At 40.0% G+C, this 144,179-nt stretch overlaps 2 protein-coding genes, 2 long non-coding RNA genes and 1 pseudogene across 19 annotated transcripts; 1 reads left to right on the forward strand and 4 right to left on the reverse strand.

Annotated features, from left to right (window-relative positions):
* Positions 1–9,433: 9,433 nt before the first annotated feature.
* TM6SF1 (transmembrane 6 superfamily member 1) lies at positions 9,434–71,326 on the forward strand. Of its 13 annotated transcripts, XR_014260310.1 has the most exons (12): positions 9,438–11,236; positions 16,174–16,277; positions 18,440–18,537; positions 22,065–22,168; positions 23,937–24,019; positions 24,644–24,765; positions 26,528–26,632; positions 28,443–28,535; positions 28,739–28,858; positions 50,344–50,544; positions 58,326–60,595; positions 63,792–71,326. XR_014260310.1 is itself a non-coding variant. In XM_082448837.1 (11 exons), exons 1-10 carry the CDS (start codon positions 11,145–11,147, stop codon positions 37,769–37,771), a joined length of 993 nt encoding a protein of 330 aa, XP_082304963.1. In that variant the 5' UTR covers positions 9,434–11,144; the 3' UTR covers positions 37,772–37,791; positions 38,101–38,473. The 13 variants fall into 13 exon arrangements, 11 of the variants coding, with proteins under 11 accessions (XP_082304963.1, XP_082304962.1, XP_082304965.1 ...); XM_082448837.1 differs by lacking the exons at positions 50,344–50,544; positions 58,326–60,595; positions 63,792–71,326 and adding exons at positions 37,700–37,791; positions 38,101–38,473 and having other exon boundaries at positions 9,434–11,236; XR_014260311.1 differs by lacking the exon at positions 58,326–60,595.
* Positions 11,251–19,843, reverse strand: LOC309654622. The gene is made up of 4 exons (XR_014260350.1): positions 18,990–19,843; positions 17,026–18,340; positions 13,429–15,825; positions 11,251–12,055 (listed from the first exon to the last, which is right to left on the reverse strand). It is a non-coding gene; the product is annotated as an uncharacterized lncRNA (long non-coding RNA).
* On the reverse strand, positions 34,299–112,806 carry HDGFL3 (HDGF like 3). Of its 3 annotated transcripts, XR_014260321.1 has the most exons (7): positions 112,272–112,805; positions 62,925–63,001; positions 55,379–55,517; positions 52,494–52,652; positions 48,397–48,543; positions 40,412–41,301; positions 34,299–39,130 (listed from the first exon to the last, which is right to left on the reverse strand). XR_014260321.1 is itself a non-coding variant. In XM_082448881.1 (6 exons), the coding sequence occupies exons 1-6, from the start codon at positions 112,353–112,355 to the stop codon at positions 39,125–39,127; spliced, it is 612 nt and encodes a 203-aa protein (XP_082305007.1). In that variant the 5' UTR covers positions 112,356–112,802; the 3' UTR covers positions 34,299–39,124. The 3 variants fall into 3 exon arrangements, 2 of the variants coding, with proteins under 2 accessions (XP_082305007.1, XP_082305006.1); XM_082448881.1 differs by lacking the exon at positions 40,412–41,301 and having other exon boundaries at positions 112,272–112,802; XM_082448880.1 differs by lacking the exons at positions 34,299–39,130; positions 40,412–41,301 and adding an exon at positions 44,243–44,453 and having other exon boundaries at positions 112,272–112,806.
* Positions 83,098–105,056, reverse strand: LOC309654587 (low molecular weight phosphotyrosine protein phosphatase pseudogene; annotated as a pseudogene). Its single transcript has one exon. The product of its transcript is annotated as a low molecular weight phosphotyrosine protein phosphatase pseudogene (transcript).
* Positions 112,807–132,086: 19,280 nt separating the features above from the next.
* Positions 132,087–140,133, reverse strand: LOC309654620. The gene is made up of 2 exons (XR_014260348.1): positions 139,825–140,133; positions 132,087–139,457 (listed from the first exon to the last, which is right to left on the reverse strand). It is a non-coding gene; the product is annotated as an uncharacterized lncRNA (long non-coding RNA).
* Positions 140,134–144,179: the final 4,046 nt, after the last annotated feature.

Here is a 144,179-nt window from a genome sequence, read left to right on the forward strand (position 1 = left end):
TGCAGGGGGCCCGAGTTCGATCCCTGGTCAAGGAACTAGATCCCGCATGCCACAACTAAAGATCTCTCATGTGGCAATGAAGATCCTGCAAGCCGCAACTAAAGACCCAGCACAGCCAAATAAAAACATAAAAAAATAAAAATAAAATAAAAACACCTAAATGCTGGATACAATATAACAGGAGCACTTAAACATGTAGCCTAGACTGCAAGAAAGTAAGTGAAATTCCCAGAGGCTAAAACTAAAGTCTGGGGCCTGGAGTCAGCGAGAAATGCAGTGCCTACAGCTCCAGGGAGGTTGTCATTTCAATAACCTGGAAACTTGGTTTTTATGTCTACACTAGTCTAGGAGACCTGGCTTTGAGTTCACTGGATGCGGAACATTGAAACTGATATCCTGCAGAGAGCTGGGACCTTTAAAGGAGACACAACCTGTGATGAAAGGGTGAACTAGCAAAAAATGTCCCACCACAAAAGGGGCTAAAGACAAAGATCATAGGTCATGTCCTGAGCTCAGAGTAGTGGCGGAAGCCCTCCCTTGTAAAACTGTAGCCATTCTATACCATTGTTTGAGATCTGAATTTCTTCTACCAGCATATTCTGGGGGAAATTATTGACCTTTCCCATCTGATTCTTCTTATGATCAATTGCATCTTTTCCTGACATCTGATTTGGGTTTGAAGATATTATCTGTCTCCAGCAGTGGATTAGGACAGTGTTTCTCAGAGGGTAGACTGGAGACAACTTTGAGAACTTCTGGATTAGAGCCAAGCTCACTGACTCTTGGGAAGGACCTTTGCTTTCAAAGCTCATCAGGTCAGTGAAGAAACTTGCAGGAAACTGACCCTGGACTGAACAAGTGTAAAGAAGCTCCAAACAACATGCACACCTTGACCTGGCTGTTTTGTGTTTAAGTATTGCCACCTGGAGAAACTCTTGATGTGTGCACAGAAGAGAATCACAGAATGTTCATTACAGCATTGTTTATAGAAGTGAAAAATTAAAAACAATTCTGAGATCTATTAGCGGAGGAATGAAAAATAAATCGTGCTATGGTCATACAGTAGAATGCTCTAGCAGTGAAAATGAATGAACAAGTGTATAGAAATCAGTGGATTTCAAAAACTCAATGTTAAGTGAAAAAAAATGTAAGAATATTATCATTTATGTAAATTTTATAAAATAACTATATATTGTTTACATGTATAGAGACATATATAAATAAAGACTGGATATGCCCCAGTTACAGGGTAGTGATTACTTCTAGAGATGGAGGGAGAGGAATGGGACTGGGAAGGGGATTTCAATTTCAATTTTATTAAAAAAAAAAAAAGGCTTTGAAACACCTTCTTCTCTGTCAGCCCCTCTCAATTTTTGTAGCTGTGATTCTTACAGGGTAAAGGTTTACAATATTTACATTTTGTTTTGTAACTCTGTTTTCCAGTTATTTCAAAAATAGAAAACTTTTTTTTTTTTTTGGCTGCACCAGGGATCTCAGTTCCCCGACCAAGGATCGAACCCACGCTCTCTGTAGTGGAAGCGTGGAGTCTCAACCACTGCACCGCCAGGGAAGTCCCTAGAAAACTTCTAAATAGCATAGTTCTGTGACATGTAAATATTAGTCACTAAAGAAACAATTCATGTGATTGGAGCCAGAGAATATTAATAAATGTAAATCCTCATGTCATTTAAACATTGTTGGTCCAGGGAGATCCATTCAAGCATCCCAACGTGATCAATTCTCTTGATTTGTTGCTGGCTTTTTTCACTTCCTTGGGGTTTCAGTTTCTTGTATTCCATGCTGTCTTTTCTTGAACTTTTAAAAAAATTTTGCTGGAAAATATACTGGCATAATCTGTCATCTAGGATGCATGGATAGTAAATGTTCTTGCATATCTGAAAATGCCTTATTACTGCCTTCACAAATTACTGGCAGTGTGGCAGGGTTTAGAATTCTAGGTCCGAGACTGGTTTCCTTGCTAACTGTGAAGATACTACTCTGTTTTCCAGGATTCAATGTTGTTAATGTTAGATGACAGTTCTGTGTCTTGTTCTTTAGTAGGAAATCCCAAAGATTTTAGGATTTCCTGTTTATATGTACAATTATAAAATTTTACCAGGATGTGTCTATCTAGATTTTAATTCAATTCAACAAATATTTACTGATGCCCGCTAAAGGTCAGGCACTGTTCAAGGTGCTAGGTTTCACTGGACAATGAACAAATCAGGCAAAGATTCCCACCCTCCTGGAGCTGACAATTTAGCAAGGGAGACAGGCTGAAAATAATATGCATATTTCTTATGCATGGATAAGAAAATTACATAGTATGCCAGCAGGTGAAATATGCTATGGGAAAAAGGAATGAGTAGATCAGTGTAAAGGGTTCTGGGAATGCTGGTGGGGAGAGCTTAGTCTTTTTTCTTTAATTTTGTTCAGTGGGCTTTTTCAGTCTTGAAGACTTGTGTATTTCTTGAGCTTAAGAAGATATTGTTCTGTTACTTCTTTGCTATTTTCTCTCCGCTATTTTCTCCATTCTTTCCTAATAAGATAGGTGCAGGACCTCCTGGGTCCCTGCTCCACGCTCTTATATTTTCTGCCTCTTTATTTTTCTTGCTCTATGTTATGTGAGATTCCTTGATTGTAGATTAACTGCTTGGTCTTTAACTGTGTCCAAATTATTATTTCAGCCCATGAATTGAATTTTCCCTACTGCAATCCCATTTTTAATTTCCTAGAACTTTTTCTTGTTCTTTGTTCCTTTCTGTTAGCCACTTCTGACCATTTCTCAACTGCAATGCCTTCTCACATTTCTCTGAGGAAGTTAATTGCAATTTTTATAAAGTTCTCTCTTCTTTCTTAAATTGTCTCTGTTTCCGCCAAGGTCAGTTTTTCTATTGGTTCAACCTGGGCCTTCTCTTTCATGCTGCTGATGTTCCTAATATATTTAGCAACCTTGGTTTTCTGCTTATAGTTATGAATAAAGGACTATGTTAAGCAGTGTGGGTAGCTTTCCTGAACATCTTGGCAGATTTGTTGGTCCCTGTCAGGCCTCTCCCCTGGCTGACAGAATTGTCTGAGAGTTCTATGCATGTGGGGTTTCAGAAGATAGACACCTTTTTAGGGTACCAGGATAAGAGGGAAGTAGTCAAGTTAGAGACCCTCACGGTTGTCCAAGTGGGTTTTATTCTGGGGGCAGAGCCCTTTAGAATTTCTAACTGGGTTCTGCTTAATTCTCAGGCCCTCCTACTGGCCCCCTCAGACATCTTCTAAACAGATTTCCCTCTTTCTTTAGAGAGCAGGTTTCTTGATTAATGATGAGGGAGAATGCCATTGCTTTCAGCTATTACATTTTCGTGCCAGGAGAGAAGGAAGGGCTGACTATCTGAGCTGTCCACAATACTGTTCCTCAATGCTCGTCCAAACCCCCCCTACTCTGCATTTATTGACTCTGAACTTGGACCTGCTCCTTATCTCCCTTGGGAAAAATTTTGGTGTCTCAGGTTTAAATTGCCTCTGTTCTTTCTCCACTACTGTTTCCTATTTTTCTGTTATCCATGACTGCATAATAAACCACCTCAAACTTCAGTGGCTTAAAGCATCAAAAATGTCTCACTTTTCATGATTCTGTGGGTTGACCATGCAGTTCTTTTGCTTTATGTGGTGTTGATGTTGGGATGGCTGGGAGGTCAAAACTAACCTTCTTCCATGTTTGGTGCTGGCTGCTGGCTGGGATCTCAGCTTGGGCTGTCAGCCAGGGGCCTTGGTTTTTCTCCGTGTTGGCCTTTCCACATGGCTGCTTGGGCCTCCTTACAGCATGGTGGCTGGGTTCCAAGAAAGAGCACCATAAGAAGACAGACTCTAATGGGCAAGCTCTTATAAGCTTTTGTTTAAATTATGCTTCCTAATGTCCCATTGGCCAGAGCAAGCTAGCCACCTGCTAAGTCCAGAGTCAGTGTGGTAGGGAACTACAAAGGGCACAAATACTGAGAAGTGTGGTTCAGGACACCAGCAAAGTAACAGCTACCACAATCTTCTATGTATCCTTCAGATTTCAGGTCTACTAGGAGTATTCTTTCCTCTTTCAAGCACTGTATTGCTTAGTCTTTTTTTAAAATGTATTTATTGGCCAGTTAATTATGTTAACTATTCTTACGTTAACTATTCTTATGTTAACTACTTTTACGTTAACTCTTGAATCAGAGGTTGAAAAGGTATCTAGAGGGGAAAAGTAAATGTCAAGGAAGTCCCTCAACCTCCCCTCCAATGGGTTCTGTCTAACCCAAACCCTGACATGTGAGGTCTTTTTTGTTATACCTCAGGAGCGTCTGAACAATGCAGCAACCTCGGGTTTGTTTGTCCCATGCTCATCCTTTTCATGCAAGAGTGTCAAATTACCCTCCATTTGTTTGCCTGTCAAACCATAATGCTCTGTCCTTACTTATCCACTCAGAATGTTTCTTCTCTCTTGCCAGCCACTGTAATTTCAAACTCTCTGTTGCTTCATTTGTATTAAAATGTTAATATATGAAATAATACTCACAGAACATCGCCTGAAGGATATTCATGAATACCCTTCGATCAGAGCTGGCAGATTGATTTAAGTTGGCAAGTGAGAAGTAGCCTATTGGTAATGTCCAATCTCCATGGGAGAAGGTTTCACTGATCATTGGTGAATGATCAATGAAACCCATTGGTGCTCTGGACTTGGACTGGACGTGGTGGTGTGCTTTCCGGGAAGGTATTTCCGCCTCTGCCCCCAGATATTGTAAAATTTATCACCGAACCAAACCAAACCCTCTGAGAGTTGCTTATCTGTGAGGAATTATTTTGGCTCCTTTGCACTGAGTGACTCTTGGCAATATGCTAGCCACCTGCACTGAAGACATACTGAGAGACAACTGTTCAGAATTAGATTTCTATATTTATTGTAGGAATGTTGCTGAGGACATACTATATGACATGGTGTTCCCTTTAAGAGGAGCCATGAGAGAGTTCTTCTGAGCCTATGATCTGTTTTTATCTTACGGACACTGTGACTGTTATAACATTGTTTCCCTCTTTGCTTTGATTGCTAGGAAACCCAGGGCAATGGTGCAGATCTCATCTAGCAACTGCACAAGACTTTTTGACAAACATTTTACATACTAACTTTACCTCTCCCTTCAGTCAGCATTTATTGAGCATCTGCTCTATGCCTGGCACTACCCAAAAATATCCATGTTAATCATTGTAGCATATTAAGACAGTCAGGGAACTCGTGGCCAAAGACAAACCCAGTGTTTAATGTGACTTAGTGTTTAGGATAACTTAATGTTTCTTTGAGTGGACTGGTCACTCTCTGGTCCCTTCTCGGGACAAGACCCTAGTAATGTACCCACTAAGATACACCACCCTTGCCCTGGTCACTCTCAGGTCATTTTTCTTCTGTCTCTATACACCCCGCAGAGCAATCTGTTTGTCCCTTTCACGTTTGTCTAGAGTGTTCAGCCTTTCCAAAGAACACGATCACAACTTTTATCAGAAGGATAAAAAATGGGAAAAAATGGGGAGAGGGAAGAGGGGAGGGACAAATTAGAGGTATGGCATTAACAGATACAAACTACTATATATAAAATAGATAAGCAACAAGGGCCTACTGTATAGCACAGGGAACTGTACCCGGTATCTTGTAATAACGTGTAATGGAAAAGAATCTGCAAAAATTGCTGAATCACTATGCTGTACACCTGAAAGTAACACAATATTGTAAATCAATTATACTTCAATAAGAAAAAAATAGAAAGAAAAAAAGGAAGGAAGAAAGAAAAATAGTGGAAAACTGAAGCATGTGAAAGGGGAAGACGGCACTGGGGCTGGGGGCTAACGAGTGAACACAGGGCTGACTTCTTCACTCTTCCAGAACAGCCTCACTGTGCTCCCTCAGTTCCTGCCCAGCAGTATTCTTCCTTAGTTCCTATTTCCTATGTGACCAGGTTCTCTGATGTTTTGCTTTCACTTCCCCTCCATGGCAGAAGCAGACATGGTCAGGGGCCCTTCCGTGTAATTCCAGATTCGTCAATTCTTTTGAACCAATACACCCAAAACTTTCTTTCTCATCAGGGAATGGGCAGAGTACAGACCTCCATGTGTCTATTTTTGCTTCCAGGAAGCTTGGAGTCAAATTTCACAGCTACAATATTAGCCTTCATGACTTGCAAGATGGATGGTCCTAAAAAAACAAAAAACAAAAATCAAAAAACAAATTTATTGTCTGAATGCCTTTTATTTTAAGTCATACCCAACCCTTTTTCAAGAGAAGGGGCAACTTAATAATTACTGATTTGCATAGAGCAGAACTCCAGAACTCAGCCTCCTAAAGCAATGAGTCAACTGGCCAAATCTGTAGGGTGTCCACCCACCATTTCTAAGGTGCCCGATGTGGTGCTTTGCTGCTGGTCAGCTGTGGCATCATGGGTATAGTGACTTAAAGTCAGCAAATCTGAATTTAAGTGCACCCTGTCTTAGCCCTTTGACCTTGGGCAAGTTGCCTCACCTCTTTGAGCCCCAGTTTCTTCATCCATAAATGGCTCCATATTCTTCAGAGAACTGCTGTGAAGATTATAGGATAATGTTGATGGAATTCCTTTATAATTTACAGAGTACTGCAGTGCTGGAGAATGAGATTATATTCACTGGGTTTGTGCCCTCCCCGGAAACCTGGGGAGGGTTCCTATCAAATAGTCTTCACCACTACAAGTGTTCTGACCACTCATATTTTCAGCATTAAGACAAATTGTTGTCAACAAAATAATATAATCTCCAACATGTATACCAAAGTACCCCAAAGCTTTGCCATGGCCCTTGGGTCCCTTGCAGACTCCTAGGGAGCAGCTCACAGGTGTGGGATGTTGGATGCTTCTGCCATGGAGTTCAGATGCCCTTGGGCTGCTCTGCTGATGGAAATGCTCACCAGCCCCTCTCAGGTGGCCTCTGTTACCATTCTCTTTGACTCTACCCTCTTCCTGGACATTGAATTCATTTCCTTGATTTTTAAGCCACACCTCTAGGCTGGTGACCCTCAAATCTGTATCTGCAGCCTGTGCTTCTCTTGGTGCCAAAGACCAGTATCCCCAACTGCCTATGGGACGGCTCCTCCTGGGAGCCCCATGGGTACTGGAAACCCAACATATCCAAAACCAAACTCATCCTCAAGCCCCCTTCTCCCAGCTCTCTCCTCTTACAATTCCTATCCAGATCTTTCACATCTGCCCCCTCCTCTTCCCTCTCATTGCCATCACTTTGGTTCAGGTCCTCAGCATCTCTCGCTAGGATAAGCCTCCTAACCGGACTTCCTGCCTCCTACCTCTCCTCTTTCTAAACCATGGTCCACATCAGCTGCCAGGCAGATCTTTGAAGATGCTACTCTGGGGAATTCCCCTGCAGGCCAGTGGTTCGGACTCCGTGCTTTCACTACCGCAGCCCAGGGTTCAATCTCTGGTCGGGGAACTAAGATCCCACAAGCCTCGTGGCATGCCCCCCACCCCCAAAAAAAGTGACTCTGATTAAGTCAGCCTCTCCTCCTACTCATAAATCTTAAATGCTCCCTGCCCTTGAGGTTTTCTGAGACTGAGTCCCCGATCACCTCTCCATTGCCACTTCCCGCCAGTCCCCCTCATGCATGAGTGTTTCCAACCAGAGCAAACAGCTTGAAGTTCATTGACTGACATGCTCTCTCATACATTTCTGCCTTTCACATGTGTTGTTTCCATTTCCTGGAAAACCCCACTAGTCCCTGCCTGCTTGTCCAGCTTCTACTTGTTCTGCAAGGCTGGTCTAAAGCCTCAACTCCTCTCTGAAGCTTTTCTTGACCCCTTCAGACAGATTGGTGATTCCTACAGCAATCTGTGCACAAATCTTTTATCACCTTGCATGCTAATTGTTTACATGTGTTTTTCTCACACTAGACTGTGGTCTTTTTGGGCGAAATGTGTTTGTAATTCATCTTTGTGTGACCACTTCTTAGAACAATGCTGGAAACATGGTAGACTCTCTGAGGATGTTTGAGTCCTCTTGTTAGTGATTTAATTGTCACACCCATTCCTAAAGTAGCAGAGAGCATAACCGAAGCCAGCTTGATAAGATAGGAAGTCCAATACAGAAGCCACTGGTCACAGGTAGCTATTAAGCACTTGAAATGTGACTAGTCTGAAATGAGATATACTGTAAAATACACACAAAATTGCAAAGCCTTAGTATTAAAAAAAAAGAATGTAAAGTTTCCCATTAACACCTTCGACATTGATGACCATTGAAATGATCATCTTTTGGACATATCGTGTTAAATAAAATATATTATTAAAATTAATTTCACCTCTGTCTTTTTACTTTTCTAATGTGGTTACTAGAAAATTTAAAACTACACATGCGGTTCACATTTGTGGCTTGCATTATATTTCCATCAGACAATGATGATCTAGAGCGTTCATTCTGTGAACAAATATTTCTCGAGTACCTGCTCCATACAGGTGTTAGTCTAGGTGATGGAACTAGAACGGTGAACATGATAGATAAGGCTCCTGACCTCAGGGAGCTTATATCATAATGGAGAGAGGGACACAGAACAGGAAGCAGACGTGTAAACAAGATAATTTTGGACAGTATAAGTAAAGTACTATGAAGAAAGCAAAGCAGGGTACTTGATAGAGAGGGTGGGGGAGGCACAGGAGGGCGGCCAGGTAAGGTCTTCTAGAGCAGGTGAGGTCAGAGGCAGGGAGACAGGGGAGGAGGCTGGCACATGGAAGACAGTAGAGACCTGAACTGAGACAGCAATGGTACAGATAGGGAGACAGACTTGAGAGATATTTGGGAAGTAACAGGAGGACTGTGGTAATCACAGGAGTTCGGGATTGGCCAGAACCGATGCGGACTGCCAGTTTTCTGGATCACCAGGTGAATGGTGGTGCCACCAGATGAGATGAAGCTGGAGTGGTCTTGCGGCAGACAAGGAATTCCATTTTGGCCATGTTGAGGGTGAGGTGCCTGTGGAATGCCAGGGAGCAGCGCTGAGGGGAGACATCAGTGCTAGGAATGATAAAATGGGATCTATTAGCACAGAACACGGTCATTAAAACCCAGCATAGATGGGACAAAGTGATAGAGTGGCATGGACATATATACACTACCAAATGTAAAATGGATAGCTGGTGGGAAGCAGCCACAGAGCACAAGGAGATCAGCTCGGTGCTTTGTGACCACCTAGAGGGGTGGGATAGGGAGGGTGGGAGGGAGATGCAAGAGGGAGGGAGATGTGGGGATATATGTATATGTATAGCTGATTCACTTTGTTGTAAAGCAGAAACTAACACACCATTGTAAAGCAATTATACTCCAATAAAGATGTTAAAAAAAAAAGTTTTAAAAGGGATAAAAACAACAACAATAACAACAACAAGCCAGCAAGGAAAGAGCGAAGATGGCAAATGGAGAGGACACACAGGTCCAGGGAGCACTTTTCTAAACTGGATCATACACGAGCGTGTGTTTAGCTTGAGGGGAAGGACCCAGGGTGGCTAGAGGGGTTCACGGTATAAGAGAGAAGGCAAGATTGATTCGGCAAGGTTTGGCTGGTGAGGGAGGGGTTGGGCTGGCCTGGGAGACTGGCTAGGAGGAGAGAAGGGGTCTCGGACGAGGTATTTGTCCTTGGGGAGGAGGAAAGAGTTTAAGGAGCTGGTAAAGGTTAGGAGTAGTTGTGGAAGAGGATGATGTCCAGGTCACAGGTAAGGACATCACTTGGGGAAGCTTTGGATGTGTCACAGTTTGGGCCAAGGCTTTATCATTATGTCCTCAGAGTTTGAGAAGCCTCCAAGAAGCGCTGGGATAGGGGATTGGGAAAGCTGGCTTTTGAAAGTTGAGTGGCCCTGGGGCAGCTCAGAGCCTCTTTGCCACTCTTTTCTCTCATCTCTAAAACGAGCTGCTGGTGTCTTCAGCTCGTTAGCAGGTGTAAGGTCACTAAGTACATGTGCTTCCCTTGGTTGCTTGAGCTGTCCTCTGTCTGAAACTCACTTCCCTTCCCTTTCCTAGCCAGTAGAGGACTCCAGGCTCTGTCCCAGGGCCTGTCTGAGGCCCCCCCGCAGCATGGTCAAGCAGCCAGGACAGACTTGGCCCGCATTATTCTCTGTAATGAGTGGGCATCTGTCTGTCTGACAGCAGTGTGAGGGCAGAGCCCTTGGTTTCCTTGTACTCTGTATGGCCTAGAGCAGGCTGGCTGGTGGTAAGCTGGCTTCCAGGAACGTTACCTGTAATAGAAATGAATAGCGTTCTAGTCTCTTAAATTATCGTATTCCTCGGAGTGTCAGCTCCAAGTAAAAATGGGAATTGCAGGTGATAGTGTACTAAGCAGTACTGGGCACGCACTTCATGCCTATTAACTCAGTGAATCCCACAGTCACACTGACGTGGGTTATTCCCATTTGGTAGAGAAGGGAAAAGACACAGAGAGGTTAAGTACTTGACCAAGGTCAACATCTGGTGAGTGAGCAGACGGGGTTTAAACCGGAATTCGGACTCGGCGTAGGAGCACTGCTCGCTGCCGGCTGTTGGCTGCTCCGGTGGAGAGGTTCCAAGGTTTCGGGATCATTTATCCTTTCCTATCCCCGGCCCGAGGGTTCCCCACGTGGATGATCTCGCGGGCTCTTCCCGCTCTGACACCCCCGGGTCTGGCTCCACCCTCTGCCTGCCCGCAGTTCGGCCCAGACACTCTCCAGAGCCTCTCTCGTCGATGACAAGCTCCCGGCTGCGCCCAGGGCCGGGGCCCCGCGCCCACCTCCCGGTCCGCCGCCTTCCCGCAGAGCGCGCGCCTCTGGGGACACCTGTCCCCGGGCAGGGGGCTGTTGCCGCTCCTCGGCGCCGCCCGGCGCTCGCGGTGGAGTCCCAGCAGCCCTGGGCGGGAGGACGGCAGGGGGCCTCTCGGGCCTGTGCAGTGGCCCTGCTTACCAGGCGGCTGCGGGCGGGCGCGCCGAGGGGGCGCTGCTGAGGGCGCAGCACGGTGGGCGCGCTGGGCGGGGCGCCTTGAAGGGCGCGGCCGAGGGGCGCGGGCGCAGCCGGAAGCTGGGGCGGGGCGCCCGCGCGGGATGCGGTGAAGGGCAAGCGGCGCGGCGGCGGCGGCGATGAGTGCCTCGGCGGCCACAGGGGTCTTCGTGCTGTCCCTCTCGGCCATCCCGGTCACCTACGTCTTCAACCACCTGGCGGCCCAGCACGAGTGAGTGGGTGCGCGCGGCGGGGGTCGGCGCGTCAGGAGCCCCAGCAACTTTTCAGAGGGGGTCGAGCCGCAAACTGCAGGGCAGAGGTTCGCCGGCCTCCAGGGCTCCCCGCGGGCGGCCGGAGGAGGGGAGGCGCCCGGAGTCGTGCGGGCCGGGGTCCTCGCTTAGGCTGGCATCCCTGACATTCGGCGCAATTCTGGGGGCAAGTGCTGGGCGTCCGCTCTGGGCCCGCCCCGTGCCAGGTATCCGGGGTTACAGAGGCCAATAAGGCAATGCCCCTGCCCTTGAAGTGCCCAGGGACAGGGGTGGGGCGGTACACACACCGACGGCTTGGAGCTTGGTCTTATCTCGGGCTGTGCCTTGTTCGTTTCGCATTTCTCAGGAACGTTTCCATGTATGGACACACGCATACTTGTCATTTCGTATTAATTTTAGAAACTGTTGTGAATGACTAGCAGAAATAGCCCAGAACGAACAGGTAAAGACCTGGATTCTAGGCCTGGCTTTGGCACTAACCGTGTGGCCCGGCCTCAGTTCTCCTGTCTGTCAAATGGCCTATATTTGCATCCTATTGTCGGGATCCAAAAAGCCGTAAGGGCGCAGTGTTGTGTAGGATGGGCGGCCAGGCAGAGAGGCAGGGCAGTTCCATGCTAAGGAAATGGGTGGGGCTGAAGGAGGCCGCACATGGATTTTGATCAAAGCCCTGCCTCTCCTCTGTGAGGGACCCCTGGCCAAGCAACGGGCACCAGGCAGCAGCCGGCCTGCTCCAGCAGTGGGAAAGGTGCCAGACCTCCGGGCCTGCTGATGTTTCTTGCTGTCTGCGGGGAAGAGGAGGTAAACCTGTTATGTTTCCCACAGCAGTTGGTGCTAAGGGAATTGCATCAGTCTGTACGCTGCAAACCCCCTCCAGACCTTCAGGCTGTAGAGAAGTGTCTGCCCACAGGGCAGTGACTTGCTCCTCTCTCGTTCCTGGGGTCACCGCTTGCTGACAGCCTTATCCAGGTGGCACCCATCCATACTGAGTGCTCCCTAGGCATGGGCGGTGACAGCCCTTGGTCTGACCCAGTCTTGGGGCACAAATCCTGGAAGAAGCATCTCTGGGCAGTGAATGTCACACGTCTGTGAATATAGTGCATGGAGGACCCTGCCCTCCTAAAATGGCATTATGGGCAGTTCAGCAAATATTTATTGAGTACATATTGTATGCTTGGCACTGTTCCAGGTGCTGGGGAAATAGCTATGAACAAACCACAAGAGATTGGGGAGGCATGTGTTGAGATAGACATCAGCACAGAAAATGGGGCGACATGAGAGTGATGGGGGGGACTGGTGGTCAGGGAAGGCTTCTTGGAGGAGGTGACTTGAGCTGCAGGAGGTGGCCACAGGAAGATCTGGGGACAGAGCTTTCCAGGCAGGGGAACAGGGAGCAGTGCAGGGAGAGGGATGTGGCTGGGTGTGAGGCTATTTGGGAGGGAGGGCAGCGCAGCTTGTTGAAGGATCACATGGCATGGAGAGGATCTGAGGATGACTGAGATTTTGGCCTCAGCCACTGGGAGGATGGTGATGGCATTTACTGAACACATGGTGAGTTATGTATTGCTGTGTATTGTTGAGCACATTGCTAAGCCCTGCAGAGTTTGGAATAATTGGTTCCAACCATTCTTCTTGTCCTCCTGCAGGTTAAAATCCCAGTAGCCTTTGCTTCCTCCCTCTTCTTTCTCCACTCCTTCCCTCCAGCCCTCCCACTGTCTCCTTCCCCCTAATTCCCCGGGGTGGGCTAGCATCTGTTTCTTCCTTGCTGTTCCCCTGGCACTGGCCCTCTCTGGCCCAGCCCACGGCAAAGCCTCCCACGGGAGGTCCCCTTCCCGCCCCAGTGCCCTGTGCATTTCTGCCTCAGCCCACCAGCCCAGCCCACTGTGCTGGTGCTTCAGCCACACTGGACTGTTCTGTGCTCCTAGGACACTCCTTAACTTTCCCGCCTCCTTGCCGTTGCTCACACTGTTCCCTCTGACGGGGATGCCTTCCTCCCTGTAGCTGACTGTTGAAGCCACACCTGGACTTTATGGCCCAGAGGAAAATGCCACCTCTGCCTCTTCCAGGTCCCTCCAAGCAGATGTGATCTCTCCCTCCTCTGAGCCTCGCTGGGTTGTGCTCTTCCCACAGGAGTTACTTTCCTGTGGTCAGAACTTACCTTCTCAGGCCATAGCTCCCCTTAGTATTGTCCTGCCCAGCACAGGGCCTCATGCCTAGTGGGCATCCCGTTAAGTTTGCATTAGTTGACTTAGTTGAAGCTTCCTTCCCACCAGACCTTTTACGAAAGCCTGAAAAACAGAAAAATCAAATTAAGTCGAGGAGTCAGAAAAGGGTGGGATCTCTCTCTCTGTCACAAACACACACACGCACACACACACACAAATGCACACACACACACACAAATACACACGCACACACAAACACTCTGCTCATACTCACCCATACATGACCCCTCTCAGTAGCTGTCTGTTCATGGAAGGGCATCAGTAACTCCCCGCCCCCCATCCCAAAACGCACACACATTCCAAGACTAACAACATTTCCACCCTTGGGTTAGTGGCAGCCCTTACCCCTCCCCCCACACCCCGAGTCCCTGCTGGATCCATGTCTCCCTGTTCTGAGCAGGTCCTGCACTTGGCTGTCAGTGGGAGACACAGGTGATCTGTTGCCCCAGTTTCTCTTCGTTTTTTGCTCCTCCCCCAGAGGTGGAGAGTGTGAGAGGACACCGTGAACCAGTTCACACTGCTCTCTCATAGTCCAGAAGAGCACCAGCTGTGTGACGGTGCTGGCTGCGAGCCTCGGTCCTTGGTAGGAGCCGGGATGGGCGTTGTCTCCTGGCCACTACCTGTCTCAGGCTGTGATTAAAATGTCTGTCAGCTTACATCGCACACCTATCCTCTTCCCTCTTCACCGGATGCTTCAGCCCAGCATCATGTTCCTGACCCACATTAGCTTCCTCTTCCATCCTCTCCTCCTTTGTCTCATCCCTACAGGAGGAGCCTGGAGCATCCACTGATGTGCACTGCTAGAAACCTCCTATTTCAGTCTCTTACCTGGTCACTGACATGGTCATCCTCATTCTTGTCATAGAACTATGTCATCCATTCACCATCCGTCCATCCACCCATCCATCCACCATCCATCGTCCATCCATCCATCCATCCATCCATCCATCCATCCATCCACCATCCATCATCCATCCCTCCACCCACCATCCATCATGTCATCCATCCAACTATCCATCCATCTACCATCCATCTGTCCATCCATCTGCCATCCATCCACCCATCCATCCATTTCTCCTTCTTTTCTTCCTCTCCCTTTCCTTCCCTCCCTCATTCATCCATCAATTCCTGAACACCTTAAAAGAGGTCCCGAGGCAGACTTTCTGTGCATACTCATCCAGGTTTCTTGAAAAAGGTTGCACGTTCCCATACCCCACCCCTGAAATATTCTGATTCTGTAGGTCTAGGGTGGCATTTGGAAATCTGGGCGCTGCTGATGCTCAGAGCCCACTCCTTTACTCTTAAGTGGGTCCTGGGGCCAGGTGCTGGGGGTACAGCTTTCCTGGACCTGGGGCCAGTCTCCTTGGGGTCCATCTACCTGCAAGTAGTTGGATCACTTCCTGACTGACCTCTCTGACATTAGGGGCAGATTTCTGACTGGTGCCTAGCACCCATTCCAGCTGTAGGTGTGTGGAGTGAACTTCAGCATAAGTTCGTCCCTCAGATATTAGTAGGTATTGGTGGGCTGTGAAGGATACTTTCCAGAAGTGCCGGGGCATGTGGCAAAGGTTTTCCAAAAGTCCTCTGTGATGGTGTGGAGGGCTCTTGGCTAAGGAGTGGTGCTTGCAGCAGCTCTCAAGGGCTACTGAGGAGTGTAGCAGGCCATGGGAGTGGGCCAGGTGGTGCTTTGTCTAGAACTGGATGCCTTGTTGGTGTGGAGGAGTGAGAGAGAGAACATCTCTTAGGACTGGAGGTAGCCTTCTGGGTGAGAGAGCTCAGAGCCTATTGAGATAGGTTCCCCCCATGTAGACAGGGATCTCTTTTTCATCCGCAGTGCCTGGCACATAGGGGTGTACAATGCATTTTTCCTCAATATGTTTTTTAATGAATGAAAAAACAGATGATGAAATGACATGATGTTCCTAAGGTCACACAGGGAGTGGCAGAGTAGGTACTAGACTCCAGGTCCCTTGACTGCTAACTCCACCAAGCCTCGTGCCCTAGTGCTGTCCTGCTGAGGAGGGGCTTTGGTCCCCAGTCTCCTTGGTGCCATGCCCTTTCCCAGGAGAAAGACCAGGGGCTGTGCCCAACCTAGCCTCACCCTGGCTTCCTGGGTGTGGGGTTGGATGTTGGCTTGGCTTCCTGGGTGTTGGGGAGCTTGCATCATTCTGGCCTTAGGCCCGGCCTAGGCTCTTCCCTCCTTGGATTGGCCTCGTCCTCTGGCCCCTTTGATTATACACACAGCCTGTGGGCTTGTCCACCGAGAAGGTGTATGTAGTTGTGACTCCTGTGTGTTCCCTGGAGCTCAGTCTGAGGGTTTCCAGCTGGCCCTGAGAGAGGAGGCAGATTCAGTGGTTAGACCTGTCAGACACGGGGAACAGGGCTTGGAGGAGCAGGTGGACAGAGGCAGCGGGACAGCAGCAGAGGGCGCTCGGACACATGGTTCACCCAGGTGGGCAGGATGACAGGAGAGTGAGGACCTAGTACCTCTGGTCCCTGAAAGTCACAGGGGCAGCCCAGAGGGGCCCAAGTGCTGCGGATAAACTTCATGAACTCCACAGTGCTTGAGGGATAGGCAGAGGCAGAGCTGCGAGAGAATGCATTCAATAGCCAGGAAATTCCATGCACCAGTGTGTTTATTTTGATAAGTGACCACCTCCCTGTTCTGGTTGTTGCAGTTCCTGGACAATTGTAGGGGTGGCTGCCCTCATCCTGTTCCTGGTAGCCCTGTTGGCTCGTGTCCTGGTCAAAAGGAAACCACCCCGGGACCCACTGTTCTATGGTACGTCTCCATGGGCCGGAAGCCCTTTGTGTCCACTTAAGAGCACAACACTCGGGCCTCAGTCTCTTTCCCTCTGTGGTTGTGAATACTCTGAGCCCACTGGTAAAGCGGCGGGAAGGGTGGGAGTATTTTTATTTTCCTGTAAGCTAAAGTCTCTCCCAGGCTGTGGACCCCACCCTGTCGCAGCTGGGATCCTGGTGGAGGGAAGGTCGCTGCCAGGGCCAGGCAGGACACCCCTCCGTTCCTCTCCCCTGTCCCCAGCCATGCTCTGACTTCTGACCTCGGCTCTTTTACCAGCTCCTTCCTGGCTTCCTGCCTTCAGCCTGCTGTTTGCAGCGCCCTCCACCTGGCACGGAACGTAGCCGTATGGAGCCTCAGTTTGCACACTTGTGTAATGAGGAAAATAATAGTATCAATACTTACCGTGGAGGGTTGGTACAAACATTAAATAAGATACTAGTTGTAAAGTACTCAGACCATTGCCTGGCAAGTACACTTGTATGTTAAAGGAATAAAAACACCACTGATTGAGCACCTGTGGTGTGCCTGGTGTGACTCTGAGCACATTAGCAGTATCATTTTATTTAATCCTCACAACAAATGTCCTCCCTGCACAGATGAAGAATCTGGCTCAGAGGTGCTAAGAAACGTGGTCAAGGTCACAGTTAGTGAGACAGCACTGAGCCGCACAATTTCTCCCAACTTGCATGTAAAAAATGCTGAAGCTTAGAGAAATGATGTAACTTACCTAAGGCCTGACAGCCAGTCAGGAGATGAGCTGGGCCTGTCTGAGTTCAAGGCCCCACTCCACCTGCCTTTGATCTGGCCTCTGCCCGCCTCTGCAGACTGGTCTCCTGCTGCCGTCTTCCCCCCCACTCCCTCCATACTCCGTGGAGCCCACGCTTAGCTGCGCTCATGTCTCTCCCAACTCCTCAGGGTGGAGGACCCTTGCTCCTACGCCCTCAGCCCTCTGTCCTCATGTCTGTCACTGCAGCCACAGGGCCAGACTGGAGGGCAGAGAATGTCCTTGTCATCTCTGACCCAGCGTCTGACGCTCCTGTTGGCACCGGCGATTGTTGGTAGAATAGTCGAATGAGCATGTGCTGAAGGCTTCCTCTCCTGGGGGACACGCAGTGGCCGATCACCTGATGGCTCATCGCTGTCAGCGGGATCTGGACCAGAGGCCTGCACAGAGGCCCGGGGAGGCAGGGTCTACAGGGCCGGGCACGCGTGGGCCTTCTGCTCCTTCTGGGGAAGATGTAAACGCAGACTCAGGGCAAGGCCAGCTTCCCTTCTCTGTGAGTTAACCTTCCCCGCTCTCCTCTCCATTTCTTTTTTCACAGCTGTTTTGATATTCACCATCAGATTTTTCTACCATCCATGCCCATCACATAGTTTGACACCGATTTGTTACAACTTGAACATGCAGCTTTACTGACAAACTGCCACACACTAAATTTGATCACTCACTGTTTAAAAAGTGTTATTCCTAAGCTGTTTGTTGCTGGTAGTTTTCAGCCCGTTGAGGAGATTCTCACAACCTTAGTGAGATTCTCTAAGATGCTACGTCTTTCCTTCTTTAACATTCAATGGTTCCATCTCGTATCCATTTTTTAAAAAAATCACTGGCCTTTCTTCTTAAAGCCACTGTCACTTGCATGTCAGCCGCTGTCTGTCTTTCGGATCTCCAGTGTGGGATAAAGCAAGTGCGTTGGACATACCGTGAGGCGGACTGCTTGGTAACCACTGAGATGAATGATCTCTTTTGAGTCCATGTTTTAAACCTGGGGGTCACCTCTGTGCTTCCTTGGCCACTGGTTAATGGTTTTGTTCCCGCTACCCAGGTGGGTTGCAGATGTGGCCCTGGCAGCCACGTGTAGGAAGTGGAGGATGGGTGGGGCAGGCTGGTAGAATCCTCTGGGACAGTCAGTGGGTGACTTTGTCACTCGCTACTCCCTGGGGAGGGGGTGTCCTCTCCCAGCTCCACGACACGGGCAGAGATCCAGCTGCGTGCACAGGAGGTACGTTCTTTTAGTCCGTATTGACAACGTCCGCAGTATCTTCTGGAAAACATGAAAAGAAATCATTACTGGCGAATGCCAGGCTCTTAGGCAACGTCCCCTGAGCTACGGCTTTTTGAACTCCTGCTTTCTTTGCTCTAGTGTACGCGGTTTTTGGATTTACCAGCGTGGTGAACCTCATCATAGGACTGGAACAGGACGGGATCATTGATGGCTTCATGACATACTACTTGAGAGAGGTACGGGGTCGGTAGCGAGTACAAGCCTTGAACTAAAGGGTCTGCGACCCCAACAGCATTGCTCGAGATGGAAATCCTTTCGTTTAGTGTAAGCAGGGATGACACACGGTATTTCATTTGCTGCCATAGACACAGGACACTTAGTCACGTGGAAGGTGAAGCAGAAAGTTAGGATTGGATCATGGGAGGCAGTTCTCCTCGGCGTTCGGTCTTACAGCTCCTTCCTCACACCCAACCCACCACCTTTCCCCTTTACTTGTATTTAATATAAATGAGGTTACTTTAAATGAATCCAGTATCTGTGTATCTACTGTTATTAATACACTACTCTCTAAGAAAGCCCAGGTCAGTCTTAAATGTATAAAGCCCCAGACACTGAGGCAGTTAATAAAGCCATTTGATTGTAAGGATGAACACGCACTTCTCCCCCCATCACAGCATGACAGACCTACCTGGCACCTGACAGAGCTAGTCCTTTTTCCTTATTTTATGGTGTGATGAATCCAGCCCCAGAGAGGTTAAGTAACGTACTTAAGGTCACACAGGAAATAAGGAGCAGAGCTGGAAGTGTAGTCTTCATCTGTGTTTCAAATAATGGGGAGCTTTGTGTGCAAGCTAAGGGAGTTTGGATTTTGTCCCGCATGTGAGGGAAGATTTTAAGTCAGCGAACAGTGCAGTCAGCTCTGAGAAGGATGGGCTTGACGGGAAGGGTCGATGTCATGAGCTGGGACTCCCGTCAGGAGGCTTTTGCAGGGCCAGCAAGGGCATGAAGATGGCCCAGACAGAGGCCAAGCATGGACAGTAGAGAAGAAGGACGGACTTCAGAGAACTTGGGCGGCTGGAATGAGTAGGTCTCGGGGATGAGTCTGGGGCAATGGGGAGAGTAAGGGCTGAGGTGCCATCCTGATTCCTGCGTTTGGAAGAACGCTGGTGTTATTCAACCGGAGAGGGACAAAAGGGGAAATGCAGTTCCACAGATGTTCGGTGAGCAGACTGTGGGGGTCACAGGACCTGCTTTCTCCCTCCAGGAGCAGTGAGATGGCATGGTCCTAGGCGCAGAGATGGAGGCTCACGCCGGGCGCGGCGTGCACTGAGGAAGAACTGACTCTGGGAGCACTCGGGGAAGCCTCAGCGAGTTGGTGCTGCTGCCCTCGGCTTCTTTAAAAATGGCAGTGGCAGTGGATGATAAACGTTTTCCAGATAGACTAGGGGGTGGAGGGCATGCCAAGGAGAAGAGACAGTGTGGGCAAAGGCTTAAGAGAAGGGACTTCCTTGGCGGTCCAGTGGTTAGGACTCTGTGCTTCCACTGCAGGGGGTGCAGGCTCCAGCCCTGGTCGGGGAGCTAAGATCCCACAAGCTGCACGGCGTGGCCAAAAAAGAAAAAGAAAAAAAATGAGGCTTAGAGAGGAGAAACAGCATATGTCTCCCCACTGCCAGCCTGGGGCGCACGTGTGCAGGGATGATGCTGAGTTCAGCTGGGGACGTGTGGAGTCTCAGGTGGGTAAGGAACATCCTGGCAGGTGTCCCAGCTGGCAGGGCTTCGCAGCTGTTGAGCTCGGGGAAGAGATACAAGGACCATCAGGGTATAGTTGGTACCTGAAGGTCTGAGAGGAAAGGAGAGGGTAGAGAGGAGAGGGCCGAGGGTGGAACTTGGGAGACCGTGGCCAGAAGATCAGGAGCCTCCGAAGTGGACTGTGAGGGGACAGGCGAAGAGGCAGAAGGAAAGCCTGGAGAGCACAGGGCCAGAGTCCAGAGCGGGGAGGTTTCAGGAAGGAGGCGGCTGCCAAGAGGGCCTGGAGGTTGAGCTGGTGAGGGTGGTAAGACAGGGTATGAGATGGGGGGCTGGGGTGTAACTGTGGGAGGGTCTGCAGGGCCAGGCTCAGGGACCCGGCTGCCAGATAAGAGGAGGTGGGGCTTGGTCTTACAGCCACCAGCAGCTTTGGCAGGTTTTTGAGCAGAAGAGTGACATGTCAAGAGCCAGGGCAGCAGTGTGGTGAATTGGAAGGAGAGGAGAGAGGTAGGAAGACCATGTGGGAAAGGTCCAGTGAGGGGCACTGAGGGCTTGAACTAGGCCATGACGAGAGGGAGGGTTGCCTGGGCTGACATTATAGAGGTAAAATTGGTAGGACTTGCCAACAGACTGCATAAGAGAACAAGGAATGAACAACGACCCTGTGGTTTTGACCTGGGTAAGTTGAATGGTGTCGCCATGAAAATAGAGAGGCCAGGTGGGGCTTGGTTGAAGGGGGAAGCCAATGAGTTAAAGGAGGTAAGGTGAGTTTGAAGGGTCCACGGACCAGACAGTTGAAGATGCCCATCAAGCCACCAGGAGAGGTCAGCACTGGCCCCGAGAGCCAGGTGTGTAGGCATCAATGATTAAAACCATGAACTTAGATAGTATTATCCAATCAAAGCATGTCAGAGAGAAAAGATGTGGGCCAGGCACGGGTACTGAAGTATGACTCACGTTGTTTCCTCCACCTCTGTGATTTTCACTTGATTTGATTTTTGAGGCAAGATGACAGAGAGCAGTCTTTGCCCCAGGGGAGTGCAAAGCTTCAGAGAATCCCCTGCTTGGTTGGTTGACTGATGGGCTGGTTGATCTGCACTGTTCCTTGTTGTAGAAAGGACTTAAGGCATCTTAGGAAAACATCTGAAACAAGGCAGGAGAGCAGAAATGGAGAAAGAAGAGAGGAAAGTGAGGTGGAGCCAGAATGACATTAAAAACCCAGGCAAGTTTGACAGTGACTTTACAGTAGCCACCTGGAAACATAAGCACCTGGGAAAGGGAAATGTCGTTCATCATATAATCTGTGCTTATAAAATTAAAAATTTCTCAGAAGTATAGGTCTTCTTGGTAGTATAGTTTCTGCTAGGAATTAGCTGTGTGACCTTAGGCAGGTCAAGTAACCTCTTCGAACCTCTGTTTCCTCATCTGTAAAATGGAGTCAATTGTGTCTATCCCATAGTGGTGTTGGGAAGGTTGAACGAGGGGTTGGGTGTGAAGCTCTGAGTGTAGTGCCTGCCGGTCTGTGCCTGCATGGGGACAGAGGCGGGGGAAAGGCGTACCTTCCTCACACTCATCCCACCAAGCCTCTGGGTCAGTATGAATTTTGAAGGTCAGCCAGTGGCTCTGGTCAGCAGGGTCTTCCCTGGCCACCCCCTCTGCCCAGAGCCAAACACCTTTAGTCACAGATTAGACTTGGCCTCAGTGAGTTCGTCATGTGGCCGGGACTGCCTGTAACGCCATCAGTTTTGCATCACTGTGCACACCTGTGTTGACTTAGCATAGGCCAGGCATTCTCTAATTCCACCCTCTGTGGCAGACCCTAGTTCTGGCGGTTCCAGGGTAAATGTATATTTTCATGTTTCTACCAGTTGTGTAATTGTATGGGATTAAGAATAGTTTCATTTCAGCAGACGAAGATGTTCTGCTGCTTTATTTTACTTTCAGTACAGGTCTGGTGTTCTGTGTTGAAGTGTCTGAGTCATATTTAAAGTGGACTTCTGTTTAATGCTTTCCTTAGGGTGAACCGTATCTGAACACGGCCTATGGGCACATGATCTGCTACTGGGATGGCTCTGCTCATTATCTGATGTATCTGGTGATGGTGGCAGCCATAGCCTGGGAGTAAGTCAGTTCGCCTGGTGGGTGTGCCTTTGTTACCTTAGCAATTGATAGGCGGGTAGGTAAGGAAAATGGATGTATAGAGGCACATACACGGCGGGTACACATGGACACGAATCTAGGGTCTATGGAGACAAGTTAGACATGGCTTTATTTTTCCTTGTGTCACTGCCTTTCGAACATATGCCTTTGGATTTCTCCTCTGCCATGATGGACAGCTCGGGCAGACCCCTTAACTTTCTGATTATGTTCTCTTGTAAGAGCAGTCTCATTTTCAGAAATTAAAGCCCAGCACATACTGATTCAAAACTTCAAACAACTCCTTTCAGTTCAGAGCTCTCTTTCCCTCCAGTTCAGGCTTACCCCTGAAGCTTAGCAGCCTGCTTTGAGGCTGGGGTGCGTGGTCTGTCCCTTTATTCCTTCTCAGCTTGCTCTGCGGCTGGCTCCTCTGGGAGCATGAGTGTATGTACACGGGGTTAAAGGAAGAGGGGCAGAGTCTTACACGACAGTTGCTGTTTTCTGGGAATTGGTAGCCTCTGTTATGATATGCTGGCTCTGTCTTGTGGGGCACATGTGGGGTTCTTGGAGACCCCTACCACAGGAAGGAACCTCTGCATTACACTGATCCCGGAAATGAGCAATGCTCTCTCAGATTGAATTTGTGTGACTCTCCTGCCCATGGTGGTACACCCACAGCTTCTTTCTGCTGGGGCCTCTGTAACCCAGAAGGCAACGCCCTTTGGGGTGGGGATCCTTTAAAGATGGCTCAAGCCCAGCTACTTTCCCAGGCCTCCCCTTGGCTCCAGGTTAGAGAAAGTCATGCATTTTGCCCCACACCAGGTTGAAATTCAGCTTGACCAACTGTCCTGTGCCACTCCCATGTCCTCACTCAAGGACAGTTCCAACTAATTTCTGGACTTTTCTAGGCCCCCCGCCCATCTCTTCATGAATGTTCCCAAGCTCCAGGGAACACATCAGGTATTTCTGAGAATGCTCAGGCTCTGCTTGCTGCCAGGAGTGGGCCAGTGTTTCTGTGGTTCGGTTAGCATCCAGCTGGGGAGGAACATTCTGGTCTGTCCCTCTGCTGACAATCTCAGTCATTGTGAACGGGCCTCTTGGGATCTGATGCATTTGGCTTGGGGGGTGGGGCAGGGCAGGAAGCACACAGTATTCTCCACTTCTCTTTCCCATCAGAGAATCTCTTTCTGAATTTCTCATGGCCCTTTATGGAGGTGACTGTCAGTTATCAGTTGCAAACAGTTTTTGTCAACATCGCCTATTAAGATTAGGGGTATGTGTCTAGCAGCTCCTTCAGAACATGGGGTAGGTATCACTTATTACACTTATCTCTGGGGCTTTGGCTAAAATCCTGTGACACCAGGGAAAGTCCACTTAACATTCTACTACTCATAATGATTTAAAATATGGATCCAATTTTCTTTGAACCTTCTTTTTACTTTCATGCTGTGAGTTTCATAAATAATAGTGAAATGCAGGACTCCTTTGATAGTGATGACCATGGTATGGTTTAATAGATCAGTGTAGCAAGCATAATTTCCTATTCAAAAGGACACAAAGAGGGTTCTATAGCATATCACATATGGAAATGCAGTTTGATCACCAGGGTTCCTTGTATTTGATTTATTACTCTTGATTCAGTACATTTTGATTCATGTACTTTACTAGTTAGAACAAAGATAATATTGTGGAGCATCTTATGCTAATAGTATTCTAAGACAAATGTGTTAAGTCAGGATTTTTTTCATTACAGGGAAAGTTATAGAACCATTGGCCTATATTGGGTCGGATCTATTATTATGAGCATTGTTGTTTTTGTGCCAGGAAACATTGTAGGTAAGAAACTTTATCTTAAAGTTCACTTTCCTTTTCTGAAACAATAGGAATTGTTTTTAAATAGGGAAGCTATTTTGGTTGTAATAGAACCAAGAAATTCCAAGTATACCAAAAAAGCTGTTTTGCAGAATTACTCCTTTTCCCTTCCATCTCACCTTTTAAGAAATGCTTTTGAGCAATTTTCCGAAGTGTGCACTGAACAATTAGACTATCTAATATCAGTGTTTCCTGACTTTTAGAAGGATCTAGTGGAGTAAGTATTGTGTTTGTGGCTACATTCAGTGTGAAAATATTTCCTACAACTCTTTGTATTATATATAACTCTTGACACACTATGGGAACTTGATAAATGTACTTGAAAATTAAGATTCTTGAAAGCTAATGTAGAAGAGTTATTTATGCATGCAAGAAATCAGGATATTGTCTATTTTTAAAGTACTGTAGATAGGGCATGCCTGTTAATAATAAACACCTAATAATTTTAAATTGACCTGTTTTTGGTTTTATTAAAAATACTGTCTGGCCCATATCAAAATTTTAGATGACTTGAGATGGGGAGGTGTTCTACATGTTGTGTTTGGATATACTTTTGACTTTCTCTTTTTTTTTCTCTCTTTTAAATAGGGAAGTATGGAACACGCATTTGCCCTGCTTTTTTCTTAAGCATACCATATACTTGTCTTCCTGTCTGGGCTGGTTTCAGAATCTATAATCAGCCATCAGAAAATTATAATTATCCCTCAAAGGTGATTTTATTAAGTTAAGTGTAACCTGTTCTCAGAGTCACAGGGCTCACTCACCACTGGCTACTGGATTGAACCGTGCCTCCAGGGATGGAGCCTTTGGGGCATTCAATCAGTGTGACTGTGCTGATTCTGCAGCATTGGTTCACACCTCAGTTATGGTGGCCAGAATGGTCTGTTTCTGCGTGAATAGATCTGCTTTGATTGGCCAGGCCATGCTTTTTGGAACTTCCTGTGCCAGAGGTTACACTGGCTCTTCCCATCAGATTCCGCGTTAGTGTGCGGAGCGTGAGGTTTGTCTGGGGCTGTTAACAGCCTGGAGTCTGAGCACCTGGGCACCTCTTTCAGAGATATCTATGCACTACTGCCCCAAAGGGAGGCTGGAGAGATACTGCTGTTCCAGGTAGCACACACAGCCATAGGGTCTGATTACCAAGAGATCCAGGCACATGGAGACTGGCTACAGGACGTCTTCTGAGACACCTCCCTTCCATTCACAGCCGAGGTGGTCAAGGTGAAACAATACTGGCCGGGCAGGTACTCTGTTAAGGTCTTCATTTCTAAGCTAGTGACATTTTTCTAAGTTTCTCTTCCTTTCATAGGTATTAGATCCTTAAGCAAGATCCTTTAAGCAAAATTGATATATGAAAATATGAGTTACTAGAGATAATCAGAACACGATTCTTCATTTTACAAAAAGACTTACAATAGAATTCATTAAAATACATTTTAATTTACAAACACTTCATTTGTAAACATTTAGACACATGCTCTGTAAACTCAGCTTGGCACACTGACAACTGGTACTCCCTTACACCCTTCTGAGGAATGAGGTGGTTGTTAAAAAATAAGCAAACAGTAACCATAGCCTTGGTCCTCGCTCGGCTCCACGTCAGTGTATCAATACCGTTCCGTTCATGTTGTAAGACACATAGACTGTTCATTTAAAAAAACTGTTAAAACACAGTGATGGCCGGGAGAAATAGGCATTGTCATACAGTGCTGGTAGGAACATAAATTCAGAATCGCTCTGCAAAACCACCTGGCAGTGTTATCAACCTTAACAAATTTAACTTTTTAATCTATTAATTCTACTTCTAGGGCACTATCCTAAGAAAATCATCAGAGATGCTGTCAAAGATTTATGTACAAAGTTGCTCATCATCACATTAAGTGTAACAGTGAAAATGCCTAAATGTCCAATAAGCAGAGATATGGCACTTCCATGTGATGTTAAGTTTTAGAAGAATTTTTAATAATGTGGTAAAGTACTGATAGGTAGATAGTGAGAGGCAAGAGAACAAATGCAAAATTGTTTATACATTAAGTCCTAATTTTGTGAAAAAATAAATGTAGATTATATATTATACATACCTATGTAGTACAATGTGTATGTATATATATATACATATAACTATATATATGTGACTGGAAAATATAACAACTGTTAATAGTAGTATGATGGGTTAATGGTTTATTTTTTAAAAATGAGTGTATTTTACATTTATAATCATAAAAATGCTTTTTCAAAAAAAATATGGCCTCATAGAGCCAGAAGGGCCCTTTGAGATCACCTGGCCCAGTCTCATTTCACAGATGAGGAATTGAGACTTGAGGAGAGAAATTATTTTCCTGTTACATGGTTAGTGGTTTTGAATCTTCAACATTCTCTTATCACCCATCATCATGGTATCTATGTTTCAGTAGATCTCAGATTATTCTTCGGCACCTTGGGCCTGCTCATTAGTTACCAACTCTACTTTAGGTCATTCAAGAAATCCAAGCGAAAGACCTGCTGAGAAGACCATTTGATTTAATGTTGGTTGTGTGTCTCCTTCTGGCAACTGGATTTTGCCTGTTTAGAGGCTTGGTAAGCATAAGAGATCATAATAACATAAAGTATATTTTAAATCAGATTTCCTAGTGCACTAACAAAACATACCTCCCATTAGAGCCTGGAGGCCTGGACCTGCTTCCTGACACTCTCCTACCCTCACCCCAGACCTCTCCTCCCAAAGGGGTAGTCCCTTCTGGGCTGCTCCATACCACCTCCTTCAGGTCCTTAGATCAAGCTCTGTACCCGAAAAATTAGCCATTAGTCTCATTCTTTTGGTTCCTTTGATGTTTCTGATTTAAGTATCTTTGGTAAGGGTGGTAACTTAAGACTAGTCAAACTGTGGCACAGAGCATCCATGTGTTCTCAGGAGTAGGGAGATGGGATTGAGGAAGGGGTACCAGAGTAAAGTGTTAGACTCCTGGCCATTTACTAGCTGTGTGGCCTTGGAAAAATCACTTAACCTCTTTGATCCTCAGTTTCTTCCTCTGTAAAATAACAGTACCTACCTTATAGTACTGTTTGAAGATTAAATGATAAGGCACATCGAACACTTGCAGAGGGCCTTATACCTAATAAGCGCTCAGTAAGTGATTGCTCTTACTATTTTTATTGATCAAGGATCCTTCACAATATCCCAGTTTCATGGTTTATTCTCAGTAGCAATAAATTTGAGCAGCCAGAATTATACGGGTAATTATATTCAGCTTTAATGACAATTACTGTTCTAAGGCTGCTGGCATTACACAGCAGTTGGGGGGCAGAGTGGCAAGTGTAAACTGATGCAGCTGATTTGTTGTTTTGGGGCGGCTAGCTGGGTCAGGGTGAGTAGTCTTAAGAGCTGTCTCCCTCTGTGGATCATCAGAAACTTCCTGGAGCAGAGTTGGCTAATAGGAGTGGCATGGAAGGGAAGTAAAGGAGAAAGCAGGGCCATAGGCTTTGCTCAGACCACAGAGCACTGAAACCATTCTTTGTTTAGTTTGCTGTAATTCCTAAAGTCAAAAGAACAAAAACAGCAACAATAAAAATGAGCCCCAACTGTTTTCTTGCATAGCCATCTCCACTCGCCTGTGCACATGAGAAAAACGTGTGCATGGGTGAGTGTGTACCCTTGGTAGGTGGGGCTTTTAGGTTGGGGCCCATTTTTACCAACTCTGCCACTGACGTGTTCATGTTATTTAGGTGGGACAACATTTACGGCTAAGGACACAAGGAATGGTACCTGAGGGAGGTGACTCAGAGGGGACCCAGTAATGTGCCGGAGACACTTTGTCTGTTCTGTGGCCTAAAGTCTACTCTGCCGTGACTAAATCTGCTCTGCCCTCTTTCAAAGTGGATATAGGAGGTGGCTTCAGAGAGGACCTCACTTTCAAATCATTATCCTTTACTGCCCCCAAAGGCCATTTACTCTGTGAGGCACTGGAGATAGGAGGATGCTATTTTTGAATCTTGCAAAGCACAGTTAAGATGAATTTGGTATAGAAATGTACTTTTCTTCCTGCAGGGAATAGTTGGTGAGTTATTCCCAGGAAAAGTGAAACTGATAATCTAAAGCAAGCTGTGCTTTGGTTAGCCAAACCTAGACATTTAAACTGAATACTCGAAAGATCCCCAAGAACAGAGCATTAGTTTCCATTTCCTTCTCCACTATTAACCTCTACTTAATCTCTTCAGAGTAAATCTGTAGAATATTTATTTTCTTTCCTTTTTTTACTGATGAGCTTCTAAAATAGCTTTTGTTAAATAGAAAGCAGCTTGTGACTAAACCTGGCACGTTTAGCCTTATCAGCAAACATAAGAACCAGATGTGACTGTATCTTTATAATGCATTCATTTTTGTTCGTAGATTGCTTTGGATTGCCCAGCTGAGCTCTGCCGATTATATACGCAATTTCAAGAGCCCTACCTAAAGGATCCTGCTGCTTATGCTAAAATCCAGGTCAAGTAGTTATGAAGCCTAAGATTTTTCTAAAATTAATTTTCTCTCTCTTTTTTTTAAGAATGGGAAAATGTGATACCATGTAGGAAATAGGAGTTAACGTTTTCTAAGGCGAAAATGTTAATTGATGAAAATGTTGTGCTTTTCGTAAGGCCAGGTTAACTATTAATTTACTGATGACGTTATTTCTCTGTTCAATGCAGATGCTGGCATATCTGTTCTATTCTGTCCCTTACTTTGTGATGGCGCTTTATGGCTTAGTGGTTCCTGGATGCTCCTGGATGCCTGACATAACCCTGATACATGCTGGAGGTCTAGCTCAGGTACTAAGAATATGCTGTTAAGAAAGTTTATTGGGGATTTGGCTGTCATTGTTGAGTGTCTAAAAAATATCTCTGCTCTGTGTTTTAGGGTAGGAAACAGTTATTAGATATGTTGTGCCCTTTGCTTTACAGTTCTTTGGAAGACATTTCTGCATTACTTAAATCTCATAATCTGGTAGGTGCGCCATTCAGTTATACAGATGAGGAAACTGAGGCCCAGCAAGATTAAATGATTTGTTCAAGGTCACATACCCAGCAAGCGGCACTGCTGTTTCCCAGTCTCTGAGCACCACAGCTACTAAAAGAGAATTGAGACCTGTTATCATTAAGATGTCTATCTGAATTTAAGATTTCAGAAGTTGACTATATTATGCTACACAGGACCAGGGAAACTGGTTTTAAAAAAGTTCTGCTCCTGGGAAGCTGGGCCTGTCATTCCATTCCTCCCCTCTGGTACTTAGCCAAGCCTCTGGCCTACAGTAGATGTTCAGTGAATGCTTACTTCATTGAACTGGGAATGAAATTATCTACGGAATTATCATTCAAAGCATATTTTTATAACAACCTATCAAAACAAATTGATCTTATGAACAAGGAAAATTATTTTGTTCTTTTATTACTGTAAATTAGAAAACCCAAGTGAACTCATCTTTTAAAATCATTATCTTTGTCTCGCTCTTTTCAAGCAGGCATAAAAATGAGGTTCATCCAGGAACTCTAGGCATATACAGTTAATTATACTCATGGTATAATAATTATGATGGCAAAAAGACACATTAGAATTTACAGGGTTTAAAACCAGTAACAGCATTTATGGGTTAATACATTGGGCTCAATCTTTCCAGTCTGAGGTACTTCTTCTTAACTATAGAATTAGAATATAAATATCAAAAAAGTTGATGCAGTATTCAGAAGTAATGTTTCCTGTTCTTTCCTTGAAGGACATAAGGAAAGAGAACTAGTATTTACCCTCTTTGCAGACCTCTGAATACCTTATTTCTCAGGCCTTGGTGTGGGTCTTTATTTCCATATCTTTCAATACCAACTGTAAGGTGATGACTTTTAATTTCCCATCCTTAGCTCAAACTGTTCCCAGACTCTTATATTTAATTCCGAACTCCTTCTTTTCACTTGGGTGTCTTACTGACATCTCAGATTTAAGGTCTAAAATAGGACTCCTGATCCTCCCCACAACTTCTCTTTCATTTCCCCATCTCTGAAAATAGCCCTTCCTGGCATCCAGCAGCTCAAGTCAAAAATGTGGAGTAGTTCTTTACACTTCCCATTCCCTTACCGTCTGCGTGTAGCCCATCACTAGGTCTGGTTAGTTCTCTCGCCAGAGTAATTTGCAAATCCGCCACTTTTTTACAGCTCCACTGCCACTATGATAGGCTGAGCTCTCATTACCTTACTTCATGCAAGGCAAGCCATGCTAAGTGTTTTACTTACCTATTTGTGTAAAGACAGGCTGTGTGCTCTGCTGGAGTAGCAAATACCCAGTGGTTAAAAATAAAGTTTTATTTATTGCTTGTGCAAAGATCATGTGGGATATTTTCAAGAGTCAGGCCTGGCACCGACCCAACTGCAGAGGAGGCTGATGCATGTGGTCTTCCTGTGTGCCTCAGAAGAAACTGTGTGATGAACACACAGCATCATCTCTGCAAGTTTTTCAAAAGCCTCACTTAAAGATAAGCAGGCCAAGACCCAGGGTAGTTGTTACTTGCCTAAGGTCACAAAGTTACTAGAAGAGGGATATAAAATCCCATCTGACTCCAAAGCCCAAATTCTTCTCCGTTGTGTTATCCCTCTCCTCATGCAAACAGTTAACTATGCTCCAGAATCCTACAGCAGAGTAAGACTTTGTACATGGCGTGTAGGAGTTAGAGGACCTTCTGGGAGTGGGAGGCAATGACACCTGAGCTGTGGGCTTTACTGGCCGAATAGACTTGAGAAGACTGCGGAAGCGTTTAGATGTTGGAGTGTGCCCCGTTTAGAGGGTACAGAGGGCCTCCCACTCGCCCCACTCTTACCAGCCCCTTGATTAGACTGTTCAGGGTTCAACATCTACTCATTACCCATGTGCTTTTGCCTGCACAATCCAGCTTCCTCTGCATGCCATGTACCTTGGTCTGCCCTGCACCACGCCCTAATGCAGGAACACTGAGTGTCATCAGCTAGGAGGCTGGCAAGAGTAAGGCCAAGTGTTGGACCCGGTCAAGTCTCAGGAGACAACTTGAGAACTAGGCAGGAAGACCTAGGCCAGGGCCTAGCCATGTGCACAGCGTCAGCAGAGTCAGGAGGCTTAGGATGGTCAGAGCTTGGGGGCAAATGAGTACTTAAATCTGTAACAGTAAGATGAACCCTACACTGTACCTGCTAGTGAGGCTAAGCTTGCAGACAGGCACCTGTGACTCCAGCCAGGAGGTCTGGGAAAGGCAGTGTGGACAGCAGAGCGGCTGGCAGCAGCAGTGGCAGTCTCAGCCATACGCCAGGCCTTGAAGAAATCTCTGGTCTTATCCATCACGGCCCAATTTGCAAAGGTAGCCTGAGGCTGTCGACTAGATTCTGTCAATGTCAGAAGGATGTTTCTCCCAACCCAACAGAAGAATGGTGTAATCTGAGAATTATGTGTCTGACATTCCCATAACTCTTAGCTGGGCTTTAATATCTACCTATTCAGAGTGTTTAGCCTAAGGAAAAGTTACAAATCATACTGCACAAAACAGTGCATATGATGAGAATGCTGAATCCCAGTCGTGTGATTTGTCTTCTGCTTAGCAAATACTTGCTCACGAAATGAATTCTCATCTTGAGAGGATATCGGACACATTCATCATAGAAGCTCTCCATTACCTTGATTAGCACCTCGAGCTTGCTAAAACTGCCATTCCTAATTTAGAAGCTTTATGTATTCATGATCCCACTAACTTTATCAAAATCTGCTTTTATTGTAAGATCTAGTGAACTCCCAAGAACCTGTGACTTAATAATAAGAAAAAAATCCCTGAAAAACTTCTAGATCAGTACAAGTCAATGGAAAACATGGCTAGTAGTTATTAGGTCCCTCATTTCAGACCATTTACGAATTTGCCAAACCTGCTGCCTTCAGAAATCAAAAGATAAATCAAAAGGTAAACTAAAATGCAATAAAACCAGGACACATTTTACACCGAAGAGTTCCATTGGGGACTTTAACCCAAGTATCTTTTCATATAAAATTAAAGTTTCAAGTCTAATTTGAAAAGTATTACAGGCTGTTTAGATCTACTTATTAGCATTTTTTTAATCAACTGAAGAATTTTTCTCTGCTAAAATATCACTGAAAATTAAAAGATACAGTTAATATGGTTAAGACCATGAGCTCTGGAGGCAGACTGGTTCGAATCTTATTCACTGATCACTTCAGTGACCTTGGTCACTCACCTCTTTGATACTGTTTCCTCTTCTATAAAGTAAGAATAATAATAGTACCTTTCTCATAGAGCTGCTGTTAAGGATTTGATGAGGTAATATGTGTAAAGGGTGTAGAGCAGTGCCTGGCACATTATAAGCTGTGGGCCTCTTTGTTGCTTTTGTTAATATTGTTGTTGTTAGAAGCTTCCCAGTAAGAGTTCGGAGGAGAAATGCCTTATGTTGCTCAGAAGATACATTAATCTGTAGCTGTGTGTATTGCGTGTAATTACCTAAAAATCAGAGAAACTGGAAGAAAGCTCTGGGACAGATTCACAGTGGGTTTGGCAGGGAGCCTGCCATGCCATCCAATTAACAGCTCGCAGCCATGGAAGCAGGAGCAGTTCCACTTCAGTCAGGCAATGCCAGGGCCCCTTCCCACCTGCTGCCTCAGACTCTCCCACCCCCTGGCTATGCAGGTGCCATGTACTTTCTCACAAAAGGGTCTGGAGGCTCATCTGTGGATAATCTGGTTGTCAAGAGTTGACTCTACTGGGGGACAAGTTTTATTAAGTTTTTTCCTTTATGGAAGCCTTTAAGAAAACCTGAAAGTAAAGGTTTAGGAAGAATATGGATAATTGGGATACTAATGCAAATCTCATTTTAATCATTTGCTTCTGATGTGATTCATCACTAAACATCTTTTTTAGTATTAAAACTAGAGCTTGGGTTTAATGTCTTTTTATGTGCTTGTTATCCTTTGGTGGAGACAGACAGTCTTGAAATTGTCAAAAGATCAGCAAGGGAATCTAAAAACAAAGGGCCCAGGTTTTCAAGCAAGTAGAGTGCCAGATCATGAACAAGTATGTCACTTGGGTTTTGTATCTGTCTGTGGAAGAGCTCCATGTGCTTGGCACTGTCCTAAGCACTTGACAAAGATCAACTCACTGAACCTGTATAACAATCCTATGAGGTGGACTCCATTATTATTCTGCTTTTCAGGTGAGGAGCCAGAGGTAGTTACATACCTAACACAAGGTCATATTGCTGGTTTTCGGTGAAGCTGGGATTTGACGCTGTCAATCTGGTTCCAGATTCAGTGTTCTTAACCACAAGACTATGGCGCTCAGAAAACCCTAAGAAACGGTAACACGGTTCTAGATTAGCTATTTATACCATATCAGCCAAACAGCCTGGCTACTGTCCCAATGTCCACATTAGTTTTTGCCTATAATATTTATGTGGACACACAAAACTCTTTCAATTCTCCTTTCTGGAACCAAGATTGTGATTTTTAGTCAAATTCTTTCCAGGTTGTCTCTATAGGAAAACAGAGCTATTAAAATTTAACCTTTTTCTTTGCCTTTATTGCCTTGTTTTCCATCCCAACCATCCATTCTTAAAAAAAAAAAAAATCAAAGTAAATCTCAACTAAATTTAAGGTGAAAAATGATTTAGAATGAAGTAGAAGAAAAATTATTAGGGGCTCAACCTCTCATCACTGAATTTTGGAGAAATTTCTGGGATCCATAACTTGAACCTGTCATCTTGGCCATGTGTCAGTTCAGCAGCACTGAGGTCACCAAGCCACCAGATCCTACTAGCACAGTGCTCAGGCTGAGCTCTTTGGCCCTGTCATAAGGAGGCCTCATGTGCTGGTGGGAAAATCACCCAGGAGACACGGTGCAGCCCCTTAGCAGCTATGTGCTTGGGAAGGGAACCCTCCTCAAGTGAGAATGAGGGTTTTCTGAAACTTCAGCACCCTGGAAACTGGACGCCATATGCCTTGGGAGGAAGCTATGGTCGGGTTGCTCACTCAGCTAGAGGTGAGGCCACTATAAGTACACCCATTAGAACTATGAGCAGTACCGGAAACTGCAGAAAATTGGCCTCAGGCTTTTTCTCTCAATTACATACTTCTTTTGATTAGAAATGCAATCATCTTTGCCCCTTGTTAAAACATTCTGAAGCAAAAGGCCTACTAAAATAGGTATAAAAATAGAGAAATGCTTTGTAGAAGCTTTTTTGCATTTTGACAGTCACAAGACCATTACTGTTGAACGTTTATTGAGCTCTAACAATGTGATAGGTGCCACACAAAACATCAGACACAGTACCTGCCCGGTGGGCTTACAATCTAATCTAAGGACACGATCATTTTTTAATGTTGCCATGAGTTTGCTGTTTGTGAAAATGAGGTATTAACTGCACCGGTTAGTGCAGCAAAAAAGCCTACGAAATCAGACTTTTTAGCAGGTTCCCTATGCAAGTAGGCATGATTGCTCATATTATTCTCTCAAACTATGGTTCACATTTCCCCAAATTTGGTGATTTTTGAGATGTGTATAAGTGTCTACAAAGATAGACACCAAATGCACATTTCTTAAAACCATGGTTCAAATCTGGCCTCTAGTCCAGAAGAAAAAATTTAGTTACATATTCAGAAAAATACTGTTATTCAAAATAGGCCCTAGAAGAAAACAGTGACAGGGGCCAAGTTCCTGTTCAGTGTTCCTAGAATGTCCACAAGAGCAGCTCCTCAGGGCAGCCTCTCAAATGCCCTTTACTCTCAAGGTCTTTTTAGCCCAGAGATGAAATGCTTAACGTTTGCTGGGTTCTGTTTGGGCATGTGCCCCGGGGGAGGTGTGTTTGAGGGCAGAGCCCCCTCAGTGCCTCACAGATCACAATGCAGACAATTCCTGCATTGGCATTGGCAGTTGGTCCCTGGGTCCTTGGCAACACACCACACTAATTAATTTCTATCTCCAGAAAGCAGCAAAACTACCAGAGGCCCCCAGAATGTATCAGTAACTTGCAAAAATGTAACCTGTTAAAATCTGTCACTGATACAATCTGTATACATACTGCTTATGAAAACTTGTCCTTTGCTCATCATAGTAAAGTCAAGTGCTAAGTAACACTTTTTATCTCTGTTAACCACTTAGCAGAATAAACTGATTTATTAACCACTTAGCAGAATAAACTGATTTCATATGGAACGAAATGTAAGATAACTCATATGTATTTAAAGCAAATTATTTAGTTTTCATTCTTGTTACTTCTGTGCCTTCTTTAGATTATAGTATCTTCTGTCTCTTCACTTTGATCCTGATGAACTAAGTCACCACTTATCACATTTAGATTCCCAATCCTTTATTTGTGTATATCTTGAATTTCAGTAAGATATGAAATGCAGACTCCAGGATTGCACTCTGTAATGATACAAGGATCCTGAGGAAATACTTTCACAGAAGCCTTTTCTAATAGTTTCCCCTGTGCTTATGAAAAGTATTCAAAAAAGACCAACTGGCACATTCTGAATGCATGTTCTCAACAAGTAATCTAAGTACAAATGGGAAGCTCTTGCCTTTCTGTTTTGTAAACTCAGATTATGCTGACAAGCCATACTTCTAAATAATTTGATTTGAAAAGGTTGCCTGCATGTATATTTGCCATTTTTTAAAGAGCAACCAAATCCCTACCCCCTTATCTTTACAAAACAACCCTTAGTATTTTTTAAGTTGCATAAAAAAACAAATACGTGAATAAATAAACAAACAAATGCATAATGAAGGGCTTTGAGCTCTTGCTCCAAGGAGTAGGTGAAAGAACTGATAAATGAAGCTGAGGCCCTCCTTCAGTGCTTCTCTTTAAATAGTTAGGCTAAAAATATTTTAAGCTGTCTAAACTCTGTACTTGCTTCATTTTTATTGGAACACATTTTGTGAGCCACAACTGAGTTCCTATATAGGATATCTCCAGAATGTAAATCAGGAAAAAGCAGATTTTATTCAGATTTTTTGTTAAATTGAGCCACTACTGTTTGGTATGGGGGCACTAGATGCGTTAAAAAACAGCTAGCCTGATAAAGACGTGCTAAAGAAGGTTTACTTTATTTGAACAGTTAAGTCAAGACTGGCCCTAAATTCAATGAAATATTGAAGACTATGGATTGTTTGAAAGTCCTAGTTTTGAGGGCACAGCAGCATGGTCTGAATGAATCATTCAGAACTCATCGTGCATCCAACTAAACACAAAATTCATGCTTACCCCCCCCCCCTTTTTTAATGCAACAGGCTCAGTTTTCTCACATCGGTGCTTCTCTTCATGCTAGAACTGCTTATATCTACAGAGTCCCTGAAGAAGCGAAAATCCTTTTTTTAGCATTAAACATAGCATATGGAGTTCTTCCTCAGCTCCTGGCCTATCGCTGTATCTACAAACCAGAGTTCTTCATAAAAACAAAGGCAGATGAAAAAGTTGAATAAAAGCATTCATTATTTTATGTTTTTTCTCTCTAAATTACTGACTTTTGTTATTTTGGTACCAATATTTGGTCCCATTCCACTCTCTTCCCATACAGGAACATTTAAGAATACATAAATTCTTGCTCCGTACTGTATATGTGAGCTATCATAGGAATTATGTGGATAAATTTTCTTTTTTTGAAGGAAAATTGAAGTTATTCAGAAAGCTTGTTTAAAGAAATAATATATTTCAAGTTATCTGTGAATAAACTTGACCACCTATCTCAATATTCTGTTTGCACACTTTAAATATAAGTGAAAAATTACAATTTAGCTCCTATAATAGTGAGCATGAAAAGGAAACTGTTCAAAAGTGAAAATGGTCTATGCATATTAAAAATTTCAAAGTAGCAAATACAGATGGAGAAATATTTTTGCATATAAGATCTATATGTTTCATTATCAACCTCAGTATAAAAGACAAATTATCGTAATATTTAAAAATGTTGTTTGAAAAATGTTTTCCCAAGGAAAGTATATTATTTACTGCTGTTTCAAAAATTGCTTTTACTGAAATTTTTTTGTGAGTCTAAATAGCTAAGGAGGGATCTATAACTTTATCATTACCCTTATTTTACTGGTGACTGGAAATGTTTCTATTGTATTTCTGTGTATATTTTTAATAAATTATTTTTGGTCTTTTATGAAGACAAATCTTATTAAATTTGAAACATTTTGTATATTTTTTTTTCAGAAAAAGTTCTGTAGTCTTTACGCTTTTTGTTTTAAAAATCTGTCAGTTACATGTTCCAGTTCAAAATGTCATCTACAGTCTCATGTTTTAGTGTGAGCAATGAAGAGGACTTTTCATGAATTAAATTTCATTACTTTTAAATTAAAATATTCAAAATTAAAAAGTACCTTTTAAGGAAAAAGAACTGGACTGGCATTCCTACTATCTTTTAATGAACTTTTCGTATTTCGAAATGTGAGTGAGTATAACAGAGGAAAATCAATATTTGCTAATAAGTAAGAAAAACAAACCAAAAATCCAGCCGCCTCCTCAGAGCCCGGGAGTGGTAAGTGGACTGGCGCTTTCATGCCCTCAGCTGCCATCATCACCACCACCACCCCTACCATCATCATCATCAGTGGCCCTAAGCTTTTAGAGCCACTCATGTTTTTCCTTCATGTTATTTACTAGCTCTTCACCAAAATAAGAAAGCCAAAAGAAAATGGGGTCCAAATCAATGCATGGATAATGTCAAGTGTGTGAATTTAGGGTCCACTGAACTGGTAAGTATCTTAGACGTGCAAGCAATCATGTAGCCAGTTCCTCTCCCTCCCCACAGTGTTTAAAAAAACCCTAAAACCCATAGAGTGTTAAAAGAAAACCCTCACCTGCACTTGATTCTATTGTCAACTTGCTGTTAACAATTTTTGCTTTAATATATGAATTACATTAATACCTCACATTACATATATGAAGCCAAATTACACTAACTTAGTTGTTTACAACCTCAAACCTTACTCCCAGTACACATTCCAATAAATTTATTCTGTAAAAACAATACATTTTTTTGTTTTTGATTTTTTTTTTTACAGTAAACTTTTCAACTACAAACCTCGAATACGCGAAAGATGTTCCAAGGACAAGCATAACAGGATTGATAAAACCCAAACTGACTAAATGTGTTCTCACAATATAAGCTGGCATAAAAATAAATAAAATTTTCTATTATCACAATTGCAACAATAATGTACACATAATAATGGTTTGTGGATGAGTATTAACTATTCTAATTCTAGTTCCAAAAGAAAACAACAGATCATTTTAAAAGTCTATATTTAAAAGTCAATGCTTTGTCTTACTTCCCATAGGGCTACTGCTGATTCCAGCTTTAAAATGTAAAGTATCCAGCTTGAGTGATTAGCTCAAATTGTATTGAGACTGGGAAAAAATAAATCATTGCCTTTATTTTGGAGTAACACAAAAGACTCACTAACTTCACATATAGAAACTGAGTTTGTGTACGTTAACAACATGAGTTTTGAGAAGTATAAGCTGTCAACTAGCTATTTCTAATACGTAATAGATATTTTACAATATGATTAAACTTTACACATGGCCTCAAAACTGAAGAACAATTTTAAGTTTATCTTCAATATGCCAACATTGTGTATCTAGGAATTGGTTCCTGGGTTCTGTCACAGAGAGGAAATCCCTTAAGCATTATGTTGAGTGGTCATTTTAAAAAATGCTAATTTATATTTAACTGAGTGTTTGGTGATGGTGGAGTAAAGGCAGGAGACTGATGAACATAACTGCCTTGATAAAGGATCCTAGACTTGTATAAGCTTGTGCAAAAATCTGGATAATCCTTAGTGGTTAAGGGCAACTTCATGCAACCAAATAACAAGAAATTAAATCAATAACCTTAAAAAAGGCTAAAATGTCTTTTTTCCCCCAAACACAACAGAGAGGAATGTGAATAATGTACATACAAACTGGGGTTCTGTCAATGACAACAAGGACTATGTGTTGGTTCATATCAAATCCAAGAATATTAGACAACCAAATGTATAACCTTCTTGTGGTTTTCTTAATATGCAGCATTCATTATGGTAGTTAGGTCTGAAAAAAAAGAAAGAAAACAAGCCTTTAGATGATTTTGGATATTAAGAATAAAAGCTATCCACACCTTTATAGTATATAACTGGGTTTTCTGAGATTCCAACCTGCACTGCAGCATTAACAATACTTAGCAAGAACAGCCCCTGAGGCTCTGCTTTATACCTATCAGTGCAAAAACCTAAAGGAACGACTAGGGCATTTTTAGTCTTCCATTAAGAAAAAAAAAAAAAAGGCTTCCCTGGTGGCGCAGTGGTTGAGAATCTGCCTGCCAATGCAGGGCACACGGGTTCGAGCCCTGGTCTGGGAGGATCCCACATGCCGCGGAGCAACTAGGCCCGTGAGCCACGACTACTGAGCCTGCGCGTCCGGAGCCTGTGCTCCCAACGAGAGGCCGCGATAGTGAGAAGCCCACGCACCGCAATGAAGAGTGGCCCCCGCTTGCCGCAACTAGAGAAAGCCCTCGCACAGAAACGAAGACCAACACAGTCAAAAATAAATTATTAAATTAAAAAAAAAAAAAGTCTAATTGGAAAGGGCACTGACAATATAGCTAATATTAAGAAAAAAAAGGAAAAACCCAATAAACTTTGTCTACTGTCTGGCAGGGAACAGAGTGCAGTAGCATGCACTCTGTACAACTCCAGTACTATGTACGTATTGCTGGGATACATACAGTCCATGGAAAAATCAAGATAATCCATCTTTGTGAGGACTTTGGTGTCAGAAGGAAAGGTAAATTCCTGAAAATTTTAAAAGTATTTGAAGAGTATGCAGATTATTCTGTATAATATTTACAACTTAATTACTTGTGACATATGGCTCAAAGAAATACAAAAGTTAATAAAATCAAGATGTACAAAAAGAACGGAAGCCTAGATTTCTGTTAAAATTTAGATTACATCCATGTGACAAAGATAAAATATTTCCGTTTCCTAAAAGAATTATGTTTCAATCTGGGTCCCACTTTAAATTGTATCAGGTTACATTTCCCCACAGGGATGCTATTTTTGTTTTCTTCATCATTATCCCAAATACATTAAACCCCTTAGTAATGTTCTCATGAGACGAATGAAAGAGGGAACTCTGGCCCCCAATATTTTTTCTAAAAACACCCTGCTTCAGCTCTTTACTTCACTGAGTGAATGAACTTGTTTGTAAGCATACACGTGCTCACTCATGGGTATGTTTTCACTTATGCAGCCAAAATCTATCCTGTACTGTACATAAAACAATATACAAATAATTCCAGAACCTTCAAATAGGAAACGTTACTAAACGTACCATCCACTCAAGATGGCAGAAGTACATTTCTTAGCCTTCTTTGTTCCTACCAAAATGAGAAAGCCAATCAAATAAAAATTACATTTAAAATCTGTGAACTTGGAAGATTCAGTGCCTGGTGACTCCTAACAAAGAAAAACACTAGAAATAAGATTATACTCACAGACTTTGGAGGATTTTCCTCCCTTATGAAGGAGGAAGACACCCATTAAAACAATGAAAAATTGTTAATCAACCAAAGAAAATTCTTTATAACAATGTCTTTTTATTAATATTAATGTGAAAGGCAATACATTCTATGTTTACATTGGTAGAAAATTCATAGTAACAACTACTCAATCCATGTTGAAGAGTATGTTTGGAACAGAGGGTCTGATGGCAGCCTCAGAATATTACTAGTGCTCCAAACAAAGTACAAGTGGTAGCAAAATGTGACTATAACTTTAAGGACATGCTTTTTTGGGGGCGGGGTCTTTAAACAAGGTGCTATCAAATGAGTACTTATAAAACCTAATTATAAATCTAATTTTTTTAACTTCTCATACCATAATCACTCTCTGTGCACCTGTGTGTGAAAATATATCTTGCTAATTCATAATGGTGAATGTTCTGGACACACTGTTCTGAGTATTTGCTAGACTGGAAGTCTCCTCCACGTAAGCGGCCAGAAGTTGTTCCTTATCGCGCTGGTTGCCATGCTCAGCGCCACACCACTTCTATACTGGATAATGGCTGGCTAATCCAATCAGATTCTCTCTTGAGGTATTTGAATATGAGGCACATTGAAAGGCTGTAGGGTGGCAGTGAAGCTGAAGGACACCCAGAACATAGTAAGCAGAAGTTATGAGGCAGGTGAAGTCATAGGATCATTTTATGGAGCACCAGTTTTACTGCAAAAAATGATGACAGATAAACTATGGTTATTCAGACTTGGGTATTTGGCACTTTGTCAAAAATAAATGAAATGAGCCTATTATTTCAAGGAAAATGGCAGTATTTGTCGCCAATGATAAAATCTGAGCTTTTAAGTGAAAATTAGAACTACATGTCTATATAAGACCACATTTTCTTCCTATACTTCAACCAGAATAACATATCACAACAGACTGAATCCAGAAGCAGATATGAGAATCCTGCCTGATGTCTTCTATTAAAGCAGACATTAAAGAGATTTTTCAAAATGTAAAACCGTACCATTTTTCTCAAAAAATTTTGGGGAAAATGCATTTATTTTTCACAAAAACGTGTTATTTATACTAAGTAATGGGTTTATTATTATTTTAAAGGAAATTAATATCTTAAAATTTTGTTTTTATTTCTAATTAAGTAAATATCAATAGCTATATCAAAAACTCTTTGGGGCGCTCAATAACTTTTAAGAGTATTAAAGGGGTCCTGAGCCAGCTTGATGCACCACTGGCTTAGAATAAATGAGAATGAATGGTGAGAAATGAGACTGAAAAGATAAATTGGGGTTGGAGTGTGAAGGCCATTATATGCTGAAATAAGGAGTCTGGGCTTGATCTAGAGGGCAATGGCAAGACATAAGGAGGCAGCACTATATGGCAGGAAGAACAATAGGTCCAGAGTCAGAAGAATAAAGGTGTGAATATTGGTTAGTGGTTACAGTGAACTCTCTGGCTGTCCTCCCAACATTTATTCTATCCTCTGCTCCTCCCCACAATTATGTGATAGCCTTGTGATTTGGGGACTTGACTCCAGCTCCAGGGATGGGGAGAACCTGACTGGTCTGAGCCAGTTCTAATCCCCTTGTTATCAGTGGTTGGTTCAGGGATGGGCAGCTTTCTGACATGGATCTCAATGACGGCTGCCTCCTGGTATTCATACCCTTGTGTAATACCTTCCCTTTGAGTGTGGGCTGGACCTTGTGACTTGCTTCTAATAAACAGAATGAGGCAAAAGTGATGGGATAACAAAAGACTGACTTCTGTGTTGCTAGCATTCTCTCTCTTGCTAATGAAGCCAGCTGCCATGCTGGAGTTGCCTTATGGAGAGACTCATGTGGCAAGCAACCAAGGGAGGCCTTTGGCCAACAGTCAATGAAGAACTGAAGCCCTCAGCCCAGTAAGCTGTGTGTAACCGAATCCTGCCAACAACTTTCTGAGTGAGCTTGGAAGAGGACCACCCCCCCCAGATGAGCCTCAAAATGATCTGGGCCCCTGCTAATACTTTTAACTGCAGCTTTGGAGAGATCGAGATAGAGGTATCAACAAGTTACATCTATTTGGATTCCTGACTCATAGAAAATGCTATTTTAGGCCACTGAGTTTTGGGATAATTTGTCACATGGCAAGAGACAATAGAGCAGGTATATTATCTGCATAGCTTCCTGGCCACAAAGATTAGTCCCCTCCACTTCAAAGCCACGTGAGTCAAGAAGGGGAGCTCTAAGAGTTCTGGAGCCTACCCCTTTCTGCCTCATGCTTCCACTAGCAGGGGTGAGGATGAAGGCAGAGGGCCTCTGGAAATAAAGGGTGTCTCAGAAGTCTGTGGGTTCCTTGTAAGAACCTCTTCTTTCCTTTCTTTACCAACATTCATAACTTAACACCACTATCTGCCTTGAGCCATCAATAATCCTTTTTCCTTATGCCCTTTACTCTTGCTTACTTCGGCTGCCACAAGATGGGCTCCAGAGCCTCTATCACTTCCTGGACTCTCATCCTCAGTCACTTTATACATGTTCGTTTATAACCTCATCTCTTAAATGCTCCCACTGCCCCCAAACCAGATTCCTCAATCTCTTCCACTGGGCCCCTTGGAAATCATAGCCATCAGCAAATTTCCTAAATTCACGAGATATTTTACTCATCAACTTGTTCTAACTGAAACCTGGTTTCCACTGAAGATAGTGCTGCTTCTTTTCCTGCAACCCCCAGATGGTAACTATTTCCTTTGCCACAGCTCTTATACTACAGGCCCCCGAGGTAGGGAAGGTGTCCTTGATCTTAATGACTATTTCTCAGCTATTCTTCCTCTCCCTTGTGCTTCCATCCCCAGGAAGAACAATCCTTCTAGCTTTTAGTCTCAATATTGTGAACCACCACCCCTCCCTACTGCAGTCACCTCCAGACACCCCGGGTCACTCCCCCTTTCCCCTTGAAGAATTTAGCTCTGGCCCACTGTCATTCAATACCATAACTGCTGGATGTAGACATGCAGAGAGATCGTCTTTCCAATACTCTGGCCTCTTAAGTTCCTAGACTTCCTCTTCTCCAAAGATCTCGTCTTCCACCTTACCTCAGTCACTCATTTCCATGGTTATTTCGTAGACAAGTGATTCTCAACCACTGAGAGTATTTGCAAATACTGTTTTAAGTCACTGTTTTTTGGGGGGGAATTATGGGAACATTTTAGGTTATTATAAGAACTTGGAGGTCCTGTGGCATTTAATGGGCAGGGGCCAAGGGTACTAAATGTCCTGCGATGTGAACAGTGCTCACACAATGAAAAACTGTCCCACTCAAAATACCAAACTCACCTGCACTGTCATCAGCACCTACTGCCACCCTTCCGCAGTTTGATCTAAACATCTTCCTATTCTATCTCCACCTATCTTTCCAGCTCGCTCCCTTTATCCAGTACTCCAAGAATTCTTGGATATGCAAAATCTGTTGACCCTATCTCCTTCCTCACATCCTTATTTCCCTCTGAACATATTTTGGATTCCATGGGTCCATCATTATAATTAATCCCTTCCTTGCATACACCCGCAACTCCCTTGTCTTGAACCTCCTTTATTCTCTGGGCAAGCGCCAATTCTAGTTAAATGCAATTCTCTGCCACTCCGTGATTGCACAATTGAATATGCCTGGAGAAAAACACACAGCCATCTGACCGTTCTCACTTTAAATTCATGACCACTAACCTCATGTGGGCCCTTACTGCTGTCTGGCAATTCAACTTCATTTCCCAAGTCCAATCACTCTTCTGTTCTTCTAAGTAACTATTTTATCCCTTTTCCTCTCTCTTTAAACTTTCAACACTTCTTCCTGTTCTCACTCCCAAATGTTAACCTTGCTTCCTAAGAAGATAAAAGCAATCAGATGAGAACTTTTGCATGCTCTCACCCCAAGTACTCAGTTACCTGCCCCTGTGCCCACTCTGCATTTCCTCCTGCTTCAGTGGATGGAGTAAGGTAACCCTTCCGGATGTGCATTAGATTTTATGCCTTCTTGCCTTCTGAAGAGCACTACTGTGGCAATTTTTTCTTACATTATTATTTTGTGATCATTACATATTTGGATCATTCTGATCAGCATATGTGCTGTATATTCTCCCATCAAGAAAAAAAAGCCCCTCTGACCTTCTATCCTGAACCATGTCTATTAAATATTTGAAAAAAAAATTAGGCTACTTGCCCTACAAGGTATCAGGACACATTATAAAGCTACTAAAATTTAAGAAAGTTTAGTACTGACCAAAGGAACAGAATAGAGAACCCAGAGAGAGACCCATGGCTATATGACAGATGACACTGCAGATCAGAGAGGAAAGGAGAGACTATTTAATAAATGGTGCTGGTTAAATGGTTATGCTATGGGGAAAATGCAGTGGGAGCCTATCTCATACCATACACAAAAATCAATTCCAGATGGATTAAACACTGAAATGTTAAGAACAAAACTTTACAATTTTAAAAGGAAATACAGGAGAATACCTTTCTGACTTTGAGATAGGAAAAGATTTCTTAAACAAGACAGAAAAACGATAACCATAACAAAAGTTTGATACATTTGACTACAATAAAATTAAGAAAGTCTGTTCACTAACAGCTTAGAGAAGATATCTGCAATGCATATGACCACCCATAGTAGTTAGAATCCAGAATATGTAAAGGAGTCCTACAAGTCAGTAAGAAAAGAAGTCCAACAGGAAAATGGGCAAAATACCAAAATCAAGCACTGCACAGAAGAGGAAACAAAGGTGGTCAATAAACATGTGAAAAGAGGCTCAACTTCATTATTGATCAAAGAATCACAAATTTAGACTATAATTTACATCCACTATATTGGCAAAAATTTTAAAGTCTGACAATGCCCAGTTAGTCACAGGGAACTCATACACTGATGGTGGGAGTATACACGGGTCCAACAACTTAGGAAAATAATTTGGCATTACCTTGTAAAGTTAAAAACCTTAAACTCATGACTCAGCATGTCCAGTGTGAGTTTACATACCCTAAAGAAACTCTTGCATATGTGCATTAGCTCAAAAATGAGCAAAATTAAATTATTATTTAAGTATATACGTATATGTTAGGTATGGGCTAAAATTCTGAAAATGAAAAGAAATAATAAATACAACGCTAGTGGTTATCTCTGGGTAGGAAGAAGATAGGATGGGGAAGAACATGTATATAGATACAAGTTATTGTTATGTTCTAGTTTTGGCTGAGTGGTAGGGTCTCTGGTATTCATTAAATTACCATGCTTACTACTTTATTTTTATATTATATATATATATATATCTTTTTGTGTATAAAATTATATTATTAGAAACAGGTTAAAAGTAAAAAGATCTCAGGCTCTTGCTTCAAATTCAGGCTCTGACTAGCTGTGTGACCCTGGGCCAATCCTTTCAGCTTCAGTTTCCCCAGCTACAAAATGAAGATAGCACCTGCACCTACCTCCTGGGATTTGTATGAGGATCAAATGCATGTACAGCATTTAGCACAGTATGTGGCACATGGTAAAAATGTTAGCCACTACTACTCTGACTCTGCTGCTGTTGTTACTTCTAGTAGCAACTATCTTCTGAGGTGCTTTCAAGTTATTAAAGTAGAAATGGTTTTATTAAATTAGAAAAATGAATCTACAATGCAAGAGCTACAGAGTGAGAAGTCATCAGTAATACATAACAGCTGAAACCACATGAGTGCATAAGATGGAAACAGGGGAAGCTTTCAGACTGGAAGTGTGCCAAGACAGCCTAGAGAAAAGTGCTCTAGAAGGAGACTGAGGAGCCACTGGGAGAGAAAGCAGAAGAGACTGGTGACCTGGAGGCAAAGTCAGGAGGAGAAAGTGGCTAATGGTATTAAATGCTGCAGAGTAAAATAAAGACTAAAGGAGACACTGGATTTGGCAATGAGAGGATCACTAGGAACTTTTACAAGAGCAGTTTCCATGAACCGGTCAAAGAAGAAACAAGAGTGCCATGGACTAAGGTAGCGGTCCCCAACCTATTTGGCACCAGGGACTGGGTTTCATGTAAGACAATTTTTCCACGGACCGGGGTGCGGGGGGCGGGGGGGGAGATGGTTCAGGCGGTAATGCGAGCAATGGGGAGCGGCAGATGAAGCTTCCTTGCTCGCCCACCGCTCACCTCCTGCTGTGCAGCCCAGTTCCTAACAGGTCTCTGACTGACAGGTAGCGGTCCACGGCCTGGGGGTTGGGGACCCCTGAGTCAAGGCATGAATAGGTGAGAAAATGGACCCTGGGAGAAAAAAGAACTCTTTTAAGAAATTAGAGATGAAGAGAAAGGTGAAAAGAGTAGGATACATGGTGGAAGGGAGGTATCTTTAAGGTTAAGGGAGACCTGATACTGTTTATAGGCAGAGAGTAAGGAGCCAGCAGAAAAGAAAGTAAAAGTATAGGAGAGAAAGGGGACCACTGACGGGGTGTAGCCTTGGAGAAAGCAGGAGATGATATTCTGGACTCTGGTGATAGGAAGGTGCAGATTAGTGCTTCTCTTTAATGTGCATATGAATGACTTGGGCGGTTAGTTAAAATGCAGATTCTGATTCGATAGCTCTGGGGTTGAGCCTGGATTCTGCATTTCTAACAAGCCCCCAGGTGATGCTGATGCTACCTGTCTGCAGACCACACACTGAGTAGTACAGGTGTAAACTACCTCTTCCTCTGTCACGGGAAGTACAGCTAGAAATGGGATTGGCAGTAAAGGGGAGACAAGTTGAGGGAGTTTTTGCTATATACATATTGAAGTTACCTAGGATGAAGGAAGATAGCAGGTGAGATAAAAAGAAAACCAAATCCAAGTCAGGTACTCAAGCCTTTAGTGACTGTTAGCAGCTCTGTGTCCCTGGGAGGGCTGCAGGCAAAGGTAATGATAGAGGACTATTTATTGGAGAGAGGTCAAGAGAAGGAAGAAAGGCAGAGGATGGAGTAAACTGAGCTGGGTGAGAGAAACAAGGGAATAAACAGAATCATAACTTGGGAAAAATTATGGGTAACTGGAAGCAGGAGGAGACAGTTGAGAGGTAAACAGTAATGACAAGAGTAAGCAAGAACTCAGCTGAAACCAGAATTTAACTAAAGAGTAATAATAATTTATTTTATCAGTATTGTTTTAAAATGATTTGCCGCTGTCCAATTAGTCTTCATAAAGACTCATGGAAAATGACCAGGGGCAAAATCTGCCTTCACTAAAACTTTTACAAAGGTGGACTTGCCTGTGACTTTGAAGTTAACAGAGGTTAACAAAAGTTAACAAGATTCAAAGTGTACGAGTTTTCCCCTTGGTTACTTTAAACATTAATATTCACATATAGCTTGAATATTTAAATGTTTATAATCCCCATGGGTATATTAAATTACATACTGCTTCTAAGAAAGAAGCAGCAGTATAAAATACCCTATTTTGAACATGCCATTCATTTTATAAGAAATACAACTGTCAAATTCTGAGGTGGCATTTCATAATTTCAATACTTCATGCCTGACTTCTAAAAAACTCTCAAGGTGCTGAAGTTAGTTTAAAAAAGAATAAACCTGTCAGAGTTCCAAACTGATAGACAGGTGTAATTCCCACCCAGCTCTCTTTTGTTCTCAGACTCTAAGCGTCCGATCACTTATTCAGGAGCTGTGAGTGAATGTGTATGTCAAGCTGAGAATGTTTCTCCATTTACTAAGGCAACGTTTACTAATGCTGAGATATGAAACCTGTTCTGAGGCAAAATGTCTTCTAAGTTAATAGGAAGATAAGAGAAATTACAGGTATATTCTTACCCCTTCACTGGTTTTTTGCAAGTCTGAAGTTGTGTTTCTTGTGTCATTGCCGGCATCTCCACCCTCAGAGCTGCTTTTATTTTCTTCTTCTTTGCAGTCCTTGTCATCTTCATCTCCTGGAGATTTCCGGGACTGTTTGGAGGATTTCTAAATATTTAGACAAGTTAAAAAGTACAGTCAAAAGTAGAAACCCAAATGCACAAATGTAAGTAAGAAATGTAGAAGTAGCTGACCTATATCCAGTCTTTGTGGCTTGATACAGGATATACCAATACAACATGGCAGTGTGCCACGACTGAGCTAGGTGACCTTGGACAAGTCATTTCACCTCACGGGGCCTCAGTTTAACCAGCTGGAAAGGAAGTAGAGGTGGACTAGATAACCTTCTAGTTCTTTCCAGCAGTGTGATATTAAAAGCAGAAAATAGAGATTCACATACCTGGAACACTGTCAATGAATAAATATAGCTGATGGACACCACTCTAGGAAGGCTACAGAGCTAGAAGGCACACTAAAGGTCTCCTTGTCCCTCCCCATCATTTCACAGTAGAATGTTAGGTCCAGAGAAGCAAGGTAAACTATCTAGGATACTATATATGGATATTCATGTTGGAACACTTATGGAAGCTGTTTGGTTAATGGTATACATGGAATGATCTTGACAAAACTTTTCTATCACTAAATGATATGAATTAACTTTAATCTTTTAAATTATGGATAGTTATTTAAGAACTCAAGGCCACACTGGTAAATTAGCCCTTTTTTTCTTATCAACTTGCATTTGAAACCAAGATGAACTCTACAGTAAAGATGAAAATACAATTATAGTTCGCAGCCAGAGCTGCTTTGCAGAACAGCATTAAAATGATCAAAAGCTGGCCCCACTGTGCACCTTTAAGAAAATAAAATGTAGCATTTCACTTACATTTCCTTTTTGAGAAATTTTATGAATCTTTAAGCACATGGCAAATAACAGCTAAGGCAAAACTCATTAAGGCAAGTCACTTTTGGTCTTACAGAAATGAATTAGCAAATCTGAGCTTCCTAAGACAATCAATATTTTAAAATGCAACTTTCAAAGAGAAAATATCTTCTAGCTATGTGATAGAATATGTAATTACATTGCTTCTATTTTACTTAACTGAAACTACCCACCAAGCCCAAAATGTCAGTTTAAAATGACTCCATTTTTACTTTTTACAAGGAGGGAAAGCAGGGATTTAATAATCCAAACATGGAGTGCCTGGAGTTAAAGTTTAGATCAAGTATGATGATATAAAAAGTGAAATACTTTTGTTCTCCTAGTAAATACAGTATAATTATTGAAATGCAGTAGTTGCTTTATATAGTAATTCTCAAGTAATAGTCCTTGACTTGCAGTTCTTACAGATAATAAGGCAGAACTCCCTAAAATTTATAGTGCTTACAAAGGATACTTACGAGTAATCCTACAAGTGAGTTTTTAAGCTTTATAATTTGATATACATAGACTAGAATTAGGGCATTACTATGTTTTGCTAATGAGTCACATTCGGTATTCTACTAAGAAATCTGGATGCCAAGCTATATTTGGTAACCTTAGAAAGCTCTTACTGTGCTTATGCAGATCGTCGCAATTCCTGTGATTTTGGGGAAGGACCCTTCATCAGTTTCATCAATATGGTTTTGAATTGGTTGTGTGTCCAACTGCTGCTATCTTTGGTTTTTAACTAAGATTACTAACGGTTTACTATCATCATCAGTTTAGTTTGTTGTGAGGCTCTCTGATTAGCCCTACTTTATACAGTAAATAACTTGCATGCAAAATATTTTTTGCTTATAATTTTCTAGTACCTGTTATGGCTCAAATATGAATCACACATACACTTACTGCTAAAATGATATATGCATAACCTCCCTCAATGTGCTTATACTATGGCTCTTCATTATGAACTTTTTTTTCCACAGAAAAACAGAATTAGGTGAGGTAGAGGGAAAGTGGGACTTCTCCCTCAACCTAACTTGGATGCAGTCAAACAAGTCTGTGAACCAAAAGTTTAGTGGTAAAGGAAGATTATTCAACTTTAAGAAACAGATGTAAAAAAAATCACCATATTCAACAAAAAGGAAGCATTTGGGGAGCCAAAGAGAGTAGTGAGGTTATATGAGGTAAGTGGTTCTCTAAATGTGGTTCCCAGATCAGCAACATCAGCTCACTGGATATTTAATTCCCCACCCTGGACCCCGCCCTAGACCTACTAAAATAGAAAATGGTGGGGGGTGCCGACACTCAGCAATAAGTGTTTTAACAAGCCCTCCAGGTGATTCTGATGCATGCAAAAGTTTGAGAACTACTGTGCTAGGTTACTCAGTTGATACTGAAAATTAAAAATCATGGTTCTTAAGTGATCATGAAAGTTGTGATCTTGAAGGAAAGCAAAGGAAACGATTCTTTAATTTAAAATCGATAAGCCTTAGTAAGTAAAGTATGTCTTTACCTCTTCACTACTTTAAATTATAAATCCACCCCAGGTATGAGCCCTATTACTTCTGGCTTTCACAAGAGTGATGAAATAATGACATTTAAAAGCCACATATCCACACTATTAAATACCTCAGGTAACTTAGAGAGCTTAGATAATTTAGGGTGGTGCAACACATCACATAGAAGCTCAGCAGGCAATCATAAACTAAATTAAGTTCAATTGGGTGTTTAAATGAAGTCCAAAATGTTAAAAGAAATTCAGCTTAAAAAATAACCCCTATGGAACATACAGTCTGTTAGGGAAAATTCTAATTATTTTGTTGCGATTTGCAAACTTTACCCCCATTTAAGGCAGATACCATGTTTTTCACTAGGTGTACAGGAAGTAACGTGCATTCATACAATTTTACGCGTATGCCAGTTGGGCGGATTTCATAGACTGTAAAATAAAATGTTGATAGTCTAAGAAACCCTTGATACTTGTTTTAAGGAATTTCCTAAGTATATCCAGCCACTAAATACCAGAGTCTAAATGGAAGTAATTTGTCCAAGTATTCAACTGTGTGACAGACCAATTGCAGCAAAACTTGTACCCATCTTTATCTTCAAAGATCCATCTACCTTGCTTTAAGTTTCTAAAAGGTGAACAATTTCCACAATATCGTAGTTTTTTCAATTGTATTTCTAAATTACTGTATGAAAAACCTAAACCTTCAATTTGTAAATCAAGGATCATGTCACGCCTCCAATAAATTATTGTTACATCTGGAATAAAATTCAAACTCCTTAACATGGCATGCCAGTCTCCATTATTTAGCCCTTGCCTGTCTCTGCCTTCTTTTAATCCAGGGCATGTCAAACTCTTCCCTCCCTCAGAGCTTTGCTGCTCTGCCACGTGTGCTCCTCGTCCCATGCTCTTCTTTCAGGTCTCAGCATAAATTTCATCTTTTTGGAAAGGCCCGGCCACTCTATCTAAACAGATACACTTATTCTGTTGTTCCCTGCTCCCATTCATTTCCTTCATAGCCCTTTCAGAATTTACAGTTATTTATTATTTGTTTTTTAACTCTGTGTTTCCACCCCCCCAACCCACTGTATTGTAAGTTACATGAGGGTAGGAATGGCGTTGGATTTACTCACCACTATCTACCTAGTCCAAGTGTCTGACATAGAATAGGTGACCTGGAAATATGAGAACTGAACAAATAAAGAGCCAAAGCACATTCTTTAAAGCAGAGAGACAAGAAAGAGTCTATCTTTATATTTACATCTATAATACTAGACACAGTCCTAAATTGTACTGAGTCTCTTATATTCCTAAATTCTTCAGGGCTCACCTGGGGGTTGTTATAAGAGGAATACCTATTCTTACATCCTTGATTAAAGAACAGTCCTCCTCCAACGGAGAAGGTGCTATTTTCAGGGTCTATAGCCCTTATGAGTCAATACCAGTTACCCTCACATCTAAGATCACCTGTCTTATTCCCCTCAGATATATTACTGTCTCTAAAGGCAGAGGCTCCACAGAGCTAATATATTTCTATGTGCCCGGTGAATGAATTAAAAGTAATCTAAAAACCTTTAATGAATATGCATACAGCATTAACAACAATGGAAAAGGTTTCTCAGTAACCTTTGAAGTGTAAGACTTTTTCCGTTTTGAGCCTGCTTTTTCATTCTTTCTTTTGCCTTTTCCATCTTCTTCTACTCTATCACCTTCTTCCTCACTGCTTGCATCTGCAGTATTCCCGCCTTCTCCCTCGGTTTCTGAAGAGCTCTGTTGCTGAATTGCCTAAGAGATAATAAAATATTAGCTAATTACATTTTTGAAAAATAGCAAAGACTACAGACTATGAAAAGAATCATTCTATTCTAATTAGAAGAAGTTCAGCTTACTCAAGATTTTCAAAATAAACAGCTGCCAACTTCAATTTTCCAGTGACCAATTGACATGAACCCTCTTAAGGTGAAAGAATTACAGGCATACCTCGGAGATACTGCAGGTTCAGTTCCAGACCACCGCAATAAAGCAAATATCACGATAAAGCAAGTCACATGAGTTTTTTGGTTCCCCAGTGCATATAAAAGTTATGTTTATACTAAACTGTAGTCTATTAAGTTTGCAGTAGCATTATGTCTATAAAAACAGTGTGTATACCTTAATTTAAAAATACGTTATTGCTAAAAAATGCTAACCATCACCCGAGCCTTCAGCGAGTCCTCATCATTTTTGCTGGTGGACGGTCAGCCATGCTGATGGCTGCTGACTGGTCAGGGTGGGGGCTGCTGAAGGCTGGGAGGCTGTGGCAACTTCTTAAAATAAGACAACAGTGAAGTTTGCAGTATCAATTGACAAATGATTTCTCTGTAGCAGGCAATGCAGCTGGATAGCATTTTACCCACCATAGAATTTCTTTCAAAATTGGAGTCAGTCCTCTTAAACCCTGTCACCACTTTATCAACTAAGTTTATATAATATTCTGAATCCTTTGTGGTCATGTCAACAATCTTCACAGCATCTTCACCAGGAGTAGCTTTCATCTCAAGAAACTACACTCTGTTCATCCATAAGAAGCAATTCCTTATCGATTCAAGTTTTAGCAGGGGTTTGCAACAATTTAGTTACATCTCCAGGCTCTGCTTCTAATTCTAATTCTCTTGCCATTTCCACCACATCTGCAGTTCCTTCCTCCACTGAAGTCTTGAAACCCTCCAAGCCATCCATGAGGTTTGGAATCCACTTCTTCCAAACTCCTGTTAATGTTGATATTCTGACCTCTTCCTATGAATCATGAATGTTCTTAATGGCATCTAGAATGGTGAATACTTTCCAGAAGGTTTTCAACTGACTTTTGCCCAGATCCATCAGAGGAATCATCATCTACGGCAGCTATATAGCCTTACAAAAATGTATTTCTTAAATAATAAACTTGAAATCTAAATTACTCTTTGATCCATGGCTGCAGACTGGATGTTGTGTTAGGAGGCATGAAAACAACACTGATCTCATTGTACATCTCCATTAGAGCTTCTGGGTGACCAGGTGCATTGTCAACGAGCAGTAATATCAAGATTTTCAAAGGAATCTTTTTTTCTGAGCAGTAGGTCTCAACGGTGGGCTTAAAATATTTAGTACACCATGTTGTCAATAGACTGTGCTGTCATCCAGGCTTTGGTGTTCCATTTATAAAACACAGGCAGAGGAGATTCAGCATAATTCTTAAGGGCCCTAGGATTTCTAGAATTTCAATGAGCACTGGCTTCAACTGAAAGTCACCAGTTGCATTAGCTCCTAACAAGAGTCAGCTTGTCCTCTGAGACTTTGAAGTCAGGCACAGACTTCTCCTCTCTAGCTATGAAAGTCCTAGATGGCATCTTCCAATAGAAGGCCGTTTCATCTACATTGAAAATCTGTTGTTTAATGTAGCCACCTTCATTAATTATCTTAGCCAGATCTTCTGGATAACTTGCTGCAGCTTCTACATCAGCACTTGCTGCTTCACCTTGCACTTTTATGTTATAGAAATGGCTTCTTTCCTTAAACCTCTGGCATCAACCTCGGCTAGCTTCAAACTTTTCTTCTGCACTTCCTCACCTCTCTTAGTGTTCAGAGAATCGAAGAGAGTTAGGGCCTTCTCTAGATTAGGCTTTAGCTTAAGGGAATGTTGTGGCCGGTTTGATCTTCTATCCAGACTACTCAAACCTTCTCCACAGCAGCAATAAGGCTGTTTTGCTTTCTTATTATTCATGTGTTCACCAGAGTAGTACTTTTAAATTCTTTCAAGAACTTTTCCCTTGCATTCACAACTTGGCTAACTGCTTGGCTCCAAGAGGCCTAGCTTTCGGCCTATTCCAGTTTTCAACATGCCTTCCTCACTAAGCTTAATCATTTCTAAGCTTTTGATTTAAAATAAGAGATGTGTGATTTTTCCTTTCACCTGAATACTTAAGATGCCATTGCAGGGTTATTAACTGGCCCAGCTTCAATACTGTTGTGTCTCAGGGGATAGGGAGGCTCAAGGAGAGGGAGAAAGGGGAACAGCTGATCAGTGGCACAGTCAGAACACACACAACATTATCAGTTAAGTTCACTGTATTATATGGGTGTAGTTTGTGGTGCCCCAAAACAATTATAATAGTAACATCAAAGAGCACTGATCACAAGTCACTATAACAAATATAAGAATAATGAAAAAGTTTGAAATATTGAGAGAATTACCAAAATGTGATGCCAAGACATGAGGTGAGCAAATGCTGTTGGAAAAATGGGGCCAACAGGCTTGCTCAATGCAGGGTTGCCACAAACCTTTGATTTGTAAAAAAAATGCAGTATCTGTGAACTGCAACAGAGCAAGGTATGCCTGTACATTTAATCCAAAGTGCTACTGGAGCCAGAAACAATTCTGACTTCAAATGGGTGGTGGGTAATCATTAGTACAAAGGACATGTAAGAAAGATCCAAAAAAGAATTAAAATAAAAAATGAGATGTAGCAAGTGATAATGAAGTAAACCATCACCTGGTATCCAGTAAACTTTACTCCTGGGTTATTTTCTATTTCCCACAATCCTTCATTAAATCCTTTCCGTTTGTTTGACTTTCCAAACTTGTCTTTGTATTCCTTATAAGGGAAAAGGTCTTTGGGACCTAGAAATGCACTGCAGAGATATATTAGAAAGAGATTTGATATTTTGACCTTCAAATGTAAGATATTTTTAATATCAACTCAAGTGTCAGAGCATATTTTAGTAAATACATTAAAAGTATATATAAACCCTCTCAGTCAGACACATATCACAAGATGTTTTGCAAATAGATTTCAAGGTAGAAAAAATAGACAGCTAGGTATGCAAGCCAGCAACCCTGGATGGTGCTACTTTGATTTTACTTTTAAATTACTAATTTCTTTTTTGTTTTGAAATTGATTTTTAGTTAAACTACTTTAAAAGTAGTTTTAAAAATGTCTACTTTGACCACTTAAATCATCATCTTAAACTAAGACTTACCTATGCTAATCTTTCATAGGTAAGGGTTTTGTAAGACTCACAGTAAAAACATAAACACTGGATTAAAAAATGATTTTAACTCTATATGCCACATTAGTGTATTTATTCACTATTATTTCTATAAATTAAAAAAGCATTAGTGTTTAATGAGGCACTACACAAGAAAAAAATTAGAAGTGGCAAAGTAGATAGAATCATCCAATTTAAACCTTATCCTAAATTAGTCATAATTATGAAAAGAAAATGAGTTAGAATAAATCCTGGGGCTGGCTAATAGATCTGAGCATTTAAACTAGAGTCTTCAGCATTATTATCTATGATATTAACCTGGTGAATGAGATGGTGGAGGCCCACATGCTGGCTGAGACTCATTTCAAACTAAGATTCATTTATTCAACAAATTTTATCGAACATCTCTAATGTGTCAGGCACTATTCCAGAGGTGCTGGGGATTCTTCAGGGAACAAAGAGATGAATGTCTCTGCCTTCATGGAGCATACATTCTAGTAGCAAGGGTAGGGGTCTAGACAATCAAGAAGATAAATAAATAAAATACATAGTACTGTGTGCTGAAAATAAATCAATAAATATATAGATGAAGCAGAGGAGGGGGATGGTTAAGGACTGGGGTGGATTTTACAGTTTTAGAAATACAGATCAAGAAGGAAGGCCTCACTGAAAAGGGAACATCTAAGAACTGAAGGGGGTGAAGGAAGAACCCATGCAGTTATCTGGGGAAGAGTAGAGCAGACTGAAGGAAGAGCAAGTACAACAGACCCTGAGGTGGGACAATGCCTAGTGTGTCTGAAAAATTAAGAGGCCAGTGTGGCTAGACTGAAATGAGTGAAGAGAGAGCTGTGTGAGATGAGGTCAGAGAGGTAACAGGGTGGGAGCACAGATTACGTCAGGCCTTGGAGGCCACTACAAAGGCTTTGAGTCACATGGGAAGCCATTAAAGGTTTTGAGAAGTGACAATTTGTGTTTTAACAGCGTCACTTTGGCTGCTGTGTTGAAAACACACTGAAGAGCTGGGTACTAGGGTAGAAGCAGAGAGACTAATTAGGCTACTGAAGTAACAGTGGTGACTTGGACCAGTTGTAAGCAGTGCAGTTGGTGAGAGGTGGCTGGATTCTGAATTCACTCTCAAGAAAAGAGCCAAGGTATTTGTTAATGGGCTAGATATGGCACGTCAGAGAGAGGGTGGAACTGAGGATATCTCCAAGGTTTTAGATTAAGCAATTAGAAGAATGCAGTTGATATTTACTGAAATGGAAAGATTTTTGAGAGAACAAGATTTGAAGGTGAAAAGCTTAGTTTTGGATGTTGAATTTGAAAACTTGGTTAGATATCCCAGTGAAGATGTCAAGTAGGCAACTGGGCAGGTGATTCTGTAATTCAGGGGAAAGGTCTGTGCTGGAGATATATATTTGGAACTTATCAGCAGAGACGATGTTGAAAGCTTTGAGACCATAGGTTAACAGTTTACTGCTGATTTTTATAAATTCCATTTTCTGACTGGATCTTAGTACTGATCCCTTCCTTACACTGCCCAGCTGGTCAAGAATTCAAGTTGATAAAATCACCTGAGGAAGCTTTCTGACCCCAATCACCAAACTTTCCTTGACTGTTCACCTTTAATCGTTCAGCATGACTGCATTTCACTGAATCCAGAGATAGTTTATCAGGATACTGGACATTCTAACCAAATGCCTGACAAACTGAGCATGAGAAGGAAATGTGACTTTGGGTACGGTGATTTCACTTTTAGAGCAATTCGACATGAATTATTAGACTGTGGCTTTTGACCTTTCTCCAGTCCTTGACTCTACGTATAGGAATTAATTGTGGGCTAAGCTCCCTGAGATTCACGTCAGCTACAGATGCTAACCAGAGCTTGTCTGTACTTTAATTATGCCACAGGAGTCAAGGTTAATGATTCAACTGGCCATGTTAGCTGTTGCCAGAAAAAGGAACACTGAATGAGCTATTCTAAAACAAGTTCTTGTTTCTCATAGACAATCTTGGTTTTTCCTGGATTATAGATAATTCCACAAATCAAATCCCCTCTCAACTGGTTAACTTTGCTGTACGTTTTATAAATTTTAAAGGGTAGGCCAGAAAATAGAATTGTTCAAAGTTACATGCTCTAAGGATGTTATTTTTTTTCCTGACAAAGGCTGCCTTGAAAATTGTCCAGACTAAAACTACTGGGGTAAAGTTATATGGAGCAGAAGAAATTGGGGCTCCAATCACCTACCTGTCTGAGCAACAGATTCAAAGAAACTGGGGCTCCAATCACCCATCTGTGTAAGCAACAGATTCAAAGCCATGTTCTGAGGAAAATTCTGGTCCTGCCTTGGGGTGCTCCTGCTGACAGTTTTCTTGTTAAGTTCCTCACCTTCCACATACTTTCCCCCCCTTTCATTTATTTCATTTAATCAATTTTAATTCATTCAACAGCTAGTTTTAGACACTCCCGAAGTCATTCTACGAGGCCACCATCACCCTGATACCAAAACCAGACAAAGATACTACAAAAAAAGAAAATTACAGACCAATATCACTGATGAATATAGATGCAAAAATCCTCAACAAAATACTAGCAAACAGAATGCAACAACACATTAAAAGGAGCATACACCATGATCAAGTGGGATTTATCCCTGGGATGCAAGGATTCTTCAATATACACAAATCAATCAATGTGATACACCATATTAACAAATTGAAGAAGAAAAACCATATGATCATCTCAACAGATGCAGAAAAAGCTTTTGACAAAATTCAACACCCACTTATGATAAAAACTCTCCAGAAAGTGGGCACAGAGGGAACATGCCTCAACATAATAAAGGCCATATACGACCAACCCACAGCAAACATCATTCTCAATGGTGAAAAACTGAAAGCATTTCCTCTAAGATCAGGAACGAGACAAGGATGTCCACTCTTGCCACTATTATTCAACCTAGTTTTGGAAGTCCTAGCCACGGCAATCATAGAAGAAAAAGAAATAAAAGGAATACAAATTGGAAAAGAAGAAGTAAAACTGTCACTGTGCAGATGACATGATACTATATATAGAGAGTCCTAAAGATGCCACCAGAATACTACTAGAGCTAATCAATGAATTGGGTAAAGTTGCAGGATACAAAATTAATGCACAGAAATCTCTTGCATTCCTATACACTAATGATGAAAAATCTGAAAGAGAAATTAAGGAAACACTCTCATTTACCATTGCAACAAAAAGAATAAAATACCTAGGAATAAACCTACCTAGGGAGACAAAAGACCTGTATGCAGAACACTATAAGATAAGACACTGATGAAAGAAATTAAAGATGATACCAACAAATGGAGAGATATACCATGTTCTTAGATTGGAGGAATCAATATTGTGAAAATGACTATACTACCCAAAGCAATCTACAGATTCAATGCAACCCCTATCAAATTACCAATGGCATTTTTTTACAGAACTAGGACAAAAAATCTTAAAATTTGTATGGAGACACAAAAGACCCCGAATAGCCAAAGCAGTCCTGAGGGAAAAAAACGGAGCTGGAGGAATCAGACTCCCTGACTTCGGACTAAACTACAAAGCTACAGTAATCAAGGCAATATGGTACTGGCACAAAAACAGAAACACAGATCAATGGAACAAGATAGAAAGCCCAGAGATAAACCCACACACCTGTGGTCAACTAATCTATGACAAAGGAGGCAAGGATATGCAATGGAGAAAAGACAGTCTCTTCAGTAAGTGGTGCTGGGAAAACTGGACAGCTACATGTAAAAGAATGAAATTAGAATACTCCCTAACACCATACACAAAAATACACTCAAAATGGATTAGAGACCTAAATGTAAGACTGGACACTGTAAAACTCTTAGAGGAAAACATAGGAAGAACACTCTTTGACATAAATCACAGCAAGATCTTTTTTGATCCACCTCCTAGAGTAATGGAAATAAAAACAAAAATAAACAAATGGGACCTAATGAAACTTCAAAGCTTTTGCAAAGCAAAGGAAATCATAAACAAGATGAAAAGACAACCCTCAGAATGGGAGAAAATATTTGCAAACAAATCAATGGACAAGGGATTAATCTCCAAAATACATAAACAGCTCATGCAGCTCAATACTAAAAAAACAAACAACCCAATCCAAAAATGGGCAGAAGACCTAAATAGACATTTCTCCAAAGAAGACATACAGATGGGCAAGAAGCACATGAAAAGCTGCTCAACATCACTAATTATTAGAGAAATGCAAATCAAAACTGCAGTGAGGTATCACCCCACACCAGTTAGAATGGGCATCATCGGAAAGTCTACAGACAACAAATGCTGGAGAGGGTGTGGAGAAAAGGGAACCCTCTTGCACTGTTGGTGGGAATGTAAATTGATACAGCCACTAAGGAGAACAGTATGGAGGTTCCTTAAAAAACTAAAAATAGAATTACCTTATGATCCAGCAATCCCACTACTGGGCATATACCCAGAGAAAACCATAATTCAAAAAGACACATGCACCCCAATATTCACTGCAGCACTATTTACAATAGCCAGGTCATGGAAGCAACCTAAATGCCCATCAACAGACGAATGGATAAAGAAGATGTGGTACATATATACAATGGAATATTACTCAGCCATAAAAAGGAACGAAATTGGGTCATTTGTTGAGACGTGGATGGGTCTAGAGACTGTCATGCAGAGTGAAGTAAGTCAGAAAGAGAAAAACAAATATCGTATATTAACGCATATATGTGGAACCTAGAAAAATGGTACACATGAATCGGTTTGCAGGGCAGAAATTGAGACACAGATGTAGAGAACAAACGTGTGGACACCAAGGGGGGAAAGCGGCAGGGGGTGGGGGTGGGGGTGGTATGAATTGGGCAATTGGGATTGACATCTACACACTGATGTGTATAAAATTGATGACTAATAAGAACCTGCTGTATAAAAAAATAAATAAAATAAAATTCAAAAACAACAAAAAAACACCTACCATGGGCCAGGCACTGTGTAAAGCACTGTGTATATAGGGCTTAGCAACATCCACACAATCTCTGCTTTCACAGAGAGACTGAATGTTAGGTACTTGCCAGGTCATATAATCTCAGGTTTAAGGACACCCAATACTTAGTAAATGATCAGCTGAAACAATGTTATAACAGGTTTTCTAAAGTTCATTCTCCTCCAGATGTTTTAAAATCTACCTCTGGATGATCAAACCAGCAAAAAACTCACATACGGACTGTATCACACTGCTCCTTGGTAGAACTGCTTTTACTGAACTGAGACTTGGAATTATGCCACTGACTTATATTAAGGATGCTATAAGAAATAACTCCATAAAATCCTTCACACTGTTTACTGGAATGATTCTGTTACTTTTACTAGCAATATACCAGGTGGCAAATTCTTTAAGGGCAACTTTTATTTTCACTGCCTTAAAGAATATCTAGAAAATGTTTACTAAGTGAATGAAAGTTACCACATAATATTAGTAAATGGTTGATTTTGGTGTATGCAATGGAAATGTGATAATCTTGTTTATCAAATCCTGCCTTGTTCTAGATATACAATCAGATCACTTGGAATTAGGTCCTAAAGAAAAAGCAAAATAATGGTATAGACATAAAAGGGAAGGAGGAATGAGGGAAATACAAAAGTAGGTATCACAAAGCCCTACGCACTTATTACTATAGGTAAAACATTTATTTCTAAGCTTCGAGCAACCTCTTCAAGGAGAAAAACATGTTAAGTTGCATAGTCCACAAGTGTCTATTAGATAAAAATAAAACAAAGAAAATAAAACCTCTTGGAAAAAAACATAAATTTCTCACATGAAGACAAGAAAGAAATATGCCTTAAAGGGCCCTCTCCCAGCCAGCTCTCTTTCAATATGAGAACGAGGAAGATGTCAGAGTGGTAGAGACAGCAAGAAAAGAAAAAGTTCATGCCTGGCTCTACTAACATTCACATGAACATAGGGGGTGACCCTGAATATAAGATTTCATCTTAGTTTTTAGCTTTCCCCCCCATTTGCAGTTCCTATTCCATTTGTGTCCTTGTTGTAAATAACCATATACATTCTCAGTGTGTCAGGTTCTGTGTGTCAAGACTGCCTATGGTTCCCTAGCATCCATTATCATTGTCTTTCTTTTAATGGATACTCCTCCCAATTTGCTTCCCCAACAAAGTTGCCTAGCTAGAGACTATGCTTCCAGCTTCCTTACAGCTAGATGTGACCATATGGCCAAGTTCTTGCCACTGGAATAAATGCAACTGTAAGCCACATATTCAACTGCTGTGTCATTTCCTTACCTCTTCCCTCTCCCCCTTCCCTCTACCTGGAAGATGCACAGGTACTGCTGAGCCAGTTTCTGCTTTTTTTTTTTTTTTTTTTTTTTAAATAAGCAGACAAGGGCAATGCCCTAGGGAATGGCAGGCCAACACAACAGAAGAAACCTGGGTCCCTAGAGCAGAGCTGAACATCCACCTTGATCTACCCACCTTGATAGACAGATCTATCTATCTATCTAGATAGATAGATAGATCCCCCATCCCTGGACTGTTTCCAAAAAAAGAAGTAAATTCCTATATTATTTGAGACACTGTATTTTCAGTTTCCTTTATTCAATAGCTTAATCTGTACTCTGACCAACACAATTACAAAAACTTAGAAAGGTAGTATGTTTCCTTCAAGGTCTGACAAGTTGAAGGAGCCTGAGAGAACATAACTTTGTTCTGTGAAATATGAATGGAAGACATCTCTCTAGGTCTTAAAAGTGTCCTAAAGGAAACTTCTGGGTCATGCCCAACATTTAAGCAGAAACAGAAATGATATTCAAAAGCAAAATAAATGAAAAATCTTTACATTAAGAAAAAAATATATTATCTTTGCAATTTTATATAATTGATTATAATGATTTTAACAACATATAAAATAATATAAAGTGATTTTAACAACATATAAAATAATGTAGTCTAGCAGAATCAAATTAGAACTGTTGAAAATTTAAGTTGTTTTGTTGACTTACGTTTCATGGGTGCCAAAAAAGAAGATAGGATACTTATTTGCTGGAGGCTTCACAGCTCCCTCTGGGAGTTCATCAATCTATTAAAGATAAAATCATGTAAAATAGCATAAACATGATATAAACATTGTTCCAATAATTTATTGCTTATTTCAAAATAAAATCACTCTAATAAAAATCCCAACAGTTTTTCTTTTCTTGAACCTTATAAAATGATTCTAAAGGTCGTATTTGGCACACCATATGGAGAGTAACACTGTAAATTGATTATAACTATTATGGTAATACATAATCAGGAGCCAAAACTACTCATTTCCTTCAACTCAACAGAATTACTCTTGGGAATCTGCCCTAGTGAAATAATTCAAAAGAATAACAAAAAAGAAACAGAAGATGCACTTTTGGGGGACAGTAACAAATTTTTACACCCCACCCTACAAGATAGGAGAATTATGGAAAATTAACTCAAAATACTATGTACTCATTGAAAGATATCATCTCTTGCTCGGACTAGTGCAAGTCTCTCCCCATCCACTGAAGCTCACATTACCTTTTTAAATGCATATTTGATTGTGCCAAATCCTTCAACAGCTTCTCATAGCTGTGCATCTGAAACCTCTGGGGCTTTTAAAAAATAAAGATCATCAATCCTTCCCCAGACCCAGCAATTTTTATGTACAGCTGAGGTTGAGAACTTCTCATAGGATAAAGTCTAAATTCCTTAGAATGCAACATAGTTATATATACATTATTCCCTAGAATGTTTCAAGAAATGGTCCTTGACTCCTAAATCTCCATCTGTAGTCCCAATCTTTCCGTTGAACTCCAGGCATGAAATTACAAACATCTACAAACCATTTCCATTTACAGGTCCTACAAACAGCTTAAAATGAAGAAAAGGCCTGGAGTTCTTCAGAAGAGGCATACTTGGAGTTTATAGAGCAAGGAAAAGGGTCTGGTATCCTGTGTCCTGAAGGTATCTGCAGGCCTTCTTAACTAACATATGGCGACAGCCTGAGGATTACTAAGCATCACAACATTCATCTCTGAACTGAATGAACCATGTGTCACAGAACAGATGCTCTGGTGTACTGAGAAAAGATGGCCTTTCAGTCTAGAAACTTTAGTCCTGCTTCTGACTTCAATTGTGATATCGAAGATATCACTTAATGACTTTCACATCTGTAAAATGAGATGGTTGCACTAGGTAACCTCTAGGTTTCCTTCAAGTCCTGAAATTCCATGCCTTGCCTAAAACCGAACTAATTTTCTCTGAATCTGTTTTTGTTTCCTATCTTAAGTATTGGTACACTCAGTACCAAGAAAGAAACCTTAATGTTTTTATTATTATTCAGTTTTTCACCAAATTCCCCAGTTTGGCTCCTGAAATGTCTCCAAATTGAACACCATTCCCATTACTAAATTTAGTTCCCTAAAAAAGTTCTCATGATCTTTTGACAAGGCCACAGCAGCCTGTCAAAGTATCTCCTTGCCTCTGGGCTTTCCCGTTACTGACTGTACAACTTCTGGGTAAACCCTGTATGTTTTACATTCAATACACTACCCTACAAAGACAACTTAAAATGAGTAATTTCATTTTGAATAAAATTCAATATATATTCAATTATATACACACACACACACACACTCTCTCTCTCTCATACATATATTATTGTGGTAAAAAATACATAACATAAAATTTTCTATCTTACCCATTTTTAAATTTACAGTTCAGTAATGTTAAGAATATTCACACTATGATACAGATCTCCAGAAAATGAATAACTATATTTTAAATGGACAAAAAATAGAACTTAATATGGAAATGTATATGTTTATGTATGTGGGAGGCACTGAATTGCTAGCTGACAAAACACTATCACATCATGCTTTTTTTTCACTCTTGTGAGAAAACTGAAAGTGAATCTTTTTTAAAAAACTTTTAAAACTTTTCTTTCAAATAAAACACAACTTTTGGTTAAACTTTTCCTTTGCTGTGTTATATAACTAACATCTACTGTAGAAGTTGCAAACTGACGGCCCTTAGGCCATGTCTGGCCTGAAGAAATGTTTTGTTTGGCTCACACAGTGTTTTTAAAAAACTGAATTAGGTATCAACACTTTAAAATTGGAAGATTGATCTTAAAATCCAGAATAGCCTCTGTGAAAAAATATCGAAGATAGGGATAAGCAACACTAAGCTTGCATTCCCAGGAGGCAACAATTAGCTGAAGATGATCAACAGCTGCCTTCAGACAAGGTATGTTCTCTCAAGTTTGCTACATTCCCCACCACTCTCTAGGTAATGTTGTAAATGCCTGCTTCCCTTACTTACATTGCTTGCCTGGCCCCTCTGAATATGAGTTCATGCCCCTGTAATAAATAATGCCAAAATAGTGGCCTTACCATCACGCTGGTTCCCTCATAAAGGTGTTAAATGTTGACATGCACTAACTACATTTTACTGAGTCTTGTTTTGAAAATTACACTGACAGTTTTGGAATTATACCAAATTGTTCAAGTGGATATACCTTCTTGAACCAATTAAAGAGTGCACCTCCTAGGCACTGGTTTTTGTTTGTTTGTTTTGGCTTCTAGAGTGAATACCAAGTGGCAATAGAACTTTATCTTCAGAGTTTCTGTTTTTCTACTGTTTCTATTTTCCTGACTTTTATTTTCACTTTTATTTCTGGTTCTTGGCTATGTTTGGTTCTGATTCTGGTTTGCACACAGCCAATGTGTTATTCCCCATTAATAGGAGGATGGGGACCTATTCTCTTTTGGGTATGACAGGGCAAATAATCTGGTACAATAGTCTTTTGGTTTGTAGAAGAATAAGTCTTGCTTTTACTGGAAAGAAGAAAAGCCCTTTGAGATCTAGATCAGTGAGTGTATGTATTTTGTGTTTCCTTTAACCTGTAACTGAAGTTGTAGACCTGAAGCCGTAGGCTCTCTGTGTGCCTATCATACTTGAGAGTCTTTACCCTTCCTTGTGTGAGTTTGAAACATTTTCCTATTTCTGGGAAGGGTATTAACAAATTAGATATAAATTTCTTAAAATGAAAGAGCTCTGTTTTTACTGATTTACAGATACTAATAAGATTACAAAAATCTAATATAAAGGAACGTAAGAACCCTCAAGAAATTAAAAAGTGAATGTAGAATACTTCAAATACAGTGGCCTTTTTGTTATTGTTCATTGTTTATCTGTCTGCTTTGTTCACTGCAGAGACACAGGGAATGTCAGTTAGAACTGAGGCTCTGTCCCTTGGAGTCTACAACTCTAACAAGCCCCATGGACTTGGGGCCTGGAGGCAGGCAGCCTCACATTTCCTAGAAAACTTGTTCTCAGAGTTTCATCCCTGGGCCTTCACCATCAGTGTCACCTGCGGACTCATTAGAAATGCTAGTTCTCAGTCCAGAACCCTAATGAGGGTTAGGCCCAAGAATCAGTGTTTTAAGAAGCCTCCAACTGTTTTTGATATACATTATAAAACATTCCATCCTCCTGCTGTGGTTTCTGTGGATGAGTTGCTTTTGTTTCTTCTGATTAACGTTAAGTCTGCTTATTAGGGAGGAGATATGGGGATATATGTATATGGAGAGCTGATTCACTTTGTTATAAAGCAGGAACTAACACACCATTGTAAAGCAATTACACTCCAATAAAGATGTTAAAACAACAACAACAAAAAACATTAAGTCTGCTTAAATCTGTGGGATTTTTGCCCTGAGACCGCAAAATTGCATCAGTGCACATTTATTTTCCTAATACTTTAAAAAATGTATAACATGTCCAGTTTTCTATTTTTTAATTAAAGGAGTGCTACACTATATTAAATGTGGTGGCTTTTTAAGGAAAAAACCCTTCTCACAGGAACTGTTAGCTCGTAAGTATTCTTATATAAGAATCCAAATTTAAGTAATCAAAGTGAATCTTTGAACAAATCAGACTGGTTTACAATTTTGGTTTAAAAATAACTATTTGGGGGCTTCCCTGGTGGCGCAGTGGTTGAGAGTCTGCCTGCCAATGCAGGGGACACGGGTTCGAGCCCTGGTCTGGGAAGATCCCACATGCCACGGAGCAACTAGGCCCGTGAGCCACAATTACTGAGCCTGAGCGTCTGGAGCTTGTGCTCCGCAACAAGAGAGGCCGCGATAGTGAGAGGCCTACGCACCGTGATGAAGAGTGGCCCCCACTTGCCGCAACTAGAGAAAGCCCTCGCACAGAAATGAAGACCCAACACAGCCAAAAATAAATAAATAAATAAATAAATAAATAAATAAATAAACAAAAAACTATTTGTCTTTATCTGGATTTAATCATTGTAGAGTGTAATATAAGTAAATTTAAGAAAATAAAATTGGGGTTTCTCATGAAGATACTAATTTACATCTGAATTTCTTAAGTTCTGAAGTTCTTACCTAACCTCCCTCGACAGACTTCCCTGGTGGTGCAGTGGTTAAGAATCCGCCTGCCAATGCAGGGACACAGGTTCGATCCCTGGTCCGGGAAGATCCCACATGCCGCAGAGCAATGAAGCCCATGCGCCACAACTACTGAGCCTGCGCTCTGGAGCCTGCGAGCCACAACTACTGAGGCCTCACGCCACAAACTACTGAAGCCCATGCGCCTAGAGCCTGAGCTCCGCAACAAGAGAACCACCACAATGAGAAGCCCGCAAACCTCAAGGAAGAGTAGCCCCTGCTCGCTGCAACTAGAGAAAGCCCACACACAGCAACGAAGACCCAACGCAGCCAAAAATAAATAATAATAAAAAAAAATAAAGGCATCATCATATAGATAAAAACAAATAAGGAAATAATTAACAAAAGAATAAAATGGACATTAAAAAAAAAGGAAAAAAGGGTCTACTGATAAGCTAATATTACTTCCATATAATGTTTAAGATGAAGGAAAACGTAAACTTAAATTATAATTCTGACAAACTTTTCTATATCAACAGTAATTATGTTCTGTGGTATGTTAAGATTAAACACAATTTCCGGGCTTCCCTGGTGGCGCAGTGGTTGAGAATCTGCCTGCCAATGCAGGGGACACGGGTTCGAGCCCTGGTCTGGGAAGATCCCACATGCCGCGGAGCCACTAGGCCCGTGAGCCACAACTGCTGAGCCTGCGCGTCTGGGGCCTGTGCTCCGCAACAAGAGAGACCGCGATAGTGAGAGGCCCGTGCACCGCGATGAAGAGTGGCCCCCACTTGCCGCAACTAGAGAAAGCCCTTGCACAGAAACGAAGAAGACCCAACACAGCCATAAATAAATAAATAAATAAATAAAAATTTAAAAAAAACAACAACATAATTTCCAATAGTTAACTTTAAGACCTTGGACTAATATTAAATTGAGTTAATTAAATGATCATCTTTGCATCTTTGAATAATTCCTAAGTAAGACAGAATACTGAAACATTGGTCAGCAAGTGTAGTTTTAACATATATATGATTTTAATTTTTATATGTTATGTAGTGGAAAGGACACGTGTATTATGTGTATCCATGAGCTCTGAAGGTTTGTTAAAACACTTGTATAGAACAGAAATTTCTCAGTTTCTCTGTGAAACAGAAGTTAGTTACCTTGGTTAAGTTATAATTGATATGGAGATTGAGACTATACTAAGAACAATAGTGACACAGAAATACAACCATGTATGCAAAGGTAATGAATGGCATGTGTTCTTGTTTATTAATGGGAAAAGATAAGTCTTTTGTACTTGAAGTAAAAGTATCTAGGTTGTTCCAAAATGTGAAAGAGGATAATGAAGGACAAACCTGGATATTGAAAGCTGTAGAACATTAGTGGAAAGGGAAATTTATTTGCCTTGGACTATAATAACTGCAAATAATAGTCTAAAATATGCAATGAAATATTAAAATTTTTCCAAAGCTGGCTCAGTTTTGATGGATTTATTCATAAGATTAAAAAGGGAAAGCTTCTAAATCCATTAATGTCAAATATTTATTAATATAAAACCAGAATTTGGTTTTCTCTGTTAAAATAAAAAATTGGTCTTGGAGTATTCTATCTGTTCTTAACAAAATATGGTAAAAGGTTATTCTTTACCTCCTGAATAATCTGCATAGATAGCCATATCTCACTAGAATAACTTCTTGGAGTTTGTGCTGACTCTGTCATATCATAAATTTGTTTTTAAACAAACAACGAAAGTTCCTTGCTAAAGAGTTAAAGTTCTTTTAAAAAACTGGGTCACCACCTTCTATGTTAATTTAAAACATTATATTGTTACTTTGACTAAGTCATTATTCATTATCCTCAGATATCTAAGCTCCTATCTTAATCAAGCAATGAAGTCTGATAATTCTTGTGATGCTGCTGAGTTCAGAGAACTCACTGTGAAACAAATGATTTGGTTCAGATTGTGGTGTAAGACCAAAGTGCAGTATTACGTGCTGCCTCAACATTTTGTAAAATGGGGATGGTCTTGAATGGTCTACCTGCAAGTTCTCTTCCTCGCTCTGCTCCTGTGGATAAGGTCCCCTAGTCAAAAAATCCTCTTCATCGAAGGGACCAAGCAAAGTTTCTTTTTAATCCCTGCTAGCCTTTATCCCCGGTTTTGGTTCCCTGCTAGCCTCAGAATTATTCAGACAAGCCAATCACATCCTCCTGTGTGAACCCCACTCTCCTGATACTACAAAGTCTTCTTCCCATTGCCTAAGTTGTTCACTGTTTCTGAGTGCAACCTCCAGGTCACCCTGTACGGCACGCAGTGTCCTCCTCCTCTGGGATGTGAGTTTATGTAACTAATATATTGTTGCCTATCTTATCTGTCCAGTGTTGTGTGTTGAGCCATTCCCAAAAACATATGGTGGGAATCCTCTCTCTTACCAATAGGGTGAATAGGAAGTGATTAAAATACAGATAGGCACCAACATCAGGGGAATCTTATCAGAATGCTGGGGTAAGAGGTTCCACACAGTGGCTCAAATTTATTATGTGTGGTAGCTTAGAGGTTTCATGCACCGAGTCCAGATGGTAGTTGCGGGTGGGGTTGAGTGGAGGAAGAGAAGTCCTGAGGGCCAGAGGGCTAGGCAGAGATACCAAGGTCCCTCCCTTGGCAGTGTCTCTTCTCTCAGAAATGCTCATGGCCCATTCATTCCCTTACTTTGTTCAAATCTCTGCTCAAATAGCACTACATCAGAGGGCTTTTCCCCTACAACCCAACTTAAAATAACACCTCTTACCCTGTCATTCTCTATTCTTTTATTCTGCTTTATTTTTATTGTAAGAATTTCCCTGCCCTTGAGTATTTGTTTGTTTCTTCACATTAGAATATAATCTTTGTGAGAGGGAAACTTGCTTTGTTCTCCACAATAGCTCTACTGCCTAAAGCAGCACCTGATACATGATTGGTGCATAATAAATACTCCTCGAGGACCAAGGTTTCCTTACTGACTCAGGATCTGAAGAAGCCTATACTTACATGGAGAGAATCAGTGACCCTGGCTGTGAAGAAGAGAAAGGTACACCACAGACCACTTTCAATCACAGATTACTAAGAAAAACTATTATGAGGTTATAGTATAAAGGAGTCTTTATGCTTAAGAAAAGGAAATAAGAAGAACAAACTTGTCTCTTTGAATATGCCAATAAGAAGAATTTTGGGGGCTAGCTGACTAAGAACGCGGAGGAAAAAAAGACCATTTACCTATTAAAGTTTATTAGGTGAGGTTAAATTACAGAGGGGAAAAAAGCTTGTGATATTATAAAATGGCTTTAGATAAAGAGAAGTCTATAAATGAGTCAACAAATTTACCGTAGGGGAAGAAAGGGAAAGCACACTATGGAAAAAGGAAATGTGCACAAGAGGAAGGGGAAAGAATTTTTAAAATTTGAGTATATCTGGATTAACAAACAGGTAACTGATCAACTTAATATCTGAAAATAACACTTTGTTAGAAGGACCCCAAACATAAGGAGATAACTTCCAAAATAACAGTTCAAAAAATCTGTTGAAAACCAGTCCCTAATTAGCTTCAAGAATATAAAAACCATCACTTGTTAGTTGACAGAGCAATTTCACATTGAAAGACATTTTGTTTTTCACTCAATAAAACTTTGAAAAACCTTGCCATTTTCATCTTTAGAAAATTATAAGTAATTTTGAGAGGTCACAATACACTTAGAACACAGTGCTTTTAACTTATTGTAGGCTTTATGTAGAGGACAGGCCAGATGACTGACTGAGGTCCCTCATTCGTATGTTACATTGCTGATTCTGGAGGAGGAGCATATATGGGGCATTAACACATCCTCACAGTATACCTGGGGAGAGCCAATCCGACAAATGGAGAAACTCAGGCTGAATAGTAAAAAGTGAGGGATTTGGTGTATGATCTTCATTTATATCGCCAGATCCCTCTTTTTTTTTTTTTTTTTTAAATTATAGCAGGCACATTTTAAATTGAAATGTATAAAAAATCTGGGCTATTCCCCCAACTTTCCCTCAGTCTTAAGCAATTGTCCACACAGGTTCAATCTTGAACAGGCATAAATACACTCGTTTTTAGGGTTTATCTGCATTTTTAAAAATTTTTATTTATTTAATTTATTTATTTTTGGCTGTGTTGGGTCTTCGTTGCTGTGCGAACTTTCTCTAGTTGTGGCGAGTGGGCACTACTCTTCATCGCAGTGTGCAGGCTTCTCATTGCAGTGGCTTCTCTTGTTGTGGAGCACAGGTTCTAGGCACGCAGGCTTCAGTAGTTGCAGCACGTGGGCTCAGTAGTTGTAGCTCGCAGGCTCTAGAGCGCAGGCTCAGTAGTTGAGCGCACAGGCTTAGTTGCTCCATGGCACGTGGGATCTTCCCGGACCAGGGCTCGAACCCGTGTCCCCTGCACTGGCAGGCGGATTCTTAACCACTGTGCCACCAGGGAAGCCCTCTATCTGCATTTTTATTGAAGTAAAATTTATAGTGAAATATACTGATCTTAAATGTATTGAATATATTTAACAAGAATTTGATACATGCATATACCCATTTAACCAACCCCTAATCAGGTACAGAACTTGTTATCTCAGAACATTTCCTCGTACTCCCTACCGGTTATTTCTCATCCACCACAGGCAACCACCTTCCTGATTTCCATCATCACAGATTGGTTTTGCCTGTTCCTGAACTTAAAAAAAAAAAAAGCAACAAGTTTTTGGTCATTGGCTTCTTTTGCTCAATGTCTTTTTGAGATGAATTCATATTATACTAGTAATATAATTCTAATATCATTCTTTTATATTGCCAAGTAGTATTCTACTGCATCCATTCTCTTTATGTGATGATGGACATTTGTTATTGTTTCTAGTTTTGACTATTGTGAATGAAACTGCTAAAATTATTCTTGTACCTTTTTTGGAGGGAATATATGCTTTCATCTTTCTTGGATAAATACCTAGGAAAAGGATTAGTGAGTAATAGTGTAGGGATATGTTTAACTTTGTAAGAAACTTCCACACTGTGTTCCAAAGTGGTTATTATACCTTTTTTTTTTTTAATTTATTTTACTTATTTATTTTTGGCTGCGTTGGGTCTTCGTTGCTGCACGCGGGTTTTCTCTAGTTGCGACTAGCGGGGGCTACTCTTCGTTGTGGTATGCGGGCTTCTCATTGCGGTGGCTTCTCTTGTTGCTGCTCTGCAACAAGCTCTAGGTACATGGGCTCCAGTAGTTGTGGCATGCGGGCTCAGTAGTTGTGGCACGTGGGCTCAAGAGCGCAGGCTCAGTAGTTTCGGCACACAGGCTTAGCTGCTCCGCAGCATGTGGGATCTTCCCAGACCAGGGCTTGAACCCGTGTCCCCTGCATTGGTAGGCAGATTCTTAACCACTGCGCCACCAGGGAAGCCCGGTTATACCATTTTAAACCCCCTTGAACAATACATGAGTTCCAGTTGCTCTACATCCTAACCAACACTTGGTGTGGCCAGTCTTTTTAATTTTAGCCATTCTAATAGGTGTGAAGTGGTATCTATCGTGGGTATCTTTTAACATACCAAACTGTCACAGTGCTCTACACATTTACCCAAGAGAAATGAAAGCTTATGTCCATACAAAGATCTGTACAAGGATGTATATGGCAGCTTTACTCATAATTGTGAAAATCTGGAAACAGTCTAGATGTCCATCAACATGAGAATGGTTAAACAAACTGTGGTGTATTCACACAAGGGAATACTATTCTGTAGTAAAAAGAACAAAGTACTAATCATACGATAACATGGATGAATCTCAAAAGCATTATGGTAAATGACAGAAGTCTGCATAAAAGAGTAATACTGGTATATTGCATAAATGGAATATTGCATGATTCCATTTATATGAAGTTCCAGAAAAGAAAAAGCTAATTTGTGATGAAAAAAACCTCTAAACAGTGATTACCTCTAGGGGAAGGTGGGAGTAGTAACTATCTGGGAAGAGGCATAAGAGAATTTTCTGGGGTGATGGTATATTTCATATCTTGATAGGGGTTTGGGTTACATGGGTGTATAAATCTGTCATAACTCATCAAATGGAACATTCACTGTATGTAACTTTTACCTCAAAAATGTAAATAAACATTAAATTCTAGTTAATTACATGCATGCTAAAGTGTTTAGGAATGAAATACAATAATGTATGCAAATTCACTTAAAATACATAAAAATAAGATAAATTGATGGATGGAGAGAAATTGTTACATGGATACAAATGTCATAAAACAAACCTAGCAAAATGCTAATTGTAGACTCTAGGTGGTGGGTTATGGTGTTCACTTTTTATATCAACTTCTGATACGTTTCAAAAATTTCATAATAATATTTTGGTAAAAATAGGAGAAGAGGGGAGAGAGGATGAGGGTAGTATAACAAGTTGGTTATAACCTTGTTCTTAAAATGGAGTCAACTGATATTGTTTAGTCAATAAATCAATATGAGACAGGAGGGGCTTCCCTGGTGGTGCAGTGGTTAAGAATCCGCCTGCCAATGCAGGGGACATGGGTTCGAGCCCTGGTCCAGGAAGATCCCACATGCTGCGGAGCAACTAAGCCTGTGCACCACAACTACTGAGCTTGTGTGCCACAACTACTGAAGCCCTCCTGCCTAGAGCCCAGGCTCCACAACAAGAGAAGCCACCACAACGAGAAGCCCACGCACCGCAACAAACAGCAGCCCTCACTCGCTGCAACTAGAGAAAGCCCGTGTGCAGCAACGAAGACCCAATGCAGCCAAAAAAAAAAAAAGAGACAGGAAACTGTTGTGCTTTCTTATAAGCCGAGTTGGTTTTCAAAACTGTGTACGTACAATACTTAAGCTAAAAACAACTGAATTCAAAAAAGAATTTTTAATGAAGCAATGCCATTTGCAGCAACATGCATGGACCTGGAGATTATCATACTAAGTGAAGTCAGACAAAGACAAATATCTCATGATATCACTATATATGGAATCTTAAAAAAAAAAAAAAAAGATACAAAATGAGCTTGTTTACAAAACAGAAACAGACTCACAGACATTGAAAACAAATTTATGGTTACCAAAGGGGAAAGGCAGGGGAGGGATAAATTAGGAGTTTAGGATTAACAGATACACATTACTATATATAAAATGGATAAACAAGGAGGACCTCCTGTATAGCATAGGGAACTATATGCAATATCTTATAATACCCTATAATGGAAAAGAATCTGAAAAAGAATATATATATAAAACTGAATCACTTTGCTGTACACCTGAAACTAATGCAACATTGTAAATCAACTATACTTCAATTAAAAAAATTTTTTAAAGTTTTTAAAACCACCAAATTGTCAATTAGTGATTGCACTTCCACCAATCATGTGAGTCCCTAAATCCCTACATCTTCACTAATAATGAATAATTTATTATCTTTTTATCTTATCTAAATTTGCTATGTGAAAAATGCTGTTTTGTTTTGATTTGTACTTTCTTAATTATAGATGATGTTGAACATCTTTTCATATGTTAAAAAGTTATTTGTATTATGTTTTCTATAAACTGCTTTTTCATATCCCGTGCCCATTTTTCTACTGGGTTGTTGTCTAGTTTTGTTACTGATCAGTAAAAGCTCATTTTGTTTGTATGCCTGTCTGTCTGTCTACCTATCTTTGTCAGCCCTTTTCCTACCATTTGTTATGTTTTTTACCCATTTATCATTTGTCTTGACTTCATCTGCAAAATTTTTTTTGCTAGCAGAAATTTCTTAATTTTTATATAGTAACAGCTATTAATCATTTCCTTTGTGGCTTATGGGTTTGTATCTTGCTTAAAAGGCCTTTCCTACTTTAAGATTACCCAAAAATTATCCCATATTTTCTCTTGTATTGCTTTTGTGATTTCACAAGTCACAAAATAATTCTATGAATTATTTTCTTAAGCTAGAAACGTGCCTAATAGTAAGTGTAGGGAAATGAGCACCCACATAAATAATTACTAGGACTATAAACTGCTACAAACATTTAAGAAATTGATATGATCGCATATACTATAAAATTAAAACATACATACCACATGGCCTAACAATTCCACTTCTAGGAACCAATCTATCCTACAGAAATAAGAACATGAGTGAGTATGTAAACATAAACAAACCAATATGTTCACTGAGGCTCTCCTGCCAAAGAAACAACTAACGGGCCATCAGTGTAGGAATGGTTAACTAAATTATGGTGCAGCCATAGTATGGCACATCCATAGCCAAGATCTATGTGCACTGACTTGGAAAGCTAGCAATATATCAAGGACAAGTGAAAAGAGCAAGCTGCAGGATAAAAAATGTTAGGACAAGTGAAAAGAGCAAGCTGCAGGATAAAAAATGTTAACTACATAAAACCATGCGTGCATGTGAATGCTTATGTAAGTGGAGGAAAACATTAGGAAGGGTACACGCCAAACTATCAATGCTAGTTATCTCAATGGGGTAGGAATGGTAGTGCTATAAAACATTTCTTCTGAAATTAAAAATAAACAAAAATATTATTTTGTCAGAGTAACCCAATAAAAACATTGATGTTTAGGGCTTGCCCTGGCAAGTCTGATTAAAAAAATAATTGGAGAATGGAATTTTTATTAGGTAAAGAGCAAATGGACAATTAAACTTCCAGACTCTACTGTCTATGTGTGCTGGATGACTTTTCCTTTAAACCGTCAGCCCCTCTGAACCAATGAGAACCTCATCTGATCAGATATAAAGGCACCTTTTCCCACTACAAGGGGGGTTTGGAATGAGTCTCCAGTTATATACTTGGTTTGAATTTCTAAGGACACTATATTTGCAGAATTTAGCCTTCCCTTTTCCATTTCCCTAGTAAGGAGTCTTAGCTGGTCTTCCTCCAGCAAAATTTCCTTAATTATATGCAAGATTTTATATAGCACATTTTAATGGGGAGAGAATTCACTGCTTTACTCATATCCTCCAAACCCTGCTTCCCCCATCAAAAAAATGTAAAGAAAAACAATCATGCTAAACTAAATTCAGACACTTGTGAATCTAATTCACAGTGTTTGTACCAATTTGGGAACATCTTTTATTTTTGGTGTCAACTCATCAAGCTTTATGTTGTCAACAAAAAATGATATACAATATCTGCTTTTTTCCCCCTTAAATTCTATTTTATATGATATAAATTACTGCCATTTCTTGTTTTATTCAAATCTGATAAATAGATCTTTCCAATTGGGGCGAATTTTTGTCTTCTACTATTTTGTGTTAGATCGGTCTCTTTTAAACACTGCATTGCTGGGTTTTATTTATCAATCCAAATGGAGAACCATTTATGTTTGTAACATAATGTCTGGCTTTTTATGCCTATTTTTTCTCTTCATGTTTATTTTTATTACATGAATTATAACTCAAATACCTCATTTTTAATTCACTAAGTACTTCCTATATTTCAAGAACATTATTAAAATAATATTTACACAATAATATTAAGATAATATTTACCTATTTATTCTAATCTGAAACAAAATATTTAGTGCTTTCCCCTCTCTTCTTCCCTTTCCCAATCTTCCCTCCATCTTTTCTCTATTAGGTTTTACTGTTTGGTTTAATAAATTAGTTACTAATCACTTTTCTTGTTATAGTGACTGTAGGCAACTATCCAAGGGAGACGCCTTCAAAGAAGGAGGAGGAAGAAGGCAAACAGCATGTAAAACAGGATGTTGATATGGAACTACCAGAGTGTCAGTTTCAGCTGAAGATCTAAGACAATAGATAATACATTCCAAAATGAGGTGAGTAACCACCATGCCAAACTTGCAAAGAATGTGGGCAAAAAACTTTGTAAACTTTAGCTCTAGCACAATAAGAAAACAAAACAAAGAAAGGTTGGAGAAGGAAAGAAAAGAGATAGAGATTAGGAGAGGATTTTTGGAAAAAGCTTCTTTTCCCCAAGGACCTTGACCTAGGGAAAGAAGTTTCAACAAGACTACTTGGAGAGCTTAAGATATATCTTCGAGAGCTTGGGAGTCACAGGAGACTGGTGTTTGACTCAGGTCTGAGAAATCCTGAGAAAGAGTACAGGACTTCCTGGTCAGTTCCTCTGATGGCAGAGTGAAATGGGTGATGAATGCACTGAGATTGGCTTGCACTTCAAGAGTTTCTTGTGGTAAGAATGCAAGTCTTCCATGGACCATTAGCTAGAGATACAGTAAGTCCTCTACATATGAACCTTCAAGTTGTGAACTTTTAAAGATGCAAACATGCGTCCGCACGTCCAACCACGTAAGGTAGTTCACGTGTCTGGTATACATTGTCACATGCATGCATTCTCTACAAGTGGTTGTGCTTTCGTGTACTTTACCGTATAGCACTGTAGAGAGTACGGTAGTACAATATCTTTATTTCAAGTCAGGATGTCTGGAAGCAAGTGTGAAAGCAGCAGTGATGTAGCTGGTACTGCTAAGAAACGCCAAGCGGTAATGATGTAAACAAAAGTGAAAATAATTGAGAGTGGAACGAGGCGAAAAGATGGTAGGTGTTGCTCGTTCTTACGACTCGTTCAACCATCAGCATGATCCTAAAGAACAAGCGCGATCATGAAAAATGTGAAGTCTGCTGTGCTGATGATGTTGACAATAATACTGAAGAAGCGTGGAAAAGTGATGGAGGACATGGAGAAACTTCTCAGTGTGTGGATGCAGGATCAGCATCAGCGTTGAGTCCTGCTCAGCTTAATGCTGATTCAAGAGAAAACTAAAAGCCTTTATGAAGACTTGAAGAAGAAACACGGCAAAGAATCAGAGGGTGCATCTTTTAATGCCAGCCATGGCTGGTTTCATTGGTTCAAGGTTACAGCCAACCTTCACAATGTAAAAGTTAAGTGTTGAGGCAGTGAGTGCAGATATGGTAGCTGCCCAGGAATTTCCTGAAATGCTTCAAGAAATTATTGATGAAGGCGCATATTTACCCAAGCAGGTTTTTAATGTGGATCAGACAGGACTGTACTGGAAGAAGATGCCAGACCGAAGTTACATCAGTAAGGAGGAAAAGTTGATGCCAGGCTATAAAGCAGCAAAGGACAGGCTAACTCTTGTTGTTTGGTGGCAATGCTTCCAGTGATATGAAGCTGAAGCCTCTCTTAGTTTATCATTCAGAGAACCCAAGAGCCCTTTAAAAATATAGCCAAGGGCTCTTCCTGTTGTGTGGAAGAGTAACCCCAAAGCCTGGGTTACACAGGCCATTTTCCAGGACTGGTTTTTCCACCACTTTATCCCAGAGGTAGAGAAATATTGCTTGGAGAAGGACGTCCCATTCAACATTCTATTGCTGCTTGACAGTGCTCCAGGCCATCCCCCATTCATGGATGACTTTCATCTCAACGTCAAAGTAGTGTTATCTGCCACCGAATACTACGTCACTTATCCAACCTATGGACCAGGGAGTTATAGTGACTTTCAAAATATTATTTGCATCACACTTTTCATCAGGCAGTAAAGACGAGTGACAAATCAGGAACAACCCTGCGACAATTTTGGAAGGACTGTAACATCTACAAGGCCAGAAAAAACACTGACTTTGTTTGGCGTGAGGTTACAGCCATCACCATGAATGGGGTTTGGAAGAACCTTTGTTCACACAGTTTGTTCACGATTTTTGTGGCTGTGAGAAGGTGGATGAGGAGTCCAAAGAAGTCTTCAGCAACTTAGTGACCCTCAGCGAGAAGTTGGAGCTAGATCTCCAAGAGGATGACTTCACTGAACTCCTTGCTGTGCAACATGAGGAGCTTACTAATGAGGACCTGATGGAACTGGAGGCCCAGAGAAAGGACAAAGAGAGACAAGAGGAAGAATTAACTGAAGAACCGAAGATTCACGATGCAGGAAATGGCAAGGGGATTTTCTGTTATTTGAGGAGGCACTGTTAGTTTTTGAGGCACAGGACCCGAATGTAGAACGGTACACGAAGCTTGCAGCAGCCATTCAGAATGCAATCATGTGCTACTGTGTCATCTATGATGAGAAAAAAAGAGCTAGTACCCAGACATCACTGGGTTGTCTTTTCAAGAGGGTAGATAGAATTAAATCCAGCAGGAACCAGAATCTGTGCCATCGACGTCAGGTGTGAGTGATGTTGCAGCTTGCCCTCCATCTCCTATTGCTGATAATCCTTCAGCTCTACCATCTCCTACCTCCTCTCCCTCCTCCAGTCAGTAACTCTTCTTGCCTGTTCACTTGATGCCAGCCCCTGGACGCCAGCTCTTGTACTGTACTACTGTACTTTTCAAGGTACTGTACTGTAAGAGTCAAAATGTTTTCTTTCTTGTGTTTGTTTTTTATGTATTGTTTGTGTGAAAAGTATTATAAACCTGTTCCAGTACTATATAGCCAATTGTGTCAGTTGGTGACCTAGGCTAACTTTGTTGGACTTAACGAACAAACTAAACTTATGAACGCGCTCGTGGAATGGAACTTGTTATACGTATGTAGGGGACTTACTGTAGTATGAAAGTTGTCTTAAATCCTATCCAAGAGGGCCATGTGGAGGTGAGGGGACCACAGCAGAAAGAAGGCAGAAATGTACCGTGACATGTCTAGGGAGGAGGGGCTGGACTAAGTGCCTATTCATAGGAGATACATTTGCCTGTACCAAGAGAAGTGAAGATGAGATAATCCCAGGATTACTGGAGGTGGGGTGGTAGGGTGCTTCTAAAATGGTTCCCAATAATCCTCATTTCCTGGTATTCATGGCCTTGTGTAATCCCCTCTTCTTGAGTGTGGGCTAGATCTAGTTATCTACTTCTAATGAATGGAATATGGCAAAAGTGATGGGATGTCACTTCCAAGACTGCGTTAAAAAAGGCTGTCACTTCCAGCTTGCAGACACTTGCCCTCTTGATTGCCTCCTCTGAGGAAACTTGCTGCCATATCATGAGTTGCTCTGTGGAGAAGCCCATGTGGCAAGGAACCCAGGGATGGCTCTGGCCAACAGCTCATGAAGAAATAAGGCCTTTAAAGTCAATAACTCATGAGGAACTGAATCCTGACAACAACTCCTGGAGTGAGCTTGGAAGCAAATCCATTCCCTAGTCAAGCTGTAAGATGACTATGACAGACACAGAGGCAGAAGGTCCAGGTAAGCCACGCCTAGATTCCTGATCCACAGAAATTGTGAAATAATAAATGTTTATTGTTTTAAGCCAGTAAATTTTGGAGTAATCTGTTATGTAGCAAAAGGTAAAACAGGGTAGCTCTAAAGAAAGTACAAAAGAATTCATGAGCAAAAGAATCAGCTCTAAACAGCTGCCCAGTCCAGACAGCATCAACGCCAGCTCACAACAGCTATTAGTCTAATAAGAACTTTCCTGCTACCTTCTACCCATTTCAACCCTAGAGGGCTGAAGAATGTTGGATGAGCAGTCAATACATTAAGTAAGGTCAAAAAAATTAGTTGACCCCCCCCCTTCTTAATACAGTAGGCCAACCTTTGGTAGGGAGAAATTTTGGCTTTAAATAAAGTTTGAAGTTTTAAATAATTATACAGAATTGACCATATTAATTATTGAACTTAGTCTGCTTTTGTACTAGAACTGCTTTGAGGACTTCTCATTAGCAGAGAGTGATCAGAAAAGTTATAGGACTTCATCCAAAGGGTGAATAGGTTGGATAAGCAATGTTAGCATCACAAAATGGGTCTGAACAGAGTAGAGGCAAAACAAAGCTTCAAAAAAGCAAAATGAGGAAAGAAAGAAGTCAGAGCAGCTAAATCATAGAGAGAAACAGCAAAGGTGGGGGTAGGTCAAGATGAATATAAGTAATGCATGAAGACAAGGCAAGAGAAAATCAGCTAGGCTAGAATCCAACATTTTGTAAATGGTAGTTTCCAAACCCAGAGGTCTTCACAGTGCTCTGAGAAGTTTGCATTATTAATGACAGTCATGGTATCTGTTTCAATTTCAATTTAAAAATCAATAAATACAATAATTTAAATACTTTCTTTCTAAAATTGAACAGTATGAGAGCCTCTTCGTATCTACTGAGCAAGTATGTGTAGCAATAAGTAGGTAAGTGTGTTCACGACTGAAATATTCAGTTAGGTTTATCACTCAACTGAACACAGCTAGCTGCTTCTGGATTTGACCATTAATCTGTTCTAATTTTTATTCTTTGTCTCATATTATTTAGCTTATATCCAAAACAAACTGTTAAGACTGCAAAAGAAATATGGATGTTGAAACAGAAGTTAGTGAAAAGCACAAAATGATAATAATCTTGTAACATTTTTTCAAAATTATCTTTATTCTATCTGAAAATTGAATTTATCTGATCAATATCAAGAGTCTCCATCTGAACCAGTATTGAAAGGAGAAAAAAATGATGACAAGTATATCCCAATTTAGCATTTTATTTAAAAAAATTAATTATACTTTAGATTATCATTTTGGTGACTATCTTTTCATGTCTTTTATATACATGCACATATATTTTACATAAATGGGATATGTTACAGAAGCTGTTTTATCATGGAGATCCTTTTTCTTTTAAATAGAGACGTGTGTGTGTGTGTGTGTGTGTGTGTGTGTGCGCGCGCGCGTACGTATTGAGTGGTAGGTGAGTGGAGGTTTACCTCTACAACCTCTCTCAGACCTACTTATCCCAAGGTAATGATTACAGTTGGAACCTTCAAAGTCATGGTTCCTCATCTGCTGATTCGACCAACCGTGGAATGAAAATTATTTGAGAAAAAAAATTCCAGAAAATTCCAAAAAAGCAAAACTTGAATTTGCCAAGTGCTGGTAACTATACAGCATTTACATTGTATTAGGTATTATAAGTAAGCTAGAGATGATATAAAGTATATGGGAGGATGTATGTAGGTTACATATAAAGGACTTGGGTGTCTGCAGATTTTGGTATATGCAGAGGTACTGGAAACAATCCTCCTGAGAATATCGAGACATGATTATTCATAGCAAAGTATGCTTTTCTCCATGTTCATATACAAATATTTTATACACAGGCAGAAGTGTTTTTTGTGTGTGGGGGGGGCGACTACGGTGTTTCTCACACACACATGCACACAAAATGAATCACATTTTATCAAATTCTCTGCATTATTAAAAGTCCTTGAAGTCAACTGGCATAGATTTAACTCATTTATTTTTAATGACTGCATAATAATCCAGTGATTGGATAACCTATAATTTACCCAACTTTTTCCTGAGGAATGTTAAATAAGGAATTTACCTTATTTTTAGTGTTTTTGCCCTTAAAAAAGGCTACAGTAAACATACTTAGATTTTTATGCACTGGTGCTTCTATTTCCATGAGATACGATTTCCAGGAGTGAGACTGTTGGATCATATATTAGAGGTATTTTTCATTTTAATAGATATTGCCAGACTGCTTTCAAAAAAGGTTATAATAATTCACTTTTCCACCAAGATATGAAAATGACCTCCCTTCCAATCTTTGACAGCATTAGGCATTACTGCTCTTTTAAATTTGCATTTCCCTGATTAATGGTGAGGTTAAGCATCTTTTCATAGGTTTATTGGCTATTAGGATTTGCCCTTCAGTGAATTGCCTATTCATGTCATTTTTGCATTTCTCTATAGGCTTCTGTCTTTTTACCATTCATCTGTAATATATTAACCTGATATCTATACTCTCCATTGCAAATATATTTCTCTATTATATAATATGTCCATTGAAACATTTTCTTCTCTTGAGTTCCAGGATACTACACTCTCCTGATTTTTTTTTTTTTCCTTTCTCACCATCCACTTCTTTTCAGTCTTCTTTTCACAGCTCCTCTTCTCTACACAGACTTACTCCCCTGGTGATTTCATCCAATTCCATGGTTCTGAATGCCATCTATACACTGATGAGTCTCATATTTCTACCCCCAAAATCCAGACCTCCCTTTTGAGCGTCAGACTCACCTACCTCAGTGTCTCATAGGTATTTCAACTCTTAATCTTATGGCCTAACCCACTTATCTTTCAGTATTCTCTAATGTGAGTAAATGACATCACTGTCCAACCAGCTGCTCCTATTCGAAACCTGGAAGTCATTATTGATTTACTTCTCTCCCATACAGATATGTCTCAATAACACTAATTCCTTTCAATTATACCCCCTCAAATATATCACCAAACTAACCATTTCTTTCTACATCCACTTCTGTCCGCTCTGGTCTACTCTACCATCATCTAATGCCTAAACTTCTACAAAAGGCTCCTAACTGGGCCCTTTGCATCCACCTCCCTAGCCCCTACCTCTGTCCCCAACAATCAATTCTTCAGATCCTAAACATAAGTCAGATCATGTCATTCTGCTTGAAACACTCCAGTGACTTGCCATATTTTTAAAAATTCTAAACTCATTGCTAAAGCTGTAAGACCCATGATAGGAATTTTGTCTACCTCCTTGAACTCATCTCCCGCCCTTCTGCCCCTAGCCCTAGCTCATTCTGTATTAGTCTCATTTGCCTTCTTGCTCTTCCTTGAATATGCCAAGCTCATTCCAACTTTTACCCCAGAGCTGTACGACTCCTTCCTCTCGAACATTGACTCTGCTCAAATGTCACATTTTCAGAAAACCCTTCCTTGATTGTGCAGAAACACACACCCACACAGCATCACATCATATGCTATCCTCTTTGCTTGCTTCATCTTTTTCCATATCTCTTATGGTTACATTAAATTACAGATTGCTTTGCTTGCTTGCTTAGTCATCTATCCCACTCTAAACTAAAACATAAGCTTTATGAGGACAGAAAACATGTCCATTCTTGTTCACTACTAAATCCCTAGCACCCAAAACAGTGCCTGGCACATAGCAGGAATTCAGTGTAATATTTTTTTTTCCAAGAATGACTAAATGTTGCTTTATTATTTTTTGACACCGATCATTGCAAAGCTAGCCTAATTACACTGAAAGGAACCAATATATAGCTGTAGTTCATTCGTTTTTAATGTTTAATATTTTTACATCAATATACCACCATTTAATTTTCCATTCTCTGTCAAGGACATTTGGGTTACTTCCAAGTTTTTTTGCTATTATGAATCATGTTGGTGTGAATATTCTTGTACACATCTTCTAGTACACACATGTGAGTTTCTCTAGGATTACAGATGTTGAGTCAGAAAGTATGCAAAATTCAACTTCATAACATAAAGCTAATTTGTTTTCCAAAGTGGTTGACCAATTTATACTCCTTCAGTGGTGTACAAGAATTCCTCTTGCTGGACTTCCCTGGTGGTGCAGTGGTTAAGAATCCTCCTGCCAATGCAGGGGACACGGGTTCGAGCCCTGGCCCGGGAAGATCCCATATGCTGCAGAGCAACTAAGCCCGCGAGCCACAACTACTGAAGCCTGCGTGCCTAGAGCCCCTGCTCCGCAACAAGAGAAGCCACCACAACTAGAGAAAGCCCGTGGGCAGCAACGAAGACCCAACGCAGCCAAAAATAAATAAATAAAATTTTTTAAAAATTAATAAAAGAATTCCTATTGGGATAAACAACAAGGTCCTACTGTATAGCACAGGGAACTATATCCCATCTCCTGGGATAAACAATAATGGAAAAGAATTTTAAAGAAGAATGTCTGTATGTGTATAACTGAGTCACTCTGCTGCACAGCAGAGATTGGCACAGCATTGTAAACTATACTTCAATTAAAAAAAAGAAAAAAAATACTCAAATAAAAAATCACGGAGTCTAATAAAACACAGATAATGGCCAAAAAAAAATTCCTGTTGATCCACATCCTCTCCAATATATGATATTGGAAAATCTCTTAATTTTTGGCAATCTCATTATGATCTTAATTTGCATTTCCCTAACTACTAATAAGGTTGAGCATCTTTAACTATATGTATAGGCCTTATGTAATTCTTCTATGAAATGGCTGTTCATGTCTTTTTGCCTATTTTACTATCCAGCTATTTGTCTTTTTCTTATTGATTCATTCTGTATACTAAAGCTTTGCTGGTTCTGTGTGTAGCAACTTCCTCCAGGTTGTGGCTTATATTTTCAAGTTCATTAAAGGATTTTTTTAATTCAACAGAAGCACTTGATTTTAACGTCCTAAAATTTATCAATTTTTCCTTCCATGTCTAGTTTTTTTCTGTGTTGTCATAGAAAATTCTTCCCTACTCCAGGGATATAATATATTCTCCCCATATGCTTTAAAAGCTTTTTACACTTTCATCTATGTAGAAATGATCTTTGTATATAGTATGAAATAGGGATCCATCTTCATATGGATACTATATAATTAACTCATATGGATAACTAATCATGCTAGCATTGTTTAAAAATACTCTCTCCATATCCCCCCTCCCCTACCTGCAATGCCACCCTTGTCACATAGCATGGTTCCATATATCTGTGGACCAGTTTCTGGGTAACCATTCTGTTCTACTGGTCAGTACAACTCTCCCTGAGCCAAACACTGTCTTAATTTACTATTAACTACTATTTGAACAATTCTACATTCTGATATCTGATAGGACAAGTCCCACCATCTTGTTCTTACTGTTCAGAAATGTCTTGTCTTGGTTATCTACCCTTCCATGTATATTTTAAAGGACAACAAAACAAAACCACAATTTAAAAACAAACACTCATTTACAACAGCAACAAAAAGTATAAGATACCTAAGAATGTACAGAGACTTATAAAACAATTTAAAAGCATTTAAGAAAGCCCACATAAATGAAGAAATAGACCACATTCATGTATTAGAAACCTAAATAAGATGTTAATTTTTCCATATTAATCCATAAATATAATTCAAATTCAATCAAAATCCCAACATAGTTTATTGTGAATCTTGACAAGCAAATATACTGTTTTTAACCCTCACTCCTTGATTGGAAGCATAAAGAATTATAAATTTAGTATAAGATATAAAACTTTAACCAAAATATGTATTAGAATCTAAAATGTGATCAGCCTTATCTATTTCCAATGATAGGTCTTTCTTAATCGAAGTCTAGAAATTTTCCTTTATTATACTTCAGATAATTAATTTTGAAATATCTATCCTGTCTTCTAGAGTTCATGTTGTTAGCAAGCTGACTCTCTCTGAAATATACTTGTTGTTTATCATCTCTTCCCTTATATTTGTCTCCAAACACTTCTTTTGCTTTCTAGATATGTTCTTCAAAGTCTGTCTTCTATTTGACTAATTTATTGATTCTGCTTGTTACCTGAGGTGTTTACATACTCTTTCCTCTGGCTATTCTTATTTAATAGAGTCATTGTTCACAACCTAATGTTCTTTACTGAAAAAAAAAAAAAAATTAAAGAACACAGACGTGTTACAGTACCATAAAGAAAGGCTTTGGACAATCATAAGGCATAGTATAAAAGGACTTTAAAAAAGTCAGCGAGAAAGGGAAGAAACAGCATAAAGGTTGGAAAAAGCAAATACTCTTTGCATACTTTCAAGTTTAGTATAGAAGCAATTATCCTGAATGGCTCTGAAAACAAGGGACCTATGCCCTAGACTGCTGATATCAAACAAAAGGCAAAATCACAGAAGCAAAGTACAAGTATGATAATCCATGAAGTGCCTCAGAAATTTAACCTATAGCAGCATTAATAATATTCTAAGGATTTAGAACCATCTCCTAAATGTATCCAATTGTAATTTATCTCTTCTTAAGGATAAAGATGTGAAATTAGTTTTGTCTTTCTGCCAAAAGCACCAATCTACCAAAAAAAAATAAAAAAAGCAAAAAACAAACCCCCCAAAAATGTAATGACTGTGTTCCTGACAGGGTTGCTAAACAAATATTTAATAATAGAAAGTAGACAGTAGGAAGAAAACACCAAAAATTCCACAGGATAATTTTCTCAGAGATTCTTTCCTTCAGTTTATGTCTCAGGGATGAAATTCATCACTTGTAAACTAGAATAATTCTACACATAAAACAAAATTAAAGCATATAATAGTCTTAAACTATGCCTGTTTTTGACAAATAAAGGTGGTAGCTGAGCCAAACCATCTTCACTGCCTCATCTATGCAAAAGCTCATTTAAACATTTAAATAATCACTCACAGGCATTTTCTGAACACTGTATCTCATTTTCCTTGTTCTCAATTATACCCAACTGCCTCATATAAGGCTAGGCCTGGGCAAACTTGTGCTTTGTCTTCATTCTTACCTTTTCATCTTTCTGATAAGATCACAATGACCCCAGGACCTCATATTTCACTGCTCTTGCTTTCCCCACATATGCTGCATATGGATGTCCATAAAAACTCACTGTCCCAGGAATATCTGTTCAGAGTCCTGTTCTTTGCTTATTTTAAAATAAATTACAGGGACTTCCCTGGCGGTCCATTTATTAAGACTTTGCCTTCCAATGCAGGGGGTGTGGGTTCGATCCCTGGTCTGGGAGCTAAGATCCCACATGCCTCAGGGCTAAAAAACCAAAACACAGAACAGAAGCAATACTGCAACAAATTCAATAAAGACTTAAAAATAAATAAATAAATAAACAAATAACAACAAGCACAATGATCAACAGAGTGAAAAGGGAGTCCACATAGTGGGAAAAATATTTGCAAATCATATATCTAATAAGGAGTTAATAATATTTAGAATATATAAAGAACTCTTACAACTCAATAACAACCCCCCCCAAATAACCCAATTAAAAAATGGGCAAAGGACTTGAAGATATACTTCTCCAAAGATATACAAATGGCCAATAAAGCACATGAAAACATTCTCAACATGGATAATCATTAAGGAAACGCAAATCAAAGCCACAATGAGATATCACTTCATACCCATTAAAATGGCTACTTTCAAAAAAAAAAAAAACCCCAAAAAACAAAAAACAAAAACCCCAGAAAATATAAAGTGTTGGCAAAGATATGGAGAAACTGGAACCCTTGTGCGCTGTTGGTGGGAATGTAAAATGGTGCAGTCCCTATGGAAAACAGTACGGTATTTCCTAAAAAAAATTAAAAATAGGATTATCATATGACCCAGCAATTCTACTTCTGAGTATATACCCAAAAGAATTAAAGGCAGGGTATCGAAGAGATATGTGTACCCACACGTTTATAGCAGCATTATTCACAATAGCTAAAAGGTGGAAGCATTCCAGGTTTTCATCAACGAATGAATGAAGAAACAAAATGTGGGATATACACGCAGTAAAATATTATTCAGCCTCAAGAAGGAAGAAATTCTAATACATGCTACCACGTGGATGAACTTTGAGGACATTATGCTAAGTGAAATACTCCGGTCACAAAAAAGACATGTACTGTATGATTCCACTTATATGAGGTACACAGAGAAGTCAAATTCATAGAGACAGAAAGTAAAATGGTGGCTGACAAGGTTTGGGGGTAGAGGAGAACGGGGAGTTACTGTTTAATGGGTACAGAGTTTCAGTTTTGCAATATGAAAAAGTTCTGAAGATGGATGATGGTGATGGTTACACAACAATGTGAATGTACTTAATACCACTGAATTGTCCACTTAAAAATAGTAAATTTTATGTTATGTATATTTTAACACAATTTAAAAGAAAAAATTACAATTAGCACATAAATAGCTCATCCTAAGACTGGTTTTAAACCCTTTTCTTACCTGAGCCTTAAATTTTCTAAATTAAATAAGGGTTTCTGTCTAACTGTCAAAATGGTTAGAGTGAATTCCGTATTTTCTTTCACTTCTCGCTCTCATCCTACGCAGGTGAGTAAAGAGGGCAATGGACTGTACTGCAGTTCTTCCTACTAACTTGCTCTGTAACTCTGAGAAAGTCACTTGGTCAAGAAGTTTAATGCATTTTAGTTTTCTCATCCCTCTCCTCAAAGTAACAACACTGGAAGTCATCTTAAATCTTATGTCTCAGAAGGTACTATCACTAAACTTTTCATTAACGACTTCAAAACTGACTGCAGGGAGGCAGGAAGCAATAGCACAAAATGTAAAGGAAGGTCCATTCAAGATGCAGTGTTCTCTCTCTATAACAGTTAAATTGTGTAAGTCCTATTACAAATAATAGGACAATAAATAGTTCTAAAAACTACATTTCAATGTCCTATAACCAAAAAAGGGCTGAAACCCAGCCTTTTTGTAAGGAAATGCCAATAAAAAATGTCTCTATTCTCTTTTTCATGTTCCTTCTGGGTTGGTCAGTTTTATTACTTGTTCATTTAGTCTAGCTGCCTTGTTGATAGGAAAATCTTCTCATCACTTTCTGCACACATCTCACTTTTATTCTTTTCCTTTATGCATCTATGGTTCTCTTCCTTAACCTATCTCAAGCTTTTTCAAGGTAAGGTCATGTCTCATTCATTTTTGTAATGCTAAGTCTATCAAGTCTATCATGGAGACTAACCCAGAGTATACACTCAATGAACACTTAATGGGAACATGATGATGGAACACAAGTGTTACCCAATTCACACAGCCCCGCCTTCACAAGGAAATAACTGGAAATTAAAAAGATGAAAGTTTCAATGACAGAAATTAAGAATGTTACACAACAAACTGTTTAAAACCAGGAAGCATTTCTGCTAACCAAAAAAGTAGATAAAATCTTGAGGAAGTCTGTTAACAAAGAGTGGAATAGGGATTTTCAAATCTCCCAGGGGTGGTCAAAAAACATTAAGCTACATATATACTGTTTATACAATTTACATCTTAAAACAGGAAAGAAAAGTTATGAGTGAAAGGTTGGATAAAGACACAACAGCCAAATGTATACAAAAATAAAAGCAGGTTACAAGTTACAAGTACCATAACTTACAAGCTAAAAAAGTATGAAATGGTAGAGTGGATCGTTATATATATATTTTTTGTAATTTCCCCAGTTTATCTGAAAACAATCTTTTCTGACATATATTCATAGGAATTTTAGATCAGTCATCTCCAAGTGCACAGAAATTACCTATATTTGCCTATAAACTAAGCACTGATAAAAGAATACTTAACATATCAATATTTAAGCATTCCAATATAAAAGGACTTTTCCCAACTTATTTTTTTTTTCCCACCTAAGCTGATCTATATTTGACATTCAGGTTAATTACATGCATGTAAAAGCAGGCACGGTCCTCAAACTAACCTAAGGTAAACCAGCACACAAGTGTCCTTATTCCCGGACATAATTACATTTCCAGAGGCAAAGTGGTTCAAATGGGAACAAATCAGCTAACTTCCTTATGAAATAAACTAAACAGACACAAACTAAGGAGTGAAGGTGCTAAAGATTAATCCCACAAATCTTCCTCCTTCCTGTCCTGTAAATGCACAAGTGTGCACTGTGAGCATGTATGAACACTTCTCACCAACATCACTGGACACCAGGCCCTGGCATCAAGAGGTAGTGCAAGGCAGGGGGCCCCATCCACACAGAGGGAAGACGTAGTGCAGATTCTTGGAAGTGCCGATGGGATCAGATGCTGATGGGCCTTACAGTGATGTTTTACTTCATTATGTTCTATTTTGTTGCTCTACTATTTTGTTTGTTCCACTATTTTTGTAACTGCGGTGAAGTGGGAGGTTCAACTAGTCTAAGAACATTTACCCCATAAACTGTCTGAAGCAAAATTTTTATTTATTCTTCCGCCAAACACAACTGATTTCCATCTACAATTTTTTTTAATTTAATTTTTATTTTATATTGGAGTATAGTTGATTTACAATATTGTGTTAGTTTCAGGTGTACAGCAAAGTTATTCAGTTATACATATATCCATTCTTTTTCAGATTCTTTTCCCGTACAGGTTATTACAGGATATGGAGTAGAGTTCCCTGTGCTATGCAGTAGGTCCTTGTTGATTACCTATTTTATATATAGCCGTGTGTATATGTTAATCCCAAACTCCTAATTTATCTCTCCTGCCCACCCTTCCCCTTTGGAGAGCACAGAATCTTAAAAGGGAAAGTTCAGGGTAGGCTTCTTGGAGGAGGTGCCATTCTTTCTAAGGATAGTAGAACCTCCTGGGGTGGCAGGAGGGAGCAGTGTGTCAAAGTTTGAGAAATATAAGAAAATATGGCAAAACTAAGGTACACGAGTGGAATTCCGGGTTTGGGAAAGAAATGAGAGTTGATACTGGAAACCTAGTGGGGACAAACAGAAAGGGGCCTTGTTACAATTATTTTTTAAAGTAAGAAACAGTGAGTCAACTGAAGAAAGGGCTGTGGCCTTGGCTAGGGAATGGTGACACTGTGTCACTCGACTGAGAATGTGGGCCTATGGGGACGAGCCTGGGCCGCAGCAGGACTGGAACCGGGTCAGTGAACCTTCTCCAGCAAGGCTCTGCAGCACCGCACACACTGGTGGCAGACGGTCTCAAAGTCAGCGTCATTACCATAATAAGGATCTTCAATAATGAGTTGTTCCTGTGGATCCTAGCTCCCAAGTGTTCAATTTTCGTTCTGCAGTTTTTAACTTGATTACTTTTCCTATTCACATCTCTCAGGTTGCTTCCATCCATACATAGTATATAATCAAAAGTGGCAAAGACTTCTTTGGTAACTTGCCAGGCAACGTGACTCATGGGGATAACCATGCTTCTTCATGCAAGCCTGCCCCCGATAATCAGGAGGGTTTCCTAGTTCATACGTGGACACTGCTGCACTGTCTATCCTCCAAGTATCTGAAATGTTTTGATCAGTTACAAGTTTCCTGAAAACTGTTTCTGCGATGGGTGATCGACAGATGTTACCCAGACACACGAACAGCACTGACTTGGTCACCCGTATGGCCATCTTCCCGTGCGCATAGAGGCGCCCACTTGGATCATTATATTCTGACAAAAGGTACACTACCCTGGAGTTATAAGTCCTAAACACTTATGTGCCAAGTGAAGCCCTGAAATAGTCAAAAATATTGTGAGAGATATGTAGAAATATAATAGATATGGTAGCTATACTTCTGCATCTCTAAATATTGACTGCTACAGAAGCCTTCTTTTTAGGAATACAAAGAACACTTTAAAAAAGTTGATCACAGGGACTTCCCTCGTGGTCCAGCGGTTAAGACTCTGCATTCCCAATGCAGGGGGCCTGGGTTCAATCCCTGGTCAGGGAACTAAATCCTGCATGCTGCAACTAAGACCCGGTGCAGCCAAATAAGTAAATAAATAAATATTTTTTTAAAAGTTGATCACATATTAAAAGAAAACTCAAATTAAAAAATAGTTTAAAAGACTACATACTCTGATAACAAGGTAATCATGCTAAAAAAACAAATTTAAACATTGTATAAAAACGTTTAACCAATGATAATTTCTAAAATTATCTCCTAAACATCTCTTAGGCCAAAAAAGAAAAGAAAATCACAATTAAAATCTATGTTGAAAATGATTATAAAACACCAATTACCCAAATCTACATGTTGAAGCCAAATCTGACCTTATGAAAACTAGCTTTAAAAATTTTCATTTTCAAAAAAAATTTCAAAGAAATTTCATGACTTTTGAAATAAAGAAAAGAAAGGTAGTGAAGATGAAATCAGAAATTTATGATGTAGGGGAAAAAAAATAGGAGAACTGATTAACCAAAAAAAAGGGAGAAATAAAAACCAAGAGCTAGAGTTTTGGTGAAAAAAATGACAATAAAGCTGACACATCTTTGGCAAATCTAAATACAAAAATTTTTTTTAAATATATAAAATTAGTAATGAGATGTAACTACAGTGACTGAGACTAAAAATTATAATAGAATGATATATATATATATAAAACTCTACACTAGAAGGTTTACTATATCTATGAAATAGACACTTTTCTAGGAAAATAAAAATGGTAGAATTGACTCAAGAAGAGTAGAACATGTGAATAAACCAATAACCATGAAACTGATTTAAAAGATGCCCGAAAAAACCCTCAAAAAGTTTCCAGGCCTGAAGTGGTTTTAAGGTCTTTCAAGTCTTGGAAGTAGACTTGCTTGCTTGCTAAATATAAATTATTTTAGGGACTTCCCTGGTGGCGCAGTGGTTAAGAATCCGCCTGCCAACGCAGGGGACACGGGTTCGAACCCTGGTCCGGAAAGATCCCACATGCCACAGAGCAGCTAAGCCCGTGCTCCACAACTACTGAGCCTGCATGCTGGAACTACTGAAGCCTGTGTGCCTAGAGCCCGTGCTCTGCAACAAGAGAAGCCACTGCAATGAGAAGCCAGCACACTGTGACAAAGAGTAGTCCCCGCTCGCTGCAACTAGAGAAAGCCCGCATGCAGCAATGAGGACCCAATGCAGCCAAAAAAAAATAAACAAAAATAATTTTTTAAAAAATTGAAATTATTTTAGGGCATCTAAAAATTGGAAAGCTTACCACACATTTTACCAAATCAGCAAAGTTGTGAAAGAAATCAGACAAAAGACTTACTACAACAGACAGAACTGAAAGGAGAACAGACAATTCAACAATAATGGATGGAGACTTCAATACCTCACTCTAAATAACGGATAGAACAACTAAACTAGACAGAAGATCAAAAAGGAAACAGAAGACACTATAAACTAACTAGACCTAACAGACATCTATAGAACACTTCACTGAATAGCAGCAGAATACGCATTCTTCTCAAGTGTACATGGAATATTCTCCAGAATAGAACATACGTTAGGTCATAAAACATGCTTCAATGAATTTAAAAGGACTGAAGTCATACAAAGTATGTTCTCTGACCACAAGGTAATGAAATTAGACATCACTAATAAAAGGAAATTTGGGAAATTCACAAATACATAGAAATTAGACAGCACGCTACTAAACAATTGGCAAAGGAGAAATCACAAGGAAAATTAAAATTACTTGTAGATGAATGAAAACATAAACATAATATACCAAAACTTATGGGATGCAGTGAAAGCAATGCTTAGAGAGAAATTTATAGCTATGTACACTTATATTAAAAAGGAAGATCACACATCAATAACCTAACCTTCTACCTTCAGAAACTGGAAAAAGAATAGCACACCAACTTAAAGCAAATAAAAGGAAGAAAAAAATAAAGATTAGAGTGGAAATAAGTAAAATAGATAATAGAAAAATACAGGAAATCAATGAAACCAAAAGTTAGTTCTTTGAAAAGATCAATAAAATTGACAAATCTTAGGCTAGAATGACCAAGAAAAAAGAGAGAAGATTCAAATTACTAAAATCAGGAACGAAAAGAGAACATTACTACTGACCTTACAGAAATAAAAATGACTATCAGGGAATAGTATGGATAACTGTATGGCAACAAATTAGATAACCTAGATAAAATGAACAAATTCCTAGAAAGGCACAAACTATTGAAACCCACTGAAGAAGAAATAGAAAATGTGAGTAGAGCTATAATAAGAGATTGAATTATAAAAAAATACCATAAGTAATAAAAAAAAAACTACCACAAAGAATCTAAAAAAGGGCAACTCATAGAAACAAGAGTAGAATGATGGTTGCCAGGGACTGGAGGGTAGGGGAAATTGGGAGATGTTGGTCAAAGGATACAAACTTCCAGTTATAAGATGAATAAGTTTTGGGGATCTAACATACAGCATGGTGATTATCGTTAACAATACTGTATAGACTTGAAAGTTGCTGAGAGTAAATCTTAAAAGTTCTCACTACAAAAGAAATGGTAATTATGTGAGGTGACTTAAGTGCTAACTAACCCTACTAGGTTAATCACTTTATAATGCGTAAGTGTATCAAATCAACACGTTGTACACCTTAAATTTACACAATACTTTATGTCAGTTAAATCTCAATAAAGCTGTTTAAAATTAAAAAAACACCCACAAAGAAAAGCTCAGGTCCAGATAGCTTCATTGGTGAATCCTACCAAACATTTAAAGAATTAATACCAATCCTTCACAAACTCTTTCAAAAAACAGAAGAGGAGGGAACACTCCCCAACTCATTTTTTGAGGCCTGTATTACTCTGATACCAGGATCCTAGAAATAGACATCACACGAAAACAGAACTATAGATCAATATTACTTACGACCATAGATGCAAAAATCTATGACAAAAATACAGATCTCCCTCAACTTATGATGGAGTTACATCCCAATAAACCCATCATAAACTGAAATGATCATTAAGACAGAAATGCATTTAATACACCTAACATACCGAATATCATAGCTTAGCCTAGCCTAGCCTACCTTAAATGTGCTCAGAACACTTACATTAACCTACAGTTGGGCAAAACAATCTAACACAAAGCCTATTTTATAATAAAATGTTGAGCATCTCATGTAATTTATGGCATACCATTCTGAAAGTGAAATACAGAATGGTTGTATGGATATAGAATGGTTCTAAGTGTATTGGCTGTTTACGCTAGTGACAGTGTGGCTGACTGGGAGCTACGGCTCACTGCCACTGCCCAGCATCAGGAGAAAGTATCTTACTGCATATCGCTAGCCTGGGAAAAGATCAAAATTCAAAACTTGAAGTGTGGTTTCTACTGAATGTGTATCACTTTTGTACCATCATGAAGTCGAAAAATTATAAGTTCAACCGTCATGTGTCAGGGATTCTATTTCTTATTAGCAAACAGAATCCAGCAATGTATAAAAAGAATTATGCACCATGAACAAGAAGTTTTATTCCAAGAATGTGAGATTGGTTTAACACACAAAAATCAATCAATATAATACACCATATTAATAGAACAAAAGACAAAACATCACACGGTTATCTCAATAGATGTGGGAAAAGCATCTGACAAAATCCAACATCCTTCCATGATAAAAACATTCAACAAACTAGGAATAGAAGGAAACACCCTCAACCTGATAAAGGGCATCTCTGAAAAACCCACAGCTAACGTCATACTTAACTGTGGAAGTCTAAAATTTCCTGCATAAGATAAGGAACAAGACAAGGATGTCCACTTTGACCACTTCTATTCAACATTGTACTGGAGGTTCTAGTCAAGGTCATTAGGCTATATGGAATGTAAAATGGTATAACAGCTTTGGAAAAGAGCCTGGGAATTTCTCAAAGGGTTAAACAAAGAGTTACCGTATGACCCAGCAATTCCATTCCTAAGTATATACCCAAGAGATTGAAAACATTAAATCCACATAAAAAATTGTACACACATGTTCATTGCAGCATTATTTATAACAGCCCAAAGTGGAAATGACCCAAATACCCATCAACTGATGAACAGATAAACAAAATGTGGAGTACCTATGGAATGTTATTCAGACATTACAAGGAATAAACTACTAGGACTTCCCTGGTGGCACAGTGGTTGGGCCTCCGTGCTCCCAATGCAGGGGGCCTGGGTTTGATCTCTCATCGGGGAACTGGATCCTACATGCATGCCGCAACTAAGAATTTGCATGCCACAACTAAGGAGCTAGCGAGCCGCAACTAAGGGGCACACCTGTTGCAACTAAGACCCAGCGCAACCAAATAAATAAATGAATATTAAATAAATAATAAATAAAAGAAATAAACTACTGATACACACTACAACATGGATGAACTTTGAAAATATTATGTTAAAGAAGCCAGACATAATTGGCCATATATTCTTTTTTAAAAAATAAATAAATTTATTTATTTATGGATGGCTATGTTGGGTCTTCATTGCTGTGCGTGAGCTTTCTCTAGTTGTGGCGAGCAGGGGCTACTCTTCATTGCAGTGCGCGGGCTTCTCATTGTGGTGGCTTCTCTTGTTGTGGAGCATGGGCTCTAGGCACGCGGGCTTCAGTAACTGTGGCACGTGGGCTCAGTAGTTGTGGCATGCGCGCTCTAGAGCGCAGGCTCAGTAGTTGTAGCTCATGGGCTTAGTTGCTCCGCGGCATGTGGGATCTTCCCAGACCAGGGCTCAAACCCATGTGGTTTAGAATCCCCTGCACTGGCAGGTGGATTCTTAACCACTGCCCCAGCAGGGAAGTCTAATTGGCCATATATTCTATGATACCTTCAAATGAAATACCCAGAATAAGCAAATTCTTAGAGACAAAGTAGATTAGTGATTGTCATGGATTGGGGATAAGGATGGATGATGACGGACTGCTTAATGGGTATGCGTTTCCTTTTGGGGGTGATAAAAACGTTCTAGAATTAGCAATGGTTGTACAGCATTGTGAATATAATAAAAACCACTGAACTGTATAACTTAAACAGGTGAATTTTATGTTACCTAAATTATATCTCAACAAAAAAAGAAATGTATGTACAATAGTCCCCCATTATCTGCAGTATCATTTTCTGTGGTTTCAGTTACCTGTGATCAACCATGGTCCAAAAATATTTAATGGAAAATTCCAGAAATAAACAATTCGTAAGTTTTAAATTGCACGCCATTCTCAGTAGTGTTATGAAATCTCAAGCCATCCTGGAGTGGGACATGAATTATCCCTTTGTCCAGCATATCCTACCTGTTAATAACTTAGTAGCTGTCTCAGTTATCAGATCAACTGTTGCAGTATTGCAGTGCTTGTGTTCAAGTAGCCTTGATTTTACTTAATGAGGGCCCCAAAGTGCAAGAGTAGCGATGCTGGCAATTTGGATATGCCAAAGAGAAGCTGTGAAGTGCTTTCATTAAGTGAAAACGTGAAAGTTCTCGACTTAATAAGGAGAGAAAAAATACCATTTGCTGAAGTTGCTAAGATCTACTGTATGAAAGAATATTCTATCCATGAAATTGTGAAGGAAAAAGAAATTTATGCTAGTTTTGCTGTTGCACTCCAAACTGCAAAAGTTATGGCCATAGTGCATTATAAGTGTTTAGTTAAGATGGAAAAGGCATTAAATTTATACAATAAGATATTTTGAGAGAGACCACATTCACGTAACTTTTATTACAGTGTATTGATATAACTGTTTTATTTTATTATTTGTTATTTAATATTTTACCATGCCTAATTTATAAATTAAACTCTATCATGGGTACACAGGTATAGGAAAAAAACGTATACATAGGGCTCAGTATTATCTGCAATTTCAGGCATCCACTGGGGGTACTGTAATGTATCCCCATGGATAAGGGGGGATTACTGTACTGAAACAAAGTAAGATGTATTCCAGGTATACAAGTACAATTTAATATTTAAAATATATAATTAATAAAAAGGCCAAAAGAGAAAACTTACAAGACTATTACAATTCGACGAAATTTAACTTTAACAAAATTTAACTTCCATTCTTGATAATTCTTAGAAAAATAAGAATAAAAGAATACATCAATGGAAAACAGTATGGGGGTTCCTTAAAAAACTAAAAATAAGAGTTGCCACATGATCCTGCAATCCCATTCCTGGGCTTATATCTAGAGAAAACTATAATTCAAAAAGATACGTGCACCCCAATGTTCACTGCAGCACTATTTACAATAGCCAAAACATAGAAACAACCTAAATGCCCATTGACAGATGAATGGATAAAGAAGATGTGGTATATATACAGAATGAAGTATTACTCAGCCATAAAAAAGAATGAAATAATGCCATTTGCAGCAACATGGATGGACCTAGAGATTATCATGCTAAGTAAGTCAGAAGGAGAAAGATAAATACCATATGATATCACTTATATGTGTAATTTAAAATATGACATATGAACTTACCCACGACACAGAAACAGACTCACAGTCCTAGAGAACAGACTTGTGGTTGCCAAGGGGGAGGGGGGCTAGGGAGGGATGGATTGGGAGTTTGGGGTTAGCAGATGCAAATTATTATACATAGAATGGATAAACAACAAGGTCCTACACAGGGAACTATATTCAATATCCTGTGATAAACCATAATGGAAAAGAATATGAAAAAGTATGTATATATAGGTATAACTGAATCACTTTGCTGTATAGTAGAAATTAACACATTATAAATCAACTATACTTCAATAAAATAAATTTTAAAAAAAGAACATATCAACATGATGTGGACCCCAGCTGTCATAAAATTTTATCATAATGTTCTGAAATGTGCACAAATATAACAGTACTACTATTATAACAATACATTATAAAACCAAGATAAATTTATACAGTATTAAGTAGGAATAAAATGACACCAAAAAATCCAAATTAATAATTTAATGTCATACTGTTTTGCTGGAATTACATCCTGTTTACAACATGAATACGCCTCAGGTTCTTTTGTGTTTAGCATTCTTACGCTGCCCTGGGCTGTATAATGAATCAAATTTCACACTATTTTTCTCTATCAGAACTACCACCAGGCCTCCATTTGCACAGCCCATCTTGACATCATTAGGTGATCAATAAGATGTTGGAGGCAAAGAATAAGGAGCATCTAGGATAATTTGAGGTCTTTGTTTTTGGGGGTGACTGGCTAAATAGTAATCTTTAAGTAAAACAGGAATACTTGGGTTGGGAGGGGTGGCTAGATTACTTTTGATGATGAATTTGTGGTACCTGAGGGACAGCTAGATGGAGCTGTCTAGTAGGTAAATGGATGTATGGATTTGAAGTCTGGGCCTGAAACAGAAATTTAGAAGAATGGTGGCTTGAAGCCAAAGAAGAACCTGTAAAGTTATGGTTAGAGAAGCAGAAGAATCTTTCAAAAGAAACACATGAGGGAAGTCAAGGGAATTTTTTAACAGCAGTGTTAATTTCCACAGAGGCAGCAATTAGGGTTGAAATGAATTCTATTAATTGGCAGGTGATGGTGACTTCTGGGAGAGGGGTGAGAAAGAGACAGTAAGGTCAGTTATTTAAAGAAGCTTGGCTACCAAGGAAAGCAGAGAGAGCAGTGCCTGGAAGATAGAGATTATTCTTTCTAGTCTGAAGAGAGAAAGTCAGTGGAGGGGAAGAGGCTGATGACTTAAAGTCTATGAGAACAAAACTTTGTTTAGGTCACCTCTCTGCCCCCAGCATCTATTAGGGTGTTAGTGTTTGGGACACAGCAAACACTCAAAAATATCAATATTTGCTGAATGTTGAATGAAGAAAGGAAAAGGGTGGGGTCAAGCAAGAAGGGGAGGGTCTTAGTAAGGAGGATGGGGAAGAGGTGATGGAGAGGGAAAAAAACATTTTTTTGATCATCCGTTAAACTTCAGATTCTTTATGTTCAAAATCTTTGAAATAACCCTGAAAAGAAGGCATTATTGTCTCCATTTTACAGTCCATCAAAGCAAAGAGATCAGGTACCCAAGGTCATTCATCTGTTGAGGGATAGAGACAGTAAGCAGACATGGCTTTATCTGCACATAAAGCTCCTGCTCTTCCACTGCACCTTGAAAATGAACATATAAAATATGAAAGTAAAATAATTTGCTGAAAATAAGGGGAAAGAAGTTGAGTTGGAAGAGGGTAGTAAAAGTATCTACTAACACCTGAGGAGGATGGACAAGGAGCTGACCCAGGTCAAGTAAAAGGAGTGATGAGCAGTGTTTGCGGACCTAACTGAAATTAATACTGGAGCAGCCCCAGTCTGCATGCCTTTGTGATTAAGTCTATTTGGTCTCAGCAGGAGTTTGTAGGGTGAATGCATGAAAGTGTGCATGGGGTGAGAGCAGTTCAAGTAATCATGTAGATCTAATTTGGATAAGGAAGGAGTGAAGCCAGGAGGTAGCTGGGATACCCAGAGAAAATGGAGAGGTCAAGGGCTTATTTTTTAGAGTTTACAATATTGAATGAGAAGCAATTTTAATGGCGCAAAGGAGGGGTCTTCAATCACCATCATCTCTATTTCACTTCAACAAACTTCTCTAACCGCCCGCTCTTGCTGAGCTGCCCTACTTCTGTAATTTGCTTTTATGACAATATTAAAAACAAGGGACACATTTGTTCTGGGTTACCTGATCCCTTGTAGTTAAATAAATATTTGCCCCAGACAAGGAGCTTATTAAAAATGAACAATGGAGACCATCAAATTTCATAACTCTACAAAGGCTCTGTCCTTCACCCGCCACCCCACCTAGCACAAGATAGGGCCAGTGAACAACAGCAGTGACAAAAAGCTGAGCGGAGAACCACCAGAGTTCTTGAATACCTGACTTAACACAAAGATTAACCTAACCCTTTTGTTTCCAGATACTTCCACTTAGTATAGTGGGGCTATTTTCCAATAGAAGTGTACTTATTTTGTGTGAGTCAGTCAGCCAGATGTGAGATATAAAACTGTGCTTACTATAACTTTTCAGAAATATATCTTTTTCAGAAATTGAAGTGTCTTACTATCATCAATATTAGATTGTCTCTTCTGAGATTGCTGTTATCTAAATAGTAGCAAGGAAATCTCTTTTTGATTGGACAAAAGTGATTGTAAAGAAAATACAGAACCATTAGAAATGTGGTAGTCCCATGACTTTACATCCACCTCAGAGGGTACCACAAACCTACCCCACCTATAGGTTTTCTGGACTTAACAAAAGCCCGTCAATCCCAGTCATAGATAGCCTGATACCTCCACAGTCTAGTCTCACAAACCCAAGAAAACCCCAGAACCTCAATATTATCAGCCAGGGAACACTAGATAGTGTTTATCACTAACTAGTTAGCAAATGTATGAAGCTTATTACCCTCAACAAGCCATATTTATGAAACTATAATTAGCTTCATAGAGAAATCTAAGAAAGTAGTAGGTATATTTGCAGTTCAAAGAATAGAAGGAAAATGAGAGTAGAAATATCTGATCTGTATACCTTTGGAGATCAAGTAAAATACTGGCCAGGGTGGTTAAGTGACCTAACATAACTTTCATTTCTTATGTTCATGTGACCTCCATGTAGGACTATGGCTACAGCAGAATAAAAAGCTCAGGACTATTAACTCATCTCAAAAATCCAACTACTAAAAAAAAAAAAAAAAAAAAAAAAATCCAACTACTGTTCTATATAAACATATATAACTCACATAGATTAATCTCCCTTTGGCCTAACAGACCAGACCAGTGCTTTTCAAACTACAGGTAGTGAAATTGATTTTGTGGGTTACAACCTGATTTTATACAAAATGAAATATAAAAACATCAAGATGCATCACATATAGTATGCTTTGGTGAAAATCTTTTTCTAGTGTGTGTGTATGAAATTAATATTTATTTCTTACTGTCAGTTACAGTCAAAAACAGTTTGAAAGCCACTAGACTAGACTGCAACAGAATCAATCAGCAACAATGACTCATTTCCAAAGTCTAAATACTTTTTCAAAATTATTGACTTAATCCTCATGTAGCAGTCCAGCGAAGGAGATAAGAACAGTTATGCCTTGTTTGAAAATAGCTGGTCTCATTTTGAAAATCAAACAGAAGTCTTGAGGGAATTAATTTTCAATCCATTTAACATATGCTAACTCCAAAAAAAAAATGAACTGAGAATTCATAATACTGCTCCCTCTAAATATGCATTTCCTCCAAAATTAAAGATGTCATTAGTACAAAAGTTCTACTTCAGTGACAGAAAGGAAGAAGAGATCTAAAGGCATGGGTTTATTTTTTGACATTTTTCCCTACATAAAAGTTTTTCAATCTCTGTGAAACTCATTTTTATATCTGCTAACCACTACTGAACCTAAATGAACCCACCACTTACAACAACTCTCATCTTAAAACATATTTTGATAGAAACTAAGAAGTTACTAGTATGTTAGTAAGAATTACCCAGTCCACTTTGAAACGGTACCTCCACTTTTGGGGAGCCTTCAAGACTCTATAATCAGGCTTAGGGAATCCACTCAGAGCTTGAGTTTCAGTGATCAAGTGGGAGTAGTTGATTCATAGGCACCGTTTATCTGCCAACGAAGTCCAGCTTAGTTTGCCCCCAAATCCTGAAGCTATGTGGACCCTCTAGAGATGGCTCATCACACTCAGAAATCTGGAGGGGTAATATTAATGGGAAGTCCCCACAACTCCCAGAGCCTAAAGCCAACTTACTATTATAAAGTCACAAGGAAACTGCTGAAAGACACACTTGCCAAACCACAAAAACATTTACTGAGACTTTACTAGGTCTGGTGTTTCTAGGAGGTAATTATTAGGTACTTAATTAGCAAACACTTCCTTCATATGTATTTTCACATTTGATTACTAGGAAAAAGGGTGAGACTAAGAATTATCACTCTCCCTGTTTTACAAAGAGGTTGTAATAAAAAAAGATGCCCAAACCTAACAAACCAAGAGAGTGGAAGAATGAGGTGCTTATCTTTTAACTCCTGGTGTAGTTGTCTTTCCCGACATGGCAGGAAGTCTTGCTCAGAAATCTGGAGGATGTCACTCTAAATGTCTGAGCTCACCAATCATTAGATTATTTCACTCTTTTTAACCTCTGCGTGGCTCTCTGTAACCCTACAGATGGTACTTACCTAACTACAGCAAATTCTTATCAAGTAAGAAGATATAGTAGAAAAATTCAATTACTACCTCCATTTTAATCAGCTGAAAGGAGATTACATATACAAATGGCAGTGATACACTGTACATAGGAAAATGCTGTTACAGAGATTGGGAATGCAGTAAACTGGCAAGAAGTTACACAGGCTAGTAGTAGTAGTTCTTATGATTTAGCTTCTAGGCTCTACTGAACCAGTAACTCTCATAACTACCCTACCTGATGTTCAAAGTAGATGTGTTCTCCCACACATAAAGGTTTTAGAACTTACACTCAGTCAACATCATGCTACTCATTCAGAATTGATTTTAATGGGTCTCTGCTTTCTTTAAATGCACAACTAATATTTATTTTTATATTGCCTTGTGTCAAAGGGCTTTCAAAGAGATATAGACTAAAGATAATATAATAAATGTTACAATAGTAAATGTTCTCTGACTGAAGATTTCCAGCTTCACAGAAACTTGTGAGCCCTACACACACACATGTATGTATGGTCTTTTTACATACCGCCAAATGCTTCTTTAGTCCTTTACCTAATCTGATATCACATTTCTTATGTTCTTGTGGCATTCTTAATAATCTGGGATTAAGACACTTAATTAAGTTGTCTTTAGGTGAATTTCTTAAGCTAAGTCTTGGTTCTCTTATGGGGCTATCTACCTCATAGTAGTGTTATTATATATACTCATTCTAACTTGATAATCAAGACACATATACATTATTGATAGAATGTCATATATGATATATATATTCTACCTAACTTGTAACCAAAGAAATTAATTCAATTAAATATTTGTGCTTATTAAATTGAGAAAGATTTTTAAAAGTCTGAATCATCTACTTTTAATGAATATGTGAAAAAACAAGTATTCTCTTATTCTGGTAGTGGGTAAGATAAGATAGTGAAATCTTTGTAATACAAACCTTTAAAACATGCACATGCCCCTTGACTCAGAAATATAATTTCCAGAGACTTGTCCTAAGGAAATAACAATTAAGCCAAAAGAATGTTTCTCAGAGTATTCTTTTATAGTATAAAACTGGAAATAAAATAAGTGTCTTACAATAGCAAGTAGTTATAATTTATAAAAATAGGTCCATGCCATAAATTACCAGATGGCTACTACAAATAATGTTATAAAAACATATTCATTGCCATTGAAAGTCTTCTAAAGATACAGTGTTTAGAGGGGAAAAAAGGTTGCAAAACTGTATATATTACAAAAATTATGTACTTACACATATAGGTACATATTCATGATGCTTCTAAGTATGTCTAGGGATGTTAATCTTTCTACAGTGAACATTATTACTTGTGTAATAACTGTAACTGTTACACAGGTGAAATTAATATATAACATGAAGGTCAGTCCATTCTCTCTTTTATTTTTTATTTTTTATTTTTTTTAAATTTATTTATTTTTATTTATGTTTTTGTCTGTGTTGGGTCTTCGTTTCTGTGCAAGGGCTTTCTCTAGTTACGGCGAGCGGGGGCCACTCTTCATCGCGGTGCGCGGGCCTCTCACTATCGCGGCCTCTCTTGTTGCGGAGCACAGGCTCCAGACGTGCAGGCTCAGTAGTTGTGGCTCACGGGCCTAGTTGCTCCGCGGCATGTGGGATCTTCCCGGACCAGGGCTCGAACCCGTGTGCCCTGCATTGGCAGGCGGATTCTCAACCACTGCGCCACCAGGGAAGGCCCATTCTCTCTTTTAAATAAGGATAGTTTAAATAGTTTACAGTATGAGTAAATTGTTTTCAGTGCAAGGAACACTATTAACTGTTAAGGGTCCTCTATAGTCAGTACTTCTATTCTGTGGTGAAGGAGAAATTTAAAAAAATTCTAATCAGTTACAGACATTTTAATAAAATACATTAAAGATGAATTATTAGAAAATTAAAATTAAAAGGCATACAAATACAAACCTCAATTTTAAACCAGATTCACAAACAAAAAGTTACTCTATCAAATTGCTAAAAAAGTTTCTAAACTCTTGCTCTCAATTTCTGTATCTATCTTGTCACTGACAGGTAACAAACAGTCCACAGACCATGCTTTCAGTACTGCTTGAAATGATTAAGAAATCTTTTTGCAGTGGGCTAACAACCGTATTAAGTGGACTATATTTTGATCAGACATCTGGAGACTCTTCTGCAATAGAAGATATTTCTCTAATAAACAGGAATATTTGGGCTCTTCCTCTACTATATTTATTAGTCTATAATGTTTTTCTAATGCTAATAGACATTTTCAACAAAGTCCTATATCATTTTAAACCATCAGTCATTTTCCAAAAGAATCAAACACAATCTCATATAGTGGAATTAAGAGAATTAATATTCTTCAAATCATGGGGCAACAAGTAGTCATTAGGGCATTCCAAAGGGGATATGCCAGATATACAGATTCACCTGGCTGATGGAAAATGTAAATGTTGGTATTGAGAGTTTAAGTTGCCTGTTTGCTCCCAGGGTTAAGCTGAAGAAAATGAGACAGTTTGCCAGTCTCAAACTGGCAATGTGAATATAGTCTCTTGGGGAAAGGCTGAGTGAGCCTGTGCCACTCTACCTGAGGAATGAACCAACGATGGACTTCTGTGGACTCAGGAAAAAGTAATACAGATTATAAACATCTTACTTTATGTCGAGATTGAAAAGAATTTAAGTGTCAACTGATTCTCTGAACATATGTAGCCTGGTCTCCAGAAATAAAGGTTCACAGTCTAGCAGTTTACTGTCAAGGCCAAAAAAAAAATGGAAAGTGCTATGGATCAGAAACTGAGGATTCCCAACCAGTATTTACATTAATAAGAGGATAGGGAAACACTTTAATTATTCAATTACAATGTTTTAAAATTGCTGCAAGTTTAATCTGTTGGTAGAAAAACATACAGTAGGTACTCAATAAAAGTTCAATAAGAGTTCAGCTCTTTGAACTGTCATAGAGGGGTAAGTCAAATGCTTAATTCTTAAGTTTTAACAAGTGAGAGGTGGAGAGCTAGATCAAAAATATGATGAGCAATGAATGATTTACCATGAAAGGAACAGAAAGACTCTAGTAGAGTTAAGCAAAAGACAGAGGCAGAATCCAGAACTACAAAGAAGCCTCAAGAGAAAGCTGTGAAGTAGTAAATGAAGCTTCTAAAATAGTCAAAGGGAATAGGAAGATGCAACTTTGTAGGACTGAAGCCCTAAAGGAAAAAATTTCTCACTGAAAGCTAAGAATGGTGAAATTCAATCCAAGAAGAAGCTTGGAGTATTAGATTCTTTTTCCCCACCTCATACAAAGTGTGCTTTTAAAATTGAGGCATTATATACACAAATTGAGGCATTATATACATAATAGTGCATAAATCCCCATGTGCAAGCTTGATAAATTTTTACATACGTACAAACCCAGATCAAGATACAGAACATTTCCAGTGCCTCCTACCAGTCAGTAACCCCACCACCACCTCCACCTACCACAAACTGATCACCATTGATCAGCTTTGCCTGTTTTTGAACATCATGGGATCATACAGAAGGTACTGTCTTGCGTCTGGCTTTTTTCACTCAACCTTATATTTCTGAGATTCATCCATATTTTTGTGGGCATCAGTAGTCTGCCCCTTTTTATTGCTGGGTAGTACTCCACTATACAAACATACTACAAATTTGCTTATCCGTTCTCGTGTTGATGGACATCTGGGTTGTTTTCAGTCTTCTGCTATTATGGATAAAGCTGCCATGTACGAGCATTACTGTACAAGTCTTTTGGTGGACATAAACACCCATTTCTCTTGGGTATATGCCTAGAACAGACTGCCAAATCACAAGGCAGGCGTGTGTTTAACTACAGTAGATCAGGCCAGTTTTCTAAAGTGGTTATATCAACTTACTCTCCTATTAAAGATGTTTGAGAGTTCTCATATAAAGTTAATTTTTTAAAAATTTTTATTTATTTACTTATTTATTTATTTAGGGCTGGGTTGGGTCTTCGTTTCTGTGCGAGGGCCTTCTCCAGTCGCGGTGAGCGGGGGCCACTCCTCATCGCGGCCTCTCCTGTTGCGGAGCACAGGCTCCAGACGCGCAGGTTCAGTAATTGTGGCTCACGAGGCCCAGCCGCTCCGCGGCATGTGGGATACCTCCCAGACCAGGGCTCGAACCCGTGTTCCCTGCATCGGCAGGCAGACTCCCAGCCACTGCGCCACCAGGGAAGCCCCAGAAAGTTAACTTTTAAAAAGCTCTTTAATTGAAACCCAAGAGCTTTAAGACTTCCTGGTTTTTGTATTGTGTTTTGTTTTTCCATTTTTTAGAGTAGGGGTAACATAAGCAGAGTGCTCACACCTCAGGGGATACACAAGATGATTTTAGAGGGTCTGAGAAGAAAATAGTACAACTTCTATCTTAGTTTCTTATTCTTTCACCTAAAAAGTAAATTTTACTAATATCCAATACATCAATTAACACTAGTTTGCTTATTTAGATAGTTATATTTATTCACTTTAGGCATACTGTGACTTATTGCCATTTGTGTGTGCCTGGTTGAGTAGAATTATGGAACATCTACTTCTAACAGAATTCTCGCTAAATGAACAAGTGGCTAAAGGAGTCCTACAAAGATGACACTAATAATGTAAGCACAGGCAAACAAGGAAATGGCCAAGCTGACAGTTCTATTCTATAATATCTCTTTAGAAGATAAAAACTGTGACAATCTAGTCAGATCTCACAAGAAGGAGGCAAAAATATTCCAAAAATTAGTACTTTTTAAAATATAAACTTAATCTAGTACTATTAATGACATTTTGCCAATAAGAGTTTTAAAACATAAAATATCTATATCATCTGTCATCCCTATTAGTTTTTTCGTATGTATCTTATAATATGTATAATAGTACAAAGTACATGTATATGTAATTTTAAAGTAAATTTACACATAGTAGAGATGCATGCTCTATTTTTTTTTTTTTTTTACCAACAAGGTACACAATCAAAAGCCTTCAGAGGGACTTCCCTGGTGGTTCTGTGGTAAAGAATCCGCCTTCCAATGTAGGGGACTCGGGTTCGATCCCTGGTCAGGGAACTAAGATCCCACATGCCATGGGGCAACTAGGCCTGCGCGCCTCAACTGGAGAGAAGAACTAGAGAGAAGCCCGCATGCCGCAGTGAAAGATCCTGCATGCCCCAACTAAGACCCTACGTGGCCAAAAATAAAAAATAAAAAAAATATTTTTTTAAAATTAAAAAAAAAAAGGCTTCAGAGACTCTTGTTTTAGCATAAGTATTTTTTAGTATTAAGCTAGTTAATCCTTAGTTATAAATGAACTTCTAATTTTTAAAGTCATATACAGCAAGTATACTCCATTAGAAACAGCCAGCTGCTACTTAATGTTAAAATAATACATCTGAAAAGGAAGGAGGACAACAATCAACTGGGAAGAGGCATAAGGGAACTTTCTTGGGTACTGGTACTGTTCTGTCCCAGTAGGGGCTTGCATTATACCAGTGTATACATTTGTCAACTCACTGAATGGTACATTTAAGGTAAGTGTGTTTCAGTCTATGTAAATTTTACCTCAAAGGAAAAAAAAAGAATCTATTAAAAATATTGACCTCTAGTTAATGAAATACATTCTGGAGTGTCTAGGAGTAAATTATCTGCAACTTACTTTGAAATGCATTAAAAAAAAGATGGACTGCTGTATGGATAGAGGGATGGATATGTGAACAAATAGGTGATACAGCAAGTATAGCAAAATGTTAAGTGCAGAATCTAGGTGGTAGATATATGGCTGTTCACTATACAATTTTTTTAATTCTCTATATGTTTGAAATTTTTCATGATAAAATGTTGGACAAATAACAAATCTACTTAAGACCTGAAAATTTTAAATAGTGTAGTGATACAGGGGAAAAATTAGAAATTCAAAAAGCAAAAAAGATAGGAACATTCAAGTACTGCTGCTTAGTGCTTTTACATACACTAAATCTGTGAGGTGAGAATTATCCCTATTTTACAGAGTAGTAAACTGAAACTTAGACTACAGAACACACCCTGGACACAGAGTGTGAAGCTCAGCCAAAAGCTGAAACCAACCTGATCAAATTTACTAGATGTCTGAATTCTCTAGACTCACATTCCTCACAAGGGGATTCCTAGGACCAAAACAAATGTCTTCTCTACAGCAGAGAAGTCACTTCTCCATGCCACGTGGACCAGCTCTGACCATCAGAAAGCTCCTCCCCATAGCCTGAAGAAATGTTTCCCCCATGTTCTCCCTCCTATGTTTCATTCCTTGTGGCCATATATTGATAGAATCCCAACATGGCTGGCCTTCATATCAAGGGACAATATTTGAAATTTAAATAAGTAGGATTTTCCCCCCCATACTTGATAATATCATCATCTACAAAGCTATAGCTAGGTGTAAAGTGGGGATACTATCTCACAGAATTGGGATGCAAATAAAACGAGAACACTGACACATTCAACTGTAACAAAGAGTAGGGACTCAAATATCTTTCTTCTTTTTCTAACCTTTACCTTTCTTTGGAAATTACAACATGTCACTCACTATAAAATATTTTTAAAAAATTAGAGACTTAGGTCCTTCCCTTGAGGAGCTCACGTTAAATGTGAACAGACACACATTTTTTCCCCTGTATTTACTGTATCTTATCTAACAATGTAATGGATTTTATTTCCTCATTTTATTTTCCATTTTGCCTTGGTTGGGAATTATAACTCCTAGGAATTTTATGTACAATTAAATATACAACTACGACTACTTCTGCAGCACTTTTTTGTTTCAAAATTACTACAGGTGGCCAACATATGCAAGCAACATGTTAATGAAATTTTAAGTCTATTTTCTTTTTGACTCTCAGGAGATATTTTCAAAGGTAAGATTAAAGAAAGCCATTGTGTTACAAGAAAATGACCAACTAGTGATGATAACTTTCAATTCACTTTTGACTATGTATAAACATATGTGCCCTATAGCTGTTTATTTCTTACTTAACGAATATATTCAAGGGGTTCCCTAAAGGACTCCTAAAGTAACAAATCTTGCCCCAAAGCATTATGGCACTGTAGTAGGAAAAATAACCCATTATTCCACCAAGAAAACTTTGCCTTATTTAAGGAAAACCTACAGTTCAGATGTGGAGAAAAGTTACTTGCACAGCCTCACGGAATCTGAATAAGACTGTTTTTTCCCCTTGAAATCTGAGGTTGTTAGTGTTGCAAGGAATCCTAGAGATGATCATTTTACAGTTGCATAAATGGATATTCAGACAGTTGAGATGATTAGCCCATAATAGAGCCCAGACCTGATGCCAGGGTCCCCCAATTCCTGACCCAGTTTTCTCTCCATTTTACAATCGTGACAAACTAAAAACAAAAAAAGTGATTATGTCCATCCATTACTTCAACTTCACTAAATTTCAGTCTGGCCACCCATGATGTCACTTCCTTTTGTGAATGGGTGTATTTGGGGGAGGGGGGAATCTCAGTACCTTCACTTGCATATAATACAACATTTTTAGAGCCTGCACTCATACTTATGCCACTATTTCCCATGTCTACTTATATTCCTCAAGTTTACTAACATAATCTTCAACATGTTTTGACCCTCCTTTTCACTGTTTCTTATTTCAAGCAATTAACTGCCAACTGTTATAAAATAAAAGTAAAAGGGATTTATTTTAAGACACAAAGCACACATGTTAGCAAAGGGCCTAATAAAATTTAATGTTATGTATTACACGCAGATGCTTTCTAGAGAAAGAGCCCAGCGAAAACCCTGCTACACAGAAAGAGAGCGCTATTGTGGACTGTTGTGGGAGGCCGAGGATAAGGTCTGGGATCTGACCTAAAACAAACATGGAGGTGAAAAGGCACGAGGAGCTTACAGGACACACCAGCCAGTGCCAAGCTGCAAGCTCCCGGCTATTTGGTCGGTTTAAAAGAACCATGGGCACCAAGGATGCACGTACCCCAGGACAAGGATAGGGCAGGCGGGGCACCCGGAATCGCGCTCAGGGAAAACTCAACAAGTCTGGATGGCGAAGGATGCAACGAGAGACGGATGAATGACTGCCAAGAGGCTCCAGCTAGCTCTCAATGACCACTACCCCTTTCCAGGATTTGCGCCGCAGGCGCCCGCCGGCTCTCCGACAGCCATTTGCACTACGCTCCCCTACGTGCCCCGACGTTCGCCCGGGACCGCGGTGTCTACCAACGACCCTGCCCGGAGCGATGGCCCCACTCCAGGCCCGCTTGCGGGCGGCGCGGGCTCCCGGTCACCACCGGCTTTCCGGGAGGAAGGCAGCGGCGGGCCTGCCGGGGCCGGAGCCGCCTTCGAAAGTGGGCGGAAGGATGGCGGCCCTCGCGGCGTGCGGGCGCGGCCCGGAACCCTCGCCTCCGGCGCGGCCCCGTCCTCCCTGCGCAGCGCCGCCCGCGCCCTCAGCCCCGGCCGCAGTCGGCCGCTCGCGGCGGGCTCCGCGCTCCGGGCTGAGGCAATGGGGAAAGGGGGCGGGCGCGCCATCATGAAGGGGAAAATGGTGGGCGGGCGGGCCCGCGCGCGGCCGCCGTACTCACCCGGGCCGGCCAGTGCGGGTAGCCCTTCATCTTGGCGAAGACCAGGTCGCCCGCCTTGTACTCGCGGGGCCGCGGACGCGCCATCCCGGCCGCTCCCCTTCCTGGTCGTCCTTGGGCGACGCGAAGATGCCGGGAGGCCGCCCCCCCGCGGGCCAACGGACTGCGCCGCGCTCCCCGCGGGCCTCGAGCCGGGCGGGCGGGCGGACGAGCGGCCGCTCCGACGAAGGGAAGCGGCGAGGCGGCGGCTGGGGCGAGGGGTGGGCGGGGGGCGCAGCAGGCCCGGCAAATCACCGCCCGGCAGCGGGGGAGGGGAGCCCCCGGCCGCTCGGCTCTCCCCGCGCTGAGGTTCCCCGCCGCCGCCGTGCGCTGCTCACAGGCGCCGCGTCGCCTGCCTCATGCCGCCGCCGCCGCCGGCGGCCTCTTTCCCGGGCTCCCGGGCGCGGCGCGAGCACCGGGCCTCGCGCCTCCTCCGAATTCCTCCTCGGGCAGCGACCGCAAACACGATCTTATTATTGTTCTCGCGCGCGCTCAACATCCCCCCCCACCACCACTTCCCGCTCCCCACCCCTCCCCTCCAGGGCCGGCCGGTTAATTCCTAGGTACACGGCCGGCTTTTGCGCAGAAACCGAGCGCGCCAGCCCGGCAGCTCGGCGGGCGGGCGGTGGGTGCGTCTTCCCCCAGCACCGAAGCCCGCGCCGGGCGGACGGGAGCACCTACTCCAGAGGCCGCCCGCCGCCCGCTCTCTTTTGTTCTTGGCCCGGAGCTGCCAGCCTCAGCCCAGCCAATCACCACCTGGCCGGCCCGCTCCCCACCCGTCCGCGCCACATCGGGGGCGCTCCCACCGGCACCCCCAGTCCCACGGCCACCTCCCGCTGACTGGTCTCCCTCCCGGCTCCCCGCCGCGGGCCGCTTCTGCGAGTGCTCTCGGGTGAGTGGGGCACAAAGGCGCTCCAGGCCGGGGGCCGGCCGCGCGAGGGGACCCGCTACGCAGAGCATCAGGCTGCTGGAAAGAGCACCGCTCTGGAGTCAGCGACCTTGCTGGGGTCTCACCCTAGGCCTGCCCTTCACAATGTGGCGTGACCCACCCAGGGCAAGTTAACCGGAGTCACCGGAGGTTATCTAATTTGCCAAGCGGGACAGTCGGAATTCGAACACGGATCTCCATAACTCCAAAGTCCGGAAGCGGTTATGCTTTTCCATGCGTGGGCCTTATAGGCCTGTAGTTTTGTGAAAGGGACTTATTCTGGCAGGTCACTCGTTTCCAATCCTGGCAACATTTTGGACAAAGTTTTTTTGAATCTGCCCAATGAATGCTGCCTCTCTCATCATCCTGAAGCTCATCTTTAAGAGGTCAGCTGACGCAGCTCCTAAGCGTAACGGACTTTATGTGGTCCTCATCTTGTCTCCTTGTTTGTGTCTGTCCCCTCTTCTAGGCTTTCTTGCCCTCTCCCCCTTTTATAGAAGCTACAGTTCCTCCCAGCATTTGCGTTCCTCACTTGCTGTGTAGAATTGTGCGTGTGTTTTAACCCCTGCTCGTGTTCCTTTAATGGGGCTTTAAATTCTCTAGACTTCCTGTGGATTGTTTACTTTAATAGTGCTTAACATTATCTACTAATGCATTTCCTTACTACTTGCATCTGGTGATTTTCCTTTTTAGATATTTACCCTTCCTCACCAGTCCTACAGGTTCACCTTTTCCTGTTTTCTCACTGTAGACTAGTCTAGGTCCTTTTGCCTCTGTTGCAAGAGCCTGTGTAAATCGTAGTCTCTTCGGGCTGCTATAACATAATACTGTAAATACTGTAGACTGGGTGACTTATAAACAACAGAAATTTATTTCTCACAGTTCTGAGACTGGGAGGTCCAAGATCAAGGCATAGGCAATTCATTTGTCTGGTGAGGGCCTGCTTCCTGGTTCACAGAAAATAGTCTTTTCTCTGTGTCCTTACATGGGGTAAGGGGTAAAGGGGAGGAGAGTGAGGCAGCTCTCTGGGATCTCTTTTATAAGAGCACTAATCCCATTGATGAGGGCTCCATCCTCATGATCTAATCACCTCCCAAAGGTCCCACTTCCAAATACATTGGTCATTAGGATTTAACATGAATTTTGGGAGGATACAAACATTCAGTCTATAGCAGCCTGCTAATGTGTCTCCCACTTCTAGGACTACCATGTATACCTGTCATCATGTCATCATGCGCTGCTCATGAACCTGTGAATGGTTCCTATATCCTCTTATGCCAAACCCAGATCCCTCTGACCAGCTGCCAAAGCCCTAGCTGTTGGCTGCTCTCCCCACATGGTCCCGCCTCCCTCTGGGCACAGATTAGAGATAGGGGAGAGGAGAGAAATGAGAGGGGAAAGGTGGTCAGTTGGAAGCCATGGGAGGACTTTAAATAGGGGAGGGGCACGATCATTGTTTGGGTTTAGACAGATTACTCCGGGGGCCTCTGTGGAGGTGGATTTGAGGGTGAGAGTCTGGAGGCAGGAGCTCAGCTGGCAGGTGGGGGGCTCTCTCCAGAAGAGAGAAGACAAGGGCTGAGACAGGCCTTGCTGACTCACTGGGCAGTATGTAGCAAGGAAGAAGGAGGAGTCAAAAACTCTTCCCTGGTCTCTGGCTTAAGCAATGGGATGATTAGTTTTGACATTCACTGAGATGAGGAAATCCATGAAGAATGGGCAATTTGGAGATGAGATCATGAGTGGTTTTGTGTGTTGAGATTTCCTGGGGTATCCAGAGAGAGATGCTTTAGTGGAGAGCTGAATACACAGCGTAGGGAAAGTGGTCAAGGTAGAACATAGAGACTCGAGTGACTGCAGTAGATAAGTGGTGGCTGAAACCATGAGGGAGGTTCCTAGGAGACCGTGTAGAATGTAAAAAGCGGTGGCGAGGATGGAGCCAGGTAACGCCAACATTTAAGGGTCAGGCAGAAGAAGAAGAGGAACGTGGTCCTGTAGGAACCAAAGAATTAAAGAATTTCCAGAAGGAGGGAGATGTCCAGATACATGCCACAGGGAGGTCAAGTTAAGATAAAGGAGGCGATGGCTCCATTTAATCTGGTGATTGAGAAGTATTTGGTGTCCTTGTTGGGAACTGTGTCACTGAAATGGTGATGAGAAGAAACCAGAGAGCAGTGGCTTGAGATGGGAGTGAAAGGTGAACCTGTGGAGGCAGGAAGTGTAGACAGCTCATTCCCAGCGGTGGAGAAGGAATAGCCCAAAAGCATGCAGGGAGAGTTGTTCTGTTGTGATTATTTGGCTGGATTTTAAAGATTGGAGAAATTTGAGTTTGTTATTAGGAGAAGGAGCCAGCAGAGTGGTTGAAGACAGAGTCCAAAGAAGGGACATTTGATGGGGGTTTGGTTATATCGATAATGTGGAGATTTCTCCCAGTCTAGGCTTTGGTTTCAGGTTTTTAATTGAGCCTCGGCCTGACTGCTCAGCACACATCTTCTGCCTGCCTCTCCTGCCGTACCAAGTCACACTTAATGACACACGCACATGGGATCCCCTTACAGGCTCCCTCTGACTGGTCATCGGGAATCTCTTAATGTGCTTGGCTAAGAGCCCATCTGTTTTGCAGCCAGGTTGGATGCAGACCACCTTGTCAACACAGTTTTGCCAGGGATGAAGCATTGCTCTGTGGCTTTCACTGCAGACAGAGCTTTCAGACTGGGTCCTCCGCTTTTATGCAAAGGATTGTTCCTCTGGCTATTCCAGAACAATGCTCTATTCAAATATTTAACAGATAATAAGTAACCCTTTAGAGATACCACTAAGACCATTAAAAGAGTCTGATGTATTTTATTTTAATCAATGTGGCCCCAAGAGCTGGTCTATGTGCTATGTCAAAATAGAATACATTAATTTTACTTGAAAATTGGAAGGATCTCCATTCACACGTGGTGATAATATCAACTTCCTTTGATCACCTGATTTCAGCGTCCTCAAATCCCGATGGGCTACTACATCTCCCTGCCCTTGGCTACCTGATCTATTTTTTGCCACTTCTCACTCACACATCCACACATGCTGTCAACCCTGTCCTGTTTTCACCTTCCCCTTTCATATCTTGGCTCAGCTTCCTGATAAAACTCTTTTAACAGTTCCTTCAAATCTTGTCTCCCAATTCACCCATTCCACGATGCTTCAATTACCTACAATCTATTCCTCCACCCAAAATTATATATGAGATGATATATCTAAAGCATTCGGAACAGTGCCTGGCACATACTAAGTACTCATTAAATGTTAGTTTATATTGTTGTCTTTGTTGTTAACATGGTGTGGTGAAAAGAATTATGGAAAGGGAGTTGGGAAAATTTGGTGTTACACACACACTCGGTATGTCAGAAGGGCACTCCCTGGACTTTGCATCAGAGTTCATTTCTATTACTTTTGCCACTAGGGTTATCTCTCAAATGTCCTTTGACCCAGTCCCAGAAGAACTGGTCTCATATTCTTTGAAAGAGAAAGGATCATAAGATATTGACACCTTTGTGACAGTCAAATAGAAGAACTGTAATATACTACTTGTGGTGAGAGAGGGAACTCCCACCTCAGTGTGAGCACCAGGAAGTTCTAGGTTGGCAAAAGGCATCAGAAACTCAGCATGGGCCACGATGGGGCAGGGTAGGGGTCAAAGGTTGGGGTCAGCATTGCTGGAGGGAGGGTGGGTAACAGCAGCAACTGTACTCAGGCCACAATGTGTAGAAACAGAGAGCCCCCCAATAATGACCCTAGATGCATGTTAATGTTCTCTGAAGACATACTTGAGTCACCTGCATCTTTTTTGGGGAAGGAAAGGGATATTGTTTAGGTCCTGGGAATTTTCCTCCCTGATACTCAGAGTCCAAGGCTGTTTCTATTAAGACTGTTCTCATTCTTCTCCCTTCACTGTCCTGTCTCAGGCTGAGAAACAAACTGGAGAATTTTAGTGAGTTATCAGCTATTTGGGAGAAGAGGTGATTCAATATGTAGAAAGTATTAAAGACGAAGAATTTGCAAATTTAGCTACCACTTTGGCTAGTATTGTTCCAATATTTGTGTAAATGCTGCTGAAGAGAGCCTTGGATCAACAGTTAGCATTCATTTCTTCATTGACTTATTGAACAAATATTTGTCGAGTACTGCTGTGTGTCAGTCATTGTTCTAGGACTAGAAGTCATGGACAACAAGGAGGATGGTGAGGGAATCAAAAACATGTCAGATGAAGTAGTGTTGCAGGAGTTACGAGAGGCCAGTGTATCTAACGGCAACCATCTGAAGGGCTGCTGTGTGGAGTGAAGGATGTGGGAGAAATGATGCGTTGCGAGCTCTAGTCCTAGCCATTGTGAGGCGTAGTAACTTCCACTTTCACCTTCTTGGAATCCTGGCCCACCGTGTAAATACAGTAAGTCCCCTACATACAAACAAGTTCTGTTCCTAGAGCGCGTTCGGAAGTCCAATCTGTCCGTAAGTCCAAAAAAGTTAGCCTAGGTACCCAGCTAACACAATCAGCTCTATAGTACTGTACTGGAATAGGTTTATCATACTTTTCACACAAAAAATACATAAAAAACAAACAAGCACAAAAAATAAAACATTTTGACTCTTACAGCACAGTACCTTGAAAAGTACAGCAGTACAGTACAACAGCTGGCATCCAGGGGCTGGCATCGAGTGAACAGGCAAGAAGAGTTACTGACTGGAGGAGGTAGAGGAGGTGGGAGATGGTAGAGCTGAAGGATCGTCAGCAATAGGAGACGGAGGGCAAGCTGCAATTTCACTCACTCCTGACGTTGCTGGCACAGGTTCTGGTTCCTTGCTGGAACCAGGTGCACGTTAACGTCTTTGAAATTTCACAACTTGAAGGGGAGTTACTGTAATTACAAATACCCTGCTGGTATGGAAGGGGAAGGGGCACGTGGAGAGAGACAGACCCTGGAGAATGAAAGACTAGAGAGAGAGAGAGACACCTAGACAGCCCCCAACTCTTCTGATCCCCCTATTGAGGTGCCAGACATGTGAGTGTAGCCATCTTGGGTCCTCCAACCCCCGTAAGCTACAGGCAGTCCTTACTGAGCCTGGCTCAGATTGCAGAATTATGTGCAAGTAAATGGTGATGATTGTTTTAAGCTACACAATTCGGGGATGGGTTGTTATGTAGCAACAGATAACTGAAACAGGGTTTAATTAGCAGATTAGATACAGCTAAAGGGAGCTTGTGATCTGGAAGATAGGTCAAAAGGAAAGATATTCAGACTTAAGCCCAGAGAGACTAAAGGAAGGAAAAAACAGAAAAGAATGTAGTATAGACACACCAGCTTTCTATTGGTATTTCTAAGGTATTTTCTATGAGATATGGTGAGAAAGTCTAATATGAAGTCTCAGATGTTGAGGAGAGAGAGAGAAAATGGGATAGAAGCAGTATTTGAAGCCATGATAGCCAAAAATTTTCTAAAACTGATTAAAGCTATCAAGCCATGGATTAAAAAGTATTTTGCATGATGAATTACTTGGGTAATATATATGGAGAAATAAAAATTCACAAAAAGTGAGATGAGGTGCATGGAATAAAAAGGCCCTAGATCCTAAGATAGTACAGAAAGTGGGAAAAGCACTAACATATTAAATTTTAATAATTTAAAGATTCATGTCATGATCTGTAGGATAACAACTAAAAGAATAATAAAAGAATTCTCAACTAATGGGTGCAATAACAAAATAGTAAAATAATACAGAACCCAAAAAGGTAAGAAAGAAGAGAAAAAGGACATAGAATAGTGGATTAAATATGAGATAAATATTCATAATTATTTTAACCCAAAAATATCAGTGATCACATTAAAGGTAAAAGGAACAAATACTCCAATTACAATTAAAAGATTGTAAGACTGGATTAAAAAGACATCAGCGTTATGCTTTCAAGAGAGGTACCGTAAGAGTACTGAAAGTAAAATGATTAACAACAACAAAAAAACCCTTGCAAATATCAATAGAAATGGCTTTACTAACATCAGACAAAATGGACTTTACAACCCAAAGCATTACTATAGATGAGTGGCTCTCAAGTACGAGCGATTTTGCCCTCCAGTGGACATTTGGGAATGTCTAGACATTTTTTTTTTTAATATTTATTTATTTGCCTGTGCTGGGTCTTTTTTTTTTTTTTTTTTGGCTGCGTTGGGTCTTTGTTGCTGCCCGCGGGCTTTCTCTAGTTGTGGCAAGTGGGGACTACTTTTCATTTTGGTGAATGGGCTTCTCATCGGGGTGGCTTCTCTTGTTGTGGAGCACAGGCTCTAGGTGCGCGGGCTCAGTAGTTGCGGCACACAGGCCCTAGAGCGTGCAGGCTTCACTGGTTGTGGCGTGTGGGCTCAGTAGTTGTGGCACACGGGCTTAGCTGCTCTGTGGCATGTGGGATCTTTCTGGACCAGGGATCGAACCTGTTTCCCCTGCATTGGCAGGTGGATTCTTAACCACTGAGCCACCAGGGAAGTCCCAGTGCCGGGTCTTATTTGTCACATGCCGGATCTTCATTGCCGCGAGCAGGATCTTCCTTGCAGCATGTGGAATCTAGTTCCCTGACCAGGGATTAAACCTGGGCCCCCTGCATTGGGAGCTTGGAGTCTTAACCACTGGACCACCAGGGAAGTCCCTATTTATATAGTTTTGATTGTCATGGGTAGGGTCGGGATGCTACTGGCATCTAGCAGGTAGAGAACAAGGATACTGCTAAACATCCTACCGTGCACAGGACAGCACCACCATACCCACTCAACAAAGAGTTCTCCTGCCCAATATGTCAATAGCACCACAGTTGAGAAATGCTGCTATAAAGGGACATTACATAGAAATAAAATGGTAAATTCACCAGAAAAAAATCAAAAGCTTAACGTATACACTAATAACATTGCCCCAAAATATATAAAGCAAAAAGTTTACAGAACTACAAGGAGAAGAGACAAATCCACATTTATGGTGGGATATTTCAACAAAGTTCTCTTAGGAACTGATAGAAGAAGTGGGAAAAAAATAAAAATAAAAAGAATAAGAATGTATGTGATTTATCAAAAAATCTACAAACAATAAATGCTGGAGAGGGTGTGGAGAAAAGGGAACCCTCTTGCACTGTTGGTGGGAATGTAAATTGATACAGCCACTATGGAGAACAATATGGAGGTTCCTTAAAAAACTAAAAATAGAACTACCATATGACCTAGGAATCCCACTACTGGGCATATACCCTGAGAAAACCATAATTCAAAAAGAGTCATATACCACAATGTTCATTGCAGCTCTATTTACAATAGCCAGGGCATGGAAGCAACCTAAGTGTCCATCGACAGATGAATTGGTAAAGAAGATGTGGCACATATATACAATGGAATATTACTCAGCCATTAAAAGAAACAAAATTGAGTTATTTGTAGTGAGGTGGATGGACCTAGAGTCTGTCATACAAAGTGAAGTAAGTCAGAAAGAGAAAAACAAATACCGTATGCTAACACATATATATGGAATCTAAAAAAAAAAAAGTTCTGAAGAACCTAGGGGCAGGACAGGAATAAAGATGCAGACGTAGAGAATGGACTTGAGGACATGGGGAGGGGGAAGGGTAAGCTGGGATGAAGTGAGAGAGTGGCATGGACTTACATATACTACCAAATGTAAAATAGATGGCTAGTGGGAAGCAGTCGCATAGCACAGAGAGATCAGCTCGGTGCTTTGTGACCACCTAGAGGGGTGGGATACGGAGGGTGGGAGGGAGACACAAGAGGGAGGAGGTATGGGGATATATGTATATGTATAGCTGATTCACTATGTTATAAAGCAGAAACTAACACACCATTTGTAATGCAATTATACTCCAATAAAGATGTTTAAAAAAAAAAGAATGTATGTGATTTAAGTAACGTAAGTAATAAACACAATCTTATTGATATATTTAGAACACAGTACCAAATATCTATAGAATACACATTTTCAAATATATATGGAACATTTACCAAAACTTACCATATGCTGGTTCTTAGAGTTAATCCCGACAACTTCCAAAGGATAAAATTAGGCATGGTGTGTTCTCTGCCCACAGTGGAATTAAGCTGTGAAGTCAGTAACAAAAAGAAAACTAGGAAATTCCAAAATATTTGGAGATGAAACAATATTTTTAGTGTCTAATTTTCAATAACCCATGAGTCAAGAAATTACAATGGAGATCAAAATATATTTTGAAGTGAATAATATTGGAAACACAATGTATCTAAACTTGTGAGATGAAGTTAAAGCTGTGTAGAGTCTTAAATGCATATATCAGGGGGAAAAGGATGAAAAGCAATGATCTCAAGCATTCATCTCAACAACTTAGGAAAAGAACATAAAGGTAAACCCAAAAAAGGAGAAGGAAGGAAATAACAAAAAGCAGAAATTAATAAACCATAAAAATATATCACAGGATAAACAAAGCTGGTTTTCTAAAGGACTAATAAAATGGATAAGCCTCTGTCAAGACTGATCAAAAGAAACAGAGAAAGAACAAATAACAAATGAGAAATGAAAAGGGGGACATTTCAAGTTCTACAGATATTTAAAATAGTAAAAAAGTCATTGCGGACAACTTTGTGCTGTTACATTTGGAAATTTAGATGAAACTGACAACATACTAGGAAAACACTTCTTACCAGAATTCACACAAGAAGAAAGAGAAATGTGACTAGTCCTAAATCTACTACCGAAAGAAATTCCGTCTGTAAGTGAAATCTGCCCCCAAAGAAAATTCCAGGCCCAGATGGCTTCACTGGTATATTACACCAAACATTTTAGGAAGAAATAGTGCCAATTCACAGAAACTCTTTCAGAGAATAGAAAAAGAGAGAAGACTGGAAAGTTTTTTATGAGTCCAGCACTATCTTAATATCAAAACCTGACAAGTATATAACACAAGAAAGGAAAACTATATACCAATCACTCTCACAACACAGATAAAAAAATCTCAACCAAAATATCAGCAAACCAAATCCTGGTATACATAAAAAGAATAATATAGCATGACAAATTTGAATCTAATCCAGAATGCAGGTTGTTTAACATTGAAAATTAATCGATGTCATTCACAACGTTAATATAGTAAAGGAGAAAAATCACATGATCCTTTTAGGAAATTCAGGAAAAGTGATAAAATTCAGCATATATTTTTTAAGCAACAACAAACTAGGAATGGATAGGCACTTTCTTAATAGAATAAAGGGTATATACAAAAATCTATAACAAACATCATACTTAATGGTGAAATATTGAAAATTTTCCCTATGACTGTGAACAGGGCAAGGATATCTGCTGTAACACCTTCTATTCACGATTGTACTAGATTCTTTAGCTTATGAATTAAGGTAAAGAGAAAAAACAGGGACTTCCCTGGTGATGCAGTGGCTAAGAATCCGCCTGCCGATGCAGGGGACAAGGGTTCCAGCCCTGGTCTGGGAAGATCCCACATGCTGCGGAGCAACTAAGCCCATGCGCCACAACTACTGATCCTGTGCTCTAGAGCCCACAAGCCACAACTACTGAAGCCCATGTGCCTAGAGCCCATGCTCCGCAACAGGAGAAGCCACCACAATCAGAAGCCCGCACACACCACAACGAAGAGTAGCCCCTGCTCACCGCAGCTAGAGAAAGCCTGCGCACAGCAACAAAGACCCAACGCAGCCAACGATAAATAAATAAAATAAATAAATTTATAAAAAAAGAAAAAAAACAAAGTATGAGGATTGGAAAAGAATAAATATACTGTTATTTGCAGATGACATAATTATGTATGTACTAAGTCTAAAAGAACCTATAGATAAACTATTAGAATTAATAAGTGAATTCAACAATGTCACCAGCAAAAGGTCAATATAGAAAAACGAGCAATTGCATTTCCATACACCAGCAATAAACAATTAGAAAATGAAATTTTAGAAATGCTATCATTTTCAATAGCACCAAAAACATCAACTGCTTAGGAATAAATTTCATGAAAGATTTGTTAGAACTTTGCACAGAAACTATATTATTTAGAGAATTTAAAGAACTAAATAAATGAAGAGATATACCATTTTCATAGATTGGAAGACTCAATATCATAAATGTGTTATTCCTTCCCAAGGTGATGTATGGAACCTAATTAAACCAAATTAAAATCCCAACAATTTTTTTGGGGGGTTGAGGGGGTGTGTGAAAATTGACAAGCTGCTTCTAAAACTTGTATAAAATGCAAGGAGGTAACAATAGCCAAGACAACACTAAAGAAGTGAGTAAAAAGACAAACCACACAGAGTGTGAGAAAATATTTGCAAGACACGTAATCAACGAGAGGCTTATATTCAGAAAATACAAAAAACTCCTACAGATCAATAAGAAAAAGCAACAATCCAAAAGAAAGATGGTTAAAAAACTTGAACAAGCACTTCACAAAAGATGTTAGGCATATGGGAAAAAAAAAAATGAAAAGCTTCTCAAATCATTAGGTATCAGAGAAATGCAAATTAGAATAATAATGAAATACCACTATCTTCCTAAGAGAATGGCTAAAATTAAAAGCACAAACAATTCCATGTGTCGGCAAGAATGTGAAGTAATTGAAACTCTCAAACACTGCTGGCAGAAGTATAAGTTGGTATAACCAATTTGGAAAATAATTTATCATTATTTTACTGAAGTTGAATATATTTACTAAAGTTTAATATAAAGCAATTCACTCCTTAGGCATATAAATGTGAACATAAGTACAACAAAAGTCATGTACAAGGGTTTTCTTAGAAGTGTTATTCATAATAGTTAAAACATGGAATAAATCCAGATGTTCATCAACACTAGAATGGATAAAAAATGGAACAGTCATATAATAGAATAATTTATGGGATGCAATACCCATAAATACCATAAATACTACCACATGTAATAATATGGATTAATCTTATAAACATAATGTTGAACAAAAGTAGCCAGGCACATGAAAGAATAAGTACTATGAGATTCCATTCACAAAAAGTTCAGAAGTTATCCATGGTATTAGAAGTCAGGATAGTGGTTATCTTTAGGAAGGAAGATGGAGATAATAATTGGGAATGGGCACAGGGGACTTCTGCTGGTAATGTTCTGTTTTTCCACCTGGGGGTTGTTTACACAGGTGTGTTCACTTTATGATAATCACACTGTACACATGGTAGGCATGTTTTTTCACATCTTTATAATTGTTATACTTGAATAAAGTTTATTTCAAATTAAAAATGAATATTGGTGGACTATGGCTTAAAAATTCTGAAATCAACTCCATGTACATGCTTTTATGTCTGATGTTTGCTTTCCTTGACAAATCCCTAAAGGATGAAGGGGATTTCTGACTTTCAAAGTGACTTCAGGAATGGGAGATAATTCTTAGAAAGTATGCAGAATTCTTTCCAGATCATTAAGGACCACTTACCAATAAAGTTTGAACTTCTCAAGGAGAGAGACTATTTCATTTACTTCTGTATGCCCAGCACCTATCACAAGGTCTGACCTAGCTTTAGGCCAGGGATGGCAAATAGATTTCACTAACTGTGCCAACTCCAAATTATTAATAATGGCTACCTGGAACACCATGTAGGAGAATGTATTTTGAGACTGCATCCAGGATCAGTGGGAAAGATTCTGTGTTCAGTTAGCAGTGTCTGCCATATGTACCAGATAAAAAATGATGGCACACACAACATGTACCTGTCATTTGTGGCTTAAAGATGCCACAACCATGGGATCTTGGTTGATGATGCAGAGCACTCAAGAGAATTGTTTGCCCAGGAATTCACCATAGGACCAAAGGCTTTTAAGCTAATAATGGATGATTTCAGAGAAAAGTCAATGAATCAATCTGTAGAAATAATTACTGTGGAGGAAGTAAGTTTTAATGGGAAGAAAAATAATAGTAAAGGATGTTGGCAGTAAGTCAAAGTGAAATGGAAAGGAAATCAGAAATAGTACTTATGACCTCCAGTGTCTACACATCAACTTTTCCCAAACAAATACTGCTTTTTTAGGATATTCACAAGCAGGTTTCCTAACATTTGTGAGACCCAGGTCAATAGTGTAAATTGAGGCCATGTATCATACAAAAATATTTAGAAGTTATAAGTCAAGCTAACATACTGTTAGATAAAATATGTTCTGCCCACTTACTTTGGCAAGCGTACTTTCAAAATGATAAAACTGAAAAATGTGTAAGCAGCTATAATCTTTATGTGATTGAAACATGGCAAAAATCAAAGATGATGAATATAATTATTATCGCGCATGTCTGCCTGTTCTGTTGATGGTCCAGTGATGTTTGGGTGAGTAATAAATTAAAGGTACACATGGTTAATCAATTGTTTTTATATTTACTCCATAACATTTATTTTCCTGCCTTCATTTCAGCAAATCAAGATTTCCATAACATGCATTTTATTGATAATGATGTCAAATTAGACATTACTAATGTCTGTAATATAACACTGTAGTTCTTAGATGATTTAAAAAATTTTTTAAATTATTTCAATTTGGAGAAATGTTGCTCTGCTGGGGCAGTAACAACTATAATTGCCAATATTCTCAAAGCAATACCTACATTTGGAAAGAAACCAATAATTTTACATATTTTATGTATCATGTATATCATGATATGCAACAATGGGGTTGCATATATAAAATGATTATTACAGAATATATTATAAAAATATTTTAATTTCATCATATACTGTTAATATTTATTATGATTTTTATCATCTTCTAAAGGAATATCTGTATACATACAGTATACAGTATATTTATTCAGTTATTTTCAAATATTTTTCAATGTTGAAATATTCCATAGAAAACCAAAATAGCAGTATCTTGCTTGATTGGTGCAAATTTCTCTTTAAAAGAAGACTACTTCTTGATTTAATTTGACCAGAAAGGGGTCTCCACAGAATTAGTTTTAGGATCATTTGTAAGTAAATCCTCTCCTTCAGAATCAAGCAAATTGTCTGTTTCCATGTTCTGATATCCTACTATTTTATTGGACTATCACTTTTTTTGTGTATTTCATATGTAGCTTCTTTTGATTTAGAAAAACATGTTCTCAAAAATTAAAAAAATTAATCCTTTTAAAAGTGAAATAGTTTTTAAAAATAAACTTCCGCTAATACTTTTAGTAGCAAGCAACAGTTTATACCAAATAACTGGATAATGCAAATTCAAAATTATTTTAATTTTCCAACAAATACCCTGATTTGTTTTTCATTTGAGGATTTTTTGTGATTTCACTGAACTCTTTTTGGGCATTTCATATCTTGTCTAAATTAAGTCTAATAGCCTTAACAACATTCACCTGGATATAATTAGTGTCCTAGAATGGTTGTAAGGTCACAGTTTATATATATTTTCATCAATATTGTTCTATCTTTGGGCAGACCTAGAAAAATTGTAAGGGAGGAAAAAAACTATTCCTCTATCTTTTTCAGTTCTATGACTGGGGCCTGAGAATTAAACTGACAAAGACAGATTAACAAAAGGAAAGGCACACAGATTTTATGTGATGTTAGTATTTTAATCTTTACATGCATGGAGGCCTTCATAGAAAAGCAGTTAGGACCCCGAACAAGCAGTTAGACCCAGGAGCTTGTATACCATGTTAACAAAGAACAATCAATGCGGAGACGTGACAAGTCAAAGGAAAAGGGGTTTGGGCTTCTATGGGTGGTAAATTATGGGAAGGGAGGAAACTAATGGAAGATAATGGTTATTTTAGTAAGATTTGTTTGTCAGCACCTATCTTGGTGCTGACTTTCTGTCTCCAGAAATAAGAATCGTTTTCCTCCTGGTATAGGAGAGGGGAGGGGGAACACCTTCACAAAGGGAAACTTATGACTTGCTTTTAGGGAAAAAGCATTTTTTTTCATTTGCACCTTCTTAATTGCCTTCAGCTCAAAATAATCCTTATGCCAAAGAGGCATATTTTGAGGTGGCATATTCTGATCTTCTGATCTCCTACAATATCATACATAACCTTTGAACTGTTTCCAAGTATGTCTCTTATCAGAACAGATGAGGTCCCATCTTTTAATGTTAAATTCGAACAGTACACTGTATATGGCACAAAGAATATGTCCATATCCAGGGCCAAAATTCTGGCTTATCCACCCTTTTCTTTTTTTTGTTTTTAATTGATTGATTGATTGATTGCTATGTTGGGTCTTCGTTTCTGTGCTAGGGCTTTCTCTAGTTGCAGCAAGCGGGGGCCACTCTTCATTGCGGCGTGCGGGCCTCGCACTATCGTGGCCTCTCTTGTTGCGGAGCACAGGTTCCAGACGTGCAGGCTCAGTAGTTGTGGCTCACGGGCCTAGTTGCTCCGCGGCATGTGGTATCCTCCCAGACCAGGGCTCGAACCCGTGTCCCCTGCATTAGCAGGCAGACTCTCAACCACTGTGCCACCAGGGAAGCCCTATCCACCCTTTTCTTAACTGTTAGTACCCTTGACAGTTTTTTTCCAGCTTTACTGAGATATAACATTGTGTACGTTTAGGTTCATAATGTGATGATTTAATATACATGTATATAGTGAAATGATTACCACAATAATGTTGGTTAACACAACCGTCACCTCATGCAGTTACCATTTCTATTAACACATATATGTGGAATCTAGAAAAACGGTATAGATGAACTTATTTGCAAAGCAGAAATAGAGACACATATAGAGAACAAACGAATGGTTACCAAGGGGGGAGGGATGGATTGGGAGATTGGGACTGCCATATATACACTACTATGTATAAAATAGATAACTAATGAGAACCAACTGTATAGCACAGGGAACTCTACACAATGCTCTGTGGTGACCTAAATGGGAAGGAAATCCAAAAAAGAGGGAATATATGTATATGTGTAACTGATTGACTTTGCTGTACAGCAGAAACTAACACAACATTGTAAAGCAACTATATTCCAATGTAACAACAAAAAAAGATTTACTCTTTTGGCAACTTTCAAGTATATAATTCAGTATTGTTAATTATAGTCACCATGCTGTGCATTAGATTCCCCAGAACTTACCCATCTTATAACCGGAAGTTTGTACCCTTTGACCACCATCATCCATTCCTGGTACCCTGGTGACCACCAATCTGCTCTCTGTTCCATAAGTTCAGTTTTTCTAGTTTCCATATATGAGATCAGACAGCACAATTGACGGTTGAACAGTATAGGAGTTAGGGGTGCTGACTCTCCTTACAATTGAAAACCTGCATATAACTCATAGCTGGCCCTCTGCATATGTGGTTCCTCCATATTCACAGTTCCAAATCTGCAGATTCAACCAACCTCCGATTGTGTAGTACCATAGTATTTACTATTGGAAAAAAATCTGATTATAAGTGGACCCATGCCGTTCAAACCCATGTTGTTCAAGGGTCAACTGTATTTGTTTTTCTCTGTCTGACATTTCACTTAGCATAATACCCTCAAGTTTTATCCATGTTGTTGTAAATGGCAGAATTTCCTTCTTTTTTATGGCTGAATTATATTCTATTTATATATATACATATATGTGTGTGTATATATATATATATATATATAAAACAAAAGAAGAACAGGGAATTCCCTGGCGGTCCAATGGTTAGGACTCTGTGCTTCTACTGTAGGGGCCACGGGTTTGATCCCTGGTTGGGGAACTAAGATCCCAAAAAAGAAGAGCTGAGTGTTTTGCCCACCATCCAATTTTACAAAGATTAACCCACTGTAGTCGCTGACTGACAGTGCACCCTGTGCTTCAGACAGAGAAATTAAGGCGATGACAGGATGAAGCAATCTGTGCTTCAGACAGAGGAAATTAAAGGCGATAAGAGGATGCTCTGTGCTTTGGACAAGCAGGCCCCTTAGATAGTAAGATGTATCTCAGGAAGAATTTTAATGAACCCAGCTTCTTGCATCTTCCCATACATAGAAAAGCACTAAAATCATTAACTTGTGATATCTGTTCTTTGTGACTAGTGGCAAGCGTTTACAAAGATGTATGCTTGACTGCGTGTATTCCCCAGCAAAAAAAAAAAAAAAAAAAAGAGTCATATATAAACTAAGCTTCTACCACCTCTTCAGAGCAGTTTCTCAGAACCCTCTTCAGATCTCCCAGGCTATAGTTAGTCCTCAGCAAGTTTAACTCACAACTCTTGCATTGTGCATTTTTCTTTCAGTCGACAACATACCACACACACACGCACACACACACACCCCCCACATTTTCTTTACCCATTCATCCATTGATGGATGGGAACTTAGGTTGTTTCCATATCTTGGCTACAGTGAATAATGCTGCAATGAACACATGGGTTCACATATGAGAGAGTGACTTTATTTCCTTTAGATATAATACCCAGAAATGGGACTGCTGATCATATGGTAACTCTATTTTGAATTTTTTTAGGAACCTCCATACTGTTCTCCATAGTGGCTGCGCCAATTTCCATTCCCACCAACAGTGCACAGGCTTCCCTTTTCCCCACATCCTTGCCAACACTTGTTGTCTCTTGTCTTTTTGAGAATAGCCATTCTCACAGGTGTGAGGTGATATCTCACTGTGGTTTTGATTTACATTTCCCTGATAATTAGTGATACTGAGCACATTTTCATCTACCTGTTGGCCATTTGTATATCTTCTTTGGAAAAATAGCCCTCAACAATTTTTGACATTACTTACATAATTTATATGAAACCAAAATGTTATTTTATTTTATTTTATTTATTTATTTTTGGTTGTGTTGGGTCTTCGTTGCTGCGCGCAGGCTTTCTCTAGCTGCGGCGAGTGAGGGGCTACTCTTCATAGTGGTGTGCGGGCTTCTCATTGCGGTGGCTTCTCTTGTTGTGGAGCACGGGCTCTAGGCACACTGGGCCTTCAGTAGTTGTGGCACATGGGATCAGTAGTTGTGGCTCAAGGGCTTAGCTGCTCCACAGCATGTGGGATCTTCCCAGCCCAGGGATCCAACCCATGTCCCCTGCATTGGCAGGCAGATTCTTAACCACTGTACCACCAGGGAAGTCCCCAAACCAAAATGTTTTCATTTTAACTTTAATTAAACTTCATAAAATATTTTCATGGAAATAAAAGCATTTGCCATTCGAGCATAAAATGTCCAGTTTATGCCAAGGTAAAGAATCAGTATTGTAGAGTATATGATATATCTATATGAATATATATATGTATACACATTTAAAATTAGTCTTTTTTTTTTTTTTTGGCCATGTGGCATGTGGGATCTTAGTTCCCCAACCAGGGACTGAACCTGCACCACCTGCAGTGGAAGCGCAGAGTCTTAACCACTGGACCACCAGGGAAGTCCCCTAAAATTAGTTTTAATTGTTTAGTATTGCAACATATTCTTCTCCACCCTGTGCAACTGTTGGCTGAAACCTTACTAATTCACACCAGAACGATGAATTGGAATACAAAGAAAGGAAAACAAGTAAACTCAGTCCTACCTGGAGAAGATATTTTGTTATGCAAAAATGTATTCAAGCTATCAGAGAAGGATTTGACATGTTAATTTTTCCTTTCTCTTACTTAAGCACTTCTCCCACTCAGAACTTCTCCAGACTCCCAGCCAGTGTTGATCATTCACACTGGCAGCAGAGCCACCCACAAACCTTCATTGTGTTTTGACACAGTCACCTTTGGTTTGGAGGATGCAGGGAAAGTGATGCAGAGAAGCTTTTCTCTGGGTCCTGAACAACGTTTGTGATATGCAGGGCCCAGGGCAAGGATTCCTCTCGTCTGGATCTGTGACTGGTACAGTAATAAGTGTAGGGCAAAAAGAAATACACAGTCACATAAGTTTGGCAAATGCTAAGTTAAAGCACAGTTAAGCCATCTTTACTGTGGGGATTCTTAGAGCCTCTAATACGTTAGAGAATCTAATAAATGGGGGACAAATCTAACAAAATTTTTAATCTTCAAAAGGGGACAAAGTATGTAGCTCATGTCAAATGAATTCACCCTCAGGATCCTTTATTCTTGGAACATCTTATAGGATGGGTGCTCCAGGGAGCAGAGGTTGGGAGATGCTGTTGTACCTCAGTGCACAAGATTTCCTCTCCACAAAGTGGTGGGAAGGGGAGGAAAACGGCCTGCAGGGCAGTGCAGTGTTTGAGAAGAGACTCTTTCCTCCACTTACCTCTTCAAAGCCAAGTCAGGGATTCCCCAAGGGAATCACTCGTAGAATTTGGGAAAGTCTGTGAGATGGGGAGGCTGAGGTTTCCATTTGTGACTGTGTTCTTGCTTAGTCACTTGACTTGCTGACCTTTCCCTGGGATACCAGAGCAAGGGAAAAGAGCACTGGAGAAGACAGACGAGGGGCCAGGCCCACATCCCGTACTTCCCAGAAGCCAAACATATGGAAGAGAGATCCCACAGAACTCCAAGGGCCTGTCAACTGAAAAAAAGCACAACCTAAAAGTTGAGAATTATGTTTTATTTGGGGCATTACTGAGGATTTAAGACCAGGATGCAACCTCTCAGCTCTGAGGGACTATTCCAAAGAGGTAAGGGAGGAGCCAGGATCTATAGGAATTTTTGCAAAAACAAAACAAAACAAAACAAATCAGGTAATCAAGCATCAAAAGATTATTGCTAATTAAAGAACAACCAGATATCTCAAGTTAATGAATTTAACGCTTTTCTGTGTACAGGAAGGTTTAAGAGACTGGGCTTAATGAAATCATTACTTTGATATGCACCTTAACTACCAAGGGCCAGGATCCTGTTTTTCTCCATCCTGAATCCCCTCAGGGTGCACCGCTGTGAGTGGCTGCAGTGGCTGATGGCTTGATGGCCACAACATCCTTTGTTTTCTGATATGGCAGATGATATTCTTTGTTTATAGTCACACAGGTTGCCATGGAGAACAGATGATATAGGGAGCCTTAGTCTTTCAGGGGCCACCACAAGGGGGAATGACATTTTACAGATATCCTAGGAATGCAACACAATACCACTAGCTGGGGAATCATGGAGAAGATGCGGCCAAGTCTCCTAATGGCACCAGTGCTAACCCCTCACCATTGTTCACACCACACCAATAGACAATGAGCTAAGAGAGGCTTGTAACATGGAGGACCCCAGGTTTCTATCCTCCTCCTGCCCTGGAGAGAGAAGAAGTCACCAGGAAGAGGTGGGGGTTGAACAGATCTGTCCTGCTACCAACACTTTACAACATGACTCTATACTTTAGTCAGGATGGTGAAGTGGAGAGGGAGCTTTAAGCCACATTTGCAATTGATACATTAAAGTCAACTGGACTGAATCTTAAAAAAAAAAAATGAAAAGGTAACTGAATTTAGGGAATTAGTATGAGAGGTTAAGAGAGCCCTCTCCACAGTAGGAAAAAGATTTCTCCAGAGAAGAAAAAAATAAATAAAACTATTTCATAGTGGTGGTTAAAAACAGGTTTTGGAGCCAGACTACTACCTGCACTGACTTGTTGGTTCCTCTTATTAGCTGAATGACCTTTGACATGTTACTTAATTTCTCTGGGACTCAGTTACCTCATCTGTAAAATGGGGATGATGAGAGTATCTATTTCACAAGGTTATTCTGAGGATTAATCAAGTTGCTATTTGTAGAGCACTTAAGAACATACATGGCACAGAGTAAACTTTTTATAAATGGTTGTTAAGAATAAAATAAGTTGGATTTCCATCATACTCAATAGTGAAAGGCTGAAAGCATTTCCTCTAAGATTAGGAACAAGACAAGGATGCCTACTCTTGCCACTTTTATTCAACATAGTTTTGGAAGTCCTAGCCACATCAATCAGAGAAGAAAAAGAAATAAAAGGAATCCAAATTGGAAAAGAAGTACAACTGTCACTGTTTGCAGATGACATGATGCTATACATAGAAAAATCCTAAAGACACTACCAGACAACTACTAGAACTCATCAGTAAAGTTGCTGGATACAAAATTAATATACAGAAATCTGTTGCATTTGTACACTAACAATGAAATATCAGAAAGAGAAATTAAGGAAACAACCCCATTTACCATCACATCAAAAAGAATTAAATACCTAGGAAGAAACCCACCTAAGGAGGCAAAAGACCTGTATTCTGAAAGCTATAAGATGCTGATGAAAGAAACTGAAGAAGACGTGGATGGAAAGATGTACCATGCTCTTGGATTGGAAGAATCAATATTGTTAAAAATGACCATACTACTCAAGGCAATCCACAGATTCAATGCAATCCCTATCTAGTTACCAATAGCATTTTTCACAGAACTAGAACAAAAAAATTTTTAAATTTGTATGGAAACACGAAAGACCCTGAATTGCCACAACAATCTTGAGAAAGAAGAACGGAGCTGGAGGAATCATGCTCTCTGACTTCAGACTATACTACAAAGCTACAGTAATCACAACAGTATGGTACTGGCACAAAAACTGACATATAGATCAATGGAACAGAGTAGAAGCCCAGAAATAAACCCTCGCAGTTATGATCAATTAATCTATGGCAAAGGAGGCAAGAATATACAATGGAGAAGAGACAGTCTCTTCAATAAGTGATGTTGGGAAAACTGGACAGCCACATGTAAAAGAATGAAATTAGAACATTCTTTAACACCATACACAAAAATAAACTCAAAATGGATTAAAGATCTAAAGGTAAGACTGGCTACTATAAAACTCCTAGAGGAAAACATAGGCAGAACACTCTTTGACATAAATCACAGCAATATTTTTTTGGATCCGTCTCTTAGAGTAATGGAAATAAACACAAAAATAAACAAATGGGACCTAATTAAACTTAAAAGCTATTGCATAGCAAAGGAAACCATAAACAAAATGAAAAGACAACATACAGACTGGGAGAAAATATTTGCAAATGATGCTACTGACTAGGGATTAATTTCTAAAATATACAAATAGCTCATACAGCTTAATATCAAAAAAACAAACAATCCAGTCAAAAAATGGGCAGAAGACCTAAATAAACATGTCTCCAAAGAAGATATACAGTGGCCAACAGGCACATGAAAAGATGCTCAATATCACTAATTATTAAAGAAATGCAAATCAAAACTACAGTGAGATATCACCTCACACCAGTCAGAATGGCCATCATTAAAACTTCTACACATAATAAATGCTGGAGAGGGTGTGGAGAAAAAGGAACCCTCCTACACTTTTGGTGGGAATGTAAATTGGTGCAGCCACTATGGAGAACAGTATGGAGGTTCCTTAAAAAATTAAAAATAGAGTTATCATATGATCCTGCAATCCCACTCCTGGGCATATATCTGGAGAAAACTCTTAATACAAAAAGATACATGCACCCCAACCTTCGTAGCAGTACTATTTACAATAGCCAAGATACAGAAGCAACCTAAATGTCCATTAACAGATGAATGGATAAAGAAGACGTGGTATACACACACACACACACACACACACACACACACACACACACACAATGGAATACTAGTCAGCCATAAAAAAGAATGAAACAATGCCATTTGCAGCAGCATGGATGGACCTAGAGATAATCATATCAAGTGAAGTAAGTCAGACAGAGAAAGACAATTATCATATCACTTCTATGTGGAATCTAAAAAAAATGATACAAATAAACAAAACAGAAAATGACTCACAGACATAGAAAACAAATTTATGACTATCAAAGAGGATAGTGGGGCGGGGGAGATAAATCTCAGAGTTTGGGATTAACATATACACACTACTATACATAAAATAGGTAAGCAACAAGGACCTACTGTATAGCAGAGAGAACTATACTCAATATCTTGTAATAAACTATAATGGAAAAGAATCTGAAAAAGAATATATATATATATATATATATATATATATATATAAACTGAATCACTTTGCTGTACACTTGAAACTAACACAACATTGTAAATTAACTATACTTCAATTAAAAAAAATAAGAGGTGGATTTCTCAATAGACTGGCTATACTCAAATGACTACTGGGCTAGGCAAGAAATGTAAGTGGTTGAAACAAACTATGTACAAGATAAGGAGTGGTGAGGACTGTGGCAAACTGGGGAGCCCCTTATAAAAGGGACAGTCATGCTAAGCTTCAGCTGATTGTTACCATACTGGAACGAGGCCCAACCTTAATTAGAAATATTCCTGAAAGACATTACTGGAGAAAAATGCCCTCACCTACCACAACTTCAAGTGGTCCATTTCACTGATAATTCATTCAACATGAAATAACTAGAGGTGAGAATCTATACTTATCTCTTGGCAGAGGTTTATGAGTTGGCCAGTTGGCCAGGGACTTGGAAAGAACAATATTGGAGTGAAAAGGAGATCTAGGGAAGAGATATGAAGATGGACCTCCTTGAAAGGGCACAGAGTGTAAGGATATTTATGTCCCATGTGGGTGCTCACCAAAGGGCATCTACCATAAAAGAATTAAGTAGATAAGAAGACGTGATCTGAGGAGGTCAGCAAGCCTCTTTTCCCAGCTACCTTAGCGCTTGCTGAATGCTCTGTATTCAAAGTGGCCATGATGGCAGCAATGGGCCCAACACGTAGACCTCCTCCTCATCAGGATGATGTAGCTGAATGTCTAACCTGCCAACAGCACAGGCCAATGATGATACCATAATATGAAGTAGGCAGTAATTGGTTCTCATTGGAATAATCACTTATGGATATGGATTACCTTTTCTATCTGCAGTGCTTCTGATAGTACCACCCTCCCTGGACTTATGGAATGCTTTATTCACCAGGAAAGTATTTCATACATCACTTCTGACCAAACAACTCATGTCACAGCGAAAGGAGAACCACAACAAGCTCATGCTCATGTAATTCACTGGCTTTACCATGTGCCCCAACACTCAGAAACAGCTGGCCTGAGAGAACAGTAGCATGGCCTACTGAAGACAGCTACAGTGTAAGTTGGAAGACAATAACTCTGAAAGGTTGGGGTATATCCTACAAAATATGTTTCTTTTCTTCTTGTACCAGTGATCAAGATATGTGCTAATTTTTCCATAGCCAGGATATTCAGGTTTAGAAATCAAGGGGTAGAAATGGGAATGTTTCTAATAACCCACTCACAAAATTTTTGCTTCCAAATATGATAGGTTTCTGCTAGCTTAGAGGTCTTAGTTTCTAATAGAAGAATATTTCCACTAGGGATCATAGTTGATTAACATCCTTGAGTTATAAGTTGAGACTACCATTGGCCAATTTGGACTTTAATATGCCACTCAATTAACAGGCAAAGAAGGGGGTCATTGTATTGGCTGGGGTGATCCCAATCATATTAGGGAATTGAGTTGCTAAGACACTCAGTGGATTCTCTTAAGGCATCTCTTAGTGCTCCCACGTCCAGTAGAAAGAAAGTTAATAGTAAACTAAATAGTAAACTAAATGAAGACCACTGGGGGTCAGATAGTTCAGGAATGAAGGTTTGGGTTACCCCAAAGAATCTGTATCTGCCAAGAGACTGGCTGAGGATAAAGGGGACTAAAATGTATAGTGAGACAAGAAGCTGGATACAACAACTACAGCTTGAGTACCAGTTACAGAAATGGGGTGCATCAGCATGTATATTTTTCCTTGCACCCTCTCTCTCTCTCTCTCTCTCTCTCTCTATATATATATATATATATATATACACACACACACACACACACACACATGCATATATATATATCTGTATATGTATTATTTCTTCCTCCCCATTTTCCCCTGGTCAATTTCATATAAGGCTTAATATTAGTCTTTGTGTTCCAAATGGTTCACATGGGATTCTGACTGAATTAGAAGAGAAACTAGCCTCACCCAGAGATGGAAATAGGAACTGTTAGGTTTTTGTATATTGCTTATTTGGGAAGAGAGTGACGGCTGTATTGCTTTTTTGGGAAGAGTGTGATAGCTTTGTTGTACAAAAAATGGTAGCATCCTGTTAGGTGGAAGCATGGAGTTTTTATTCTTGTCTTACATTCCTGTCTTCTGGCATTGTCTTTCTAGAGATGATCAGAACCCTGCCTGGGTTTATTCCCCAATATAGGTGACTTGCCTGTGTGCTAATAGTATTCTTTATCTTTAGAGTTGAGAAACTTCTCCAGGCTATGTCTCAGTTTTGATGATACTGTACCATATTTTCCTCCACAACTTTGTTGTCTTCAGTTGACTAAATTTGAAGATATAGTTATTTCTTCATTTCAGGGGTGTTTTCATCGTTCTAATTTTGGACACTTTTTTTCTTTAACATTTGTTTATTCTTTATTTAAGAGTATCATTTACCTATGTCTTCCATATCCATCATTTTACCTCTAATTGTTTTATTTCTTTGCCTTTTCCCTTTCTGTGAGACATTTTTTTGTGTAATTCATTATCTTCCTTGATTTTTATTCTCATATATGAACTAGTTATATACAGACATTTTTTTCCTTTTGTTCTCTATTTCTTTCCTTTTCTCTGAAATCTCCCTGTTATTCTTCTTAGTCTATTGTATTATCTTTTAATCTTTTCTTTCATACATTTCATGTTCTCTAAATTTAAGGGCATGAAATATTTATTGCTTGGTATTTCCTTCTTTTTTCTAGGGTGCACTTACTGACAGAATGGACTTTTCCCTGGTTAAAAGATCTGCCATCATTTATCTGGTAGCTTCAGTCTATTCTTTTTTATCTTATTTTATTTTATTTTATTTTATTTTATTTTATATTGGAGCATAGTTGATTGACAATGTTGTGTTAGTTTCAGGTGTACAGCAAAATGATTCAGTTATACATATACATATATCCATTCTTTTTCAAATTCTTTTCCCATTTAGGTTACTACAGAATATTGAGCAGTGTTCCCTGTGCTATACAGTAGGTCCTTGTTGGTTATCTATTTTATTTTATAATATTTTATTTTATTTTTTAATTAATTTTTTATTGGAGTATAGTTGATTTACAATATTGTGTTAGTTTCTGCTGTACAGCAAAGTGAGTCAGTTATACATATACATATATCCACTTTTTTAGATTCTATTCCCATATAGGTCATTACAGAGTATTGCAGTCTATTCTTTGTGAATGTCCTTCTAAAGGCCTTAGATGTGATTATACTTGTTCTTAAATTCATTCTCATGAAGAAGTTACCTAGGTACTTGTATTTAGTTAGGGTTCTCCAAAGAAACAGAACCAATAGTGTGTGTGTGTGTGTGTGTGTGTGTGTGTATCTGATGGGGTAGGCTGGCAGGCTGGAGACTCAGGGAAGAGTTACAATTTGAGTCCAAAGGCAGTCTGCTGGCAGAATTTCCTGTTTCTCAGGGGAGGTCAGTCCTTGTTCTATAAGGCTTTCAACTGATTGAATGAGGTCCATCCACATTATGAGTGGTAATCTGCTTTACTCAAAGTCCACCAGTTTAAATGTTAATCTCATTCAAAATACACCTTCATGGAAACATTCAGAATAATGTTTGACTAAATATTTGAACACTGTGGCCCAGCCAAGTTGACACAAAATTAACCATGACAGTACTATACCAATATTTTCTGAATGGGTGGTGTCAAGAAAACAAATGGGTAAACAGAAATGCAGAAATTATCTTCAGACATGTAAAATAGATTTCATCAGCCAACCATACTTTAGAGAAGCCCAAAGTTTCTGAGGTAAACAACTATCCTCTTTAATAAGGGCTAAACCAGAATGCAGTATTTCATTCATTCAAGGAGAAAGCAAGGAAAATTAGAGGTGATGAATGAATAACTGTACCCCCAGCTTTGGGAAGACCAAAATTTCTTCCAGGCTATCAAAGAAAGAAGGTAATTTGCATCAGCTAGTGATGAAAAGAAAGCATCACTATCTCTCACACAGACCACACCATATGCCCCAGGTACTATCTGTGTTCATTTCCCCCCTTTCCCAACTTCCCTTTGGTTAAGGGCTCCCTCCCTTTGGGGCCCAGTTCTGTTCATATCCTGCATCAAAACTCCCCTCTAGGATTTAGACTCCTCTCAAAGGCTATAGCATTTGGTATCTGTACTAGGCATTTTATTTATTATTTATCTTACATATCCATCCTTTTCCTGACGCACAAGACTGCAAGTTTCTCAAGGACCCATGTCTTATTTCTGGAGTCCAGCACACAGCGTGGGCAGTTAAGGAGCTGATAACATCTATTAAGAATGACACTATGGGGCTTCCCTGGTGGCGCAGTGGTTGAGAGTCTGCCTGCCAATGCAGGAGACATGGGTTCGAGCCCTGGCCTGGGAAGATCCCACATGCCGCGGAGCAACTGGGCCCGTGGGCCACAACTACTGAGCCTGCGCGTCCTGAGCCTGCGCGTCCTGAGCCTGCGCGTCCTGAGCCTGCGCGTCTGGAGCCTGTGCTCCGCAACAAGAGAGGCCGCGACAGTGAGAGGCCTGCGCACCGCGATGAAGAGTGGCCCCCGCTTGCCGCAACTAGAGAAAGCCCTCGCACAGCAACGAAGACCCAACACAGCCAAAAATAAATAAATAAATAAATAATTAAAAAAAAAAAAAAAAAAAAAGAATGACACTATGGACTTTTTCTTAACATTGTATTTACATGGTACTGTAAAAGTGTAATATCTTTATATAAAATTTCAGGGTTAAATGGTGACTTGAGTAAAGGCAACCTACTTCTATCTCAATCCCAATGGAAATGAACAAGGGAATAAAAAAACTAAAAAATGTCCTATTTCTTTCCTATAGAAGAGGGCAGTCGCATGACAGAAAATTAATTTCTGGAAGTCACAGTGAGCTGGAACATGATCAAGAAGAATGCCAAGTATTAATTTATAATTCCCCTCCCAAGAAGGCAGTTGAACTTGTGGATTTTTAAATCTAAGAATTCCTAGTAAAAAAAAAAAAAAAAAAAAAGAATTCCTAGTTTTTGGGTTTTTTTACGACGGGAGGGAACACTGAGAGTGGGCAATAGGACAGATAGGCAACACTCAACTCAGTATCTTCTTGTCTATAAATATCAGTGGCATTTGAGGGCCTGGTTCATGGCACAGAATCTTTACCAGACATAGAGAAAAAACTATGTAGATACCTTGGCCCACAGCCCTGGCTTCCTCCCTTTTCTCTTTGAGAGGCTTGATCACTGAACTGTAACAAGTTCTTTACCTTAAGATAAAGGCAGAATGCCATCAGCACCTGAGTCATGCATGGAGTGATCTAAGAAGAATGTTGGGGGCAAACACAAGGCATGGATGACACTCTTAGCATTCAAATCTGATTAAATGAACGAGCACATAAAGAAGAACTATTCCGTGACTTGAAAGGAAGCTTGCCAAGTTCTCATGAGTCAGAAGAGCACGTGTTCACAGGAGAAATTTTATTTTGGGTTCTCAAAATTCAAGAGAACTTCAAGGTATCCCTGGATGATGGTGGCCACCTAAATTTATATCTTTCCATGCTTCCTCCAAAAACTGTACAGATTGACAAGAAAAACAAGTGAAACCACCACTAACCTGTGCCTTTGGCATACTAGAAGACAGAGAACACTACACACTTCAAATTCATTTAATACATGTAACTTTAGCTCTAAGACTAAAACAAAAGTGGGGGGCAAGAGTGGAAGAATAATATGTCTTGGGGATGATAGAATAAGTTCATGGATTGTTGTATGGGCAACAGGTGGGAGTTACTGGATACTTTTCATAACTGGCAAACCCAATATATAAAAATATATAAAATAAAATATATATTTATTATAAAATAAAAAAATGTAAAAATATATATTAAAAATAAAAAGTAAGGTTATTGTAAAAGGTCTAAATATAAGGGTAACAACTAAACAAATATTCTGTGACTTGGCAAACCTCTCTAAATATCAAAAGAAAATTTAAAAATTAGAACAAAGAAAATACATCCAATAGAGAAAGAAATACAATAAAGATACATGTATAGTAATTATAACATAAAATAATAAGGTAGAATTGAGGCCAAACATATATGTCATATCAATAAAAGTGAGTGGACTGAACTCACCTAATAAAAGAAAAGGATTTTTAAGTTGGCTCATAAAGCTGATAGGTATACAAGAGACACTGAAAAGTCATTCAGAACGGTTAAAAATAAAGAAATAGGCAAAATATACCAGGTAAATGGAAAGGAAAAGAAAGCTGGAGTTGTAATCCTGATATCAGTCAAAGCAGTATTTAAGTCAAAAAGCGTTAAGTATAACAAATAAAGATGCTAAAACCTATGACTCACAATTAAGCTACAACAATTATAGATAGGTATGCACCAAATAATGCAGCAACCACCTATAACTATACTGTAGTTGCAAGGAAACACAGATAGGAAAACACTAATAGTAGGAGGCTTTAACATACCACTACAAGTACAAGACAGGTCAGATGGTCAAAATAAGCAAGAATAATGAAGACAAACTATGTAATCAATAAGGTAGACTTTATGCATATATAAAACTTTCACACCCTGATTATAGGAATTACACCTTCTCAAGCACACACAGATCATTAGCAAAAATGGATCATGTATAAAGTCATAAAGGAAATATTAAATTCCATAAAGTAGAAAATTACTAATAATACTTTCTGATAACATAGAATAAAACTAGAAATTAATAGCAAAGTATTTTTAAAGGTCCACCTAGAAATTAAAGAATCTCCTATTGGGTCTAATTTTTCCAATGTTTATGGAATATCTACAAAAATTAATTGTATATGGGGCTACACAGAAAACCTCAATTAATTCCTCAAAGCTGAAAATGTACAGGTCACACTACATCTTATCATGATGCAATAAAATCAGAAAGTAATAACCTAAGATTAAACAAAGAAATAATCTTGTAAAACTTGGAAACTAAAACAAAACAATTTTATTATATCTTGGATCAAAGAAGAAATAAAAGTTAAAATTATACTACTTAAAAAATAATAACATTATATTTTAAAACCTCCATAAGAGTTAAATTCTTAGCACCAAATTCTTACACTAGAGTGAGAATAAATGAATTGAGCATTCAACTTACGAAAACAGAAAATAAACACAAGAAAAGCAGAAGTAAGGAATTAATAAGGATAAAAGTAGTATATTAGTAAGTAGAAAAGTGAACTAGTGTTACTGATAAACAAATTGAAGGAAAAAAAATAACACAGATTTCTAGACAGATTGATCAAGAAAGGAGAAAGAAAATGTTTCTTTTAAATTACATGTTTAAATTACCCGAATTGGAAAATTACTTTTAAAATTGGCAAAGTAAAGGCATTTTTTTTTCCTCCTCCTCCTACTCCCCACCTCAAAGCTCATCAGAACCAACCATCAAAAAAGAATGTGATCTAGGCTCTGCAATGGGCATAAGACATTCTTTGATGTGAAAGAGAGCCAGGAGGAGGCAGGCACTTTGTGGATTCCATTTTCTGCAAGGTTGGCTGGGGAGGGGTCTGGCCTTGGGTGCAGTGTGGCGGAGTTTCAGGGCGTCCAGACCCAGTGACCGAGGTCCCAGCTGGCATAGGGTCTTCACTGTAGAAGAAGAAAGGTCTTTGCTGGGTGAATCACACTGTGTGGCTAGACAAGCAATGCTCCTGGCTGTGTAGCCTCCAAACCTGACTTGCTGTCTGGCTCCCCTAAAGGTTTTGTGAGCCACTTAATGTCTTTTGATAAATTCCTTTTCTGGTTACAATAGCTTGAGTGAGTTGTGTAGTTAATGACCAAGAACCCTCCCGACCTGAGGAAGGTCAGAGACCTGAAAGTTCATTGCTAGGGGCAGTCTTCTCCAAATATTTTTGATTGTAAACCACTATCAGAATAAAACAGATGCACCCCAACACATAACCCTGTAATTTATATACAGGGTATGTTCATGAATTATATAAATGATAAAACAGATTGAAGGAGAAAATTTAAACTGATGAGATTTTAATGGACTAAACAATATTTAAAGCCAGATCATTTTAATTTTATTTATTAACAGCACATCTTTACTCATATAAGAATCCACACCTCAAATACTTTTTTTGGATAAAGTTTGGCTTTTTTTCCGTAGATCTGATTAGATTGTTGTAGTTTTTACTCTGTAACGTGGTTGATGAAAAGTTCATCTCTAATAGTAAAAGAGGTGTTATATCTGCCATTTTGATCTTAGTGTTTTGTTTGTGCTTGCTTTAGTATTGTCTTCATGCTGTGGACAATGAATGTCTCCTGCCATATCAGCAAACAAAGGATGCAGGCACTGCAACCACCCCCAACAGTGCACCCTGAGGGGATTCAGGATGGAGAAAAACAGGATACTGGCCCCAGATAGCTGAGGTGCATATCAAAGGAATGATTTCAATGAGCCCAGATTCTTGCATCTTCCCATACATAGAAAAATGCTAAATTGAGTAACTTGAGATGTCCGGTTTTTCTTTAATTAACAGTAATCTTTTGATGTTCTGACTACCTGGTTTTGGTTGTAAAAACTCCTGTATACCCTGGGCTCCTCTCTTACCTCTTCAGAGTGATCTGAAAGGCTGCCTCCTGGGCTTGAGTCCTCAGCAAGTCCACTGAATAAAACATAATTCTCAACTTTTAGGTTGTGCAGTTTTCCACTCCATAACACCATAGTTTTTTGTTCGTTTGTTTTGTTTTGTCTTGTTTTTGTTTTGGCAGGAATTTCTGTAAACTTCTTGTTTACTTTGTGTTGGCTAGGTTTTACAATTAGATAGTATAGTTGCTAATCTTCTAAACTGGGCACACATAAACTGCGTTACTCTGCAACACAGAGAGGGAAGGAAGGAGTGTGAGAGCCACTGTCAACTTCTCTATGTGCTTAGCTTCCAGTCTTCCGAATATGTACCACATGTCCACCTGACACACGAGCCAAACAAAGGTGCTCTTGTTTGGCTGTATATTCAAGGTCAGTAAAGATGAACTTCTTTGTTTTG

The sequence above is a fragment of the Balaenoptera physalus genome, assembly GCF_965194825.1.
Source record: "Balaenoptera physalus genome assembly, chromosome: 2".
NCBI lineage: Eukaryota > Metazoa > Chordata > Mammalia > Artiodactyla > Balaenopteridae > Balaenoptera > Balaenoptera physalus.

What these genes read in the sequence shown, in the direction of transcription:
- TM6SF1 (XM_082448831.1), top strand. Translation starts at nt 11,145, where the DNA reads ATGAGTGCCTCGGCGGCCACAGGGGTCTTCGTGCTGTCCCTCTCGGCC. An exon ending in CACCTGGCGGCCCAGCACGA is followed by an intron (nt 11,237 to 16,173) that starts GTGAGTGGGTGC and finishes TGGTTGTTGCAG; the next exon opens with TTCCTGGACAATTGTAGGGG. An exon ending in TGTGCCAGGAAACATTGTAG is followed by an intron (nt 24,020 to 24,643) that starts GTAAGAAACTTT and finishes TCTTTTAAATAG; the next exon opens with GGAAGTATGGAACACGCATT.
- HDGFL3 (XM_082448880.1), bottom strand. Translation starts at nt 112,355, where the DNA reads ATGGCGCGTCCGCGGCCCCGCGAGTACAAGGCGGGCGACCTGGTCTTC. An exon ending in TAAAGTTTACTGGATACCAG is followed by an intron (nt 52,653 to 55,378) that starts GTGATGGTTTAC and finishes ATTATCTCTTAG; the next exon opens with GCAATTCAGCAACAGAGCTC. An exon ending in TGCAAAAAACCAGTGAAGGG is followed by an intron (nt 44,454 to 48,396) that starts GTAAGAATATAC and finishes TTATCTTCTTAG; the next exon opens with GAAGCAAGGTTAACATTTGG.